General features: G+C 39.1%; 6 protein-coding genes across 12 annotated transcripts; 3 read left to right on the forward strand and 3 right to left on the reverse strand.

The window, feature by feature from the left end:
- The first annotated feature begins 4244 nt into the window (after positions 1 to 4244).
- On the forward strand, positions 4245 to 17105 carry LOC131325069 (light-mediated development protein DET1). 4 transcript variants are annotated; one of them, XM_058357143.1, is made up of 12 exons: positions 4253 to 4516; positions 4547 to 4607; positions 6752 to 7179; positions 7266 to 7494; positions 10044 to 10181; positions 11260 to 11328; positions 11423 to 11479; positions 14611 to 14691; positions 14777 to 14935; positions 15009 to 15104; positions 15743 to 15842; positions 16728 to 17105. In XM_058357143.1, exons 1-12 carry the CDS (start codon positions 4506 to 4508, stop codon positions 16865 to 16867), a joined length of 1569 nt encoding a protein of 522 aa, XP_058213126.1. In that variant the 5' UTR covers positions 4253 to 4505; the 3' UTR covers positions 16868 to 17105. The 4 variants fall into 4 exon arrangements, with proteins under 4 accessions (XP_058213110.1, XP_058213119.1, XP_058213126.1 ...); XM_058357151.1 differs by having other exon boundaries at positions 4253 to 4513; positions 4544 to 4607; XM_058357127.1 differs by having other exon boundaries at positions 4245 to 4607.
- Positions 17106 to 24220: 7115 nt separating this feature from the next.
- LOC131325093 (leucine-rich repeat extensin-like protein 4) lies at positions 24221 to 26910 on the forward strand. Of its 3 annotated transcripts, none has more exons than XM_058357170.1 (2): positions 24221 to 25564; positions 25607 to 26910. In XM_058357170.1, exons 1-2 carry the CDS (start codon positions 24334 to 24336, stop codon positions 26764 to 26766), a joined length of 2391 nt encoding a protein of 796 aa, XP_058213153.1. In that variant the 5' UTR covers positions 24221 to 24333; the 3' UTR covers positions 26767 to 26910. The 3 variants fall into 3 exon arrangements, with proteins under 3 accessions (XP_058213153.1, XP_058213161.1, XP_058213145.1); XM_058357178.1 differs by having other exon boundaries at positions 24222 to 25881; positions 26059 to 26910; XM_058357162.1 differs by having other exon boundaries at positions 24222 to 26910.
- Positions 26911 to 38062: 11152 nt separating this feature from the next.
- Positions 38063 to 44065, reverse strand: LOC131325112 (coniferyl alcohol acyltransferase-like). The gene is made up of 3 exons (XM_058357188.1): positions 43437 to 44065; positions 38947 to 39475; positions 38063 to 38659 (listed from the first exon to the last, which is right to left on the reverse strand). The coding sequence occupies exons 1-3, from the start codon at positions 43911 to 43913 to the stop codon at positions 38169 to 38171; spliced, it is 1497 nt and encodes a 498-aa protein (XP_058213171.1). The 5' UTR covers positions 43914 to 44065; the 3' UTR covers positions 38063 to 38168.
- A 17485-nt stretch (positions 44066 to 61550) lies between these two features.
- LOC131325123 (uncharacterized) lies at positions 61551 to 72245 on the reverse strand. The gene is made up of 6 exons (XM_058357198.1): positions 71796 to 72245; positions 70497 to 70550; positions 70059 to 70139; positions 63376 to 63445; positions 63156 to 63244; positions 61551 to 61911 (listed from the first exon to the last, which is right to left on the reverse strand). Exons 1-6 carry the CDS (start codon positions 72219 to 72221, stop codon positions 61777 to 61779), a joined length of 855 nt encoding a protein of 284 aa, XP_058213181.1. The 5' UTR covers positions 72222 to 72245; the 3' UTR covers positions 61551 to 61776.
- A 1690-nt stretch (positions 72246 to 73935) lies between these two features.
- Positions 73936 to 103501, reverse strand: LOC131325133 (uncharacterized). Of its 2 annotated transcripts, XM_058357209.1 has the most exons (25): positions 103198 to 103501; positions 101646 to 101769; positions 101469 to 101531; positions 100850 to 100951; positions 100577 to 100745; positions 100350 to 100448; positions 97734 to 97883; positions 96779 to 96818; positions 95615 to 95675; positions 95419 to 95501; positions 93065 to 93163; positions 92831 to 92946; positions 92621 to 92739; positions 92159 to 92229; positions 89711 to 89816; positions 89246 to 89385; positions 88683 to 88841; positions 88504 to 88607; positions 86927 to 87102; positions 84361 to 84550; positions 83401 to 83500; positions 80797 to 80965; positions 80006 to 80088; positions 79788 to 79864; positions 73936 to 74380 (listed from the first exon to the last, which is right to left on the reverse strand). In XM_058357209.1, exons 1-25 carry the CDS (start codon positions 103270 to 103272, stop codon positions 74209 to 74211), a joined length of 2847 nt encoding a protein of 948 aa, XP_058213192.1. In that variant the 5' UTR covers positions 103273 to 103501; the 3' UTR covers positions 73936 to 74208. The 2 variants fall into 2 exon arrangements, with proteins under 2 accessions (XP_058213192.1, XP_058213202.1); XM_058357219.1 differs by lacking the exon at positions 103198 to 103501 and having other exon boundaries at positions 101473 to 101531; positions 101646 to 101710.
- Positions 103502 to 114806: 11305 nt separating this feature from the next.
- LOC131336480 (glucan endo-1,3-beta-glucosidase 6) lies at positions 114807 to 120866 on the forward strand. Its single transcript, XM_058372344.1, has 2 exons — positions 114807 to 115904; positions 119383 to 120866. Exons 1-2 carry the CDS (start codon positions 115570 to 115572, stop codon positions 120506 to 120508), a joined length of 1461 nt encoding a protein of 486 aa, XP_058228327.1. The 5' UTR covers positions 114807 to 115569; the 3' UTR covers positions 120509 to 120866.
- Positions 120867 to 133691: the final 12825 nt, after the last annotated feature.

A 133691-nucleotide genomic window follows, 5' to 3' on the forward strand; every position in this document is an offset into this window, starting at 1 on the left:
ACTTGTGTTAATTTGGGTCTCGAAGCCAAAGATATAATATTTTAGAAATGCTACATTATTTTGGTTATCGTACGAATTATGGCGAGATTTTATTTATGGAAATCATTTTATATTATGTTAAAAATCGAGGGTGTGACACGAATCCACAGGGAGCTAATAGAGTTAGGTCGGAAAGTTTGCTCTACGAAGGGTTTTTAGCGTTAGGACCGCCAACCTTTAGATTTGGCGTTAAGGCGGCCAACTTTTGAGTGATGAAAATTCTCTCTACCTCTTAACTTTAATTGAAAATGAAGATTGACTAAAAATTAAAAGCGACAAGGTTTAGGGGTTCATTCCACCCATAACTTAGGCCGTTCAGTGCTTCTCTTTGATAACTCAAGTAATAGTCATTGTCATTTGATCTCACACAGAATATTTAACCATGAAAATCAAGTTTAACTCACACAATGGGGTTTGGTAATGGATGAAAACTCGTTTAGGCATTTTATCGAACACAAAGAGAGCCATGGTTTCAAGCATTGGGTGTGCCAAGAGACTTGTCTACACCCAATCAAAGAAGTTAACATCTCTAGGTTTAGACCAAAGATTGGAGCTTAGCAAGTTCTTTGAGGCATTTTGACAAATACTTAGAATGACATAGCTCCAAGCATTATATGTGGCAAGAGATCAAGTCATTGCCTATGCATAATCAAATAGGTTAACAACCCTAGGTTTTGTTACATAAATATAAGAACTTAATCCATTCACAAACCACATTAAGCACAAGAAATGAGGGAAGTCATTAAACTACCAAAGTCATGAGGTAGAAATCACCCCATGACCAAGTCTTGATCACTACTCCCTTTTAGTGGGTGTGTAAACATGAAGGGAAATTAAGAGAGATACGAAAACATTCACAAAAAACGGAAATAAAAACTAGATTAATAAATATCTTGAGTTAACTTACAACTTTAATGAGGAACACAAGCCTTGAAACCCTATAAATCCTTACTCTTTTGAAGAGAGGATGAGAGCTAGAGAAGAGAGAGGAAGAGGAGGAGGTAGAGAGAGAAGTGCTAAAATGGAAGATAACCTACTAAAATGAGGTTTGAAGGTATTTATACCCCCTTACAATCGTGTTGTAAAAGTCCTAAATGCCCTTAAGATGTTATAAAGTCGGGCACAAAAATCTGCAAAAAAATTTCAATTGGTACGGTACTAACTTTTTTGTGGTATCAGTACCAGTCTTTGAATGGTATTTTTGCATAGCTTCTGTCCGATAGGTACAGGTACTAGATTTTGGTGGTATCGTTACTGGTTTTTATGGTACAGGTACCTCTTGAGCAGTTTTGAGCTTTTTTTGCTTCTTCAGCCTTGCTTGCACCTTTGGCCTTTCGATGTCTCGCACACCATCTGAAAACTACTTTTCATCATCCTTGGGACTCGGTGGCAGAATACCATGTGGCATTAGGTAGTTGGACACACTCGGGACTATCCATGGCATTCAAATGCGGTTTATTCACGTGATTTACTTGAAAATGCCAAAAATACTCATTTCGTGCAATATTGTTCAAATCAAGCAAGTTGTGCACGTGTATGTGACAAAAGGAGAGAGATAAGCCCTATTATTTACACTATTGAGGGTTTATCACAATAGATTTTTGAATTATTTTTGTTTTAATTCAAAAGAATTGTAGTGTCGTTCATTTTTTAAAATTTATAATTGTTCTTGTCGAGACGAATTAATAATTCACAAAAGAATAACATAAAAAACATATGCAATAAAGATTTAAACGAAGACAAAAAATAACCCAACAATATTATTAAATCAAAACGGACCTTAATAACTTTTTATAATAAACAACAAAATATAAATAAAATGGGATAACGAAACGAGCCTTGAACTCAAATTAGAAACCAAATTCATAATACAAAATAGAAGGACGTAGACCCACCTAAAAGACAAATTGTTGAAATTATTAGGATTTGATTTGATCTGATTTGATCGTTGTGGTTCCCCATTAAAGTCTATTTTTTTTTTTTGAATCAGTCAATATTTCATTCAAGCCCGAAGACGAAATTACATCGCAAAAACAGGAGTGCACCAAATTACCTAATTCGAGACCCTAGGACACCCTGCAAAAGCAAATCAACACTAGGTGCCGATATGAAAATTCCGTCCGGGACAAGACAGAAAGATCTCAAAAGAAATCCCAGCACAAACCATTACACAACAAAGAGCAAATGTAATCTAAAACAACAAACATAATACAAGTGTAAAGGGTGAAACACTCTCATGGACAGACTAGACCGGCCACCGGCCGACTGAAACAAAGCGACCCTCCATCACACCCGATCTGTTAAGCGACCCTCCATCACACCCGATCTGTTGTTGACGGCCCAGAACGACCAAACCAGTGCTGGTACGAAGACCCCCAACACCGGCAACCCAGCTGCACCTTTCCTAATAATAATAAAAATAAAAATAATTTGTTTTGATGCGGGCCGTAAAAATGACTTCCCACAAAAGGAAAATTCCCATTGCCTAAAGCATTTTAAAGTGGTAGAATCAAACCCAGATTTTGTTCAGATTTTTTGTCGCAATTTACCTATTTAGTACCCCTACTTACCCCTACTTTGACTGTAATACCCTTCTGGAACGTTTCCCCTTCTCACTCTTTTTTTTTTGGCTGAAGACGAAAAGTTGACTCTGGCTCCGTTCCGGAACGGATTTTAAGTATTTAATTTTTAAGAAGATAATTTTAAGCTCAAAAATAATGAGCTTAATGAAATCTAAAAATATGCAATACAGATCTTGTTTGAATTGTGCAAAAAAATCAAAAAATTATTTTTCATTTGCATTATTTTTTAGTTTGAAAATATTAAATAAATACTTATTTTTTAAGGTGTCCGAAAACATTCCTACGCCCCTTCTTTCTCTCTTCTTTTAATATAAAAATATTTTAGAGTGCCATTATAAAAAAAATGGAGTACCAAAATCATTTGCTTATTGTTAATTGTTTTCCCCTTTGTTTGGGTTGTTGGATGGTGTAAAAAACCAATTTGCTAGTATTTTGTTTGAATGCGCTTTCATTGTTCTTTTATTGCTTGGGGATTAGAACATGGCCCCTCCCCAATTTTTGGTATATACGTTTTTTATTTTTTGGGTTTCCCATTTCATTATAGTCCTGATACTCTTCTTTTTCCAATTTCTGCCGTATGCAATTTGGCGTTTGGAATAAATGCCCTTTGTTTTAATGTAAAAAAAAAAATGCAAATGTACATAAATGTAAAAGAAAAAATACGACTTGGCCAAAACCTATATTGCTCAAACATGCAAGACCCATCATTTGAGATAAGTCATGAGAGTTGTAAAATATTGGCTTTACTTTTTTTGGGTTGCCATTTCTTTTGACAGTGTAATTGTATGGAGGGAAGTGATCGATTTGGAATATTAACGCTGAGTTCTCTAGTTGTATTTGGTGATTTTGTATTTTGTTATTGCGTTCTTCATAGAGATTTAAAAGGATGGTTTTGATAGCTGAGTTCTTTGTATCATGTTAATTTTTTACCTGGTATTTACTTGGATTCCATAAGCAATTTGATATTTCTTTGTTGATCATATTTCATAAGTAATTTGTAGTTACCTAAAATTTTTAGTTAGGGGAGTGTCTTTCCTGCCACCAAGAAATGGATCATATACTACACACTAATCAGAGACGGAGCTAGCTTGGGACGTATGGGGTTACGGCCCCGCGTTGTTTCGGTTTAAAAAAAAATATTAATATTAGTTTTTTTTTTATTTGTCAAGAATACCTAGGTATTGTATTTTATGTTGGGTGTTACTTAGACATTTAAATCCTTTAAAAATATGCTCATTTTGGGTTCCAAAACCCAATTTCTCTTTCTATGCTATAATCTCCTGTAAGTTTTTTCTTCAACTATTAATCGCATTCCTCTCTTTATCTCTTTCCACTTGCTATCTGAAAACCTTCCTCAAAACCTCAACCAAACAAACTATTAGATTTTCAAACTTTAAAACTTTAAAATCTTGTTGTTCATAGTTTGCCCTCCCGCGTTTGCAAAATCCTGGTTCCGTCCATGACACTAATGAAGCAATTTTTTGTTTTGAACCACTATCAAGATTCAAAAGCTAATTCCAATCGAAGTGGGTAATGCCGTAAGCACGGGCAATTCGTCAGTAAACAAAAAGTCCTAAAAGAAGGGACTAGATTGACACACAACACAAACTATGAGACCAGTATTCTATTCCATCGTAAAATGCAAGCCACGACTCCAATTATCCGCTGCTCTTGCAAGAGCAAAGAACCGACGCGAAGCGAGAGAGAGAGAGAGAGAGAGAGCGAGCGGTGAGGCGATAAACTCCAGCCAAAGCTTGCATGCAGTTGCATCCATGGATTATGTTTGGTAGACGAAACAATCGATTTGAGAGAGAGAGATGCGTTTTCTTGTGTGAATTGTCGTCAATGGTGGGCTTCCAAGGGTAAGATCAACTGAGGCCCCTCATGTTTAGGCGAAACAACGTCACTGCCAGGATTTTCGAGCCAAACAACGTCACTGCCAGGATTTTCGAGCGACAGATTCGCATTCCCGCTCCCGGCACTAGCGTATGCATCTTATTACTTGGTTATCGTATTCTCACTTGTATTTTGTTTTTCTCCACATTTCTTTTGCTCAATGTTGTTAACGATCGGTTCAAATAAATTGTTGTTAATTACCTTTTCGACGAGCTTTACCATCTTGCTTCTGGAATTTGGCCTTTATTATCTCGGAGACCTAAATTAGTTCTCAGCTTTACTGTTTCAATTTGGGCTGATTTTTTGGTGCTCTTTGATGTTCTGCTCTCAACATGTTCATTCCTTCTTAGTTGATTTCAATATCTGTTCATATTGCATGACATGTTCATTTCTTCTTAATTGATTTCAATATCTGTCCATATTGCATGGCATATTCATAGCACCTAGGATTTAGGCGGACACGGTACGGTCTGGTTTCATGGAAAAAATAAAACCAAATTTAATAGGTTTGTAGTCGAAACCAACCCATTCCACCAACAAAACACACTGAACTGCATTGTATATAGCCGGTTTGGTTCGGTGTGGTTTATGGTTTGGACTTTACAAAAATGGGCTAATTCCTTGTCATAAACAAAACCAGCGAAAAAATAATTAGGAAAAAAAATTTATGGATGGAAAAAAATTCAACTTGGCAAGTTACATGCATGGCAGCCACATAATGGATTACTAACTCTACCACAGAATAGTAAGGGAACTAATTGCCGAATTAGAACGTGAAATAAAGAGAGTTATATTGAGATGGTTATATTCGGTGGCAGCCACATAATGGATTACTAACTCTACCACAGAATAGTTAGGGAACTAATTGCCGAATTAGAACGTGAAATAAAGAGAGTTATATTGAGATGGTTATATTCGGTCAGTTTCGGTGTCAAACAAATTTCAAGTGTATGAACCGCTGCCGAACCAATTTGATTCGGTTTTCCCAGAATCAAAACCACCTAGACCAATCAAAGTTTAAAAACTGATCAAAATCCCCCGATTTGGTTCGGTTAGGGGTTTGAGCAGTTTAATTGGTATTTCTTACATCCCTAAATTAGCACCTATTTTGCGTGGTAGACTTGGCATTGATTTCTCTTTACGTTTTCAAGTGCCTCTTTAAGGACATCACCAGCTTGATTTTCGCAGAAGGTTGGTCTAGAATTCAGATTTCTTTAATGTTATTAGAGAAGGGCCCATTCCATCCAATAGTAATAAACAGCCCACATTGCTTGTATATGTAATCAGCGGTCACTTAATATAGACAAGGGACCTCTCTACTTAATTGCTTAATCTGTTGGAACTGGCACAAAGTTTGTCTCACATCGAATTCCACATTTGGCCCAAGGATCAAATGTTTGTTTTAGTGCGATGTTTCGTAAAGCGTAGAAACGGAAAAATTTCAGAAACGTTTTACAATCGTTTTGCAAACATTCCAAAAGAGACAAAAGGAAATGGAAAATACAACAAACGTTTAGCTTAAACATTAGCTAATTACATGTCAGTGCATGGAAGGCATAATGGTTGGTAATCAAACATAATCTGGATTTATTGGCTGATAGCCTGATAAAATAGTTCGTATAAAGGAGCCACGGTATCCTGAGCCACCTCAAGGGACTCCACGGCCTAATCTTTTTCTCCTCACACCACTTATACGACCATTGTTGAATCCATCATCACCTCCACCTTGATGTTGACTGTTTTATGTAATAATGTTTCCGTACTTTCCTTATACCATTCTTAATTAATACTCCATGAGAACCCCTCAACCCTGCGAATTTGATTTGATTAATGCAAACATGGTTTGTTTGGAAAGGGTGAAAATTCTCTCCAATTCTTGATGGCCTCCGGCATTTCCGTGCTTGGAGTCTTGTCTTTTTACAGCCGGTCCCAAGCCTGGATAAAGGAGGAGGTTTGTGTGTTTGGTAGTTGACAGCTAACACGTAAAAGTCCCGTTAGATCTTTATGACATGTTAGGGTTATATGAAATGATGATTATCCGTAGAATGTTGGAACTTGTTGTTTTTATTTTGAAAAAAAGAAAGGTTTACTTTCAAGGGTGGGAAGGAAGATAATAATGTGTCTTTTGTCTGTTATTTATTGTTTATTTTTATGTTTTAGCTAATATAGTCCTACTATTAAAATGCTATGGCAACCTTGATATTGGAGCCTAAAGCATAAATTGATTGTTGCAGATTCATTGTGCCAGGCGATTTTATGAGAATCTTGTGCCAAGCTGTACAATATATGACGTTGAATGTCCTGATCATTCATTCCGCAAGTTTACTGATGATGGTCAGTACCTCATAAGCTTCAGCAGAAATCATCAGGATCTTATAGTTTATAGGCCAACATGGTTAACATTTTCTTGCAAAGATGAAGATTGTGATACTCACGATCTTCCCTTGAAATCAAAGAGGTTTGAGAGTTTTTTCACACAACTGTACTGTGTACCACTTGCTTCCAGCAGTGAGTTTATATGTAAAGATTTCTTCCTATACATAGAGAGTAACCAATTTGGACTCTTTGCAACTTCAACTACACAAATTCATGATGCACCTGCTGCTGGAGGAGCTATTCCAGGAATCCCTTATATTGAGAAGATAACTTTTCTCCTTTTGAGGTGTGCATCCTTTCTGTCAAAATTCACTTCCCTAATGGTCCTAAATTTACTTCTGCTTATCACTATGATTTGGATTGATCACCCAGATTGGAAGATGGAGGTATACTTGACGAGAGGGTTTTCCACAATGATTATGTTAATGTGGCCCATAGTGTGGGTGTGTTTTTGTATGACGATTTATTGGCTATAGTGTCCCTTCGTTATCAAACGATACACATTCTCCAAATCAGGGACTCTGGGAACCTTGTTGATGTTCGAGCTATTGGGGAATTTTGTCGTGAAGACGATGAACTGTTTCTCAACTCCAATCCTCTGGCAAGTATTATTGTTGTTTGCTTATCTTTATGTTTGTTCTCCTTCTTTTGTGAGAGCTACTTGTCTTCCTTTTTCTAAACTTATCTCTGTCTTTTAATGAAATATTTTACCTAGCCCAAAGCAAATTAGTTGTCAAAAAGACAGTTTGATGATGCCCTTTGTCCTAAAACGTGTGGTTCTCCTATTTTCCCCTAACGTTTGCTTTGCACACTCTTAAGCCTGGATTTCAATTGCTGATGAAATGCATTTACGACAAGCTGCTGTTGAGATCATAGTGAGGGGATGCAAATAATTATCTGATTAGATCAGCTAGGCAGCTATCGTATTTGATACCTCACCAAGAAACTGGAACATAATCATCCTTCTGCAAAGTATACGTGGTAAAAATGTGTTTACTATATCCATAGTTATAAAGAAATGGTACGATGGATATGTCCTCGTACTGCCAGTGATAATATATTGAATAATGCAGGGAGTACCACCAAATGTACCACCAATGGTATGCAATTTACTATGGATGCAATCAGTCATCGAACCCACTCAACTGAACAAACAACTTGATGGCTTTCTAACTTTTCAAGAAAATACAAGATTACAGCTTGATGCATTCTAGATGTTTTTTTTTTTGGTCGAGTTGTATCACTGAAAATGGTTTCCCAGAGCTTTATATTGGTGAAATTTGCCTTGAAAGTTGATCCAAAATATGAAGTACAAGATTTAGATGATTCAGCAGCTAGAGCAGGAGAGGCAAGAGAGATGGAAACATCGAGAAAAACTTTGAGCCACTGCAAGTGTCGTAGGGTTTCTCTCACTCTCTGATTTTGTTTTTAGAGCATGTATATTTCTTAAAGCACAAAAACAATCATTGTGATGTAGTTATAGTGTCCTAGAAGTACCTTATCTTACGTGGGCTCCTCTGATTTGGTGAAGCATCTGCGACAACAATCAACGTGAAATGATACGGGTGTTGAATCCAGGCAGGATACGTGCTTACACAAGGATATGGCTGACCTTTTCTTTGCATAATAAGATAGTTGGCAGAAGAAAAGGAACTAGAAGTCGAACACAGATTTTTCCAGAAGTATAACACATATTTCCTTGAGTTCTATGGATCTGGTTGCCCAATGACTGGTGTTGGATCTGCTCTCCTTGGTGACCAAAAAAAAAAACCCTCACTACCAGTTATTTTCCATGCTAAATAGTTGTATTTTTTTGTTGTTGTTGTGTTGTTTTTAAAAAGGTATAAATTTTGGACCGGCTAAATTTGTAAGAGCTGGCATCCAATTGGCTAAACCCTGAATTTACCCAACAAAGAAGACAAATTGAATGAAGCCACATCATGTTCTCAATGATCAGTGTCTTCTGTTTTGATTTTGTTTGTCCAGCCGACACTCGCCATATAAGCTCAAATATAGGAGTCCTTGGACTTTAGAAACTTCCAAGGGCTATGTACCATCCAATTGGTAATTGCATTCATCAAACCTATAGAATAAATCATACATCATTAACTTGAAGTTTTTCGATTAATCAATTGACGTATGTCATTAACACCAAATTCCCAAAATTAATTAGTCTAAAGGACCAGGGACGAGTAAGTGTAGATCTACAAGGTTCTTATTTTGTCATCGTATCACAAGTTCTTATTTCAAACTGTAATGTGCTTCATGTACATTAAAAGATGGAAATGTGGCCCTCAAAGTGTCCCAACTCCGAATAGAACGTGGTTTTCCAAAAAAAAAAAAAAAAGCCCTGAAGATTTAGGATCTCTGACATGTTGTCTGGGAGTGTCCAATGAGGTGTCCGACACGGAAGGCAACCTCCTGAGTCATTCATGCAGCTCTTAGATCTTAACAGTCCTATGGGTGCCTAATAAAGCAAATAAGCCTTCTTTTAAATTAGTAAAACATTGGATTCATATTGGGAAATCAAATACTCTGAGGACAGGTTATAGGTTCTTATATGACGCCAATAAGCCATTTAATGACTCTAATCAACAGTGCTTATACTGCTGCATGATCTGATAGGAAGCTTCTACATGTTATGAATCTCTCATCTTCTACAAACCAGTGCTTATAACCTAATAGAATGGTCTAAACTTTGATATGATATGAAGAAGTGGGTATACAACTTGAATGATATCAATGATGTCTGTTAAGCCCAATTACTCAGAACTGATAGATGTCCGAAAGAGGTGGTTCCCCACATTGTATGAAGATCAAGAATTTGATGGTATTTTGGTTATTGCTTTCCTAAGTATGTTACACTAGCTGGTTGCTGCTCATCTTATTTGGCTTTATATTGTTTCTTGGCCAATGTTTGACTAACACAATGGTCCTTTATTCTGTTCCTTCTTGAGATGATGTGTCCTCTTTATGAATGAGAAGGGATGGCACCAGGCCTCAGATTTCCTGTCTTTTCCACCATTTTCATTTTATTTTAATCTGTACTTGTTAGTCAATAAAGGACTTCTGTGTCATTTCTGGTTCTCTCCATGTATATCTAGCTGTGGATTGCAGTCTATGGCTGTCCCTGATAAATGTAAACTGCAGGTGGCTGTAAATCATATCGGGAATGGTCTGCATCATAATCAATCGATATTGGAAAGCTCTTTCCTGAGTGGTATCAAACAGCGTTTGCTTTCATTCATATTTAGTGGGATATGGACAGAAGAAACTGATCAAACTCTGGTTTGTCATGTTGCTGACAAGTCCTTGTTTCTTTAAGCTTGTTGGTGCACTTTTACCTGATGGTATACGTTGTTTGTGTAATTTGTGGTCCTCCCAGTAGTGATTCTAGTCAAAGGTACCGGTTGTGATAAATAACATTCTGCAGCACCAGACATTATTCTTGGTAGATGTGTTAGAACTGGTTTGAAAATCTGCCGACTTTCATAGATGCATTATTGTTAGGACTGATACGCTAGTAGCTTTCAGGTTCTACCCTCTTTTCCGTCATTTGACATGGACGCAATCTGCTTGGGTGTATAAGCAGATCAAAAGGAGTATTAAGTAATAACCACTTGAATTCCACCAGAGGAGTGGGTGGATAACAACTGGATTCATCTCTCCTACTTATAAACCTGAGATTCCTATGCAAACATTCCCTGCAGGACTCGGATGCACTCAAAGGTGGGTCTGGTCATTCCAAAGCACCACAACCCCTTTAGGTCCTCACGTGCTGACGAGAGACATAGATTTGATCGAGTACCGATAGCAGCTTTAGTCAACCTTGGACAGGGTGACCTTGGGTTGAAAAGGGTTTGCATGCCTTCTGCAGAGTTCTGATTAATTGAATTTCTTTTCTATATTCAAAAGTTAAAGCTTTTGTTCAAATTTCTGATGAAGTTTTTCCTTTCTAGTAGTATAAACAAACAAACAAAAAGAACTTGTTTTTTGCTTTCTTCATGGTTGTCCACTGTCAATGATTGATTTATAATTTTATGGACGCGGCTAGGTGATTTAGGCTGCCATGATCTCCCCAGCGATGCATGCCTTAACGGTAGCCAGACTAGCACCAAACGTGATGCTTCAAATAGGAACTTTTACATTATTTTGGGATTTATATCCTACTAGCAATCTTGAGATTTATAGGATTGCATCTCCTAGAAGTACTAGGGGTTGTGTTTTGAGCTTATTGATTTTTCTATTTTGATTACTTTCTTGTATAGTTGAGTTTGACAACTGTTTTCATCTTTTCAAAGAAGGTACACACCTTGATTGGCGAGGAGAATAGTTTGGCTCACTGTTCTGTTTTCTTGTATAACAGAGAATCCAATGCCTGAAGAAGAAGTTTTACTATCATTTTCAAGATTATGTGGATTTGATAATTTGGAAGGCAGGGTTCTAACTTTTGCTTTTCTGCTTCTTCACTATTGCTAGTGTGCTTATTCTTAAAAAATAGGACAATAACTTATCTATGAATTGGACAGGTACAATTTTTAGACCGGCAGCACCTGCTAATCAAGTTTTGTAGTGTTGATGGAGGGGTGAGGTTTCTTCTTCTTGGCCTTTCTTCACTTCACATTCCTTAGGTTTTCTTCTTTCCCTTTTATTCCTTGTGTGTGTTTTTGCGTTCTTCTATTTCTTTTGTTGTGCTGGAGAGGGGCAGGACGGTTTGATTCTTTATTGGATTACCTGTTGATGATTCTTTATTTATAGTGGTATATTGATCCACGTAGTATCATTTCTTTAATCAAGTTGTAGACCAATATTGGTAATTTGCGTCATCAGCAACATCTACTTCCAGTAATTGTCGTTAGATTAATGGAGGCATCCAACCTTAAACCAAATGCTGTTGGTGCCCCCTCACGTGCAGCACCAGGTAACACGTGGGGTACATATATGGATTGATGAAAAAAGAGAAATTGACTCGGGCTGAGACTTGGCCTACACGAAGCCACCCAAGATTAGCTCTGACACCATATTGGAATTATGATGGTATTCCAACCTAAAACAAATTAGTTATAAGCGGCGTAGCCTCTAGATTATCTATTCTAATATATAAAGGGGGAGCACCCTTTGGTGTGTGAAGCTGTATGGATTTTGTCTATACCGAAAATGCCTCATTAAAAACTCACTATTTACAAGGCATTCAACCACCGTGGGTAAAAATTGTAGGGGCGAAACAGTGAGACCCCAAAAAAACTGCCTCCCAACTGCCACACCCACGATGACACTCTCATTTTTCCTCAAACTCCTCCCCCTCCCAGTTCATCATCTTCGGCTGCTGAGGACAAAGAAAGGGACCAAAAAAAAAAAAAGAGAGACAAAAGAAAGGGACAGAAGAAAAAGAGAGGGCCGATTGGTACTGCATTCGTTACATGTGGAACTAGGTTGGTACCAATCTTTTACACCTCTCTACTTTCTTCAATTACTTAGGCTCCGTTCCAGAAACCTTCTTAAAAAATAAGCAGCTTATTTTACATTTTCAAACTCAAAAATAAAGTAAATGAAAAATATTTTTTTAATTTTTTTTGCATTGTATAAAAGATGTCGATGAGATCTGTCAAACAAGATCCATATTGCATATTTTTAGATTTCAATAAATCCATAATTTTTTAGCTTGAAATTGCCTTCTTAAAAAATAAGGGCTTTTTTTACGTTCCGGAACGGGGCCTTAGGCAACAAAGAGTATTTTGTTTGTACGTATATGTGTTTCCCATTTGATCAGTTGTATATCAAATAGTTTAATGATGATTCAGTTTAATCCCAATATTTTCTTTTCCGATTAGAATTTCTGTTTTCGTATATGGGGAATAACTGCTGGTAAAATTGGGAAAATTTCCCCTTTGGTTCCAGTTGGTAAAATTAGGAAAAGGCAAATTATCCGAAACTGATAAAACTGATTGTATTGTCCGGTTCAGGTCTAGAGCCTTTGTCTCTGCGCAAGGTCCCTAATTAGCGGCCGGGGCACACACGATGTGTGTGCAAGTCAGATTTCCGTTTAATGTTTGATCGATTTTTCACAAATTTTGTTCAAATCCAACTCAATGCATGTGCCCCGGCCGCTAGTACTAATAAAGCTTGGATGCCTTAGATAAGTGATGTTGAACAAGTCTAAATTCTAAAAAATGTGAGATCTTGCGGTTCTGTGATACTGATGGTTGTCTTAGTTGAATTCTTTTGATAATTAGAGATGCCTTTTGCCAATCGAAATCTCTAAATTGACTGTCAGGGTTTGGGTAATTGTGGGCATTACTCAAAAGTTTATCTGTCGGGTTAGTGCGTAATGTATTAATTGTGATCCTTTCAAATAAGCATTATAAGGCAATTCAACCTTTATGTGATGTCTGATTTCTTTGTTTCTATTCTAGCGTAACTACTGTATTGACTGCAATTTTTATTTGTCTATACAAAATGACAAGGGCACGACAGGTCTGAAATATGGCCTCATTGTGCTTGATGTGGTAATCGGAGGTGTTACAATGTATTGTGAATTCAATGGATGTGATCCGAAGTAAATTGTCTAGTTGGTTTAATTGCCCTTCTCATTGCTTCACTTTTTGGCAATTGCCGATTTAGTCCGCAGTTTCACCTTTATACATATGAACCTATGGTTTTCCACTGGTGTGTAATTGGTCGAGCATCGCACTCTTGTTAGAGATTTGGTTGAGGAAAGAAAATCCATGGGACTATCCCATGTTCTTGTAATGAAACTTATTAACTCTTTTGACCTTATTTGGGTATGACCCGCCTCAAATTTGGATCATATTTGGTCCATCCAATTTAGTGTTTATATGTACACATAAGGTTGGAATGAATACAAGTTACCTGGATCACGGATCGCTGCTGTTTGCGGTACACAGGGAGGGAGGGAGGGCAGGCAGTTGATTTGTTGATTGTGGAGGTGCCAAGGGGGCACCAGAATTGTGAAATGGATTTCTTTAAGCCAGATGCTTTACTTGTGTAGTTTTACTTTTATTTTACATTACTCCCTCCATCCCGTAAAGTTAGTTCCCTTCGAAATTTCGTTCAATTTTCAAGCTTAAAAGTAATGTACTTACATAAATATTTTTTTATGCAATATGGATCTTATTTGATAGATTTTGATGAGATCTTTGAACAGTGCAAACAAAAAAAAAAGGAAAATTATGTTAGTAAAGATATAATTTTTAAGTTTGAAAATTGCAAGTAGTGTAGGGGACCAACTTTATGGGACGGAGTTATTCTTGGGGACGGGGTGTAGAGGGAGGATGGAGGGTTGAGGAAATTTACTTTCAGATTGCGCAGCAGGTCCTGTGGTAGTCACTCATCATTGATAAAGGATTTGCATCAACTTCATCATTTCCTACAAAGCAAACAACAGGTTGCCAGAATCTGCTACATTTGTCTTTTCCATCCTGCGTGCTGATTAAAAGACGCTATAGATCGTTACGTCCTCAGAACTTTACTTTTGGCCCATCCGCATTTGTGATTGGTCCAGCTAAGTATTGTTTGTAGCAGTGGCTATTAGTGCTTCTGATAATAATCCTGATCTGACGAAGTCTGAGGCTAATTGTTATTTGGTTTTTGATATCATAAAATAAATCAAATTGTCATCTTTTGAATTCAGCGGGGTAGGCCGTGTGCTCTATTATACCAATTGTTTGAACTATAAATAACATGTCTGAAATCTCAGACGTCAAGAAGTGCTGATCACCATCCTGCATTCTTTGCTGTATATAACATGGAGACAACTGAAGTCATTGCATTTTATCAGGTAGTTGCTTTCATCTTACAATTGGGCGGTTTTATCAGGTAGTTGCTGGGGGACATGCTTATAAGTTCTTCCTAATTTATTGTAGAATTCTGCAGAAGAGCTCTATTTCTTATTTGAGCAGTTCTGTGATCACTTCCATGCAACGTCCTCGTTGTCTACGACTTTCATAACATCTCATTCAAATAACATCTATGCTCTTGAGCAACTAAGGTGCAATAAAAAAAAAGCCAACAGCTTACAACAGGTAATTTTTTTTCATGAATTTGTTGGTCACCTAGTGTCATGAAACCTGTTATAATGTGTGCTTGGATTTGCAGTTTGTGAAGAAGATGCTGGCTTCTTTGCCTTTCAACTGTCAATCGCAAAGTCCTTCCCCGTATTTTGATCAATCTCTCTTTCGATATGATGAAAAGGTTCGATTCTTTAAATTCAAATTTCTTTAGTTAGAAAATGCTCGCCCCTACAGTTACAGTTGCACTAAATTATTACATCTCTGAACAGCTCTTTACTAGATTATCACATCTCTTATTCAATCGACTTGGGAATGTCAAGGGTTGCCAAGCCTAGTTCTTCAGCCGTTATGAATTGGCAGCAGTATAGTCTAATAGGATGTGAGTTTGATAATCTCATGAGGGGTCTGCCTCTGTAGAAGGTCTAACTTAATGGAAAGCACCTAGCTGAAGTGTAAGACTCTTGAGATATTTTATGGTTGGGTAACGATATCTTGCATGAATGTTGAAGGAAAGTGATCTTGCTAAAATGCAGTTTATGCCGTACTATAGATAGAGTACCAGTAAAAAATGAATTCCGGATTTGTATTTCTATTGTCATAGCTATTACTTTGCTGCGTTGAATGGCACCGTTTTGTCGATTTCTCCCTGCATTTTTGTTGCAACTCAGTCAATCTCCTGTGATTCATCCTCTTATTAATGCATTTGTACCTGGCTCTTCGTACTTGAATCATGTGTGATCCCATGCAATTATAGTTTTTCTCAATTTTGTGGCCCTCTACTTTGGTTTATCACCTTCATAATTTTACCTGTAACTGCAGCTGATTTCTGCAACCGACCGGCATAGACAGTCAACAGACCATCCAATCAAGTTCATTGCAAGGAGGCAGCAAGGTTCCCTCAAATTTAAAATTAAACCAGGTATGTATATGACGTACACGCTTACGTATGAACACATTGAGTATTAACTGAGCGGAGATATTCATAGACTTGGGGGTAGTTTCCCTACATTCATAGACTTCGGGGTAGTTTCCCTAAAAAGGTTTTTATTGTCTTTATTCAATTTTTCATGCGTTGTTAGTTTTGCGTCAAACTTTTGTGAATTATTGGTTCGTCTTGACGAGAGGAATCGGAAAAGTAAAAAGTTCTGACCGGAACTCAATTTTTTTTGAAAAAAGCCAAGAAAAAGTCCAAAAAGCAATCTTTTTTGACCTTTTTAAAAAAAAATTGAGTTTCGGTCATAATTTTTTTACTTTCCGATTCCTCTCGTCAAGAAGAATCATTAATCCACGAAAAAGTTGACTCAAAACTAACAAACGCGAAAAAAAATTGAATAAATACAAAAAAGAGAGGCCAACTTGTCTTTTTAAGGGAAAATAATCTTGAATTAACCTTTACGGTGTTCTATACGTTGGTTGGTCTATGTTACACGTGTCGGGTGGGTAAGTATGTAAGTGTGAGATTCATTTAATTCTCACCTCAAGAACAGATTAACAAGCCACGATATTCATACCTCTTACTGATAGGTTTCTTTTATTTTCTAGGGTAAATAATGTTTACAAGGTGTCCTAAGGCAATTTATGTGTAATAGAGAAGATTTTTGCATAATTTCAATGTAAATTCAAAGCACAAAATGCGTTTACCAGGTGATGATTCGACTAAACATGTTGGAAATGGATTCCGAATCTTTTATTCAAGTATTGCTTCATACAGCTAGAAGACTCTACCTAACATAGATGTTATTGCTTTGTTGAATTAACGTTCGAACCAAGTGGATGATCATGATAACTTGGCTTTCCAAATTAGGGCCGGAAGCCGGTAGCACAGACAGTCGGACGAAGAAAATCTCCTCATTCTTGTTCCATCCAATTTTGCCCCTTGCTCTCTCTATCCAACAGACATTGTATTTGCAGCCACCGGTTGTAAATATTCACTTCCGCAGGTGAGATTATGTTTTCTTCTGTTTGCTGCCACTCTACAATTTCCAACGGCCTGTAGCGGAATTTACCTCTTATGAAGGAAGTAGTACAAATGTGTAAATTAAATTATGTTTCTCGTATGGCCTTTAAATTTATCCTGGAGTTGCACAATTTCGGCACTGTTTTAGTGGTTTCTGAACGCTTCGAAAATTGCAATGAGGATCAGATGCGTTGCTTTATGAAGTTCCCGAATTAAGCTCTGATACCACTTGTGCAATTACGGCTTTGTTTGTTTGGAGTGAATTTTTTTTCTTCAAAAAGTATATTCCTGATTTCCAGTGTTTGGTTGCACAAAAGTCGTGGAATTTTTTTTGCAAGTAAAATATATTTTGGACCATGCCACAATGTGATGGGAAAGGCGTCTTGGGCTATCATGTGGCAGTGCCCAGGGGCATTGAATAATCTCTCCTTATGTGATGTCGAGTTTGAGCTGTTAGGGTCTAAGTTTGAGCCGCTACGGCCCTTCTCCAGACTCATGACGCCGTGACGGTGATTTAAAATTTAAACAGCTCATTCTGTTGACCTCATTGAGAAGTTTGGTGATTTAAAATTTAAACAGCTCATTCTGTTGGACCTCATTGAGAAGTTTGTTCAAGTTTTAAACCGCTCATTCTGTAGGCCTCATTGAGAAGTTTGTTCAAGTGAAAGGTTAGGTTGATCAGACATCATCATTAAGCCGCTTACGATTACGTAACGGAAAAATGAACGGCAGAGTTTGATTGGAAATTTAAAACCGCTCATTTGTTGTGTTAGGAAACTGACTTGTTGATATGCACATAGATGTCGAGACGACAGGTTTGGTTAGTCCCTAAAATTGGGATGCAAATTTGAACTGGACACTGGTCCTTCTATGAGGCTTATAATGCGCAGTGAATAATGATGCTTTATAGTAAATAAATAAAAAACGATGAGGAGCATCTTGATATGTGTATTTTCTTTGGTGGTGATGTGTGTAATTTTAAATCCCATAAAATGACTCATGAATTAAAAAGAAGGCCATTTTTCTTCATTTAAACTACATATATTGCATAATATACTATATATGCAGTTCGAAGCAGTATGAAAAATATATATGAATAGTGATTTGCATGCTCTTTTTTCCAATATTCATACTTGTTTTAGTTGTTAGTAATAGTATAAATATAAAATATAAAATATAATTTCTCACTTTAGTTTAATTTTTCACACATTAAAAGACGTGATAAATTCATGTGTGTAATAGCAGGAAATACCTCTCCTGAAACTCTAGCCGCCACATTTACCTTTCTTCTCTCTTTTCCAACCCCCCTAAGATTTCATGCCATGATACTAGTTTTCACTCTCCCTTTCTATTTTCTAGTTCTTGGTTTGTTTTTCTCGTGTCTCTTTAGATCAACGATTTGTCGTCTGATCTATGAAAGTTTTGTCTCTCTTCTTTGTGAGAGTTTTGTCTCTCCTTTCTGTGAGAGTTTTTAGTTTCGTCTTTGGGCGAATATTATGTCTACAGATCGAGTTCTTTCAAATGTTGCTTCACAACGACATTCGTGTCAATAGTGCTCTACAACCCCCATATGATGTCTTTGCTGGGGCAACTCATGGTAACCATATAGACAAACCAACATATAAAAAAGATCAAATTTCAAGCAATAATGTCAAAAACCATGGAAACTCACCCAAAGGAGGGGCCAGCTTTTGATTCTACTGTCACGCAATCCCCAAGCAGGCCTTTTTAGTGGGAGTTTCTACTAGGGCAACACGAAAAAAAATAGGAATGAGATCAAAATCGAACAAGATAAAACAAGAGATCTGGCCATGGCCAGCTGAGAGAGAGAGACCCGAACGGCTGTGCGATAGCTGTTACTAAAACAAAACCCTAGTTCTTGTGACTTCACTATCATCAGCTTCCTCCCGAGTAAACGCAATTTTTTTCTTGGTAAACACTTTATCCTTTTTTGAGACTGTTAGAAAATATAAAATTTCAGCAAAATATGCGTCAGGTGACGTCTGGATTAGAGTGAAAGACATCAACCACCTTGTACTTTTCTTGTTTTGTATTAGTTTGACGATTAGTTTGACTTTGTCCAATATATTTGTAATGAAATTGTAAGTGTCGTTAGACTTATACCAATACAATTTCTCACTTTTATTAAAAAAAAAAGAATAGGAAATTCAAATAAAAAAAGCTACAACTAGACACAAACACTTACACACACGCACTTTCACAATAGGAGTGGACCTCATACACACTGCAAACCTTCAATGTGTGTGGATCTCACCCCTACTGTGAGCGTGTGTTTGTGTGCGGTTCTAAACTTATTGATTCTGTAGTGTATTGGTGGGAGCATGAGTGGGATAAATTAGAGAATAGTACAACCTGTTGAGTTTTACTCGGTTTGTGCTTGTGCACACCTGAAACGCGTCTTCAAATGTTCTATTACTCCGATTAAGATGCTTTGAAGAAAATAATAATAATTTGAGATTGGAAATTCAATTTTACTAGTAGTACTCCTATATCTGACACATTTGATTCGAAAGATCGTGCAGGGAAAAATGAATTAGTGGGACCCCTGTCGTTCTGGCAACCAAAACGAAAAAAGAGGTTGAAAATTTGATGGGAGTAGATGACAACCAAAAATCTACCCTCCGGACTCCAGTTAATAGTAAGTGAGATCGTGCATCACATTAGGGACGGGACGGGATGGGCGGGTTTTGTCGTACCTTTATCTCGACCCGAAAAGAACTATACAGTACCGATCCTGATCCCGACCTGAATTTCGACCGGGTAATTTCAACCTAAAAGCAACATAGAAGGAAATAGTTATATACAAGGTGATTATTTAGTCTAATGTAAGAATATATATTGTTAACCATAATGGCAATATAGTAGCGTAAAATTATAATTTCTAATAAACATCTAAATATCTCGTGGCGGTTATCGGGACGGTATAATATCAACCCTACACAATTCCTATCAATTCTTTTTAAATTTTCCTCCTAACCCGCCCCGATCAGGTCGGGGCCCACGCGGTTACCATCCCTATGTATCATCACATTTGGACAAGAGCAAATTAAACGGACACGTTCTTTGCGCAATCTAAGAAGTTCCAATCTGTTCTCAAGCGGCCAATTTTAATCATTCTCTATCCTCAATCCCGTATGTTTGTCCATTCCCTTTATTTGTTTTTTCTCTCTGTCTCTATAAAAAAAAGAAAGACACGATAATTGATTGATTAATAATAAAGTGGGAGGGACGTGCTGGCATCTCAAATTTGTCAAAAGGAGAACCAACGGAAGGGGGGTTGTAGGTCATAAATCGGTGCCAAACAGCTCAAATAAAAAGTACTGTAACCAAATTTATGTACTACTAGATTTTATTTTTTGATGGGATGTAGATTTTTCTTTTGATTGAATGTGTATGGCGCATCTCGAGTTTCACAAAAACGATTCGAGACGTCATTTTTAGAAAACAATTGTGTTATTGTAAAAATATATAAGTTCCATTAAATGGTGACAAGTGCCTGATCAGTTCGCTCAATTTTTATTCCAGGATTTTGGATTAGGAATTTTGAACAAAAACGTAGAAGAATCGATCTCAAACACTTGCATATATTTGATTGGACTACATTTTATAAGAAACATAAGAAATATCATTATGTGCAAAAACGAATATCTCATATCATTTGTGTAGGGATAGGAGCCCCAGACAAGAATCGAAATATTTTCTATTAAGGTTTTAAATTCCGTACCGTATCGAACGATACATATCGGTTATTAACCATATTCGATACCCTACACATCTATATTCGTATCGGCTTAAATACCAATCATTATCGGCCTGTATTTTGTAGGGCTACCCAACGAGTGTTTTTAATGCCGTTTGTCATTTTCTCTGTTTGCACCCTTCTGTGAGTGTTGTTCGATTCGGTTGGTTTAGTTGCCCATTGAGCAGTTTGTATATTAGAAAACTACCTAAACCGCCGCAAACCAAATCAAACCTGATCTGCCAAAACTCATCTATTAAGATCCGTACTCATACGTAACATACCACGGACGGATTTGATTCTTTTCGTCGAGACAAACCATTTGATTCATTTGCCATATTTTAGCCCTTTGTAAAATAGGAGTAGTACTAGAAAGACAAATGTCAGAGTCAGACCACCATTATTTGCACTGTTTCCATTCTGTCACGGCTCTCTCCTCTGTCCGTTCGAAGCGCCAGTGGAGTCCGATTTGAATTCATCATCAAAACATGAGCGGGTCCCATATACTTTACATCTTCCCTCAATCAAAAAAAAAACAAAACCCTAAGGACCCCACCATTGCAGATTAGGGTTTTGTGTCCTTTATGTGTGACCAAACCTCCAGCCTGTTAAAAACTGTACTTTCGAATGGCAATCCAGCCTGTAAATGTAAAATGAAATGATCTACTACTATAATAAAGAACCCTGCTAACCAGATAGACAATCTGTAATAGTGTACAAATTTTATTGTGAAGCCCGTCTAGATCCCATATAAATGATTCAAATCGCTCGTTAAATGTAAAATATTTTTTTAAGAGTCTCCGGGAAAAAAATAGCTCAATCTAGGAGTACTATAAGTGCTTGATCTAATCATCTAAATTTTCATTCAGAATTTTGGATAATGAAAAGTTAGATGATTAGATCGAGCACTTATAGGTATCAAATTGAGTTGAATTTTTGCGAAGGCCGTTGAAAAAATATTTTACATTTAATGAACGACTCAAATCGTTTGTGTGAGATCCATGATAAGCCCAACAATAAAATCTGTGCACAATCACAGATTGTCTGTGTGAACAAATTTATTGTATAATAAAATAAACAAAATATAATTTTGTCAAAAAAAATAATGGATATAATTTTACAAATAAAATATGAGTGCTGCTATTCCTACCGACGGATTTCCCACCGAAATTGTACCGACGGCCTCGCCGGGCCGTCTCCGGGCCACCGGACGGCCGATCCGAACCGTCCAATAATTCAAAAAAAAAAAACCCCGAGGGGCCCTACGCGAGAAACAACGGCATCCGATTTATGTATACACAAAAAAAAGAGTGCTTGATCCAACACCCTACACACATCGGATGCCGTTGTTTCTCACGTAGGGCCCCTCGTTTTTTTTTTATAGAATTATTGGACGGTTCGGATCAGCCGTCCGGTGGCCGGAGACGGCCCGGCGAGGCCGTCAGTACGATTTCGGTGGGAAATCCGTCGGTACCTATATCTTTTCCGATAAAATATAAAAAATGTGATTTGTTCATGTCTGATCTCATTTTTGGCATGGCTAATAAGCTCGTTGAGATCATCTCAAAGAGAATAAAATAGCTGGTTGAGCAAAATTTAAATGAACAATTTGACTTACACTCATAGGAAAAATTTAAATGAACGATTGACTTACACTTAGGTAAAAAAAATTATGACTTTTATATGAAATTTATTGAAATATTCAAAATTTAGCACTTTTAGTTCAAAAAACTGAGCTATAAGTGTTAAAATTTAGATATTTCCAAAAATGTTTAGGTAAAAGTATCAAATTTTTAGTTTTTCGATTTCTCTCGTCGAGACGAATTAGCAATCGACAAAAGTTTGATTCAAAACTAAGAAACACAAAAAAAAATAAAAAAAATAAAGGCAAAAAAAAAAAATATCTAGGCTTATTTTGAAAAACTAAGCCTTAGTGGTGGACGTGGGACTCTTTTTTGGGACCAAATCACATATATTCAAATATTAACAACAAAATATCATCCTTATATAATACTAACACAATTTCGAGGGGATCATTTTTTATGAGTATTCTTTATGAGCAAAACCTACAACGTAATAGAAATAATGGGATAATTGGAAGGTGTGCGGGGATCCGGGCTCACGCTTGCACCCCATGGTCCACCCCTGAACATAGTGCCCTTCGGAAATAGTAGTTTTAGCTTGTTAAAATTATTCTACACTTTTTGCAAAATATTATAAATATAAACTTTAATTTGCTTGAAAAGAAAACTAAATTCACCCGTAACATAACAAATACTCTTTGAAATCTATCTCTTTTCTTCATTTCTTTGTCTTTTTATCGTTGTGGAATTTTCTCAATTATTTTGCAAGAAAATGGAGGAAATTTCAAGAGTCATATGCGTTGATCCATTGATATATAGGACAACAGGAAAAAATTTCTCAATGATGTTTTTTTTCATCCCCGATTGCAATCATTTTATTGAAGTAGAAGTTGAATTATGAAAGATAAATCAATAGAAAGGAATGTGTTAGAACTGTGACTCATATGTTAAATATGAAGAGATATCCCCGGGGTATGGTACGATATCGTACAAGGGTATTTTTGGGATACAAACCAAATACCATGTTAGGGTTAGGATAGACTCGGTATAAATACTCTATGTTGTAAACCCTAGTTCGTACTGTGATATTAAAAAACAGCAGCTGCTCTCACGCCCGTGTACATACCCAATTTTAGGGAATCACTTTTATCTCTGTGTTGATTTCTTTACTGTTTATACTCGTATATCGTGCATGTGTAATGATTCTAACGGAATGAAAAAAAAGAACTTATGTTAGTAATTGGGAGTACAAGAAAAACCATATTCTAATACGTTGACATTACCTCCTTCTTAAGCATTGTAAAAAAGTGAAGACCCATGAATGAATAAAATAACTACGTAGACAGAAATCATCCAACCCAAGACATTAAAACAGACCTGGCAATTTCAAATCTAGTAAATAAGTAGTAAATAACAAGACAACCAGGGAGGAAATTGCAGAAAAAATAATACTCTAATTGGGTTTGGCTAGCTTTAAAAAGTCAAGTTAACCTTTTTCTTCTTCTTCTTTCTCTTCTTTTTTTTTTTGTTTTTATTCAATTTTTTATCGCATTTATTAATTTTGCGTTAAACTTTTATGACTTAATGATTCTTCTCGACGAGAGGAATCGAAAAAATATAAAATTTGGATTGAAACTCATAATTTTTTGATTAAAGTCAAAAAGCTGGGTTTAATCTTATTTTATCTTTTCTCAACAAACGATGAGTTTCGATAAAAAAATTTATACCTTTTCATTTCCTTTCATTGAATAAATATGAAAAAAATTTAATTAAAAGCAAAACAAGAAATTAATTTGACTTCTGAAGCCAAACCCACTCTTAAATCAGGAACTTTCAGAAAAATAAAAAAATCCAATGAGAACACAGGAATCTTCCAGCCCAATGCTTCTCTCCAGTTCAAAGCACCACCTCCTCCATTACTGCAAATAAACAAAACAAATTTTCAAAATACAGCTCTGATTATATAGTCCTATAAAACACAGGGTTTTGGAATGGTGTAGCTATTCCTCCCCCATCTCTCTCTCTCTCCACCCTCTCTCTCTCTGTCTAAAACCCTCAAACCCATGTGATCACTTCCATTGACTTCTCTCCTCCACCGAGAATCTCAGTAATGCCGACACGGCGTCGCCGCGCCAACTTCCTCCCTCCCACTCTCCTCCTCCTCCTCACCATCATCTCTCTCTCCCAGATCTCCGCCGCCGACCTCGGCGATGTAAGCAAGCTCCGTTTCGAAAACCCCAGGCTCCGCCAGGCCTACATTGCCCTCCAGGCATGGAAGTCGGCCATCTTCTCCGACCCCCTCAACTTCACCGCCACCTGGACCGGCCCCGACGTCTGCTCCTACGCCGGCGTCTTCTGCTCCCCTTCCCCTTCCAGCCCCTCCGTCAGAGTCGTCGCCGGCGTTGACCTCAACCACGCTGACATCGCCGGGTACCTTCCGAAGGAACTCGGCCTCCTCTCTGACCTCGCCCTCCTCCACCTCAACTCCAACCGCTTCTGCGGCGCCGTCCCGATGTCCTTCCGGCGTTTGAAACTCCTCTTCGAGCTCGACTTGAGCAATAACCGGTTCGCCGGCACGTTCCCGTCCGTCGTCCTCTCCCTGCCGTCCTTGAAATTCCTCGACCTCCGGTACAACGAGTTCGAGGGACCGATCCCGGTCGACCTTTTCAACAAGGATCTTGACGCGCTCTTCTTGAACGACAACCGGTTCGTGTCCGGAATACCGGAAAATATCGGGAACTCCCCGGTCTCGGTCCTCGTCTTCGCTAACAACAATCTCGGGGGGTGCATTCCCGGCAGTATCGGGAACATGGCCGGTACACTCAACGAGATTATCTTGTTAAACGATAATCTCACCGGTTGTTTACCGGCGGAAATCGGGTTGTTGAAGAACGTTACGGTTTTTGATGTGAGTTTCAATGAGTTACAGGGTGGGATACCGAATGCGGTGGGTGAAATGAAGGCGGTGGAGCAGCTAGACTTCGGGCATAATAAGTTGACGGGAGTGGTTCCGGCGAGTGTTTGTCAACTGCCCAGTTTGCAGAATTTTACGTTTTCGTTTAATTATCTCACCGGAGAGCCGCCGTCGTGTGGCGGAGGAAAGGTGGTGGTTGATGATAGGAAGAATTGTATTGCTGGGAAGGCGGGGCAGCGGTCGGGTAAGGAGTGTTCTTCTGAAGCTGCGAGGCCTGTGGATTGTAGTAAGATGAAATGCGGTGGCGGAACGAAGAAGAGGCCTCCGCCGCCAGTCGTAAAGCCTTCACCGCCTCTGCCTTCTTCTCCGCCACCGCCTTCACCTTCCCCACCGGTTGCTGATAAAGTTTCAGGCCGGACTTTTTCGGCTCCACCACCACCCTCTCCTCCGCCGCCTGTTTGGCTCTCACCTCCACCACCACCGTCGCCGCCACCGCCTTCACCTTCACCACCGCCGCCGCCTTCACCTCCCCCACCAATGTCTTCTTCACCTCCCCCTCCAGCTACTGATAAAGTTTCAGGCCGGACCTTTTCGGCTCCACCACCGCCCTCTCCTCCGCCGCCTGTTTGGCTCTCACCTCCACCACCACCGTCGCCGTCGCCGCCGCCGCCTTCACCACCAATGTCGGCTTCACCTCCCCCTCCAACTACTGATAAAGTTTCAGGCCGGACTTTTTCGGCTCCACCACCACCCTCTCCTCCGCCGCCTGTTTGGCTCTCACCTCCACCTCCACCTCCACCTCCACCACCACCGTCGCCGCCGCCTCCTTCACCATCCCCACCAATGTTGCCTTCACCTCCCCCTCCAAACGCTGATAAAGTTTCAGGCCGGACTTTTTCGGCTCCACCACCGCCCTCTCCTCCACCGCCTGTTTGGCTCTCACCTCCACCACCGCCGCCACCACCACCATTGCCGTCCCCACCACCAATTCACTATAGTCCACCGCCATCACCGTCCCCACCACCTCCCTCACCACCAATTCACTATAGTCCACCACCACCATCACCGTCCCCACCACCACAACCATCACCTTGCCCACCACCACCAATTCACTATAGTCCACCACCACCATCACCATCACCGTCCCCACCACCTCCTCCTCCATCACCGCCAATTCACTATAGTCCACCACCACCATCACCATCGCCGCCACCACCACCTCCTCCACCACCTCCAATTCCATACACTCCACCACCACCATCACCATCCCCGCCACCACCACCATCACTGTCCCCGCCACCATCACCACCAATGCACTATACTCCACCACCATCCCCGTCCCCACCGCCACCACTTCCATCCACACCACCAAAACCCGCACCTATGCCTCCTTGTGACGAAACTTGGCCTCCCCCACCTCCTCCACCGCCCCCACCCATGGCTCCTAATTGTGAGGAAAGTTATCCTTCCCCACCTCCTCCGCCGCCAGCAGAATCATTCCCACCCACCATCCCACCACCGCAATGGCATTACTCACCACCGCCACCGGTATTCGGAAACACGCCACTTCCTCCTGTTGAAGGAGTCTCCTATGCATCTCCACCTCCCCCTGTTATTCCCTACTATTGATCATCTACCCAACGACCCCATTTCCTCAATCCCCTTTTTTGCCTTTTAACTTCCTTGATTTTGTTCACTACTTATCAATATTGCCTTTGTTAATTATGTCTACAAGAGAGACCGACCGGGAAATACAAATTCTTTTGATTAAAATTACATAATTGTTTTGTGTTGTGAATCTGTGAGTCAGCAAATTAGCAAAAAAATACACTTAATTTCCATTTTGTTTTTCTCTTGTCCTTCCTTGTAATTTGTATGAATATATGACTACTGTTTGGAGTATCGATCGGCCAATGGAGAGAGAGAATGGGATAGAGAGGCGTGTTGAGGGATGGTGCATGGCAGAAATTTCATGATTCCATTGTGCAACGAAATGGCACTTGATCTACCCAATAGACGGTTCAAATTATCGGCCAATATGGAGAGAGAGAGAGAGAGAGAGAGAGAGAGAGAGAGAGAGAGAGAGAGAGAGAGGTCTTGAGGGATGTTGCAAGGGAATGCCGAAATTTTATAATTTGATCATGCAAGGAAATGACACTTGATCTACCCGATAGACTGTTGGGATTATAGGCCAATGGAGAGAGAGAGAGAGAGAGAGAGAGAGAGAGAGAGAGAGAGAGAGAGAGAGAGAGAGAGACGTGTTGAGGGATGGTGCAAGGGAATGGCAGAAATTTTATATAATTTGATTGTGCAAGGAAATGGCATTTGGAACATTTTAATTTTTCCCAAAGGCACGACGACGGTGGCACATGTTCGTTTGCTGGGAATGTATCAAGCTGATGATTTATGGGTAAAGCCTAATTCCGGAAACATTATTCAGTGCTCGGATCTTGATCCAACACACCTACATCACATAGTTTGCAGTAAATTTTGGGTGCCGGTAGGTTACCACACTCATGGTACCCTATCGACAATTCGAACTGCCTAAACGTGCTTTGGACGGTCCGGATTTTAGAAAGAGAAAAAGAAAAGAGAGTGGTGGGGTGAGGGGACAAAGAGGGAATAAATCTGGGTCATCCAAAACACGTTTGGACGGTCTGGTTTGTCGACGGATACTGCCACGTGGTATCCGCTCGGCACCCAAAAACTTCTCGCATGATTGGGATGCCGCAATACGTACTACTGCGCGGATTGCCATACGAAGTCCCAAACTGCCCCATAATCTAGCGGGTTAAATTTGCCGAGGTCGAGGATTTATTTCTTCCTATGGTGTAATTATTCAATGCTCTCACACCGTACTAGGTCGCATGATCCGCGTGATCGGGGTGCCGCACTGGACACTATTTTGCAGATTGTCAAACTCAATCCACAATCATGCACTCTTCATTGGTGGATTGATTATGCCAAACGTGAGATCTCAAAGTGTCATCCATTCTGTATATTCTGACAAGCGACTCTCTCATGTTATCGCACTCGCATGCACTTCCGCCCCTGCTCGGTGTGACTTAGCAACACACGCACAAGAATGTGAGGTCTCGTACTCTTGTAAGTGTGCATGTTAGGTCATATCCCAGAAGAAACATATAATTAATGTCTCCAAAATCAGACCTATTTGTCCCAAATTATTCTCATGAATCCCATGAGGCATGTCAAGGTATTATTTGGGCCTAGTTAGGTTCGGCACAGTACCCTCTTAAAGGCCCATAATTTGGGGAATCAAATGTTGGTCTGTGAGCAGCTATCAAATCACTTAAGGCCCACACATTCAGCTCGGCTTTCTCCTGCCTCTTTTTAACCTGGAGAAATCGCTTACTTAATTGGAGGATCTCGACCTTGGAGTTTGGCTCAATGGTCGTGTAGCACTCCTTTGCAGTGTGAGATCTAGGGTGTTTTTGTGTGGGTGTTTGCTCGGTTGGCATTTTTGCTTCTTTTTGGAGGATCTTTCTTCTCTAGTTCGGGTGTTTATTTCACCTGTTTGGGAGTTCTTTTGCTGCAGTGTTGGCTGCTGTTTTGGCGATTGTTTCTGCTATCAGCCCTGTCATTGTCTGTTCTTTTTGTGAGCTTGTTGTTGTTGTTCAGATGTTGTTTGCTGTTTTTTTTTAGTCCTTTGGTCCTGTTGCTTTGGTTGGCGCCTTACCTTCCTTGGTTGTAAGGTCTCGGATGGCGATTGCCGTTGCCCTAGGACCATTTAATCTTTCTTATCTTTTTCAAAGATTAATAAATTTATTTTGCCGATGATAAAAAGAGAGAGGATACGATTGATATTGAAATTAAGTTAGAAGGCACATAAGGTAGAGTAGGAATTTTAAAATCTCCATGTTGTACAACTAAAAAATGAATAATAATGGGAGTGCATTCATTCTTCATGTTGGAAGAAATGGAGATGGGTTGGGAGTCTTGGAGATGCTTTTCGTCTGTCATTTCGGCATTTGCTAAACGCCATGTTATGAGATGAACACCATCAAATATGTGTCGTCAGGACATTAGTTCAAGGGATGTCCAAGGGATGAGCACTACTTTTTTTTGCTTATTGTCGAGATAAGATTTGAACTGTTGGATCGCCGAAGGGACGGCTCAAATGGTGCACCGCCCGCACAGTACCATCCCCGGTTCCAAAGAATGTAAAATTTGTTGAAAACCAAGCGTTTAATTTCCTGAAAATCATCAACAAAGCCAGAAACCGCTCTGTTTTGCAATATGAAAGCATAAACAGAGAAAACAAAACCAAAACCAAATCCATAATTATTAAGCATTAGCTAGATGTGTTACAAAACCAAAACCAAAACCAAAATAAGTACTATTTCGCAAGCCCATAGTTATCAACTTTACAACAGAGGCTTACTTTGAAAGTCCAAATAGGAAGGACTCAAGGGCTTAAATACATGGGCTGCCTTGGACTCAACCAAATCCAATTGTTTTTCAAGGAGGTGCATATACACAATCCAAATCACCATCCCGACTTGTACTTGGCACTGGCATTACATACCCAGTTTGACCACCCCACGGGAAATGGTACGACCCGAAACTCGGCGGACCCCACCTGAAGTCCACCCCAAGTCACCGGAATCCGCTGTCCCGAAGACACAACCACCGCGGCTTCATCGGCATCCTCTTTGCAGTATTCCTTGACAATCGCCTTTTCTAGTCGATGCAACTCCACCCAATCGATCATCCCTAGGAAGTGCTCCTCCTTTCGTGGCCCGCCACTCATTCGTGCACAACCTTCGCGACTTGACTCAGCTCCTTGAGCTTGCGTACGGTTTCCTCGCTGTAGGGAACCGAAAGAACATTGCCTAAGTAATTCTGCATGAAATAATCAGCTCCGTCTCTTGTAGGGAAACTAGCGTTAATTAGAAACTGCTAAGCACAATGAGACTAACCAAGCCTTGGTTTAAGATATTCTGATCGAATATATTAGATACTCCGTCCATTTTATAATTTTACCTCTTTATGAAATGTCATGTCATTTTTAAGATCACATAACGAAGCCCTTTCGCAGATAGTATTATGAATTTTTTCGAACCACACTTTAAAGATCTCAATTATTTCTATTTCTTTGGACTTGCGTAAAATTGGAACTTTTTTCTCATACCATTCTCTAATGGGGTTGGTAAAATTTATGCCCAAGGCATATTGACAAAAAAATAAATTAAGATTTGTATAAATTACCATCAACATATCCTCGTCCTCTGCTCATGTTATTCAATCTCTCTCTCCCATCAACAACAACCCCCATCTTGCATCTCTTCGAGATATCATCACCGGTGTGTGCGTGGTTACCCAGAGTAGGAGTTCCAGGATGGCAGTTTGTGGATTGTGAAGGTTTTGTTTTTTTTTTGGTATTTTAGTCTTGTTGCTGTTAGTCTTTGTGGTTGGTGCTTCGGAGGCCCTGAGATCGTAGCCGCTCCCCTTCAACCCGTGGTTTGAGATTTTTCGGCAGCGGTGCGGTTCTTGTTGGTGTGTTTGAGTGGCTGCCTCTCGGTGATCTCTCCCTCGTCCGTGTATTACGGGGATAGTAATGTCCAGAAATGGCAACGCCTTCTTCTCGGCTTGGCGGATATCATCGTTTCATGAGCTTGCTGCTCTGGCCTTTATCGTTTCTAGCGCTTACTGTAATCCAAGGTTTTGGTTTTTGGAAATTTAGATGCTTGATTTCGGGGTTTTGTTCCCCTGCTCGTAGTGTATTCTCTGTAAATTGATCCTCTGGAAGCCTTTAATCAATATTGGCTATGAATATGGATTTAAAAAATATATATATGTAGGTGGTAAAAGTTTAAATATCACCTCTTAAAAAATACCAGTTACTACAAAACAGAGAATTTTTTTTTGTACATAATTTACCAGTCAGTTAATGATGTCGCATATTAATCATTGTGAGCTTTTCTTGGTCTATTTTTTTAAAATGGTTTAGGTAAAAACTTCTTCATACACTTATTAATCTCCAAATCCATATTGTTTACAGCTCTTCCAATTCAACAATCAATCCTAAAAAAGTTACAGTTAAGTTTTTTTTATTAATTCTCACTATTTTGGGAGGTCATTATCAAAGTTTTTTGGTTGCTAAATTGGCTAATAATAGTAAGGTTAGTTTTTCAAAATTGACAAGTGATTAGGACTGCAATAACCGGACAAGATTAGGTGTTTTCCCCCATTCATCGGGGTCTCGCTGAGTCTGGGCCAGTCAAATTGCGCCACGAAGGGAGTACATGGTTTGGGAGAGGTAAATTTCTTACCAACTTGTCACACTCAATGTCAATAGGAAGTTTCCTTGGAGCCGGGTATTGTAATATTGAAGATGTGCAATCAAAAGGACTTTGGAAAATCCTATTGGTGGAGACGATAATTGAGTCAATTGCAATATTCATGGTTGATGGAGAGTGAAGATTTTCGTGCGTGCTTGAGCAAAAATATATGCATAACCAATACCCAATTATAGAAAAGCCAAATGAATAAAGGATTATTTAATAGTATATTATTTTCTCCCTTTCACTCAATTGTCAATCGCCGATTGGTTCATGTTGAAAACCACTTTGAATTTAGTTTGTAGTACCCATTGTAGTAATTTAACCTTATACTCATTCACGCTAGTGATTAACTTATGCACCACAATTTTTTGGTTGTTTTTGTTCAATTTTTTTTTGCGTTTATTAGTTTTACGCCAAATTTTTATGTGTTTGGATGAGTAAGGACGAGGAATCGACTAAAGTAAAAAAAATTAACTTTTACGCAAGTATTTTAAGAAATATCCAAAGAAAAGCTCATAAAGTTAATTTTTGGACTTTTTCTTGAATATTTCCCAAAATACTTGTTTAAAAGTCATAATTTTTTACTTATCCGATTTCTTTCGTCCTTACTCACCCATATCACATAAGAGTTTGACGAAAAACTAACAAATGCAAAAAAAAATTAAACAAAGACAAAACTCAAAAATTATTCTACATAAGTTAATCACTAGCGTAAACACCCGTGTACCATTAACGCAACGACCAAAGTGCCGACTGGATATGAGGACTTGGTCGTCGCAGTCAAAATTCCTCCGCCCATGACCAGGGACTTTGTGATAGCGGATTACCTAGGTGTTGGACACCTTAATTAGTCTCTGTTTGCTAATTAATTCATGAATTTCCGACTTACCAAAAAAAAAAACACTCACTTGGGATCATAAGATAAATCTAACGGGGAAGGAGCGTAGGGTGCGACCACACCGTTAAACCTTCGATTTTTCTAAGACTTGGAGAATGTTTTACTCAATCCATGTTTTACCAATTTAAATATTTCGATTATTTGCTTCCTCGCTCTATTTCAATAGGTGTTTACATGGAGTTCACAAAATGAGAGTTCAGTTTTTTTTTTTTTTGAACGGCGAAAATAAATTTAGTTTTATTCCAAGCCAAACCGAGTCTTATGTCCCAATCACTTGGGGTCGGTTACATAAATCCTCTTTTTTCTCCATTGAGCTCTGTCAAGGACAAATTTAGTTTTATTAATCTTTGAAAATTGAGAGTCCAGTTGGCTCACCAACCCGTAGTTTGGGATTTTTCGGCAGCGATGCGGTTGTTGTTGGTGTGTTTGAGTGGCTGCTGTTGGGACAATTTCGGCATAACAAATAATTCCAGAGAACAATTTCATTGATACTGAACAATTACATAATCGAAACAAAATACAAATACAAAACAGAATGAAACAGTCGAGATACAAACTGATTTTTCAGAAAAACAAACCGAGTCCTGTGTGATATCACAGTCTCCTTAAGAAAGATTAGCCGCCTACCGTCGGTGTTGTAGGATCTTGTTCGGCGTCTTCCTCCCAGGGTTGGCTCGGCTAAACCGCAAGCCGTCGGAACACTACCATCGACTGCCTTGGCGAACTGACTACCGCCTGTCACTCTCTCTCAAAGAACAATATGCTGGAGTTATTGGAAGGGCTGGAATTTTCTGATGATTCCTCCGAAACGTGAGCCTCCTTTATATAGAGTGGTGGAGGAAGGAGAGGTGAATGCAGTCATCAATTGCTGAAATGAATTAAGCCATTATGCTGCTATCAAATGCTGGAGGTTACAAGAATAATACAGCCATCAATTGCTGAATAATACACCATCATGGCCATCATGGGGAAGGGTTATGGGAGTTTCAAAATCCACACATCAATACGTCTATTGATTGTGGTGCGTTCAGATACAACGAATCCGGGACATGCACGGTTGCCTCGGGAGACCCTCCGGTAGCCCCAATTTCATTCATCCAAAATTTCGTAAATTTCCAACAGCTGCCTCTCAGTGATCTCTTCCTCGTCCTTGTATTACGGGGATAGTAATGTCCAGAAATGGCAACGCCTTCTTCTCGGCTTGGCGAATATCATCGTTTCGTGGGCTTGCTGCTCTGGCCTTTATCGTTTCTAGCGCTTACTGTAATCCAGGGTTTTGATTTTTGGAAATTTCGATGCTTGATTTCGGGGTTTTGTTACCTTGCTCGTGGTGTATTCTCTGTAAATTGATCCTCCGGAAGCCTTTAATCAATATTGGCTATGAATATGGATTTAAAATATATATATATATATGTAGGTGGTAAAAGTTTAAATATCACCTCTTCAAAAATACCAGTTACTACAAAACAGAGAATTTTTTTTTGTACATAATTTACCAGTCAGTTAATGATGTCGCATATTAATCGTTGTGCACTTTTCTTGGTGTATTTTTTTTTAAATGGTTTAGGTAAAAACTTCTTCATACACTTATTAATCTCCAAATCCATATTGTTTACAGCCCTTCCAATTCAACAATCAATCCTCGAAAGTTACAGTTAAGTTTTTTTTATTAATTCTCACTATTTTGGGAAGTCATTATCAAAGTTTTTTGGTTGCTAAATTGGCTAATAATAGTAAGGTTAGTTTTTCAAAATTGACAAGTGATTAGGACTGCAATAACCGGACAAGATTAGGTGTTTTCCCCCATTCATCGGGCTCTCGCTGAGTCTGGGCCAGTCAAATTGCGCAACGAAGGGAGTACATGGTTTGGGAGAGGTAAATTTCTTACCAACTTGTCACACTCAATGTCAATAGGAAGTTTCCTTGGAGCCGGGTATTGTAATATTGAAGATATGCAATCAAAAGGACTTTGGAAAATCCTATTGGTGGAGACGATAATTGAGTCAATTGCAATATTCATGGTTGATGGAGAGTGAAGATTTTCGTGCGTGCTTGAGCAAAATATATGCATAACCAATACCCAATTATAGAAAAGCCAAAGGAATAAAGGATTATTTAATAGTATTATTTGGCACTTTCACCCATTAATGTAGTAATTTAACCTTATACCCCTTTCACGCTAGTGATTAACTTATGCACCAAATTTTTTTGGTTTTGTCATTGTTCAATTTTTTTTTGCGTTTGTTAGTTTTACGCCAAATTTTTATGTGATGTGGGTGGGTAAGGACAAGAGGAATTAGAAAAGTAAAAAATTTTAACTTTTACACAAGTAATTTGGGAAATATCTAAAGAAAAGCTCAAAAAGTTCAGTTTTTGGATTTTTTTCTTGAACATTTTCCAAAATACTTGTTTAAAAGTCATAATTTTTTACTTTTCTGATTCCTCTCCTCCCTACTCACCCATATCACGTAAAAGTTTGATGTAAAATTAACAAATGCAAAAAAAAAAAATTAAACAAAGACAAAACTCAAAAATTATTCTGCATAAGATGTTGACCAGGGACTTTGTGATAGCGGATTACCTAGGTGTTGGACACCTTAATTAGTCTCTGTTTGCTAATTAATTCATGAATTTCCGACTTATCAACAAAAAAAAAAAAAAAAACACTTGGGATCATAAGATAAATCCAACGGGAAGGAGCGTAGGTTGCGACCACACTGTTAAACCTTCGATTTTTCTAAGACTTGGAGAATGTTTTACTCAATCCATGTTTTACCAATTTAAATATTTCGATTATTTGCTTCAAAATTTGCTTCCTCGCTCTATTTCAATAGGTATTTAAATGGAGTTCACAAAATGAGAGTCTAGTTTTTTTTTTTTTTGGACAGCAAAAATAAATTTAGTTTTATTCCAAACCAAACTAAACCAAACCAAACCGAGCCTTATGTCCCAATCACTTGGGGTTGACTACATGAATCATTTTCCTCCATTAAGCTCTATCAAGGACAAATTTAGTTTTATTAATCTTTGAAAATTGAGAGTCCAGTTGGCTCACCAATTATTTTCCTTTTCTTCTTCTCTGAATTACTCAGGCCCCGTTCCAGAACGGGTTTTAAGTTCTTATTTTTTAAGAAGGCAATTTCAAGTTCAAAAATTATAGGCTTATTGAAATCTAAAAATATGCAATATGGATCTTGTTTGATAGATCTCATTGAGATCTTTAATACGATGCAAAAAAAATTGAAAAATTATTTTTCATTTACATTATTTTTGAGTTTAAAAATGTGAAATAAGTACTTATTTTTTAAGAAGGTGTTCTTGAATGGGGCCTCAGTACTTTGTTTGATGTAAATTGCTAATTCCCCCCTGACACATCCCCCCGGCCCTACCTCCCTTTTCCCATTATACCCCCGCCTCTCTCTCTCTCTCTCTCTCTCTTTTCTTTCTTTCTTTTTTTACCGTTTGTTTCTTCTTCTTTTTTTTTTCTTTTCTTTTCAGTTTCGTTTTTTTTTTCGTTTTTTTTTCAATTTCTTTTTTTTTTCATTTTATTTCCTTTTCTTTCTTTTCAGTTTGAATTTTTTTTCTCTTTAATAATAGGTTCAAGTCTAATTCTAGGCTTTGTAAAGTAATTGAGAGAAAAAAAAGTGTTTCAATTGATCATGATTATCCGACTGTCTTTTTTCTTTTTTGTCCTTTATAGATTAAAAAATATAGTTACTAAAATAAGTATTTCAATTTTCAATCCGTTTGAACCAGCGCAAAGTTGTTATTTTTCTGATCATTTCATCCTAAATGGTCCTAATAAATTTGTGACTCCAAGGCCTTTCAATGGACACCCTAAGAGAGTTTTGAAACTAAATAATGAGTCTTAGGGTATTTGTTGAAAGGCTTTAAACCAAAAAATTCATTATGACCATTTAAAATAAAATAATAAAAAAAACGATCCTTGCTCTGATTTAACTGAATTGAAAATTAAAGCACTTAATTCTTCAATTATATTTTTAAATATACAAAGGGTGTATTTATAGAAATTAAATAAATGAGGTATAAGTAAATAAAAAATTAAATTAAGGATCAAAAAAAAAAATTCTCTCTCCTCCTCGCTTCAGTTCCTGTCTCCTCTTTTTAGGTTATGCATATTTTTTAAAAAGGTGTTCTGGAACAGGGTCCACTCTCCAATCTTCATAGACTGTTTTAGACAGTTTGTAAGTTTGAACTAATGGTCATAATTAATTTTTTTGAACCAACGGGCAACTTTGAACCAATGTTTAATTTTTTTAACTTTTTAGACAGTTTATATATTTAAAAATATAGTTAAAAAATTAAATGTTCCAAATTTTAATATATTTAAACCGGTGGAAAGATTTTATTTTTTTAATCATTTTATCCTAAATGGTCATAATTAAATTTTGACTCCAGAACTCTCATTGAATAGCCTTAAGAAAGTCTTAGAATCAAATATCTATTAGGGCTAATCAATGAGAGCTACAAAGTTAAAATTTAATTATGATCATTTAGGATAAAATAATCAGAAAATTAAAATCTTTCTACCGGTTCAAACGGATTGAAATTTGGAACACTTAATTTTTTTAACCTTTTCAAACAGTTTATATATTTAAAAATATAGTTAAAAAATTAAGTGTTCCAAATTTCAATCCGTTTGAACCAGTGGAAAGATTTTAGTTTCCTAATCATTCTATCCTAAATGGCCATAATTAAATTTTGACTTTGGGGCTCTCGTTGATTAGCCCTAAGAGATATTTGATTCTATGAGTTCAAAAATTCATTATGACCATTAAAGATAAAATGATAAAGAAAACAAGATCTTTTCACCAATTCAACCGGATTGAAAATTGAAACACTAAAATAATTTTAAATAAATAAAAAAGAAAAAAGATAGAGGAACCGGAAAGAAAAGGAAAAAAAAAAAAAGAAAGAAGAAACTGGAAAGAAGGAAGGAAAGAAAGAAAGAAAGAAAAGGAAGAGAGAGAGAGAGAAGGGGAGAAAGGGGGTAATTTCGGAAAAGGGAGGTGGGGCCGGGGAGGGGGGTGTGTCAGGGGAGAGTAGCAGCTCTCTTGTTTGATGATTGCTTGACATTTGAGGTGTGATTTTTGCACATGATTTACTTGAGAATATGTGCCCACTTAGGGTCCCCCCCCCCAGAAAGTCAGTACTTTGTTTGATGATTGCTTGACATTTGAGGTGTGATTTTTGCACATGATTTACTTGAGAAAATGTGCCCACTTAGGGTCCCCCCCCCACACAAAGTCAATAGCGTTAGTTGTGATTAGAAAAATTTGAGAATTCAATTAAATGCATTAGAGTACATGGTGTAAATATCCATCCCGTTTTCACGATTATCCTTACCGAGTCATTGAAAAGAAAAGTATAATCAATGTATGATCGTATTTTTACCCTTTGCACAACTGAATTTTACCTCCCGGATTTCACCAAGTCCTCTCAACTGTATGATCGTATTTTTCAAACCTACTATCGACAAAGGAATGCCTATTTGAACAGAAAGTCTATGCCACCACATGGATCCACTGCACAAGTCCACCGCACGTGTCTGGGGTTCACTTTAATTGGGTCCTACAAAATACAAAAAAATGCTAATAAATTCTACTAAAATATTTTTTTATGGACCCTAGTAAAAAAATCAGCTCCAACGAATATAAAACCAGAAACCGCTAAATTTTGCAATATGAAAGCACAAAACAGAGAAAACAAAACCAAAACCAAATCCATAATTATTAAGCATTAGCTAGATATGGTACAAAATAAGTATTTTTCAAACCCATAATTATCAGACTTTACAACAAGCTTACTTACAAGTCCAAATAGGAAGGACTCAAGGGCTTAAATATATGGGCTGCCTTGGACTCAACCAAATCCAAGTGTTTTCCAAGGAGGTGCATATACACAATCCAATCACCATCCCGGCTTGTACTTGGCATTGGCATAACATACCCGGTTTGCCCACCCCACGGGAAATGGTACGACCCGAAACCCGGCGGACCCCACCCGAAGTCCACCCGAGTCGCCAGAAACCGCTGTCCCGAAGACACAACCACCGCAGCTTCATCGGTATCCTCTTTGCAGTATACCTTGACAATTGCCAGTTCTGGTCGATGCGACTCCACCCAATCGATCAGCCCGAGGAAGTGCTCCTCCTTCGTGGCCTCTGCCACGCATTCGTGCACAATGTTTGCGACTTGACTCAGCTCCATTGCCTTGAGCTCGCCCACGGTTTCCTCGCCGTAGGGAACCGAAAGAACATTGCCGAAGTAATTCTGCATGAAATAATCAGCCCCGTCTCCTGTAGGAAATCTAGCGTTAGGATATTCTGATCGAATAGTAGATACTCCGTCCATTTTATAATTTTAGCTCTTTATGAAATGTGGTGTGGTTTTTAAGATCAAATAACAAAGCACTTTCCCGCATAGTATTATGAATTTTTTTTTCACCGCTTTAACGATATCAATTATATCTTTGAACTTGTGTAAAAATTGTAACTTTTTTCTTATACGATTCTCTAATGAGGTTGGTAAAATTTATGCCCAAGGCATATTGACATAAAAAGAAATTAAGATTTGTACAAATTACCATTAACATATCCTTGTCCTCTGCTCATGTTATTCAATCTCACTCTCCCATCAACAACCACCCCCATCTTGCATCTCTTCGAGATATCATCACCCGCCGTCGCAATAAGCTTCCATAAAAACGCCGTAAATGCCTCCAATTTACTTCTCCTCTTACCACCATTAACCAAATTCATACCATTCGCTTCCGATTGCAGACGATCGATTTCCTTTGCATCGACGTAGTAGATCCGACTCAGGAGGTGGCCGTCACCACCGTCTTCCTCCTTACGTTCGGGCTCTTTTGCGTTACTGTGAAGTGGTAGAGATGATATCAAGACGTACATATTGTCGATGGAGGGGTGGTAGTGACCCGGGCGTCTTGGGCTGAGAACCGAGCGTCTGAAAGACGGGATTGTTGGTGATGCATTTGGAGTACTACGAGCGATGTGAGCCCAGGCAACGAAGAACATGTTGGCTGAGTAGGCATCGGCTACCCTGTGATCGAACGTGCATCCGATTACAAGGCCTCCACATTTTAGCTCTGTCACCTGTTTCAACATTAGCTTACGTTAATTAATATTGCAATATTACTTCATTCATCTCGATTTTTTTTTAATTTACACTCATATTTTTTGTAACAACCCGTTCCCACCCTGTACAATATTATCCGCTTTGAACACCAAATCCCATCGGACTTCCTAGTGAGGACACCCATCTCTGAATTACTCTAAGGCAATCACGCTTAACTGTGAAGTTTCAATGAGCTTTTGAAAGATTTATAAAAAAAATTTGCTTATCCAAAAAAAAAAAAAGTTTTAATGGATTTTAATGCCCTCACGACTTTAAAAAACCTTGTACAAAGTAGAATGATGATTTATTATTTATATAGCACACAACTTACATTTCATCAAGTAATGTGGGACCACCCTCAACTGACCTCTCTAGTCACTGATCAGACAGCCCCCGCACGGATCCCATCCACTCTTTAACCGGTCAACCTCTACGTGGAACTCCCATGGGCAGGGCGTCACACTGTTGCACTAGGAAATAAATAATTTTGTGTATGGTACCACGAGCTCACCTAAAGGACAAAAGTTATGATACTTTTACCCCTTCAGTATACGTTATTCTCTTTAATTCTTTCTCTCTTTGTCCTTTCAATTTGAGTAAGAATTGATAGCCTTCCAGGTCAAAGTTCAAATATCACCTCTTCAAAAATACAGTTACTCTAAAACAGAGAATTTTTGTTTGAAAAATAATTTACCAATCAGTTAATGATGTCGCGTATCCGGGTACATTTCTGTAAACTTTAATTAGATTGTCAATGATTAATTAATCATTGTGAACTTTTCTTGGTCTATTTTTTTTTAATTGTTTTGGAGAAAAACTTCTTCTTCTTACGCGTATCCGGGTTTTTTTTTCTTCACTATTTTTGGTGTATAGTTGGTAGCTAGGTAGGGGACCAGGGGTAAGTTACAAGGTCATTATCAAAGTTTGGTTGCTAAATTGGCTACTACTAAGGTAAGTTTTCCAAAATTGACTAGTGATTAGGACTGCAATATCCGGGCAAGTTAGGTGTTTTTTCCCCATTTATCGATCGGGTCTCGCTGAGTTTGGACCAGACAAACGAGAGATGCTAGGCTTACAACAAAACCATACAACATCCTTACATGTCAGCACTAGTTCACCTAGAAAATTGTGAAATGGTGGGCGTCAGTGCTGACGTGTAAGGATATTGTAAGTATGCTGTAGAATTTTGTTGTAAGACTAGCATTTTTGCAGACAAATTGTGCAACGGAGCCACGGAGGGAGTACATGATTTGGGGGAGGTTTCTTACCAACTTGTCACTCTCAATAGGAAGTTCTTTGCAAGTGGAGTAGAGTGCAGAAAATGTCTCTCTTATACTCCCATGCACATAAACAGGATTCGATTCCAGTAAGTACTCATTCCCCTTCCCAAATCCCCTAGGATAGAGTAGATCAAGATTAACGAGGGAAAAAAGAAAAGGAAAGGAAGTCAATTCCTTAATTGGGGGGGCTATTGCAATCAAAGGGACTTAAAAAAAACCCTATTGGTGGAGACGATAATTGAGTTAATTACAATATTCATGGTTGATGGAGAGAGAAGATTTGGTGCATGCTTGAGCAAAATAAAGGATTATTTAATAGAATTATTTTTCTCCCTTTCACTTGTTTGTCAATCGCCGACTGGTTCATGTTAGAAAACCGCAAAGAATTTAGTTTGTATTATTATTATATGTATTTGACACTTTCATTATTATATATATTTGACACTTTCACCCATTAATGTAGTGATTTAACCTGTCTACCAACCATTAACGCAGCGACCGAAGTGCCGACAAGTTAGCTACACTGGATATGAATTAAGACTTGGTTAGCTAGACTGGATATGAAGACTTGGTTGTCGGAGTCGAAATTCCTAGCTCCTTCCATGACCAGGGACCTTGTGATAGCAGATTACCTTGCTAGCTAGGCATTGGACAATTCAATAGAATTATTTCTTCCCTTTCACTCGTTTGTCAATCGCGGATTGGTTCATGTTGAAAACCGCTAAGAATTTAGTTTGTATTATTATATATATGACACTTTCACCCATTAATGTAGTAATTTAACCTTTCTGCGTACCAACCATTAACGCAACGACCGAAGTGCCGACAAGTTAGGTAGATTGGATATGAAGACTTGGTCGTCGCAGTCGAAAATTCCTAGCTCCTTCCATGACCAGGGACCTTGTGATAGAGGATTACCTAGCTAGGTGTTGGACACCTCAATTAGTCTCTGTTTAATTTGCTAGTTAATTCATCAATTTCCGACTTACCCAGGAAAGAAAATAAAAAATAAAAAAACAATTGGGATCATAAAATAAATCCAACGGGAAGGAGCGTAGGGAGCGACCACGCTGTTAAACCTTCGATTTTTCTAAGACTTGGAGAATGGTTTATTCAATCTGTGGTTCTCTCATAGATACTCTAGTTAATCTGGAAAAAAGATTGCTTCAAAATTTGCTTCCTCGCGAGTTCACAAAGTGAGAGTATAGTCTTTTTTTTTTTTTTTTTAACGGCGAAAATAAATTTAATACTATTATTAATCTTTGAAAATTGAGAGTCTAGCTAGTTGCCTCACTATTTATTTTCCTTTTTCTTCTTCTCTGTATTACTCAGTACTTTGTTTGATGATTTCAGGACATTTGGGGTGTGATTTTTGCACATGATTTTCTTGAGAATATGTGCCAACTTAGTTTTTTTTTTTCTCGGAAAAAATCTGTAGTGTTAGTTGAAGTTAGAAAGGTTTAAACTCAGTCAAATGCATCGGAGTACATGGTGCAAATACCCATCCCTTTTTCACCATTACCCTTATCGAGTCATTGAAAAGAAAAGTATAATCAATGTATAATCATTTTTACCCCCTTTTTTTATCGGCAAATTTTTTTTATTAGAAACTCGACAAAGAGAATATCGAGGAAGCAAAAAGTATAATCAATGTATGATTGTGTTTTTACCCTTTGAACAACTAAATTTTACTTCCCGGATTTTTGTTTGCTAAGTAAAAAGATTTTATTAATCTTTGAGGAAGATAACAAAGATTAAACGGATCTCGAACATACTGGCAAAAAAGCCACCCGAAAACCAACACCAAAGGATGGCAAGAAGCCAACCAAACCAAAAAACCTAAAATCAAGAAGACACAAGGGACAAGCTCGCAAAAAAGTGATTAAAATCAGTCATTTTATAGACCTCGTTGAGTAGGATACATGGGCAAAAAATTAACTTGATCGGACATCGATAGCTATGTGAACAAAACGGATTTGAGCAAGGAAAAATACATAATGTAAGTTTCAAATCATTGTTATATTTTTCTTTGCACAGATACGTTTTGTTAGCATAGTGATCGATGTCGGATCAAGCTATTTTTGGCGTGTATATCCTACCCGACCAGGTCTACAAAATTATTAAACTATTCCATCATTATTTTGGGCCAAGTATGGGCCCACAATGGCTATAGTCAAACTTCTCTTTGTTTGTAAGCCACGTTTGAGTACTATCATTTTTTTATTATTATAACAAAATGTCTGGATCAGCTTGTCCGCACATCGACTAGTTCCAAGACTCTGAATTTTACAACCGGGCAAACCTCTAATGATTATGACACACTGGATAGCCCAATCACATGTGCTACGTACGTGGAATTCATCCTGGTGATTTAGTTTGGTTCCGGTTATATAATGCTAGATCATGATCACATATGATTATCCTTATTTATGATACATAGAGATGTGGTCACCTTGGCTGATGCCCTTGGTGTGGGGCATCTTAGAACCTAGTTCAGACGCTGTTTTGCCTGGATTTTCCCTTCTGTTTCCTTAATTATGTTGTTGTTGCAACTTGAACTTACCTGTTTGACATAATTTTAATCTATTCTGACCAAAAAAAAAGAGATGTGGTCACCTTAAATAAGCTTATATGCAGATGTTTGTCTATGTTGGCGCACCTGAATGGCGAGCACGCCGCGGCTCTTGAAAGGGACCAACTTTCCATGGACAGAGTCATCCGGGCGATGTAGGTCAAGTTCATTGAGCTCCACATCCGCGCAAGCGTGAACAAAATCGACGCCGCGGTTGTTGCAGAGCAGCTCGGGCTCGCCAAGGCGGTTCTCCACCAGTTCTCCGGCAAAGGCATAGAAGGACACGAGAGCTTGCGCTAGGGCTTTCTTGAGGGTGCTCACCCTAGTACTATTGCTTTCGCGAGCATGCATTGTAGCGGTAGCTGGAGTATTATCGATATTGAGGAGGCTCCCCTCACTGTTGGTGGGGGTTTTCTTGTAGCAGAAGAAAACGCTGACGTCCAGGGGAGGGAGGAGTAGATCTAGGTTGGACATGGGCAACCAGTGCTCTTGCATTGGTATCACCGCCGCCACCACCTCCTTCCGCTTCAGGACCACCACAAATCCGCTACTATTAGAACCCATATATATTTTTCTAGCTAGATTGCTTGTACGTACGTAGTTACACACCACAAACAAGCGTGCGCGCTCTCAGAGAGAGAGAGAGAGAGAGAGAGAGAGAGAGTTTGGAAGTTGAGTAAATTAAAAACAGCTATGATGGATATCCGACGAGGCTTGTTCATGTGTTATTTATAGACATAGTACCATAAATACATAAACACAAGAGGTTGATGCATGAAAATGATTTTATCGATTCTGATTTGCTGGACGGGTTAGGTAGCTGTTCCATTCTGAGTTTAGGGCTACTGATTATATCTAAGCTAGCTAGCAAGCTGTAGCTGGTGGGGTGGAGTGAAAACTAGGGGTGTTCAAGAAAATCGTTCGAACCGTAAAATCGGTCCGATCAGGACTGAACCGTCATATTTGGTCCAGTTCTATGGTTTTACGGTCAGGTTATGGTTCTAAAAAAATAAAAACCGTTAATTTTGGTTTGGTTACTGGTTCTCAATTAATGAACTGTGGTTAAAACCGAACCGGACCATTTAAAACTAAGATAAATATAGATATACATATGTGTGTGTAATTAAATATATATTTGAATTTGGTAGGTTAATCTTTTTCTTGCTAAACTTAATTTATTTAGAGATGATTTTTATTTATTAGGAAAGCTTTTATTTTCTTTCTTCCTTTTCTATTCCAGCAGATTATCTTCATATTTCTTTAATTTTATGAGTTCATATTTGTAAATAAGTGTTTGGATGCTTATTGGATAGAACCGAGACCAAACCAAAATCGGACCGGTCTTGCGGTTTGATTCTGGTTAGGTTTCATGAATATATTGGTTAGGTTCTGATTTTCAATTTTCTAGAACCGTTTGAAATGGTCCGGTTACGTACTGATTTTCTAGAGAACCGGACCAATCTGAACCGTGTACACCCCTAGTGAAAACTCATTCTACAAATCTTACTGTAGGGGGCCGAAATATCCGAAGGTTCACAAGGTCCAAAAAGGGGGGATGAGGGTTCACACGCTGTTTGACCCATCATCAAAGCTATCACAGTTCACCTGTAAATAAGTTTGGACATCGGCCGGACCGAAGGATAGACGGAACCACGAGTACTTCACCGAACAATTATAAGCTATATCCGAACGTACGACACATGAGTTCGCTCGGGGTCTTGTCAAGCGCACGGATACAAACTTCCGTTTGTTTGGCTAGGGTTTGCTTCGGTCGGGATATCCTACGCTCGGATAATTCGCATGCCGGACGTGGGTCCCGCCTAACCTGGACGATTGTGGAACCTTCCATAAATATCTACTGATAAGTAAGCTGTCTTCTCTGACATTCGAAGTGACATCTCTGAACGATGTGACCTTTCTGACATCAACCCATGTGGCTCTGATAGACTAGGGAAGTGGTGTTCATTAAATGGCCCTGCTAGAAGGCGCCAACCGAGCAGAACGTGACACGTGGAAAGTATGACCAACTTGCTCAGCACTTCACCTCTTTGCCTATAAATAGAGAAGCATGACCACTGAGAGCGGGGATCCCAAATCTGGTCTAAAAGAACACTTCTTTCTTTCCAACATATTGTTCTGACTATACTTCTTCTCTCCACCTACTGACTTACTCATCGGAGCTTCTTCCCGGAGGAACAGCCCCCTCCGGTTCTGCAGGTACATCAAGACCGGCGTTAGCTTTCACGATCTCATCTTCGGAGATAGCCGCACCAGAAGAATCACGAAGAAATCACGCCCCCACAATTGGCGACTCCACTGGGGACGTGAAAACAACTTTCGGGGTGTTCTTTGTGTTCTTCGCGTTCATAATCAGTTGAGAGCCTGTGTTCATCTCAGATCCTGTTTGTTCTTCGTATTTGCACGGAACAAATGGGTCAACATCTCTCACCTCCGGGCCCAGAGAACTTTACCCTTGGGTTGGAGGGCTACGGATCTATCAACCTTAAGCCCCGTCAAACGGCTAGGGCGGTTCCACGCGTAGCCCGCCAACTTTCTTTTCCACCGACCGAGTTGGATATCGCCTTGGCCGAACAAAAACGTCAGGCAGCGGTTATTACCATGCTGCAACAACGACTAGAGGAGCGAGACGGAGGGTTGACCGTAACCCCTGCAAACGAACGTCCGGCCGAGCCCAGTCGACCGAAGAGATCCCACAAACGAAGTAGACCGTTTCGTCCAGCCCAAACGGCCGAACTCGCCGTTACCGAACGACGAACTGTCTTTGAGCGCCTTGATCAGGGGGTTTCACGACCTCGGCTGACGAGCATCATTCGTGCCGAGAGTACTCGATCCTCGGCAACGGGCTCCACAGCGGGAACCAATAGGGGAGGCGAGTCTCTCCGAACACAACGCCGATCCGAACGACGGATGAGTCAGAAAAGCGGGAAGAGGCCAGTGGACTTAAATGATCCACCTTGGCGACCCCATACCAGTAGCAACCGGGAATATTCATTTCAATCGCGACATGATTCCGAACGTCACGATGGGCGACACTTTGCCAACTCTGGCAGTCGACACCGAACAGAAAGCAGAGGAAACCGTTCGGAGCACGATAATACGATTATCCTGTACGATCAATTCACGGGCCTGCCAACCGTGTACCAACCCATCGACCCGGCTCTTCAACCTCGGAACGCTCCATTGACGAGCTTGAGGGAGGCACATGCGCCCTTAATGCCAGCTGCTCCACGACCGAGGGAAAAAGAGGAGCACCGTCGGCGCCATCGCCGGGAAAAAAGAAAGACTCCGGAGCGGCATACTGATGTTCTTCCCCCTGTCGTCCCGCAGATCGCAGCCGAAGGGCAAGCCGAAGACAATTCGAAGCTCGGGAAGGTAAAGGCTTCCCCCTTCGTGGATGCTATTCAACAAGAGCGGCCGCCAGACAGATTCGTCATGCCGAAGCTGAAGCGTTATGAGGCAAAAGAAGACGCAGTCGCGTTCGTTTGTCGCTTCAGGCAAACCATGAGCCTCCATAACTTTTCTGACGCCCTTATGTGTAAGATCTTCCCGCTCACTCTCAGTGAACCGATCATGTTATGGTACAATCAGTTGAAGCCCAAATCCATTTCTTGCTTCAACGAGCTAGAATTGGAGTTTAGCAAACGCTTCGTTACCAGCAACATTCAACCGAAGACATTATCGATGCTGGTGAACATGCGAAGAGCGGCGGGAGAAACACTGCGACTCTATACCGAGTGTTACTGGGAAGTCTATAACCTTATTCCCGACTGTGATCAAGGGGTAGCAGCCGAGTCTTTCATGAATGGGTTGGACCCAACCTCCGCAATGTTTCGTGACCTCTCACGAAATCCACCTAAGACAATGGGAGAGCTCATGACAATAATCGAGAAAGATTGCGTTCACGAAGAAGCAATGGCCGAGCGACATACGTCAAAGGCTGAACCTGTCAAGACGATAGGGCCGAAGAAGCAGGTATCGAACGTTCGCCAAGGGCAAGGAAGTCAGGGTAGCTCGGGCCAGGCATCGAACAAGTCGAACAACAAGGGCCGACCCCCGCAGCACCCTTAGCCACAATCCTGGACACAAACGAAAAGAGAACCCCGACCGGACGAGTACGTCGCCGAACGTACGGTATTCATTGAACCTATTTATAAACTTCTTAACATCATTGGCAAATTGCCGTTCTTTGTTTGGCCAACGGTACTCTTAGGCACCGTCGGAAGTGGACCGGGGATGTGCACGTATCATGAGGAACGTGGCCACTACACCACACAATGCCCACCTTTCAAAAGGTATCTAGAAGAGCTAGCAGCTGCCGGTCACCTCAATCAGTGGATCGATGTTCGGCAAAATCCACTTCCTCCACCTCCCCCTCTTGTTGGCAATCTCGTGAGCGTCATACAAGGGCTAGTATCCGAAGGAAGGGCGGCCGAACTTCGTTTAGAAATTGACAGGGCTGTCGCCTCTGTATCAGTCTGCAACGTGGGCGCTTCGGGAAAGCGAAAGTGGGAAGATCCGAGCTTCGGCAGCACCATAACTTTTTCTTCCGACGACTTAAAAGGAGTGCAACTTCCACATGCAGATGCCCTCGTCGTCACGATTGCTATTGAAAAATCAACCGTGCAACGGGTATTGATAGATCCGGGAAGCTTGGCCGATGTCATGTTTTTCTCCACTTATCAGAGCCTCGGATTATCTCCCGCTCAACTTCGGACAGTGTCAACTCCCCTTGTCAGTTTTACGGGAGCCCCGGTATGGCCACTCGGCCTGATTGCCCTCCCTGTGCGAGCTGGATCACGCATCCTGGAGATCGAATTTGTGGTGGTTGCTTCGCCAAGTCCGTACAACGTCATTCTTGGCCGAACCTGGCTACACGAAATGCAAGCGGTTGCTTCAACGTATCACCAGGTGGTAAAATTCGTCGGATGGAACGGACGACAGGAAAGCTTGCGAGGCGATCAAATCCAATCCAAGAAATGCTACATCAGCACTGTAACGAACAAACAGAGCTGCATGGAGGTACAATGCGTGGCTGCCGCTCCTATCCCAGTGATTGAGGATGTTGGTGTACTTGCCGAACAACGGTCAACCGAGGAGCTAATACGTTTTTCCATCCCTGGGGAAGAAGGAAGATATTTTTTGATCGGGAGTTCAATGAGCATGGACGAACGTGAGGAGATGTATCAATTCCTGATGAGAAACATGGAGGTCTTTGCTTGGACACCACAAGACATGCCGGGCGTGGACCCTTCGTTCGCCATGCACTCATTGAATGTAGATCCGAATAGGCGACCGGTTGTGCAAAAAGTCCGACGCTCGTCGGCCGCACATACCGAAGTTGTGATAGCAGAGGTGAATCAACTGTTGGAAGCTGGCGTCATTCGGGAAGTGCTATACCCCACCTGGCTTACCAACCCAGTGGTAGTCCCGAAGAAAAATGGGAAACTAAGGGTTTGTGTCGATTACACGAACCTCAATGACGCCTGCCCTATGGATCGATTTCCACTTCCTCGGATTGAGCAGATGGTAGATGCAACGGCGGGATGCGAGCGCTTGAGCTTCATGGATGCGTATCGGGGCTACCATCAAATAGCTTTGGATCCGGAAGATCAAGAAAAAATGGCTTTCATCTCGCCTCGGGGAACCTTCTGCTACAAGGTTGTCCCGTTCGGCCTGAAGAATGCAGGCGCCACCTTCCAACGCTCCATCACGAAGATGTTTCCTGGCATGCTCGGCGTAAAAGTAGAAGCTTATATCGACGATTTGGTTTGCAGAAGCATATTCGCTCGGGATCTGGGAGAGGTCTTTGCTGTTCTAAAACATAGGAAGCTACGTCTCAATGCCGAGAAGTGTGCGTTCGGCGTTAGCTCGGGGAAATTCCTGGGGTACATGGTGAGTCGCCGAGGAATCGAAGCTGACCCAACCCAAATTTTGGCTGTGCAGAGGCTCCGAGCTCCGACGACAATTAAAGAGGTACAGCGGCTCACGGGGATGGTTGCTGCCTTGAACCGTTTCATTCGACGTTCAAGCGATCTCTGCCGCCCATTCTTTCGAGCAATCACAACAAGCCGACGCAGATTTGTATGGACAGAGGAGTGCGAGCAGGCTCTGCGATCTTTAAAGCAATACCTATCTCACGCTCCTTTGCTCGTCAAGCCCCTGCCCGAGGAAGATCTATATCTTTACCTTGCTGTTTCCGACCATGCAACGAGCGCGGTTCTTGTTCGGAGAGAGGGGATGGACCATCAACCGATCTTCTATTCCAGTAAAACGATGACGGATTCTCAGACGAGGTATCTGCCTATGGAAAAGTTAGCGTTGGCTCTCGTTTCTGCTAAAACGAGCCTCTTGCCCTACTTTCAATCCCATAGGATTGTGGTCCTCACTGAGTTTCCTCTCAAAGCTGTCTTCGGAAAACAGACACGTCGAGCCGGATCCTGAAGTTCTCTCAAGACTTGGCCAACTTCGACATCCAGTTCGAGCCTCGGACAGCTATCAAAGGGCAAGTCCTGGCCGACTTCTTTGCCGAACTCACTCTTGGCTTACGCGACGAGGCCAATGCCCTGGAAACTGCCGCTGAAGAAGCTCGAATTCAAGAAGAAGAGGTTTTGGAAGGGCCGTCCAGCTGTCATGCCGAACCACTCCGTGCTCGGTATTCCCTCGGACGCAAGAAACCCAAACGACAATGGAAGCTCTTCTCCGGCGACGCTTGGCGACTGACCGTCGATGGAGCATCTAATGTTCATGGAGCTGGTGCAGGCATCGTCCTTGTCTCACCCAGCGGGACTGTTCATGAAAGCGTGGTTTCGATTGGGTACACGGCGACGAACAACGAGGCGGAATATGAAGCTCTAATTGCAGGCCTCCAACTTGCTCTTTGGCTGGATGCAGATTCGGTTCATGTCTTTTGTGACTCTCAGCTCATTGTGGGGCATTTAAACGATGATTATCAAGCCAAAGATCAACGTATGAATGCTTACGTGAGCCACGTCTTAGCTTTGTTCGGAAGATTTGGACGCGTAGAAGTGGAGTGGATCGCTCGGGAGCATAACGCCCATGCTGACACCCTTGCAGGTCTTGCTTCAGTCTACAAGACCTCGGGTAGTCGCACCATCACCTTTGACGAGGTCCCCAAACCGAGCTTCGAAAAGCCGTGTGAACAGGTTATGGCCATCACCCTCGGCCCAAGCCAGCTGGATTCTGTGATTGCTTACCTGAAGAAGCAAGCGCTACCGACGAACAAGCGCGAAGCGTACAAAATCCGTTGCCGAGCGGCCAATTTTTTCTTGGGACCAAATGACAATCTCTACCGACGGACTTTCACTGGCCCCGATCTGCGTGTCGTCCACGACGACCTTGTGCCAGCCGTTCTGGAAGAACTTCATTCGGGTAGCTGTGGGGCTCACTCAGGAGGACGGTCCCTTGCACAGCGTGCCCTGACACAAGGCTATTGGTGGCCGAAGATGGTCAAACAATCCGAAGAATACGTGAAGCTCTGTGTTCGGTGTCAAAAGCAAGCATCTCTCATCCACCAGCCTGCGTTCCTCCTTAAAATGATCACCAGTCCGTGGCCGTTCGCGGTTTGGGCTTTTGACATAGTTGGCAAGATGCCGAAGGCGCCTGGAGGATTTGAGTACATGCTCACTGCCACCGATTTGTTCACCAAGTGGGTAGAAGCTTCCCCCATGATCAAGACCACCGCCGGGGACGTGGAACGCTTTATTTGGAAGCACATTATCTCCAGGTTTGGCGTACCGTACGCCATCCTTTCTGATAATGGCTCCCAATTTGTTGCCTCCGCTCTCAAAGCTTTTTATGCGAAGCGCCACATTACCATCCAAAATTCCTCGGTGGCATATCCACAAGGTAATGGACAAGCCGAAGCATCGAACAAGACAATCACTCGGGGGCTGAAGCGCCGTCTGGATCGGAAGCTCGGTAGGTGGGTGGAAGAGCTTCCACACGTCTTGTGGGCCTATCGAACGACACCTCGGCGGTCCACCGGCCGTACTCCGTTCGCTATGGCCTACGGAATGGAGGCTGTCCTCCCTTTATCTACTATGATCCCTACAGCCCGGACGGAGAATTTTAACCCTGTAGACAACAATGCTCTTGTGGGTGCCAAGTTAGATTTAGCCGAAGAATTCCGTGACAATGCTAACCTTCGGCACGCCGCGTACCAGCAAGAAGTTGCAAGGGGCTACAACCGCAATGTTCGTGCTCGACCATTCAACGTCGGGGACTTAGTCCTTCGGATGGTTACCGAAGCAACAAAGTTGACCAAGCTGAAGGATCCCTATGAAGGCCCTTACCGAGTGGTGGAGAAGATCGGGCACGGTGTCTATAAGCTTGCTGAGATGGATGGAACGCCAATCGCCAATCCATGGAATGCTCAAAAACTAAGAAAATTCCATGGCTAGTGTTGGCATTCCCCATTTGACCGCTTCCGTTTATTTTTATTCTTGTACGGGGGTATTTCATCTAGCCCCGGTAACATCTTTTGCTAATTTGTTTGTTCGGGTGAATTTCTTGAAGCCCATGCTAATTTGTTTGTTCGGGTGAAATTCTCGAAGCCCATGATAATTTGTTTGTTCGGGTGCAATTCTCGAAGCCCATGCTAACTTGATTGTTTGGTTTAAATTCTCGAAGCCCATGATAACTTGTTTGTTCGGGTGAAACTCTCGAAACCCGTGATCACTTTTTCGGTTCAGTTTTCCCATCCTACTGCCTTATTCTATTCCTCCGGTAATACAATAGGGCAGGGGGCTACTATATGGGTAAACCTGAGCTCATCCCTTAGTGACTTCATAAACACATAAACAGTCCTCCCGAATGAAAAGACTTAGAAAATTTCTGAGTTATGATGTATATACCGAATAAAAAGACTAGGCAAATATTTATATACTTGGAAACAACATCCATACCGAACGAATAGAGGATTGTCATTCAAATTCAAAAAGAAATTCTTCATGTAGTTACATCCACTGGTTGACAGGGTTCTCATTGTTCGGAGCCAACCATATTCAAAAATATTCAAAACAAAAACTAAACAAGAACAAATTTAATCTGCTGCAGCGTCGGCTGGGGCTGGTAGGGTTGGAGCGTCGGCTGGGGCTGGTAGGGTTGGAGCGTCGGCTGGGGCTGGTAGGGTGGTCGAGTCGACAGCGTCAGCTGTTGTCTCCTCTGCTGTAACTTCGGCAAGGGCGAAGGGTGGTATTTCCACCAGACTCCTCCTCTCGTCGTCAGCTTCAACGCCTGCATCGTCAAGACCCATATTGTAGCCGAGCATAAAGCTCTCTTTGTGCTGGCCCTCTTTGATCTCATCCTGCACTTCAAGGATTTGATCGGTCACGTCTTCTTCGGCCTGGGCATATCCTTTCTCGTACTGCCCCAGCACCTCTTTCTCCATCTCCTTCTTCATTTCTTCCCTTCCCAAGGCTCTCCCCTCAGCCAGCCCCTCATCTTTGCCTTCGGCTCTGGTTTGCTCGGTAGACTCCTGCAACCCCTTGATGAGGTCGTTTTGATTGGTGACCTGGACCTCGAGGCTTTGCCTCACGAGCTCGGATTGCTCCAAGCCCTTTTTGTACTCCTCGGCCAGGGCCTTGTTGTATTCCACCGACTGCTTTTGCAGTTTTGACTTCTTGTCATACTCGGTGAGATGAAGCTGGGCACTCATTATGGACTGGGTGGCCTGTAAACAAAGCAAAACGAAAGTCATTCTGACGAAATAAGGCATTTGTGCAAAAAAAAAAACCATTGCAAGTATAAAAGAATTTACTTACCCTTCCAACGTGATAGTAATATTCACTCAGGGCTGCTTTCAGAGAAGGGGGATTCTGTACATCCCTCGGCAAAGCTAGCCCCGAGTGGAGAGTGAAAGCCAGGGAGGGGTCCTCCCTCAGGCTGTCCGATTTGAGAACCTGTTTCTTGCCAGGTGTGATGAAGCTGGGCACCCATGGGGTGTCAAGGTCCAAGGCAGTCACCCTCCCTTCTCCTTCTGCGGCGGCTTCCTTCGGGTGCTCCACTTCTTGGCCCTTTCCCTTCGAAGCCGCCCTCGTCTTCTTACTCGCAGGCGGTTCCTTCGGGGAAAGAGGGGCGCTCAGTGGTCGTTTTTTGGAGGGTGGGGGAGGTGGGGCTCTCTTGCTCGGCGCCGAGCCCGAAGCGGCTGCGGTTCCGGCCTTCAGTAGTTGGGCCTTCTCCCTCTCTTTTTCTTCCAGCTTCTTCTGGAGAACTTCCTTGATATTTCTCGGAGGCATCACTTATTGTTCAAGGAAAGGTTCTTCTTCGGTTGGAAGTCGGATTGACCCTCGGAGGGGTTTGTCGGAGCTCGATTGAAGCTCTTGTGGGATGTCCTCGGACTGCTCGGGCTCGTCAGTTACCTTTCGTCGGATCCGACCGCCGTATGTAGCTTTATATTTGAGGATTGTTGGGGCGTCTCTCTCCTCCGCTGGGATAGTGAGCAGGGAGTCGGCAAGACCGCAACCTTTGGCCGCCCTAAACAGTACCTTGTTAAGCTTGGTAGTATCTGCCGAAGAAAATCATGAAATCGTCAGCTAAAATTGACAAGTGAAATCAGAGCAACAGAAGGGATAAACATCTGAAATAACGGACAAGTGCTCTTACTCGGCGTTCCCCTTCGTGTGGCTATTTCGAATTGGCCATACACTTGTTCGGGGAACTGGAAGTTGCCCCGAACCTCGACGTAATCGGAGGCCCACTTCTCCGAGTCGTACATGCCCTCGGGAATGATCTTTTGCATCTTTCTCCGGGAGCAGAGGTAGTACCGAGAGTACCTAACGTTTCTCGACACCATATAATTTTCAAAAAAGTGTAAGGCTTCTAGTCGAAACATCTTCACCTTGGCAAGGGCGATTACCGAGTGAATGATGCGGTAGGAGTTGACGCTCAGCTGGCACGGAGTGAGATTGAAACGATGAAGTATCTCTCTCAAAACTCTGTGCATCGGGAACCGAAGGCCCCCTTCTGTGATTGCCATCAAGGGGACGGTGACGTGTTCGTCACTGTATCTTATTCGGTTCCCTCGAACTGGTGAAATGATAACGTCGTCGGGGATGTCGTAAACGGCTCGGAAGGTGTCCAGGCTCTTCTTATCTTGGAAGCATTCCAAATAAGGGCAGGGGTCCTTCCCCGTTCGGTCAGGAATCACATCGGGGTCCATCGGGACGATCTTCCTCTTCACCTTCGGCGGATGCGACGAGGATTCCCCAGCAAATTCGGCCCCTTCATTCGCTCGGCTTGACGAAACAAGTGGAGTCCCTGGTCTCGACTCGGCTTCGTCAGCTCCTTCGGCCTCTTCTTCCTCTTCTGCTTCGTCATGAGGACTCTCGGATGACGACTCACCTATATCTATAATATCGGGGTCCGGCCCCACTGTTCGGAGAGGAGCCACCATGGCGGGGTAGTCGACTCCTTCTACACCCTCGGGGATCCTTCCACTTGATCCCGTTCGGTAGTTCCGGGCGAAATCTCTTATAGCTTCAGCTAACCCTGGATCGGATCTACCAAAATCCGAATCTTCGGAATCCACCGACCGATAAGATTCGCCCGAAGAAGTTGACTTTGCAGACTCCATACCTAGAAACAGATAAGTGCATGGGATAAGACCGTTAGCGATTTGCATGGCCAGGAATCTAAGTGCCTACGTTCGTTGTTCTGTGTCGTTAGGGGAGATCCCACCTCTGCTCGGTTATTTCCCGAGCGATATCCCTTCGGATGAAATTCCGAAGGAAGGACTTATACCGCTCAGGGAAACGATGGGGAACCCTACGCGTCCCCAATGGGGAAACAGAGATTGAGAAGCTTAACAGGGCTTGTGAAGCTTCTTAAAGACTGCCCCTTTGGAAAAACCTCACGTCTGAAGGTGTTCACGTGTTCGGAAGAACATGATTTGCAGGTGTTCACGTGTTCGGAAGAACACATGAACACCTGGGTTATCAGGCGATCGTTTCAGTCCAAACAAAAAGGAAAAAGCCAACAAAAGGGGCAAAAGCACTCAAAAAACACACAAATCATACCAACGGATGAAAGAACTTGAGAAATACCTTAGAAATCAAGAGAAATTTGTGATCAAAACCTTCAAATTTGCAGATTTCTGGCGGTTTTTGGTCTGAAACGGTGTTTCAACAGAGACACGATCGAGAATGAGAGAGAAAGTGAGTTTCTCTCTCCTCCCCTTGCCCCTTTTATACTGAGTACAGAATTCGAAGCGGTTTTTCACCCTGACCGTCGGATTTGGGCGGGAGACTGATGTGCCTCTCGATGAAGGACGCGTGGCAGGTGTGAAGCGTGCCGTACCACTACCCAATGAAATCGTGACACCTGGCATTGATTCAAATCGACGGTTACAGAAGCATTTAATGAAAGCTGCGCGCACATATCGAAGCGTTCCAAGCATTTCTGTTCGTTCGACTTCCACAATTCGTCCAGTCGATCGTTCTTCGGATTTATCGTTCTTCGGATTTATGGTTCTTCGGATTTATGTCTGCGTTCGGCCAGATTCTTATTCAACTCCTCTTTCATTTCCGAGCAAGAAAAGAAGGAGTTGAGGGGCTATTGTAGGGGGCCGAAATATCCGAAGGTTCACAAGGTCCAAAAAGGGGGGATGAGGGTTCACACGCTGTTTGACCCATCATCAAAGCTATCATAGTTCACCTGTAAATAAGTTTGGACATCGGCCGGACCGAAGGATAGACGGAACCACGAGTACTTCACCGAACAATTATAAGCTATATCCGAACGTACGACACATGAGTTCGCTCGGGGTCTTGTCAAGCGCACGGATACGAACTTCCGTTTGTTCGGCTAGGGTTTGCTTCGGTCGGGATATCCTACGCTCGAATAATTCGCATGCCGGACGTGGGTCCCGCCTAACCTGGACGATTGTGGAACCTTCCATAAATATTTACTGATAAGTAAGCTGTCTTCTCTGACATTCGAAGTGACATCTCTGAACGATGTGACCTTTCTGACATCAACCCATGTGGCTCTGATAGACTAGGGAAGTGGTGTTTATTAAATGACCCTGCTAGAAGGCGCCAACCGAGCAGAACGTGACACGTGGAAAGTATGACCAACTTGCTCAGCACTTCACCTCTTTGCCTATAAATAGAGAAGCATGACCACTGAGAGCGGGGATCCCAAATCTGGTCTAAAAGAACACTTCTTTCTTTCCAACATATTGTTCTGACTATACTTCTTCTCTCCACCTACTGACTTACTCATCGGAGCTTCTTCCCGGAGGAACAGCCCCCTCCGGTTCTGCAGGTACATCAAGACCGGCGTTAGCTTTCACGATCTCATCTTCGGAGATAGCCGCACCAGAAGAATCACGAAGAAATCACGCCCCCACACTTACTTACCATCCATTTTGGTTTGGAAAACTCTTGCCCTATATATCATATATGGGTTTCCTATAAACTGGTCAAATATATGGCAAACACTTTAATTTGGATAGATCAGCATATGGCAGTTCAACACACGTGGGCGAGCCGGCATGTATGATTTGGCCAAACCACCCTGTCAGAACCCCATATGGCCGACCACAAAGAGGAGCATTGACCTTAGGATGAGTTAGCCGAGTAATAATGTCCAAACCAAGGAGAGGGTCAATTCTTAGAATGAGTTGGTCGTCCGGATTTGCTTGTCCAAACACCGTTTGTACCGAACTTAGCACGACTGAACCTAGCAGCTTGGTTAATGCCTCGATCGGATCAGCTCCTGCCTTGTACAATATTGTCCGTTTTGACCGCCCAATCTCCTTGGACTTCTCAGTAGGTCACCCATTGCAGCATTGCTGCAGGACGAGCACACTTAATTATGAAGTTCAAATTAGCTTCAACACTCTCATGGCTTTAAAAGGTTTTGTACAAGATAAGGGCATGATCTATTTTATATTGATTATCATTAAGCCCCATCCCACTCCCTCAAGTCCCCTAGGGTAGTGTATATTAGGATCAACGAATGGCAAAAAAAACAAAACAAAAAACCTAAGTTTTAATCCTAGTTATCCTAAATCTTTGAACTTTAGTGCTTCTCTCGAAAATTTAAATTTAGCATTAATCCCCATTGAAATTTCATCCACTAAGACAGTATCACCTACAAACAACATACACCACAGAAAATCATCCTAAATATATGTCTAGTCAACTCGTCCATAATTAAGGCAAAAAGATAAGGGCTCAAAGCTGACTCTTGGTGTAGCCCGATAGTAATTTTTTTTTGAAAGGGCCCTACAGTAATTGGGACACTTGTTTCTCCTACTGGCGATCTAATAGTAGTGACGGCACCTTCATATAATATGTCTCTAACCACATCGATATATCTTTTTGTGATCACTCACTTTCGCTCTAAAACTCGATATCTTTGAGCATCTATCATAGGCTTTTTCGAAGTTTATAAAAATGAAAAGGTGAACCTTCTTCTTTTCCTTATTGTCTATCAATCTCCTTAACAAAATAAATTGTCTCCATGGTTGATTTCCCCCCTATAAATTCAAATTCCTTCTCCGACACCATTGTCACCGTTCTCAAGTGATCCTCAATAGCTCTTTTCCACAACTTAATTGTATGACTCATCAACTTAATGTCTCTATAGCTGTTGCAACCATGAATATCTTCTTTATTCTTAAATATAGGTACTAATGAGCTCCTCATCCACTCGTCAGGTATCTTTATAGTTATAATAATCTTGTTAAATACTCTCTCTATCCCATAAAGTTTGGCACTTTCATTATTCCAGCCCTATGAAAAAATTTACTATATCTTTTAATCCATAATGTTTTTTATAAGCAATATGGATTTTATTTAATAGATTTTAATTAGTTCTATTAAACAAAGTTTAAAAAATTGCCTAAAACGTTATGGATTGAAAAATATATGCAATTTAAAAATGACACGCATCCTTAAAAATGTAAAACTTTATGAAACGGAGGGAGTAACTTTTTCAACCAAAGACACCCCATTATACCAAGACTTTTCCACATTTCAATAGGAATACCATCTGTTCGATTGTCCCTAAGACCTTATCCAGTTTCATCCCTCTTCAAAGCAAACAAAAGCAGATGCAAAAAAAAAAGTGTTCAAATGAGCCAGCTTGACCCCTCCGGAAAACTTGCTATTGGTAGTAAAATTTCAAGGCCAACAACTACGTACGGAAACCCATTTTTTTCCCTAGAAAACTCCATATACAGCAGTTAGGTTGGGCAGGCAGTTAGGTTGGATTCTTAGTTACTCCATCTTAATTGCAAGCCAAACTGACAAGGAAAGGATAACAAAAGGAAACATGATCTCCATTAAAAAAAAGGTCCCCTTAATTGCATAGTTTCACAAGTACGTACTGATTGTCGAATGAAAAATTAACCAATGAATCAGCATCAACGATTGTCAATCATTGCCGAATAAATTATTCCGAGAGGAGCGCGTGGTAATTTTTACTCCCCTAAGAGCATCTCTAGTGGTAGAGTTAAGGGCTTAGTTTGGTCAGAAGACATAGTTAACTAACTCTAGTTTGGGCTTCCAAGTGACTTTGTTAACACTTGACTAACTTTAACAAAAGTTAACTGTGTGGTTAGCTGTAGTGTGGCAGCTAATGAAGAGAGGGAGAGGGAGAGGGAGAGGGAGAGAGAGAGCGAGAGAGGAGGGTTGGGTCCATCAGCTTACATGCAGGGCCGATCAAAGATTTTTAGTGCTCAAGGTCAATTAAAAAAAAGTGTGCCTTCAAAGAGTTACAATACTTAACATTTTTACAATAACAATCACAATACAAGAAAGTCAACCCAATATAAAGTTCTATTAATCATTACATATGAACACAAGATACAAGATCGTCATGATTTTGGGGTGAGTTTGGAGGGAAACGATTTTGGGGAGGTGTTATTAGTTGGTTTGGGGGAAATGATTTTGGGAATTTACTTAGGTTTATGAGATGGTAGGTTGGGCTAAATCATTATCTTTAATTGGGCATTTTTTCATTATATTGGGCTTAAAAAGAGTTCTTCTCAAACCCAAATAATGAAAATTTTAGAGTGCCCTAAAAATTAAAATATGTGGGATGTCCAAGGCCCTGGCCATATTTTAACTAACACCAACACACATCTTAACTATACCACTACAACACACATTTACTTTCTAAATTTATATACTCTTATAACAAACAAAAATAGAATCCCACTTTATACACTTTATGTCATAAAATGTAATTTTTAGCAAACACCACTAGAGATGCTCTAACACCATTGATATTATTATCAGTGTTATCAACTCTCTTGTGTCTTGTGGACTACTAGTCGTAGCGCTTTTGTCCTTACTTTAATTAGGCCTCGTTAATGAGCGTTGGAATTAGATGACAAAGATTAGTCGAGTTACTTGTAAACAGGTCCGAATATCCAAAGTTATAAAAATAAAAAAAAAGATCTTGGCCTATGGGGCGAGGAGGGATTCATGTATGAGGGACCCCACTCGCTTTGATTTCTTACATAGAAACTTTATAGTTTGCAGCCAAATTTCACAATTTTGATCCCACAAAATTTGTTTTACTTGCCCCTAACTTACTTCAAAAGCAAAGAAACCCAATCATTGCAAAGAAACCCCAATCATTCTCTCTCTTTTTTAGAGTTGATAGTTATATTATAGCAAAATTATATTCACCAGTGTGTAGGGCTACTATATGATTAACTTTTTAATTTAGTTATTTTTGTCGATAGGAAAATAGAAAAGATAAATTACATAAGGATCTAATTTTTAACCCCACCAACTAAAAATTCTTGCTCTGCACCTACTTGGTAGCCTTCAACAAGACTTCTACCGCACACAAGATATTTTTTTTATCTCATTCATTTTAGCTATATTTTACGTATAAGGAAAGATTAAGGCAACACTTTGCACATTAATATGCACTACATGCTAAGGTACTGTGACATTGTGTCATTGGGCAATGTAAAATTACTTTTCATTCATTGCCCAATGATACAGTGCCACATAACTTTGTTGTGCATACTATTGTACAAAGCATTGTGTTTCTAACATACCTCTTTACTTATATAATTATGTTATAGACTAGATACGTTTTTAAAAATAGCTTTCGTATATTGTATTCGTTTCCATAAATCAGCCAATACTACATTTCAAAATCAAAGTTGACAAGTTGTAGACTCCACGAAAAGATAATTTGTCGTAATGAGTGAAATTGTTTTGATCCAACCCGTTGTGTTGATAGTGTTTTTGTTTTTTGGCACAAATTTTAACTATAGTTTATACATGTATTTACATACGTATATATATGTAGGGTTGTAATATACAGATAGCCCCCGATCAAAAAAGATACTCCATATAGAAAGTTTATACGCACGCACAACTTTAAATACACAACTTCTGACACAACTGTATCGCAAGTTTCAAATTTTGACAATAGTCTACCATGACCCTACTGCTTTCATGATAGTGATACCATATAATATAGCGACATTTGAACACCTTAGAAACTAGTGGAAAGAAACTTGTGCAGATTTTTAAAAGGAAGCCCAAAAAAAAAAATTTGGAAAGAAATATTCAGCTTTACTCCATTTTCTTCTTATCCAAAACTTCTCTTGCCATTCTATTCTGGGGCTTCAAACTCACGTTTCTTTTGCCTGTATTAACCAGTCCTTTCCCTTGGGCGCACGTCGAAATGGGCCAGAAGAAAAGGCAGTAATGTGACATTTTATTGAAAAATTAAGAAAGCCAGGGATCAAGTTAATTGGTGGAATTAGGCCTCACGTCCTTATCCTGCGTAGTTGTAGTATCAATTAATGGGAGATTTTTATGTGTGGCCAATCTTGTGACGAGCCTTGGAGAAGGATTGGTGGATTGATTGGAGAAAGGCTTCAAAAATGTGTGTAAGAAAAACATTACATGCATTATACATACACGATTAGCATGTTTCATCAAGGTTGCCTCAATCTCTATCAAGGGACCGGCAACGCAAACGCAATCCTTGGCTGCAAAAAGGCTAAGATTGTTCGATACGTCTACTGAAAATATTGATTGTGCAATATTATCAGAAGTATGGAATAGCGGAGCCCCTCATTCGAACGTTTATTATGTTTCAGTGATCTAGTGTGCGAGCATGAACACAACCACTATAAACGATGGAATATCAGAGACATCCAAGAGAACAGTCAACCGGTAACAAGGAAAAACACGGCACATTGCCATATTGTCCCAGAACAAGCCTTCATAGTCCGATGTATTTGTCTTAAAGATTGACTATTAGTATGCCTCAAAAGATCCCAGGCTTTGCCTTCGCAACAAGTTTATGGTCTAATACATGCATTTGAAAGGACGATAAATAGAAGTTACAGGCTCCAAGTACAAACAAATGGCTGTCACAGCATTATTGTTGAGGGCTTCTTTCACCTATCCTTCAGTTCCTGCTCAAATTGGAGCAATTTTTCACGGACCGGCTGCAAAAAAAGCTTCAAATCTTGACTGATTTTTAGCTTATCTTGATGAGTAAGATCTTTCTCCTCATTAAGCCTCACTTCAAACTACAAAGTAAAGAATGAGCCGGTTAGCAGTTAGTTCAAACTGGTAAATGAGTTCCCAAATGCAACATCATGGCCTTACAAGAACTTGATCTGAGCGTAAGTGCGCGTCCGTGTTAGATTGACATGCAACAATACATATAACACGCAAATATGTAGGAATGGTTCGTTAATAGTGTTAATGTACCCTTAATGCATTTTCTTTCTCTGTAGTTCAAAACTAGATTGCTTTTCCTTTTGTTCATGCAAGGCAGTATCATCTTTAATAAAAACGTCAGCCAACATCTGGCAACATAACACCAACTCGACCACTCATCATGCTGTCACACAGGCACAATTCCGAGGTTATCCCAGAATTAGCGCTCATTCAGACAAGAATCTAGATACATGCAAAACCAAGTGCACAGTGACACCAGTAGACACCATAAAACTCCATTTTCAAATCTTCAACGACGGAAGTTAGACCCCAGGCCAGCAGAAAACTTGGCATTAAGTTTAAAAGAGCAAAAAATAAAAATTTCCAATTTTGGGTGCGCTTTGCTTAAAGTCGAACTGAACATGAAAGAGGGTGAGGATTCAACTTGGTGAAGGCCAGAATAAAGATCACAAAAGCTGTACAAGGCTCCCACTTATAAAGGAGTCTAAGAGACCAAGTAGGTAGGAACGTTAGCCTAGTTTTTCTAATTTTCTGGAGAAACTAGTATAGGCCAATTTTCTGTCCGTTTGAATCTGCTGTTCCGTATAATCACAACAATGTGACAGTTAATTTACTTTTTGACCTCAAGCTACAGCACATCTGTCAAGGCTTTAGGCTGTTGAGGTGAAGTCACCACAGCCACAACCGACCTCACTTCACCAATACTGAGATTGTGACTTCGTGAGATGTAGTTATACACTTGCTCTGAAGTCAATATAATGAGCAGAAATGTTGGCCTACCAACCTAGGCCAACTAAATATTCCACCACGCAATAATTCTTTTTTTGAAGAGCCAGGCAGCCTACTGATAACAAAGCTGGAAATCTTTTCCATTTCTAAATGTTCATTGCTTTAGGTAGTTCGTCTAACAGACTTGTGTATTGGGGAATAATTTCCTTGCAAGGTCCCACCATGCAGTAGCTTTTTTTAATTTTGAAGAGCCAAACATTTGTCGGTAAATAACAAAGCTGGAAATCTTTTCCATTTCTATATGTTCACTGCTTTTGCTAGTTAGCCTAAGATGGACTTTTGAATTGGCAATATAATGTACCTGCAAGTCATCCAGTTCACCAACCGAGAACTCCGGGATATCGATATAACCCTTTACCTTCTTTTTCTCCTCTCCAGCAAGCCACTCACCTGATTCCGTTATAATATTGTTCAAAATGCTCACATCAAACCAATGCACAAAATATGATTAGAAAAAAGAAAAAAAGAAAAAAAAAAAAAAGGTAGGTAAAACCAGATCCAAAAAATGGAAAACCGGTTACCTTTGACTCTCAGAGTCAACTCATAAGTGTAGCTAACACGTTTCTTATTTCGTACTGTAACCAAGAATGCCTGCACATCACTTGTACATGTTAGTACAGTGTTTCCCCACAACGGACCAGAGTTTCCAAGAACTTAAGATATCATATGCATCAATTAAATTTCACTTAATAAGATCGACAAGGTGAGCATGAAGGTCTTAAGACCCTTCTCTTCTATTCCTGCAGTTTTCTGAAAATCTAGCCAACTTCCAAGGTCAAGCCCTTAAATTTTCTCTTCTAATTCTCCTTTTCACAACAAATATCATTGAGCTACTATAAGCAGTAACAACTTACTCTAACCTTATAGCCACCTATACGTGCTCCATTTATCATCTGAAAGATCTATTGGCTGTTTAACATAATTTGCAACTTCTTTTCTTTCTTTGTGGCCCATCTTCCCACGCCTTTTAGAAACTTAAACCATCAAGCTTTTGGTAACCTAGAGGTCTAAAAACTACTATAAACTACATTACATATCTCATATTCCAATTTCATAGCTATGCAACTTGAGTTTCCCAAAAGATGCTAATGAGAGTTTCTATTAACTTGGCAAACATAGAGGATCTGGTGAGTGACAAAGTTGAAGCTAATATAAGTAAGCAGCACTGGACCAAGACCAAAAGGGTGTTAGCAAAAATTTGTGACCCATGCCTGCCCACTGCCACATCATTTGCTTTGCCAGCCACTACAACGCGCTAGCCCATACACACATGCCCCTGCAACATTATCTGCTGTGCAACGGATTTGTTCTGCCCAAGTCCCTTTGGAACAAGGCCTTGTACTGGGAAGGTCCAATGTTTGTATATGACACTAGACATTCTAATACACACACACACAAGCACCCCTTCTCTCCCTATCGACAAACATCGAGATCTTGTCCAGCAGGCTGAAAGATGTTGGTAGCTTTAAAAGTTCTATTCACTTCCTTTAATAGAGGTTATAATAGTATTCTTCTAGCAATACAAAACCGACTTCCCAAATTGGTGAACAAGCCTACACAAGAGTAAAAGCCTAGTATCCAAGGGTTTTTTGAGTGGTGCTATGTGAGTTTTGTAGCGACTAGCTAGTACTTGTTCTTTATGGTTGCTTGAGTTGGTTTTTTGTTTTCTGTAAGAGGGCAACTGTGTTAGGTTAGTTATGGTGGTTAATCATCTTGTGTACTTTCTCACGTACCTTCTCGCGTTTGAGTGCTTGTTGTCAATATGATACTGGAGTTCCTTCAATACTCTCATATACTTTGGTATTCTCAACAATTTGGAATCACAATTCACAAAAAATTCAATCAAATTTTATACTTCCTAGCAGATGCACTAATCAAGTATCAAAGCTGGCTTCCCATATGTTTCTTCAATATTTCCAGACGTTGAAGTGAACTTTAGTCCACTTCGAAATTTAAAGAGTTTAGAAGAGAAGTTTGGTCGCTGTGGTATAACCATGTTCCAAGAATACAAATTTGGAAGTCAAGTTTCAAAGAGGTGAGAGATAATGATGAACTTGGTAAAGAAGAACATGAAAACTCCAAAGTTCTACAGGGCAATGCCACCTTGTTAGATAAATTTTGGGTACTCAAATAAGTTTTGAGTTATTCAGTCAGTATGTTGCAGGTCATATTAAAGCACATCTTGTTGCAATTTTTAGCTTGGCAATACTGAGGTTTATCAGTAGAGAGAAAGCAGACAAAAGGAAGGGAGCTTAGCGACCTAGGGATTGATAAATGAGTACTTGTTTGTCGGTAGGGAATTAGATTTCAGAATACAAGGAATAGATTCCCCTCAGTTTAGGAAGGAATAGATACTCCTCTGGGAACTAGATTCGCCTTAATTGCTTGTCTCTTGTGTTCCCGACCAAGGTGGTAGCAGTGCGTAGGGCTTAGTTGGGTCATGCTAACGGTGCTCCACGAGAGGTAGTCCATAGGCCAAGGATAGCATAGTAATCAAAAGGTCAAACTTTTTCTTTTTAAGAAGTCTGTTGATCCTAACCTGAATTAGGAGTGTCCAAACGCTTAGTGAATCTACAAAGCCTCTATCTAAAGAAGTTGACTTTATGACAATTAACCCGGGTTTGTTTGATTGAACTTGACTGTCTCACAGGTAAAGGCCCATTGATTCTCCTCTTTTCTTGTTTCTCTTCTACCCAAGTAATTCTGGACACTCGAAAGAACCCCTATGTTCCTAAACCAAATTAAACCCCAACCTACTTTTGTGGTAATTGAATGGTACGAAAGTCTTCGCTAATAACCACAACTGCAGTAGCATTTACACCAAATAAAACTGATATGTGGCAAGAGCATGGTGACTTCCAGAAAAGGCTTCTGAATGCTAGTACCTACATTATTGCAAGCGTAACCTTGACAAAGTACAAATGAGATCTAGTTCAGCTTAATATGAAAAGAATTTACGAGCACAGCACCCACTTCAGGCATTGAATATAACAGATACTACTACTCTTCTGAAATGTCAGCTTTTTTGACCTATTCTCTAGTTTATACTCCAAGTTTTCCATTACCTCTCTAAATCTTAGTGAAATTAACAAATCCTAAAACAACTCACAAGTAACCTACAAACAAGAAGAAAGGTGGATAAATCAAGAAGAAAGAACTCCGTATGATAAAGAAGTCATCAAGGGTAGAATTCTGGAAGCTTTTGTACGTATATAAGTTTTGCCAGCAAGGGATTGTGAAGCGAAGTCTCACATCGCTTGGGTACTAAAGTAATATGAAGAATATAAATGTGAGGGCACCCTTACTTCAATAACTAGCTTTTCAGGTTGAGTTCTACCCAAGTCCGTGTAACATGGTATCAGAGAGCTCAGGTTGTCAGAGGCTTTTCCCCTTTGTTTGTGTCATAGTTGCACGTTGTTTCATTGTGATCTGTGTGTGTTCCGGTTGTTTGTTAACCTCTCCACGTGCAAGTCAGGGGTCGCACATGTAGGGAAGTGTTGGAATGTGAAGTGAAGTCCCACATCGCTTGGGTACCAAAGTAATATGAAGAATATAAGTGTGAGAGCACCCTTACTTCAATAGCTAGCGTTTGGGGTTGAGTTTTACCCAAGACCGTGTAACATGGTATCAGAGCTCAGGTTGCAAGAAATCTTGCGTTCAAGTCTCTCCGTCTGCATTTGTTCCCCGGTTGCATTATACTTCTCCCCTTCGTATTCTGCTTTCTCGTGAGATTTCCCCGCGGTTTTTGCATCATTGTTATCTTCGAAACAGGTATCTACATCAACATTAGCATCGACCGACATTGGAGCAGCAGAATCCACCTTCCCTTTGTTTTTCTCACTAGATGTACCCACATTCTCTTCATCCTCGTCATTAAGAATAATAGGGCAACTAAACCTCCCGATCTTCTCTTTGTCCCCACCTCGCGGCCTCAAACGAACTCTTTCTGCTATACTTTTTGGCCCTTCACTCTCCCTTTTTTTCTCATCTCTGCATGTTTGCCCTGATCTCCTCTTGAATTGAACCCTATCATCTCCCTCTCCATCTACACCCAATTGCCCCAAAAAGACAACCTCGGACAATTTCCATCTACACCTCTTCAATCCAACCTTACCCATTTCCCCTTTCCGCATTCCATTAACACTTCCAATTCCACTCACTTTCTCCTTTCCCTTTTCCTTTCCATTACAAACACCAGGCTCATCATCCTCGTCCGCGTAATCACACACGAACTCAAACCAAGATAATCCTAATCAATCCCCTCCTCACCCGAGTCAGAAACCGAATCCATCACACCTTTTTCAACTACTTCATCAACTCCAACTGTTGCTTTACTATAATCCATACGCACAAATACAACATCATCATCTTCCATTGCAAACAAATCCTTTTTCTCTTCAACTTAGTTTTTCTTTTTCTTTTTCTTCAAATCAACTTCAATCTGTTTATTTCTTTAATCCACTCTTTCACTATATTTACACATTCTCTCTGCATCAACCCTACCTATATTCCCCTCCTTATCACTCCAAGCTCCCTGATTCTTTTCTAACCCTTGTTTATCACCCCTAACCCCTGGGGTTTTCCCATCCTTGTCAAAAACAGGGCCAAAACCCACATGAAAACCCACATTTGCGCCGGCTTGGAATTAGATAGTATTGGCCGTGGACTTGGAATCGGCGCCGTCCTCAGCGGCCCTATCGCCAGAATCTCCGTCTATACTCGCTCAATCACCGACGGAGGACTCTGACGCCTTCTGCTTCTTGCCTACCGCCTTCTTCTTCTCTTCCTCGTTGTACCGTTGGTAAAAGAGACGTACATCACGCCCAATTCTCTGCTCTGATGTGAATCGGTAGTCCATCTCTTCACAAGTAGAGAGAGAAAAAGAGAGAACTTTGTGTTGAACAAGTAGAGAGAAAACACGCTAGCTTTTGGGGTTGAGTTCTATCTAGGACCGTGTAACATGGTATCAGAGTCGGGTATGCCAAGGATGGGTAGGGTGCGTGTCCCTGGCCTACACGCAGCAAGTGCTGCTGAGTGAGCACGCTGGGCATGAGGGAGGGTGTGAAGCGAAGTCCCACATCGCTTAGGTACCAAAGTAATATGAAGAATATAAGCGTGAGAGCACCCTTACATCAATAGCTAGCTTGTTTGAGAAGCGAAAGACGTCGGTGTCCTCTGCCAAGAAGCATAAGGCGTCGGAATCCTCCGCCAACGATCGAGCTAGTATAGACGGAGATTCCAACGATAGAGCCGCTGTGGACGGTGCCGATTGCAGGTCCATAGCCAATACCATCCAATTCCAAACCAACAATGCAAATGTATTATATCATTTTTATGTCCTCGTTTTACGTGAGGGAGGGTGTTAGATAGCTTGATATACATTGTTGGGCCCATCTCCCAAAAGCTTGAGCCCAACAATGTATACCAAGTAAGCTTTTGGGAGATGGGCCCAACAATGCATATCAAGCTATCTAACACGGACGAGGATGATGAGCCCGGTGTTTGTAATGGAAAGGGAAAGTGAAAGCTTTTGGGAGATGGGCCCAACAATGTATATCAAACTATCTAACACAGACGAGGATGATGAGCCTGGTGTTTGTAATGGAAAGGGAAAGAGAAAGCTTTTGAGAGATGGGCCTAATAATGTATATCAAGCTATCTAACACGGACGTGGATGATGAGCCTAGTGTTTGTAATGGAAAGGGAAAGAAAGAGGAGAAAGTGAGTGGAATTGGAAGTGTTGATGAAATGCAGAAAGGGGAAGTGGGTAATACTGCCAATACCGTCCAATTCCAAGCCAACGGCGCGAATGTGGGTTTTCAATAGGGTTTTGGTCTTGTTTTTTACAAGGATCGGGAAAACCCGGGGGTTAAGAGTGATAAACAAGAGTTATAAAAGAAACAGGGGGCTTGGAATGATAAAGAGGAGAATGTAGGTAGAGTTGATGCGGAGAGAATGTGTAAATCTAGTGAGAGAGTGGAGGAAAGAAATAAAGAGATTGAAGTTGATTTGAAGAAAAAGAAAAAAACTGAGAAGTTGAAGAGAAACAAGAATGTGTTTGCAATGGGAGATGATGATGTATTTGTGCGTATGGATTATAGTAGAACAAAAGTTGGAGTTGATGAAGTAGTTGAAAAAGGTGCGGCGGATTCGGTTTCTGACTTGGGGGATTTGGAGGAGGAGGAGAGTGATTAAGATTATCTTGGTTCAAGTTTGAGTAGCAATTACGCGAATGAGGATGATGAGCCTGGTGTTTGCAATGGAAAGGGAAAGGAGAAAGTAAGTGGATTGGAAGTGTTGACGGAATGCGGAATGGGGAAAAGGTTGGATTGAAGAGGTGTAGACGAAAATCACCCGAGGTTGTCTTTTTGGGGCAATCGAGTGTAGATGGAGAGGGAGATGATAGGGTTCGATTCAAGAGAAGATTAGGACGAGCACACAGAGATGGGAAAGAAGAGGAGAGTGAAGAGCCAAAAAGTATAGCAAAACAAGTTCGTTTGAGGCCGCGACGTGGGGACAAAGATAAGATTGGGAGGTTTAGTTGCCCTGTTATTCTTAACGATGAGGATGAAGGGAATGTGGATACATCTGGTGAGAAAAAACAAAGGGAGGGTGGATTATGTTGCTCCAATGTCGATCGACGCTAATGTTGATGCAGATATCTGTTTCAAAGATAGCAATGATGCAAAAACCGCGGGGAAATCTCACGAGGAAGCAGAATACGAAAGGAAGAAGTATAATGCAACCAGGAAACAAATGCAGATGGAGAGACTTGAACCCAAGACCTCTTGTAACATGAGCTCAGATACCATGTTACATGGTCTTAGGTATAACTCAACCTCAAAAGCTAACTATTGAAGTAAGGGTGTCCTCACGCTTATATTCTACATATTACTTTGGTACCCAAGCAATGTTGAACTTTGCTTCACAGGAATAACTCAAGGGAAAACATATTTTAACAGAAAAGGGGAGTTCCAATCGACTAACTCACTTGCAAAGGCGCAGTCTCAAATAAATTTCTAGAAGTTTCTATCCTCAATAGGTGTGCTTCTACGGCATTAACCTCAAGCCATACGGTTTCTGAGTTCAACATTCATTGCCGTAGTAGAAGAGGCAAGTGAAACAAAAAGTACACCATATACGGAAAAGAATTATGGTTAACCATAACACGTGTTCCTATGACAATCCACACAGCAGTACTTACCTCGCCTACACATTTTGAAACTTCTGTTATTTCAGCTCTGCCACCAGAGAATTCCAAGGACCCAACAGAAATTAGCAACTCCTGCAATTCAAATCTGATGTCAGATGAAAGAAACCAAGATCCCTAGAGTCCATGAATACAAAGGCAACGATACTTTAAATCCTGGATCCTCATTAGGAAGCTGGCCTTAGTCCAGCAGCATGTCCTCCACAAATAACATCTGAACCAGTGAGGTGAAGTTGAACATCACATCCTTTAATTGCTCAGAAAACAAGTACTAAACTATAACAAAAGTGGTGTAGCATCCCACAGAAGTGCTCTAGGAGAACTTCATTCACCAGCAATATCCGTAGCTACATTATAAAAACCAAGTAGAAAGCCTCTTCAACATAATTGAGCAAACTAATCAAAGTCTTAGACTAACATAAGAGCACAAACCTTAATCCTATCACTTGCCCACTTGTTAAGGTTCTTCTCCTCCCATGTTCCAGCCTACATAAAAGCAGTTTAATGTAGCCATAAATTAAGCAACTACAGTAGGCATAAAAGACCCACAACAAATCATGCATAAATATACTTTTACAATATACATTCGTTGTTTGTATTGAATTCCAAATAAAATCAAAGAGTATTTATTTACAAGGCTAAGTTGATGAAGGGTCGAATATACAAACTACAGGGTAATTCCAAAAGAGTTACAAACCAGAGTTTAATGTCTATACTCATGAACATATGGACCAAACCTCAATATAAAGAGCCCCTCATCAAGCTAATTTTGTCCCTAAATGAAAGAAAATACTACTATGCCTGGGAAACAGAGGAAGTTAGGGGAAAATATTTGGGTTCATTTTACAGATAACGAAGTACATTGCAAAGTACTAGTACTTGTAGTACGACATGATTTTTGAAATATGCAAGCTTCTTAACTTGTTAGATTTTCCTCCTATTGTTCAAGGGGCTTTTCATAAGCATTTTGATATGGGACAAGGAGGACTAATCATCCTTCCCCAGTTGTAGCACTTCCCTCTATTTATGATATCACGTATATAGAAAAACAAAACAAGACAACAAAAATACTGCAACAAGACAAAAAGGGCATAACTAAATAAACATACATGAGAATCCATCTGTGTAGTTCCTTGAACTACCTATGTAGAAAGCTACAATAATAGCATGCTTTGTATGATATGGACATTGCAAGGTGGTTTGTTTGGGAAAGAAAATGTGAAGAGTTCCACAGCAAGCACATTTGAGGACTATTATTATAAGGGTTGGACCTCAAATCGAGCCTCTTTTTCATCAAATTTGAAATTACATGAAACATTCAGTGAACGATTGGAGATGCCTTAGAAAATCAAGCACCAAATGGACCTCACCAATGATAAACAACTCACATACGTCGATCGGAGACTAGCACAACAAGAAGTTTAAGCCACTTCCAAACAAATGGCAAGTACCCTCCATTCCAATTTGTTTGTTCCTCCGTTCCAATTTGTTTGTCCCTCGTTCAAACAATCTATTCTAACCGAATAGAAAAATGAATAAATCTTTTAATTGATTATCTGACAATGCTATATCAAATACTACAAGCAATTTAGAAATTTAGAAGTGACACGAACTTCTAAAAGACTAACAAACAAATTGGGAGACGGGGATAAACTAATAGAGGAAATATCCAAATAACAAGAGAAAGCTCGGAGAAAGGAGATATAGTAGATGTGAGTAGTGTGAAAGTACCCGATTCCAGACAGAACCGAGGTGGGAAGGTGGATGTTGAGAGTGGTTGGACAAATCGTGGGGGTCGAGTTTCTTCGGAAGCGGGAGTGGTGCCGCATCTTCTCTCACCTCCCTCACCCAATACGTATACGACGATGCCGCCGCCGCCATCGCCGCAGCTCCCACCTCCTTCTCCGACGACGTACTCTCCATTCTCCGGCGCTCTACCCCAACTTGTTCGTCAAAACCCCTAATTTTCAATTTTTCTAGTGGATAAACAACGGAAAACCACCGAATTGATCGAAGTTGAATGTGGAGAGATCTGAAAAACGGAGTGAGAGAGGGATCAGGACAATGCAGAGAGAGAGAGAGAGAGAGGTGGTGAGACTGGACGAAGAGAGAGATTGACGGAGGAAGTCTCTGATCCCTTTTGACCATTATGCACATGTGTATGTACTTTCCAGAAACTTCGATCCGTGTCTCCACCATGCAAACGAAAATTTATTAAAAAAAATAAAATAAAATCCGAGTGCCCGTGATTATACCCCTGAAATCTCAATAAAAAGTACAGTAAGTAGATTAGATCGAATTCATTTGAGTTGATTTTTAGCAGAGTAATTGACAAAATACTTTAGACTTAGATTTAATGAACGATTCAGATCGTTTGTGTGAAATCCATAATAAAATCGAGTGGCTTATTATCGGGTAAGACCTTCAGAGATATAACCATCGGAAAAAAAAAGAAGCTGTTTCAGAAAAACTGCACCCCGAAGTAGGGGTGTGCAAAAAACCTGCAACTCGACCAACCCGACCCGAAGGGTCTCAGCGGGGTCGAACATGTGGTTCTGACAGGTGCGAATTCACTTTCTGTTAAAAATTAATTTTTGGTTCGGGGTTCGGGTTGATGCATTCCTTACCTGTGGGGTCGGACCCGACCTGACGTAAAGAAACGGGCTCGCGAATGGTTTCTTACCCCTGTTCGGTCCGATTTGCGCGCCTAAAATATTATTACCGACATGGTCGGGTCGGGTTCGGGGTCAAACCCGACCCGTGCACACCCCTACCCCCAAGTGCGGTTCGGTGTGTTCCGACCCCATTTCTCGCTCTCTTTTTTTTTTCTTTCTAAAATTGTATACATTAGAGGTAGAGGATTTCAAAGGCTATTCATAACCTGAATTTCAAATGCCCATGACAGAGCTCAAACCCTAGCCTCCCACATGAGAATGACCAAAAGATGCCAACTAACCTAGCTAGTTAGTCTAGTGAGGGTTCAAAAACTGTCCATACTCCAGAACGCCAAATACCTTTGAGTCTCTGACGAGGCTCAAATCTTGGGTTCCCTTGTGAAAGGACTAGGAGATAAGCAGAGCTACAAGCCATTTGGTTATTTTCTTACTTATTTCAGTGAGCTTTTATCAATGATGAACTCTTTTAAATATTTTTTATATTTGACATTATGACCTTTACTCAAATATTGACGATTTTGAGAGTTTTTTCTTGGATATTTACAAAAATAGTAGGGTTAAAGTAATTTTTTTACTTTTTCAACTCCTCTCTTCGAGACTAGTCTACAAAAATTAGGCGCAAAACTATCAAAAACGAAAATTTGAATAATAACAAATCAAGAAAAAGTTTTGGACCCACTCTCCTTGGAAATCTGTTCTAAAGGGCGAGATCTACCCATATGTTTGCATTATCTCTAACATATAATTAAGTTCGCCCAAACAATTGACTTCCACTCAAAATATCTTTCGCAATAAAAGCAAAAATACCTTTCAAAGTTCGTCCTAAGGCACCTTGAATAATCTCTCGAAGCCCTAACAAAAAAAATCTCACACTTATTTTTGAAAACGCACTTCTAGAAATGTTCCCAATAAGTTCGGGGCTCGTTGAGGGGTTTTGGACTTCATATATAGGGGTTTAACCCATAAGATTAGGACTTCATTTCTATCAATTTTTTTTTTTTTGTGTGTGGCCATTTTGGAAATAACAAACCTGCATTGATTTAAAAGCAATTACAAAAGGTACGATAATTAATCTCAGCCAACAAAATAACCTCAGAATCGAAAACAAAGAAGTTTGAACTAGAACAGCCAATATCATTATACTAGCCTAAACTGAAAATGATACACACAAAAAAACTTGTCTAAAATGCCAAAACTGTTCCAAAATTTTAATTATAAGTGTCATTTCCATGACAGAAATTAACATTTCAGATTCAACGTAGCAAATGGGACAAAGAAACCATACTGCTCTGATCTTTCAACCGCAAATTAGTCTACACTCGGAGCAATTACAGTTATCTACTTCAACCAACTTTTGTAATAGATCAAAAGAATACAGAACAAAAAGAGAGAATCTATATCATGCGCAACGCCGGGGGAAGGTGTTGAGTTCAGTATGTTGATTAATTGAGGCGTTAGTCTTGGATACATCAGTTAATCTTGGGCTTTGGACGTCTCGGCTTCAGCACAAGCCAGAGAACGATGAGGACAACCAAAAAAGCAGGAACAGTTGTCATGTCAAACTCGACATCTACTTTCCTCTCTCTCGTGCAATGAGTCGGCCGAAGATGTGTAATAGTTTCATTGACATAATCAGTGAACCTGCAAAATGGAGACAATGAAAAAAACTCCAAAATTAGCCAATTTAAGAACAAAATGGAAACACTACGGCAATCACAATAGTTCAATTACTTCAACAAATGAGGATAAATCCCTAACAGAACCATCAAAAGGGCACATGCTCCGAGTCACACTACTCCCACTAAGTTTCTCCGCACCAATCTGTTCACATCACTTAGGAGAACACAAACCACCAAGTTTGCTTCCATACAGGTTGCATCAATTTTGGTTCAAGAGGATCGCAGACTATTGATAACTACCCCTCGTAAATTCAAAAAATCACCAATCTGCCCATCAAATTCTCTTAGTCATTCTCCTATGCGATCCTATTCCTCCCTTTCAGTTTCTGGGAGGATCACAAGGTTCTATTTACTGCTCTTCTTTTTCTCCAACACCTAAGTCGTCTAAGATTTCAGCTAACTATCATGATTAGAATCTTCTCACCTTTGAACTCCTTCAACTGGTTATTATAATAATGGATACCAAGTTTCTGCCCTTGGATTTTTTTTTTCCAGGCACATCCATCTTTATTCTACTCCTAGCCAACACTATATGTGTCTCATGAAAACTAGCTAGAGACTGCCTGTTTTATCAATTAACCAAATTGACCTGTCCCCTTCTCAAAAAGGGGAAAACAAGGAACGAATCTACACTCATTCAACAACGTTTCATTTTGTTAAAGTTATCTCAACAACACCCCCCACCCCCCCCCCCCCCCCCCCCAAAACATTCTCTTCCGCATGGTTGCAAAACTTCCGGCTTCAGCACTCTTAACGGCATAAAGTCTAACGTTACCGTCTGGGCTACAAGAAACAACCATCTTTCGACACTAAGATGAATCCACGAGCCAAACCATCCCCACTTAACCCACTTCCCTCAGAATTACAAAAGGGGTGCTGAAATTCAAAACACCTCCATAGTTAACCGAAGACTCAATAGATCTTGAATCAAAGGGATATGAAAACTCGCCATACTAGGACTCTCTGTGGGCTGTGCATTACTACTATTTCCAAAGGTGAAGATAAATCCTTTTCCCATCTAATCTGGACAAATTTCAACACAAAAGGGACCACTACGGCTTTGTTTGTCTAAAAGTGAAATAGTTTTAAAAGTTGAGAATAGTTATGTGCCTATGTTTCTTATCGTGGAGTTGTACATCCCACAATGGAAGAAGATAAACATTACTCTTCAAAATTTCTTTAATCTCCATGACCGTGGCTTGTTTTTGATGGGATCGAAAATGAAATTAGTCAATATACACAGAAACGGATTTCTACCAATGAAAGAAACTTTCTGGACACTTCAGATGATTTGTTGCCTATAGTAATCGAGGTAACTAACTATTTTGTTGACAACTTTCTTCTATACTTGTGACGCTTTCATGAAGCTTATTTGTTGAATCTTTATTTCTTTTGCTTTTTCTCCTTGTACCGTAACGAAAGAGAACTTGCCTCCACACTAGTGACGGTTTCAATTCTTGCCAACCTTTCAAACATGAGGACCTTGTTAATTTTAGGATTTGGATTTTGGACTCTATCTCTGCGCGGTCCCCAATAAATTTTCTCTCTCTCCACTCATTACCCAAAATCCAAATCCCAAATCTCTCTCTCCACTCATTACCCAAAATCCAAATCCCAAAATGAACAAGCACTACATCTAAAAATGAAATTAGAGTTTATGAGAATTGACGTGACGACATGTGAGGGACCACGGATATATCCATTGAGCTTGAAGTTAGGAGGAGTAGAACCTATTGAAGAAAGAGACTCTAACTGTTCCCCCTTTCCCTGCCACGCCAGGTAAGCTTTCATCACCCCACAATCTCATCGCCCTCAACCTCTCTCTCTAAAACTCTCTCTACATCTTAAACAATTCAAGCAACTCTTGAAAACTCTAAACGATCATAGGTTTTAGGGTTTTAATTCACCCAAAACACTACCAAAAACAAAACCTCACCACCACGTACCTTTGTTCTTCAGTCCCACACATATTCACAAATCAAACAATTGTATTAGGGCTCGAATCGAAATCAACGCTACCCCAGTCCAGATCACAGCACCTTTACATTCCGTTTAAACAATGAGTACATCGACCTCAGCTTAACCCCTCGCGTCAACGGAGAGCCTAAAAATCGGCACACTTTCGGAGATCATTTCACCACTAAAGTCCGACTTCGACAGGGTCATACAGGCCCTAAGCGCCAGCGACGAAGCCATCAGGAAAGACATCTCCTACCGGAAGACTCAATACGAGGCCACAGAGAAGAAACACGACGAAACGGCACTGGAAAATTTTACTTTCCCTTTCTTTCCCATCCCTCACTAACTCAGCAGCAGCAACATCACTCCTTTTTTCCTCCACCGCGGGCTCCACGCTCACCAACACTACCTTGTCCTCCTCCAACCGCGATATCCGCCGCTTCAACTCCTCCACCCCACGCTTCGCCTTCTCCATCTCTGCCTTATTAAATTCCTCCCACAGCCTCATGTACTTATCCTCCCAATCCCTCTCTACCTTCCTTCCCGCCTTTAAATCCTCCTTAAACTTAGCCATTTGCATATTAATGTACTCCTCCAACGGTTTGGTTACGACCGCAATTGGCTTTTGCTGTGCCGACGCCTTACCTCCCACCTTCGCCTTCTCTCTCTTTGCCTTATTGAAATCCTCCCACAGCCTCGGCCCTCGCGTACTTCTCCTTCCACTTCCTCTCTCTCTCCCTCCCCGCCTTCAAATCCTCCTTAATAATAGTCTGGTATCCAACCGTTCGATGTTCTATTATCTGGTGCATGTCGTTCTCCGCGTGTGTGACTATGTTTTGAAGAACATCGCGCTCTTCTCCATAGCTCTTCAAGCGCGATCTGCTTTTCTAGTGCTGTTTCACCGTGTTTCTTCTCCGATGCCTCGTATTGAGTCTTCCGGTAGGAGATATCTCTCCTGGCGGCTTCGTTGCGAGCGCTTAGGGACTGTATGACCCTTTGACCCCGTCGAAGTCAGACTTTAGTGGTGAACTGAGCTCCAAAAGGATATGCCGTTTTTGGGCTCTTTGTTGACGCGGGGGGTCGAACTGAGGACGATGTACTTGTTTAAACGGAATGTGAAGGTGCTGTGATCTGGACTGGGGTAGCGTTGATTTTGATTAGAAACCCTAGTACAATTGTTTGATTTGTGAGTATGTGTGGGACTGAAGAACAGAGATACGCGGTGGTGAGGTTTTGTTTTTGGTAGTGTTTTGGGTGAATCAAAACCCTAAAACCTATGATCGTTTAGAGGTTTCAAAAGTTGCGTGAATTGTTCAAGAAGCACAGAGAGGGGGGGGGGGGGGGGGTGAGATTGTGGGGTGATGAAAGCTTACCTAGTGTGGCAAGAAAAGAGGGAGCAATTAGTCTCTCCCTCTAATAGGTTCTACTCCTCCTACCTTCAAGCTCAATGGATATCCCAATGGTCCCTCACATGTCATCACATCAATTCTCATAGTGAACTCTAATTTCATTTTTATCTCAAAAGATGTAGTGATCCCTTTTGTGTTGAAATTTTCCCAAATTAGATGGAAAAGGATTTATCTTCGCCTTTGGAAATAGTAGAGTAATGCATAGGCCACAGAGAGTCCTAGTATGGCGAGTTTTCATATTCAGCTTCAATAGATCTTGACCCATCACTTTTCATCGATAAGCTCAGCTGAGAAGGCATGTCGCAAAATACAAGTCCCGAAAATATAACAGATGAAAAACCAAGTTGCAAGTTCTTCATAGGCTTGATACCTATCATCTATTTTCGTCAAATTCAAATAGTTAATTTTGTAATCTAAAAAGCAAGAAGTTAATTGTACACCAATAGCTTCCAACACACTTTGAACTAACTGCCAAACCACACAAATTAAGCCAAGGAAGCGCATACACGCAAAGTGAAGACCAGATACAATGGTCCTCTGGTTATACACGCCAACTCAAATCCTGAAGAGAAGAAGGGAATGGAATTTATGAAGTGAAAGAGCATGGTGAAATATAAACATAGAAGAGTATGACATGTAAATGTATGGTAAAAAACAGAAATGGCAGAAGCTACAAGCTAGTGCTTGGAAAAGCAAACATTCTTTTTTCAAACAATAATGAAGAAAATACCTCCACCCTTTCTCTTTTCTTCCGTCTATTTGAGGAAACACATATCAATTTTCAGCCAACCAAAAAATAGGAAAAATATGAGGGAACAGTCATACCCAACAGTCATAACCATCTCAAGCCTACCAGAACCCTAATTTTGTGAGAAATTGCAGCCAAATTTTGGCCTTCGAGTTAAAATATAGAAGATTTAGGCTTCTATAGCTCACAGCCTCACACACATATTGTGCCACCAACCCCAAAAGAATGGAGTCTTCCAACCTGCCTATTCTATTATCCTACACTCCATCACGTGTGCTCAGCAGCCTTTCAAATTACTATGGTAGTAGGACACACACACCTAATTGCTTGCCCGTACTTTTAGGCCCTCTATGTTAGAATAACAGTGAAGGCATATACAACTTCATTGGGTAAGTAACCATATAGGATTAATAGCAACGGGATTAGTAATACCACAACTCCCGTGGTGACAGATATCTTACTATATATCCGGGCCAAAGAAGCATATTGTTGGACGGGATTCAAGAACAAGAGGATGGGCAAGTATCCGGCATCATTTTCCGGAGGATATTAAATCCTAGCCGCAAAAGCTCCAACCAAACCAAACATTTGACTAGTGGCCCCCTTGGATTTATATAGTCCATCTGATGCTTTAAGCCGGACAACCAAATGGGGCCTCGGGGACTACTGAAGGCTCCATGCTATTCATTTTGGCAAGAAACACTAATTAGCTTGTAGGAGAACCTAAATATGGAGAAACCTCCCTCTCCATGGGCTCGCCCAAGGCTACGTAGGATGAAGTGTAATGGAAAGACTTCATCTCTAGCCTAACCTTAGCCTATCCTGAGAAACTTTGAGGTCTCCAATGGGATGATCAGAAAACTCCCACATCACGTCTCTCTCAGAATTGTGAGGGAACAAAGCACGGACGCTAAGTGCTATTTTTCTTTGTACTACTGACTAACAAAGTTCAGAACTTCAGATGGTCTGAAGATGATCCCATTGGGTATGACTGCACATAAGTACCATAAAGGCTGGCATTTGAATGGTAATGATATGATGATGTGCTTGGCACGTGGAGTCGATTCACGTATTAGATAAAGTCACCGAGTAAAATACAAGTAGCACACAACATCACCAAATGTTGTACCACTCTGTGCTTCTAGTCTAGAAGGTGATAAATTTCAAACTGATCTCTTCACTAATTTGCCCAATCAATGGCAATAATTCAAAAACAAGCTCTAGAAATCATGCACAAGTCTGTAGTGGCTAACCTTTTCGTTGCATCCTCTAGGGAATACAGCAGTCTCAGGGCATCCACATAGTGCAGTTCTCCAGAGATAGTTGAAATCTGGAAATATACCAAAAACCACAGTTATCACTTAGCATAGATTAAATAGATCTGCAATCGGTGGGAAGTAACACAAGGAGGAAATGGAACATCTTATTGACTTGGAAAGAAAATGGAAAGGGCGGATGAAAATGCACTCACTCTTCTCCATTGGCCAACTACGTAGTTATACTTGTTCATGAGCTCAAGCTCCCGGGAGTGGAAGAGTTTGAAAGTTTGCTCAGCTGGTTTCCGTTAAGCATACATTATTATGATTAAACACACACAGCAGTAATATACGCCTTTTTTCAGTTACAGATTAGTAAACATTAATTGGACCAAGAAGCATTCCTCAACATCACAAATTCTACAGTGTCTCATCTTGCCATCTTGGAAATGGGCAAGTGAATTAATCAGACATATTCTCTGAATTAATCAAACAAATTCTCATATCAGCTTGACAATAAAACTAGATCAAACAGATTCTCACTGTTAGCTCCTGTTGGAAGTTCCAACTTTTTCATGGGACATGCAATAAATGTACGTCTCCGTAGAAAGAAAGTTGGATTTGCCATATTGCCCCGTAATTCTCACTTTCAAGAATATTTTAATCATTTATGAGAGGTTTTTTTTTTGGTAAACTCTCATGTGCTAGTCCTTGAGAGTATAAACTTTTATTGCTTGACTTTTAAAACAACAACAACAACAACACCCATGTAACTCCCAATCGATGGGAGTATGGGCAGAGGACTGGATTTGGCAATATATGCACAAAGCTAATGCTGCGGAAGCTGAAATCTTTTAGTTCTTGGTGGGACCCTTGGTTAATCATGACAAGGAGAACATTACCAATGAGTCTTTGACCATTGAAGCAATTATGGAGTGCTCCATTATTGCCCTTCCAGATTGTTCTAGTAAAAGTCATGAAGCAGCATACCATAAAGAAAGGATACAAGTATGTTCCATGACCAGAAGATGAATGGCTGAATTCATGAGTAGTATCGACTCCTCAAGAGCTGTAAGGATATAACTCCGAGCAATTGTATCTGACTGAAACTGGGATATATGCCACCCTTGAGAAGTGACAGACAATGGGTTGCAGCCCACCGACCATATCCAGTCCTGTTAGAAATGAAAATAGTTGTTAGAAACAGAAGATGGCTGCTTGATGCATGATGAATTAACGAGACAGTGAAAAAAAGGAAAGAAGAAAAAACATATCCACCTGTAACACGCAGGCACTCTCTCTCTCTCTCTCTCCCCCTCCCTCTCACACATTACTTAAGAAAAATGCTTAGTTATTGGAAAACTATTGACTGTCATTCGTGTGTGTATATATATACACACATACACACTCCGGTTCCTATGCATGATCCTGGATTTTAAGTTTGTGCGTGCTGCTGGTGTCAGCCGTTGGATCTCACGGCTGGGATTTTAAAAGGGAACTCACGGGTTAAATGAGGGAATGGGTCAGGTAAAACCGTCTCACGGGTCACAAACAGGTCCAGCCTTTCCCCTTTCAGTTCACGCGATTTCAAAGGAGAGAGAGAGAGAGAGAGAGAGAGAGAGAGAGAGAGAGAGAGAGATATTTAATCCTGCATAGGAACCGGAGTGTGTGTGTGTGTGTATATTCATAGTGTTGATTTAATACTTATTCTTAAAAATAGTAGTGTTGATATTATATATGCTTCAAAACAAATATATGTGTTTTGTTATTTTGCCCCCATTGAGCCCGAAGTGCAGATGAAATGTCGAATGCCATAAAAGATTTAATTGAAGTCCTACCTAACACCAATTGGTTTTAGGAGATGATGGAAAAACGGTATGAGAGCCAGGAATTCATGGGTTCGAGTCGCGGGAGCGTCATCGTGAAGGAGGGATTGTTGGGCCCGGAGTGCCCCTATGGAATTGGTTACACAATGCCGCTCCCTGCGACCGCTCTAAAAATAGACTTGCGGATGCAATGTCAAATGCCATAAAGACTTAATTGAAGCCCACCCTAACACCAATTGGTTTTAGGAGAGATGGTGGAAAAGTGGTCTGACAAGTGGTATCAGAGCCCAGGAAGTCATGGGTTCGAGTTGCAGGAGTGTCATCGTGAGCGAGGGATTGTTGGGTCCGGAGTGTCCCCATCGATTTGGTTACACAATGTCACTCCCTGCGACTGATCTAAAAACAGACTTGTGGGTGCAATGTCAAATGTCATAAAAGACTTAATTGAAACCCTCTCTAACACCAATTATGGTCTGACAGCCCCAACATGTATGTTACCGTATTCACATCTATGTCCATATTTGTGCTTCTTAAGCTTACCCCATCAACCAAAATTCCTACAGTCGTCATTGTACACACAAGGCATGAAATTCCCAACCTATGCAAATGCACTTTCAAGCTTGAGACTTCATTTGTCATATGTAAGAAGATGAAAGACCCTTGACACTTTACCTAATTTGATATGAAATCATGGAGTCTTGTTTTTACTTTTTAGTTATTTAGCTAGAATCAGTCTATTATATTTTTGGGAAAAAAATTAAAGATTAGAAGGACAAGGGTAGTTGTCTCTAAGTTTGGAACAAGCCATAAATTTATGCTACCGGTCATTATTCTAAAATAGACCAAAACAACCAATTGAAATGCCACTGACCTCCTTTGTTAGCTTTCCCCATTAACAGACTGCTGAATTTACCGTAACAGCCTTAAATTACCACACCAAACTAATGTCTCAATCAATCCAAACACAAACCAACAAAAGTTAAATTCTCTACATTCTTTTAAATCGATAGGAAATCGTATTGAGAATTTTCTACCAACTTTGAAGCTTCCTTTGCATTGGATTGCATTGCATCGTTGCCTAAACCTAAGGAACCCTAGGACAAGCGAGTGGGTTTTTACGCTTTTTCTACGGCCCCCTTCCTTTCAGCATTCTGTGGAACTAGAATTTACCATTTCAACTTGAAGCAACTAAAAGTAGTATTGTCTTTCATGTTAAAAAAAACTCCCACAAGCTCCAACCTCTTCCTACACCAAAAGAACTTTCTTAGGACACCCAAAACCCAAAATGGGGCACTCTTTAGAAGTCCCAGCGACTGTGAACTACGTGCAAATCCTATAAAACATCTGACCAAAGTGACGTGGAGGTTTGAAACCTAAAACTACATGCAACAAGCGGAGAACCCAAACTAAAACTTGTCCTACATTATTCTAACTGGACTTTTGCAGAAGAGATACTAAGATCAGAAAAGTTCTGCACTCTTGCCTCTAGAATCTAGATGAAGTAGATGTTGAAGGAAACATTATAGAAAACCAAGAAATAATGAAATAAGAAGACAAACGATAAATCGGTTCAAAAATTCTCTTCAGTAACTCAACAAAACTCGAAAAGGACAATGCAGATGCCTCTGACATGTAAAGCTGTCAAGCATTACGTACATTTTCATCAGATGATTAGCTTCACAAAAATGACCTTATAGGCCCCATCATCACAGGATAAAAGGGGCAGAAGAATTAGAGGAAAGAAAAGGAAAAATGATTGCTTTGACTTTGAACATACGGTGTACCTCAATTGCAGTTTCATGGGCATGGCTGTAGGCAAGATGAAGAGGAACCAAACCAGCAAGATGTTCAGCAACAGCAGCCAATGCAGGTTTAATGGGCCTCCTGAATACGTATGCGAAGAAACACATGAATTTATCTAATTGTCTGCAGTATTAAAGTGATCTAAACAACGAAAAAATCATAGTCTATGGCCTGTTCTTTACCATAACTCTACACTCCTGATTGCATTTTAAACCTGAATCATTTTAGTGCTAAATGCAAGGCCAAATATCTCTAAATGACAAAAGGTGCCATATCCTAGTTTGGAAAGCAACGGAAAAATTCCATCTAAAAACAGACATATTAATTGAGCATTTCGACAATAGAATACTAAAGTCAACCGTACGTAAATACTGCCCAACATATTACAAACCAAATACTCCCTCCGTTCCAAAATGAGTGACTTGGAACTCCGTGTCATTTTAAAATGCTTTATATCTTTCAATTTATGAAGTTTTATATGATTTTGAAAACTTTGTTTAATAGAACTAATTAAAATCTACCAAACAAGATCCATATTGCATATTTTTTAACATTCATACTGAAAGATATAAGCAATTGAAAATGACACGCTTTTCCAAAAAGGTCACTCATTTTGGAACGGAGGAAGTATCCATCTTCTTGTACATTTAAGGAAACTACAAACAAAAACACAAACTTGAACTGTAGTGTTCATCCCAGGTCAGAAAATTTATCACTCTGTGGCAACATGCAAGTGAGATGCAAAAAATGAAACCACTTAGTTAGAAGTCTCATGCAAGATCCTTGTACTTCCATGTATTCCTTCATTCATTAACCCTTTCAAACCCCTAAGATTCAGAAGTTCTCTTTAAATTTCAATTGACATACACATTAAAATGTTTTGAAATAAATTGCTTGATAATCATGTCAGAAAATTGTCATTAAGTAAATGAAGTTTCAACCTCAAGTTCCACAAGAGCGAACGACCATTACATTGCAGATGGCTTTCCCAGGCTGGTGGTTCTGACTGTACAACGATAACCATGTCTGAAAGCGCCTTAGCCTGATAGTGCTTATCAACAAATAGTGGATCATTATTGATAAACCAAAACAGAGGTACTTCCAGTGCCGACCTGCTATGGGCATGGGTCCCTACATCATTGAACAAACAATCAAGACGGTTCAACAATTCACATTTATTCATCTGCATGGCACTAGTTTATAGAGTAGTAGAAGACCCAAGGAAAACGATTCATGAAACAGCGACCAGCTAAGAAGCACGGATATAGAAACCGGAGGCAAACACGAACTCGTTATTTTCCAAAAATTAGGACAAAACAACGTGTTGGGGTCACCTAGAATTTTATTCATACATATTAGTATATTAATACAAATTCGTCAAAAACTAAGAGGCACTGATGACAATCGGATACCTTATTTCTCTAAAACGTAGGATAGAGACATGTCGGGGACTCAATCGTATATTCATAATAGTTACTCTGTGTGTGTGTGTGTGTGTGTGCACATATTTCTATTATATATCACAATAAGCTTACATCCCAAATACGACTAACGAAGAATCTAGAGTGACACAAGACTCCAAAAAACTTTCCAAATTAGGGCATGGAAACGGCAAGGAATCCTCAAAAGAAATTCCACAACAAAATTCTCTACAAGTTTCTATTGAATTTAAACTCGATTAGGCGTAATAATAGTTTTAATATCACCATGGCATGTCAAATTCTGAAACTTTTGATAATCACATGTTAACAAGTGTCCAAGAAGCATTGATCACATATTAAGTTTCTTAGTAATAGACAGCAAGAAAAAGTGTGGAAATGCATCGCAAAAAAGCAGGACTCTTGAACACATTGCAAAAAAACATGTCGTACATGTCTGAATAAAATTTTTCTTTCCTAATTGTAGGCACGTAAAAGAGTATCGGATATGAGTCTGAGACTGTCCACGAAGTGTGAGCCACGGAAACATCAACATCTGTCCTTAGTTTAAGAATTTTATTTCTATCTGACTACAAAAGGAAGGGAAAAAAGTGTCCGAATTAAGAATTTTCCTTTCCTAACTATGGACACAAAAAAAAGAGTGCCGGACACATGTCTGAGGGAAGTGTCAGCTTCAGACACGTGTCGGACATGAACAAATCACCTTCTTTTAAGCATCTGTCCCCCTTGGGTCAAACATACTATCTCCATGAAACTAAAAAAAACAAACATACAATGATGTCATTTTGTCATGTCATTATGCACCTATGAAGCATGGGTACTTCTAAAACCCCTCCGTACTCGTACCCGTAATGTACTGGGAACTGGTACTTGGCATAGTACTTCTAAATACGTACCGGGTACATGAAACGTGTACTGTTATTTTTCTCTATGAGTTTTGCCATACCCGAGAAGTACCCCAACATATATCAAGCCATACCCAATACAGTGATGAAGCTAAGTTGAAAAGACTTCACTTTTCTATGCTTAGCATGATTCTAGACTAAAGATTTTGCTCTTCAAAAAAAAAAAGAGAGAGAGACTAGATTTTGGTCCACAGGTGACAGGTTCTTTAGTATAATGACATCAAACGTTATTTCTACCTTAAGCTTAGCATTAAACAGTTATCTGATGTTAGATTCTTAATCGCCCAAGTCATTTAGCTACTCCGTATTTCCTTTATTGAAAATGTAATTATTAAATGTAATGCATTTCTCCATATTATAAAAATACATATCTTATAGCCATACCCGTATCCTATATTTTCCAGATTTCATCGTACCAACATATCAGTATCATACCAGTACCTGTGCATGTGCTTCTTAGTTGTGACCATATAAAAAAAAAGTCACGAACAAGTATTGATAAATTATTCATCTAATGGCAACTTTAACCTTGGTCCAACTTTCTAAAGTTGTCTTCTACCCTCTTAATGTCTCCCTAGCATGGCCCAGCACGGCCCCAAAATGGACACATAATTAGGCATTCACGTTGTGTCGTGTCACGTCAGTCAGACATGGCTATGCCGTGCCAGTAAACATGTCGGGCTTACTAGGCAGCAAGCTATGATGCCTTATCTGAGTTCACAAGTGCATCATCCTCTCATGAATCCCCAATATCAGGCTACCCACGCGTTGTGGGAGGCTGAGTTCTAGGCTCAAATAAATCCATTTTTGTTCAAAGTACCCTCATGAGCAAAATAAAATCTCAAGTGTATATCCTTTCATTGACTAAATTCAGTTCTCAGCCACCAGTCAGAATGTCTCAGCCACCAGTCAGAATGTTAGATGCTAGGTGCCTATTAGCACCAGTGTCACGTTTTGAGATTTATAAACCGAGAATAAACGTCCAAATTTGTTTATTATGCAAACCAACCAGCATCTTTTCATCAGCAGCAATCCGATATTTAAGAACCTTACCGTACTAGCTAATAAAAAGGAAACACACACAAAAAGAAACAGGGAAAACAATTTCTTGTGATTTGGGGAGATGCAAAAAAACAAACGGAGCTAATAAAGCAGGAGAGAACCTTTAAGAGAACCATGTTCGTTCAGCCTCTGCAACTGATGCTGGAGAATGGAAGAATCGAGATAGGAACGAACAGTTTTCCTATATGTTCCATTAACCAGCAAAACGGGAACAGCAGCAGCTCTCCGTGAAACTGAAAATGCCATAGCCAAAGCAGGATCCTCTGACAGCGCTAACCTACAAAGCTTATCAGCATTAGTCCATCTTTAACCAAGTTGAAAAAGAAACTGCTGTTCTAACTAATCAGCAGGATCTAAATTCTGAATCAGGGTATCCAGTAAGAATGCACTGAAAACTTATAAGCAACAAAAAGAATCTAGAAAAAGATGGACTAGTTCACTATAAAAGCCTGATAGTATCAATTGAAGATGTTTGAGGGTGATCATTTATCATACTCCTAGGACGAAGGTGTAGACTAACAAAGTAAATGTACAACATCCCAACATTATGATGATGCTGTTTATGGTGAGAGAGCCTTTTATCATCTTTTCTTTCAAAAAATGAACCATGCCTGCCACACCATCCGTAGAAGTACAAGATGCACGCCCGTGAATAAGTCAAGGTTCTTCACCCATCACGGAGCCAAGTTCCAACTCCTCCGGAAGCCAATAGATGGAGACATTGCATTCTATTAGCTACTCATAGCAATAGACATAACGAACATCTATCTAGGAATCCTTATCTGTACAATCTATCCTACCTCGGTTGCCATTTAGAGGGGAAACATTTCAAACTTCCAAATTCCAAGCATAAACTCATCTTTGTGATCTTTTAGAATTATTTTATCAAATAAAGGTTATAATTCATGTTGAATAATCTTCTGCTATCCTTTTTCTAGTACATCCATTCCTCCTGCGTGGCCAATCCAGCTTGAGATACTAGATTTGAGTAAACTTAGATTAATGCTTTGGTATGTTTATGAGCCGTTTGCTACACTTTAATATGTATCCATGGAACCCACTAGAACTAGAATTTCGTCATTCCAGTAGTATCTTATCAGTATGTCCATCAAGAAACTACAATCTCATAACAGAAAATGTCAGCTTTTTCAATGGAAACAAATTGAAGTTTTTAGGAATTTTTTGTTTTGCAGGTTTTGAAAACAGAAACAATGAAAAGTCCAACACCACCATTTTAACAAATTATCAATACCAGTTTATTTTCAGTGTGACCAATTATTGAGTTTCCATAGAATAATTGAACTTGTCCCCTAAAAATTAGGTGTTTTCAGAGTACTTTAGCAATCCAGTTTTCACGAACAGTTTGCTGAAGCAAACAATTTTCCATATCAGTTTTTTGTTTATTCTGTTTTCTGAAAGAAAAGGCAGATTTTAAGAACTGAACCAAACTAAGCACTGAAATAAAACCCAAACAACAAATTTCAGTTTAGAGAGCGCCTTGATCAGTTATAAGACCACAGGCCATAAATGAGCTCCCAAAGAAGTTAAGGGAAACTGGGAAATAAAGTCATATGCTGGACCCAGCGCAAAAGAAACTACTCTGAACGTCTGCAACTATTCTTTTTATTTTATTAAGCCCAAACGTGTGAAAACATGGTAAAAGGTGGGAAGCACATACATGTGCGGACTGAACATAACTTTCTGAGAAGGCAACAGTAAAGAGGAGAGCCCCTCATTGAGATCTTTGACATCCACTGGGAGTTGCTTCATACTTGTGACTTTCTGGAAATTGGAGTTGCAAGTGTAAATAATTCTCCAAAAAATGAAAAACTACTTTTTGATTAGCAAACATCAGACCTCCTGCGTGATAAAAAACAGCTGAAATGATATCTTCTCATAGTAATGGAATGCCCCATCAGCCAGTGAAGGCGCTATGATGTGTCTCATGGACCCCCACAAAGTTGCTCCTAGATGTGCAAGGAAAGAATCGCGTGCGACGGTGTAGGTTTGGAACTCCTGCACATAGATGATGGTGACATGTGGAAGAGATTCAGTTATCAGATCAGATGACAGGAAAGGATGATCCGGTAATGCTACATGGGTCCAGTAGATTTCCAGAGTAAGTGACATGAACTAAAGAATTTAAAGACATTGATGTAGCTTCAATCTCTAGGTATCCTTCAAAAAAATAAATAACTCTTGGTAGAATCTTCCACTCACTATTCTCTTGCTTTCTTCCTCTATAACAGAATCCGAACTACTTCATCTTGCTTTTGGTCTCTTGGATTATTCTCTTTTCTATTAATAATAATATCTTTTTCTTTTTTAGGGGCGGGGGCAAATTTGTTTGTCTGTTGCCAGCATTTTCAAGAGGTCTGGATTGAACCAGTTGACTGATTAGTTCCAATAAAGCAGCTTACCTCATGAGTATCACTAAACAAATTCCAATTCTCCATTCGCTTTAGAGCATCCAAAGCCTTTTTTTTATGGCTTTCATCACTTTCCTCGCCTTCAAAAGACTGTAGCTCTTTTTTCAAGTCCTCCATCCTCTCATCAAGCTCTAAGCATCCACAAAAATTTATCATTAAAGCAATTAACTGAATAACCATCTCGATGATAGAAAAAAACATAACCATCTCATAACTAGACAAAATAATACATGAAGAGCAAAAACAAAAACAAAAAGGAAAATAAGTAAAATGACAATCCAAGAATTATACATGTGATACTGAACATTTACGAATGGGAATCTAGAACAAGTCCCATGCAGGAACTTACGGGGTATTGAACAAGGTATAAGGTAGAAAGTAATCAAAATGATTAGCCCAAAAGAAAAATATCTCACACACTGGAAGCATGTGCAGTCAAAAAGAATTAACAATTACCTTCACAAAGAGCAAGCTTAACCTTTCGTCCCTTGCAGTGTTTGAAAGAAAAGAGCTCATATATATCAATCTCAGCTAGAAGGATATCAATGGCCTGATGTTCTTTCTGAGAAAATTGAAAGCAACATATATAAACGAACTGGAATAAATGAAAGTAATCACACACAAATAATTTCCCCTTGTTATATTTACTATTATTGGATTAGTTTGCACCCCATGATGTGAACACTAAAGAATATGTGCTTGAGAAGAAAAGCAACTCACGAATTTAGCCAAGCTAAAGTCAAGACATTAGCAAATGCCTTTCCTACTTAAAAAGTTAACCTGGGGAATACTGAACTAGAACATAAAAATATACCAGGTAATCCTCGGATGCAATTTTTTTCTATAGCCTATTGACTATTGCAATCCCCACTCCACATAAAGCCAACATCCCGAACCGTGCCTAAAGATAGTACCACCAACTACCAAGTGAACTGGATACAGCATCCAGTAGACTACAACTTGAACTTCCATGGTTTACGACTCTAAGAAACAACTCCAGCCATGGAAATCCTACGTGGGATGATTTCCTTCCTTTACTGACTCCACTTTCGTTTGCCTCTCTTTTCTTTCATCAAGCTGTTCTCCTTCCTTTCTGCCCTACACATCCCCTGTGGAGCTGTGTTTATTATACGAAGGCAGCTTTCTTCATTCGCCCCATTCGAGACTGTGGATCGGAAGCTGCAGCTTTTGTTTCCGACTTCCAGCAGATTCCTCCGGATGCCTTCCGCAAACACTCACCCCACACCAAACAAGTAAGAACTAAGACCTTATCTATCAAGCATCTCAATTTGCAGTTAAACAAGCTATTCCTAATTGAAGAAAGAGCAGCACTACCACTTACTGTAAAACGCAAATACTGCCATTCAGTTCCACCATCATCTCATACAACGTTACTTCTCATGGTGAACTGATAAGTGCCAAAATGTACACATTTAGGCCACCTGATTTATATTTTTTATGTCCTTTACTATTATTATTTACTCTCTTTTATGCTATTTCTGTGATTGTAGGCCACGGGATTATTTGTACCAAAATTGACTGTAAATTGGAAGTTGGAGATCAATATGAAGACCTTGCATTATTGGACCACCCACTGGCCATGCCATGCCTTTCATTTACTTCTTTCATTACTGTTTCCCGCCTTCCATATCTTGCCCTATTATATTCTAATGGACAAATTATTTATATATGAGATGGAAGTCAATAGAAAAGGGTGGGGGGGAAGGGGAAACCGGTCAGAAGGCCAAGAGAAGGAAAGGAGCTGAGCTCCACGCCAGGAGCAGAGGCTCTGCCTCTGTTCCACAAATCTGTATGCTCTTCCATTTTATCTTTGGAGTGTAGAGGAAATCCCAGCCAAGTAACTTTAATTATTGTATTTGATTTCTGGTTTGTTTTGGTTTATTCAATTTAATTGTATGGCTATTTATCTTTCATTTTGTTAAATGATTTTCTCCAGTATTCAAGATTGGGTGTTTGGTTTCTGTGATTTCAAACACTACGCCATGCAATAGTTTTCACAAAAAGTATAATTACGAAATAAGATAGTCTATCCTGAGAAGACGGATCGTGCCGAGACAAATTTAGTGTAGTTTAGTGTAGTGTAGAATCGAAGGCGATTAGTGACAAATTGTCCTTAGATTACCTAGTAGTCGAAGTCGATTAGTGACAGGTTGGCTGAGATTATTAGTTAGAGTCAGAGACGATCCGTGCCTAATCAAGATTGACTGCGTCGATGATGAATTATATTTATCCTCTTGACGATACTTGTGGGGCTTGTAGGTGCCACAGATCACAATTGAACTAATTGATTTAGACCTTAAACTAATGCAATACTATTGTTACAAAGCCAGGATTGAATCGAAATTTCAGGACCTTCTCTATTTTATCTTTATCCTCCATTTTATTCTATGTTATTTCAATTTATGCATTTTGTATTTTAAAATCTAAAATCATCTTATCTTTTTCTCGGACTAAAGTAGAAGTTAATTTTGGCAATTTACACACTTATTTCCCTGTGGATCGACCCGGACTTCGTCACTATGTTATGTAAATCTCTAGTTGTGGTTCGGTTAACGAAAATAAATAATCTAATTTGACGGCCGTTTGGTAAGCACAAAATGACATTTTCAACGACTGCCAAATGGCCGCATCATGAACTTAACCCGTGGTCAGTAAAAGATCACCTTAGGTTATACATAAACTAGTGCGTATAAAAACACTTCGAGTCTTAGGGTATTCACTATTATTCCTGTCTGGTCTTAAAGTTATGAATAGCACTAAAACACAACTAGGCACAATATCTCCTTCTAGTAAAGACATACCATCAATTGAATCATGTACTGATGTCTCTACAAAACAAGTCCAAGAAAATTTAAAAACCCACAAACTATTGAGGGTACGTACATCACCAAATACAGCAAACTTTTCCTGAATTGCCTCTTGCAAGCGATCTTCAGCTTCAGCTTCTGAAATTTCTGCATGCCACGATTTACAAGATTATAGCGAATGGAAAGAATCAAAAGCGATACTTAAAGCGATCCATAATGCATGCCTAATAGGTGTGCATCACATAGAATAGGCAGGAACTAACTCATGGAGTGAAATAATCCATATAGCTCCCAAAGCAACTTGAAACATATCTCCTTCTCAAAAAAACTATAAAAAAAAAACTCTATAGTTATTATACCAGTATATACCGACAAAAAGTACCATATTTAAGGATTCTAGGGAATATTACAGTATTCTCACATCACCTAAAGATAATAGCAGTATAACTAGGTCTGTGGCACCTCCACCAACTAATAAGATAACTGCATGCATGTGTATTTTATGGGGACAAATGCTTGCTACAGAAAGATCTAAAACCTGCAGCTGCACCAATGGTTTTTCCCACATTCGGTAAGCTTAGCTCTGTGCGTACCCCTTCTCCACCAACAGCTGGCCCCCATGAAAAAGGGCCTGCACTTAAATCGATAAAGGCCCACCTGATAAAGAACGAAACGAATGAAGCTTCACAAAAAAAAGCGCCAAACAGAGAGAGAGAGAGAGAGAGAGAGAGAGAGAGAGAGAGAGAACCTGTCCTTTCCAATCCATGTATCTGTGAGACATTCTGCATGAAGACCACTAAAGTCCCCAGATTTTAGAACCTTTTCCATGAGAAGCTTCAGATCTTTGTTCTTCCCATTTAACAGCTTCAGCCCAAAAAAAGAACATTTCATTCAGAGGGGAAATAAATTCAGGGAGTGAGACATTCAGAACTTTCTTAACTTTGATCGTGTATCTAAGAGATGAGAAAACAAGACTATGTACCTGTAAAACCTTGCTCTGAACAATATCAGCAGTGTCCTTCCCTTGATATAGCCTCTCAACATTGTTTAAGGCATCTTGGCATATATTGTACCACTCTATCTGGAAAATTGGAAAACAAGAAACAGAAAGAGAAAAAAGAACCGAGTAAAAAGCACATAACAGCCTTTTAAACAACAATGGAAGTTTGAAACAATTACAAACTGACAAATTTTCTTTAAGAGAAGCTAATAAATGTCAATATAGCCCACAATACTTGTACCCAAGGATTATCATCACCAAAATGGCTCAAAAGATGACCCCAAAACATGGAGAAAAGCATACTCCACAAATCACTCACGACACCACAATGAAGTAGAAGATAGTCCACCATCCACTAACTTTTCTGTTCTGCCATCCTACTATTGCAACACACCAAATATGAGCATCAACCCCCTCTGCCTAAGGTATCAACAATGAGAATTGAATCTAATACAACAAGAAGAGAAAAATCAGCCATCAATATTTCATGACGGGAAGGTTACTCCTCCTCCACTCCAAAGAAAGGGTTTAATAGAGAACAAAACCTCTATCCTATTCCCACAACATTGCATCATGTGCACTCAGAGAATCCTCCATCCCATACAAAGGTTGAAAAACTAATCCATGCCTCTTAATTCCCAACCCTTCAGCACCTGAATGAATAAAGGCTCCCACACCGCCCCTTAACTTGACCCATTCAAACAATCCGCCAACCTGTGTTTTAAAAGCACCAAAGGCACATTGAGGCGCCAGGGTGCACAAGAGCCTAGACAATGGAACGCAAGGAGAGGCGAGGTGCAGCCCCTCACTGAAGCAAGTCGTAGAAACTAATTACAATATACTACGTCAAGTGACCAAATCATCCAGCCTCATCAAACATAACTCCTCCAATAACATCAACAAAGGACTGAGCTTGTTGGCAGTTGAAGGAGGAAACTGAACAAGTACAAATGGCTATTTACGGCATGCCGAACTTAACTCAACATTCGATTTCGTTCACATTGTAGATCTCATTGAAACTTTTAACTGTGGTTCAAAATCATGTTAATTGGATTCCAATAAATATGGGATCGAAACACAAAAACAAATAGAAATTGGGTTCTGTACACACTAATTGAAACCTAGTAAAATTCAGTTCTGGGTTATTTTGTATTTCGTCACATATTTATTGGTATCTTAGTAGCACGAAGTGGGGGCGGGGGAGTGGAAGCACCTAGAAGCTCCTAAGGTTGGGGGCGCCTAAGGGGCGTATATAGATTATATAAAAATATGTACATAAATTATCTTTAAATACTTAACGATTAAAGGAAAACTGATACTTACTGAAAATTTTCCGATCTTAAAGTGTAATTATTGAAAGTTATATATTCTCAATTTGCAAAACTTCTTGACTAATATGATTCTCATATTCTTATTTCCACAATGGCTTAACTCCCTTAAAAGTAAGAGAATAATTGCCTTAATGGCCCGATAAGTTCCATCTTAGTTAGGAGCGAGCTCCAGTCAAGCTCCCATCTTGGGATCGCCGATTCGAGCTCCCGTCTAGGGAGCGCACTCATTTTAGAAGGATCCTGCTACTAAGATTGGTATCCATACTATCCAATTAAGATGATTTTAAACCAATTAAGGTTTAAACGAGATCTACAATGCAAATGGAAAGAGAGAAGAAAGAGGAAAAAGTAGAGAATGACAAGGGAATTGATTTTGTCACTCTCCTTTTCTCTACCAGCACTCCCCTTCCCTCACAAAACAAATCACCTAATAGAGACACAAAGAGGAGTGCTGTTAGAGAAAAGGGGAGTGGCAAAATCACTCCCCAATGAAAAATAGAAAATAAAAATCTCCAACTTTCTCTACCTTTTCCCTCTTAATCATTTCCCTTCCTTTCCACAACTTCCAAACATACCTTAAGCATTAATGTCCTCTACTTAGCAAAATACGAGTAAAGGTCAAAATGTTGATAAGTTTCCTGTTTCACCCTCTCTCTTTTTAAGTGATTAGTAGCTCCCCATATTCAAAATAAGAGCACCTTTCGTAACTTGTACTTCTCAAAGGGCAATGATGATGTTCCCCTAAATAGTTGGATTCCCAAAGAGGGACTAAAATTTCAGGACAGATGAAGTACAAGGATTTTGTATTCATTGCCAATAGAGGATATGAAGATACCATGTGTATTGACACATGGAAGCCAAACCACTCCCTGCCTCCAAGAAAGCATCTTGATAATTTTAGTTCAGCACATTTGAGTGTGACCACACATAGGAGAGAGAGAAATGAAGACCGATCATCATTAAAAATGACTAATATATTCACACACAAGCAGAAATAATACTTACTGTATCAGTATCTTCAGTTATTGTCCACGCAAATTTTTCCATTGGATGCTTTTCATATAAAGGTCTCTTTATTGAATCAAGAGCTGCCAAAATATTAGGTATTCAGAAAGAAGCTGATCTGTAGAACTCTTATCGAGCAAACATTGTCTACATCTTGAGTGATTATTCAGTTTGAAGACATTGAATAGGTTTTTACCAACAAGAACACTTTCCGCAACACTTCCTGACTGAAGGATCCTTGCTTGCAAATCCTTATTCTGACAAATAAACCATTAGAGTTTGCTCTCTAGGGCAACAAAAAAAGTAACAGAAAACAGCAATGACTTTTTTTTGGAAAGTAAAAGGCACTAGTCGGGCGGTCGGCCACCTTCAAGCTTCGAGGCCTAGTAATCGGCGATTAATCGGCCCATATCAATTAGTAATCGGCGATTAATCGGCGCATAGCAATTAGTTGGATCTAGTCGGATAGGCCCCGCCAGCGATTGATTGCCGACTAATTGCCGATTAATTCCTTTTTTAGAACACTGCTACGACCTCTGTAGTAGTCTCCATAAAATCATCAAACATATATCAATGTATATATATACAGTCCTTATCCAGTGAGGGACCTCGCTTTACCAATCAAATTTCGATGATCCGAGCCACTCAAAGTGATCAGAACATGATTTTAAGGGTACCCGCGAGAAATCAGCAAAAAAAATGACCGGAAAGGGCTTGATCGGAGCAGTTTTCATTGAACGGTTCAGTAAAAAACGAGAAATCCTATTTGCACCGATCAAAATACATATATACGCGAAAAATAGAGTGTCTAGATCAAGCACCCTACACACATCCGATACCGTTGATTCCCGCGCTGGGCCCCTCGGGTTTTTTTTAAAAAATTTTTGAACGGCTCGGATCGGCCGTCCGGTGGCCGGAGACGGCCGCGCGCGGCGGTCGGTACCATTTCCCTACATTTTGATCGGTGCAAATATCACCACTCGTAAAAAACTGCTCAAATCAAGCTCTTCCCGGTCATGTTTTTTGCCGATTTCACGCGTGTACCCTTAAAATCACGTTCTGCACACTTTGAGCGGCTCGGATCATCAAAATTTGCTCGGGAAATAGGAGGTCTGCACGGTAGACTAGTAAGGGATCCCTCATTGGATCTGTGGTGTGTGTGTGTGTGTGTGTGTGTATATATATATATATATATATATATAGAGAGAGAGAGAGAGAGAGAGAGATGGATAACTCCGTATGGAATTAAAATTACACCAGATACTGAAGGTACTCTAGGTTCATCAGAGGCGTCTTAAGAAAGGGAAAGGGAGATGAAAGGGAAAGGGAGATGAAAGGAAAGGAAGGAACTAGATAGTACCTCCTTGAGAAAGTTTATTTCTGTCTCGGATAAACCTCTCCTGCAAAAGATAGATAACAGTAAATACAAAATTATGCACACTATAAACTTGGATTCATCTAGAGATTTACGCGTGTCACAATCGTTCCAAGTTCCAACGATTAAGGTCCTAGGACGAGACATGGGAGAAAAGTGGGATGCGACCATATATCCAACAATCAAGGTCATAGGAAGACACAGAGAGGAAAATTCAGTGTACCCCTGCGTGATCTCTATCCATCTAATTACAGCTTCCAAAAATTTCATGAAAGCTAGGTGAGCTCTTATCCTTAGTTTTATCTAAAAAGTATGCAGTAGATTGTGTGCTGTTAAGGTCACTCAAGGGAGCAAAGACCGCATATATGACAACATATCACGTTGAAACATATCATTGTTTGCTGACTCAGCATGACCCAAGTTCAGCTAACCAGATTTGGTAATAAGACAAACAGACGGGGAGAGAGAGAGAGCGCATAAAACGAATTTTGGAACCATCAGCTGCTAGATGCTGCAAGACGACCAGCATTAAGCAAGTGGTCCTTTCACTGTGGTCCTAATGTAACTACTTGAGCAGTGAAGAACTTGTTAAAAAACATAGTTCCCAAACTCATGTTCGGATGGTAGTGCCGTGCTATGATATCAATAATTAGCCAGACAAATGCATCAGTATGTTGGCAATATGCCAAGGAAGCAAAAATTTAAACAAACCACCTCCAGAACCAACTTCATGCAGGTGAGGAAGGGGAGAATTAATGCACAAATTAAAAATTGTAAAGAGCCTTCTCCCTCTCTCGCATGTGGGATCAGCATCATGAAGATACCTTTCTTTCGGCCTGGTTCTAAGAGATGCTGAGTGAGAGGTCAACACTAAGCTTTGAAGTTCTTAAAACGTAAATGAATTTACACGTAGTTTCAGTTTCATAATCAAAATACTCACCGATATCCATATTTCTCCATTTTCATGTTGCGCTTGGGATTCAGAATAAAGATGTTATAAGCATTTTCAAGCTGTAAATACTCAACAAGGCTGGTGATGATAACATCCATCATGCCCACATCAACTTGCCAAAGACCAGCTTTATCATCCCTTCAAATACAAACCAAGTGAAGGTTGAATTAAGGCAAAACTTCAGCAAAACTCTGTCGTAGAATGAAACAGTATAATATCTTCGGAAGCAACAGGGGAGAAAGAAACAAAAAAAGAAACTAACACAAGATTCAAGCTTTGCGTTATGTAGATTGAAGGGTGTTCAATGATAATGATACTCAGCGCAAGACATTGTTGTTGTGCAAATATAAGAAAATTTAAAAACTCGTATTACACACTAAAGTGACAAGTATGGGTAAAAAGTTTTTTTTTTTTTTTTTTGATGTTTCAAGAGACATTTAGGAGAAAGAATTACATGCTATATTGAATTCTCACACACATAGCTAGGTTTCCTTCTAATGAAATTGTGGTGGGGGAGAAGGATGTGTTAAAATTCCTCGAGCGATTTGATATCACATCAAACTGGGCATTTGTTCTGCATGATCCCAAAAGTTTAAGTTCATGGACTTCAGGGTTCTTTATCAACTTTTTCACCTACTGTGTATTCATTTATCAGGTACCAACCATCATTGCTATATATAAATACGATATTTACTACTTAAGACCAGATTAAGGCAGTTATCAATGGGTTGTTCCCCTCAACTGATCCAGAACAGCATTTGACACTTCTAACTGGAAAGCTTGTATTATTTAGGAGTCTTTTAACAATTCTAGCTGTATTGCTTGCATCAGCCAAAGGAGTTACTCCCATTTCGTCCATCTGAAACATGTCCTCCGTTGAGTTAGAAGCATACAATTCTGTAGAATTTTGCACAGAGGTTTAGAAGACAACTTTAGAGCTTATTCATTGTTTGAAAAAAAAAGTTAGTAACTTGTTGACCCCACCAAAGCTATCCTTCTCACTCTATGCGACTATGCCCCATAGAACTTAGACTCAAATCTGTATTTGGGAGGTGCCTCCTTCGCACCTTTTGATTTTATTATCTATCCAGAAAAAGCCCTAGGAAATAAAAAGCTTCAAAAGTTCCCCGGACTCCCACACTTAAATGCATCATCACCCTTCCAAGCATCATCCCTTAAAAAAAATTAAATCATTTGAGTGCAGGGAGGAAGCCAAGAATTGTTTTAAGGGCCAAGATTACCAAACCAAGCCGAGCCTTGTGTCCCAATCAATTGGAGTCGGCTGCATAAATCATGTTTTTCCATTGAGAACTGTCTAGGGCTACCTCTTCATGTAGATTTAGTAAGCCCAAGTCCTTCCATATCACGGTATCCAAAGTCAGATTAGGTTTTCCTCTTCCCCTAACCCGATTATCCACTACTATCATGTCACTCTTCTTGACTACTACATCTGCAGGTCTACAGTAAATATGTCCAAACCACTTTATCTATTTTCTCTCAACTTATGTTGTATAGGTACAACTACTACCGTCTCACAAATAGTTTCGTCTTCTAATTCTTTCACTCATAGTCTTACCACACATCCACCTCAACATCCTCATTTCAGCTACGGTCATCTTACTCGTTACTTCTTGATAGACCAACACTCCGTCCCGTATAGCATCGCTGGTCGGATGGCAGTTCTATAAAATTTTATAAAATCTACGTTTCAATTTGTTATCACACAATACACTAGAAGCGGCTCTCCACTTGAGCCACCCAACTTGGATCTTATGGGTTACATCGTCCGTAATCTATCCATGCTAAAAACTGAACCTAAATACCTAAAATGCTCACTTTTTGGTATCTCCTAATCCTAAATCCTCACTTCTTCGATCCTAAATCCTCACTTCTTCTATCTGGTCACTTTTATTGTCACTAAACTTACCGTGTATACACTCAGTTTTACTCCTACTAATCCTAAATCCTTTGGACCCCGTTCGTTTTGGGATTTTGAATTTGGATTTATAGGTAATGAGTGTAGAGAGAAATAGAGTAATGATTGAAAATAGGGGTAATGATTGGAGAGAGATAGAGAGAGAAATGAGGGTAATAATTGAAGAGAAATAGGATAATGATTAGAATCCAAAATCCCAAAACGAACAGGGTTTTGGACTCCTATGCTTCTCCCCAAATTTCTAATTTAGCATTAACCCCCCTTGCAGTTTCATCCACTAAGACAATATCATCTCCAAACAACATACACCACAGAATATCATACTAAATCTGTCTACTTAGCTCATCAATAACTAAGGCAAAATTAGTGTAGTAAAAAAACATCATAGTTTCAGTGCTAACCACCATTCACTGGGTGAGTAATGCTAAAAGTACTAGAATTTGGATCAATATATTTCCAAATTTGACAAAGTAAAACTTTTTTCTATTTTCAATACTCTTTGCACAGATACCTAGGTTATCCACCACCACCAATCCGATTATTTACATATAACAACACGGTGGTTAGCATTCCTGATTATTTATCTATAAAAAACACGGACTATGATTTCTACTAGCATATCCAATATACAGTATTGAATCAACTGGGCTAAGGAAAGGATACTTTACCTGGTATCTGAAACATCATCCTTCCGAGCTAGTACATCAATGGCATGCTGAAATGCAGAAGTGACTTTTTCGCCCATTTGAATGGCATGAACTGAAAAACTACAGTGTCCGCAATAACATTAAACCCCAATGGGAAAAAGGAAGGAGATTTGCAAACTTCCAATTTGCAATGCATAATTACTGGAATCTTGAAATAAGATGGCAATTTAAACGTAAGAGAAACATACTTATAGTTAATGTGACTGATAATAGGAAGATGGTGGCGTTGTTCTTTATCTATGCTGATCTTGTAAAATTGGGTCAGTGCTTCCCCAATCTGTGGAACTCTTGTGTGTTCAAAAATGTGATCAATTTTTGTAAACCAGCGCTCAAGTTCTTCGGCATTTAGCTTAAATTCTGAAAATGAACAATGGATTAAGAAGCCAATGAACAACACAAAGTCTTGAACTCAAACCAGTAGTTAAGCACTTGAAAGAACAAAAAGGGTATGATTTAGATACCTTGGTTCCCCTTCCCTTCAAATCCTATAAAAATGAAATTCACCGGGACAGGTAGGTACATCGATTCAACTTCCAAAAGCTGTAGATAATTTGCAATATTACCTGAGATGGAATTTTAAGAGAAGAATATTATGTATTAGAATGTCTTTTTACTTCCTCAAGTAGAATTCAAGCCACCAACAACATTATCCTCAGCTTTTCTCAATGAAAATAAGAAGAATTAAGAGGATCAAATTTAATGAACCAACACAGCAAAGAACCAAAATCCACAAGCGGCTCTTGGGAGTTGGGACAAAGTTTCAGCACCAAAGTGTTAGGGGGGCTAGTTTAGTTCTTCAGGATATTGCTCGTTTCATGAAGGCCCTGCTAGTTAAACAATCTTGAAAGAACATCCTATACTCATACCTGATTCCATGATACAAAGTCGATAGATTGACATATATACATATGCAGAGAGGTCCGGAAGGTCAAGTTTGGAAATGCAACTTATCTGGTGCTCTACTTTTCTTAGAAAACTGAAATTGTTGCATTGGGATTGGAAATGGAGGAGTGTAATAAAATCATGGTAACATTAATGCATGGAAAAGTTTATAAACAGTGGTAATACACATCCAAGTACCTGCCTTGGTGTAATTGTCAGCTCTTGCCCTGCTAGGGATGGAAGACTTCAAGTCATCAAAATCTGTAGGCATTTATAGATAGTGTGACAACAAAGATACTAAGGAAGCGCACTGCTTGGTAAATCTGACAAGGCAACCAAAACATAGTCACTGGAATAACTAAGATTTAGACTTACCACTGCGTATAACAGCCTCACTCCAGAACTTACTCTTCTCTTTGAGATTAAACAAAGAAAACACTGATGACCTCCCACTTTTTCGGTTTCCAATCGGAGATCCATGTGACAAGGCTGCTACAAACTAATAAAAATTATTCAAACAATTAGTAAATCACTTTCCCCTCTATGATCTATCTACAGAACAAAAGCACTAAAAATTTATAATTGATTAGAATCCTTTAGAAGACTTGACAGGATAACTGGACTTGTAGTGGACACGCCAAGCTACTTATTGACCAGTGGCGGAACGACATGGTGGGGGGATGGGGTAGGTGCTACCCCCACCCCAGTTTCAAGCCTTTTATCACATTAATTTACTTGTATTGGGCACCTATTGGTATTCGGATAACATTATATTTCATACAAATTATGTAAAAATCATGCGTAACCTTCCTCTTAGCCATTTTATGGACAATGCAACAGCACAAGTGGACTCCTATCGAATAGCGCCACTCCCTAATCCAAATCCGCGTACCCTTCCTCCTCACCTTTTTACGGACAACATGTTACAACACAAGTGGACTCCTCTAGAACAGTGCCACTCCCTAATCCAAATCCGCGTAGGCTTCCTCGTCATCTTTTTACGGACAACATGCAACAACACAAGTGGACTCCTATCGAATAGCGCTACCCCTAATCCAAATCCGTGTAACCTTCCTCTTCACCTTTTTACATGCAACATGTAACAAGACAAATGAACTCCCATCAAATAGTGCCACTCCCTAATCCAAATCAGCGTACCATTCCTTTCCGTTTGACCAAAAAAAATATCCATGTACCCTTCCTCCTCTTTACCTTTTTAAGGATATGTAACAACACAAGTGGGACCCTATCAAATAGCGCTACTCCCTAATCCAAATCCTGGCTCCACAGTTCCACTGCTGTTATTGACCCAATGGACCTCTCAATGTTCAGGAAGTCATTATACCTCTACCTCTCTTGTGTGTTTAAACAAAAGAAAAAGGGACTCAGAAAAACGGGGAAAAAAACCCAGGGGGTTGGCCTTGTGGTCAAGGTTTGGGACTTAGAGGTTTGCTCCCTCCTAAGATCTTAGTTTTGAAACCTCCCAGGTGCTATCAACTCCTTAGAGGCAAGTCCATACGGAGCTTTGCTCCGACCTCAAATTGGGCTTCCCACAAGTGGGAGGTGGGATTGGACCACAGCATTAGTCGAGGTGCGCGTAAGCTAGCCCGAAAACCTGAGTTTTAAAAACATAAGGAAAACGGGGAAAAAACACACAACATGATAATCCAATCACAGAAACAGAAAAGAATATAGAAGAGTCAATGTCTGTCTATGAGTACTTCATCAAATTTTCTTAGCAATCTCTCTTTCGTTTCATCCAACACAAGGTAACAATCATACCAACAAAGAGTGGCCATGCGGAATTATGATTTGATAACCACAAGTCAATCACTTTCACTGATCAGGGAAAATGATCATCAGCGTAATTTTATAAACCCCTCGGCAAAACCCTAATCCCGACATTAGAGAGGGAGATAGAGATTACCAGAACAAATAGAAACAAGAGAGGGAAGAGACGATGTGCGTGGTGACCGAAACGGATCGTGTACTGAACGGACATGTTCTCCGGCAGTAGCAGGAACAGGAACGGATCTGCTTGTGACTAAACCCTAGTTGAGAAGGTACTTAGATGCTGCTGCTACTTCAAGCTGTGGGCGACGGAATCGAGTTACGGCGGAGAGCGGAATTCACCGTCGAAGTGGAGAGAGAGAAAGCGCACGAAGAACTCAGCTGAGAGATAGAGAGAGTCTTCGCTTCGGTCCACTCCACTGCATGGACTGGACTGTCCGGCCCTGGTTTCTGGGCCCATCACGTGGGCCTTTTTGGATGATGGCCAGTTTACCTCATTTGTGCTGATCTACGCACACTAAGGGGAAAAACTAAAAAATACTGGTCAAGTTTTATTATTTTACAACTAAAATTTGAAAGGAACACTATTTTCAAAAAAAATTTGGAAATTGATTTCAACATACCCTAATTGATGAAAACATTCCTCTTTTTTTTACGCTTAGCTAGTGAATTCACGAAACAGTTCTTGAAATTTCTGAAAAAGGTATGCATGCGAAGACTGTTTCGTAAATTCACCAATCGAAAGTTGAAAAAAGGAGTGTGTGCATCAATTAAGAGGGTATAGAAATTACTAATTTCCTTTCTTTGATGTAATGGTGTAATTGTAATGTCTTTGTACTCATTGGCTATAGAGACAATGTTAGTTTATTGCCCCTAGACTCTTCGTTGTGTTTCTCTGACCTTAGTAATTTGGTTCAATCGAGTCATCTGACTTCTCTGAATTATAATCTTTCTAAAAAAAACTAACGACAGTGTACCATGGACCATTCCCTATGGCTTGTCCTATACTCAATTCATGTATAATTGGTCAATGTTATAGACTATGGGATCCAGAAATGCTATTTGCAAGGAATGTTGCAAGGCCGACAACAAAAATTGACGTCGCAAAGTGATGGATCCACTCTCTCACCCCTTTCGTTTGGCCCAAAATATTTGGCGGTGGAATTGATGAATTTCAAAAAAATTGGGATTTGAAATTGAGGCCTACATCTTTTACAGCTTCTCTCTCTCTCCCTCAACGAAATTTTGTCTCTCTCCTAAATTAAATCTGTTGCTTCTCATCTTCACCCCCTCCTCCACCGACGCCAACCGCCACCACCATCAACGCCCATTCCACATCACCACATCGATTCAACGCAATCAGCGCCACCGTCAACGATTGCCACCTGCCTCTCGCCGTCCCACTGGCCTTGCTTTGACTCCCGCCGTTGCAACCTGTCTCTTTCTATCCCACTGCCCCTGCCTGACTCTCACCGTCCCACCGTTGTTGACTGAGCTCCGGTGAGGAGAGTCTTAACCCAATTCGTCCTAATTTTTTGAAATCCCCCAAATCTCATATTAGGGTTTGTAAAATTATTGTTCATGTGCAGAGCAGAGGTTTGTAAAATGCATTGTATTTTCTTTGATTACTTACTATTAGGACTTTGCATGTGCAGAGGTTAGAACAAGGTTCATTTCCAATCAAGTTGGATTTCTTCAATCCACTCACATTCACTAGCCAGCATACCTCAACCACACAATTCATGCCCTACTTCAAGCAAGATTAACTTCACAACAAAATCCGCTAAGGTTTCACGTAGAGTAAGCTTGGATCACACCCTCTGGCCATTAAGGTTTCATTGGGATTTTGGAAAGATCACAAATTCACCACATTTTACGGTTTAACGGATCTAGTGTATTTGTTGACAGTCGACTATTTCTCTGTGATGAGGATTTGTTATACTATCTTTTTTCGTAATTTTAATTCATGAGACTGAATCATTGCAACATTAACAATTTTTGGATAGTAATAGAATGAAGTGGTTGAAAGTTCAATATGAATGGTTTTTTTGGTAACTGCTACAACTATTTGGTTTCTGATTCATTACAAAATGCATAATCAAATACTACAGCATTATTTTTTGTTGATAAGTGCAGACTTTATTTAGCACAACCAAAGAATCAACAAAGATAGGGATATAAAAGATGTAGGCCTCAATTCCAAATCCCAATTTTTTGAAATTCATCAATTCCACCGCCAATTATTTTGGGCCAAACGAAAAGGGTGAGAAAGAGTGAGGAGGTGTTCCACTTTCCAAAAAAAACTACTTTTTAGAAAAAGAAAATAATTTCAAACTTAAATATAATGAAAATGAAAATTTTTTTTTCAATTTTTTTTGCACCGTTTAAAAGATCTTAATGAGATCTATCAAACAATATCTCTATTGCTAGAAAAATTATTTGCGTAAATACATAATTTTTTAACTTGAAATTAACTTCTTTTTTCAAAAAATACTTTTTTTTAAAAAATGGAACACCCCTTGAGACCCATTACTTTGCCACGTCAATTTTTGTTGTCGGTCCTGCAACCGTCCTTGCAAATAGCATTTCTGATCGGAAAAGGACAATGTTTCAAGATTACCAAGGGAGAGAGAGCCTTGCCTTCGGTCCACCACATGTACTGGACTGTCCAGCCTTGGATTCAGTTCAGGACCCCCATCACGTGGGCTTTTGATCTCGTTCATTCAGGGATGGTCTCAACAAATCATTACAAGGAAAAAATGCTCGTCTACTTCATCCTAATTTTCACGATGAAATACGGAGATTGTAACATACCGCTTGTTAGCCGGATAATTGGCGGCCGCAAGAGCATTTGCACCAGAATCTTTACCTTTTGAACCAATTTATATATTAAAAAATTACTTTATTATTTTATCTATCTATTTTTAAATTATCTACTGCATTAAACTCTTTATATTAAAATATTATTTCTTTGTTAAAAAAAAAGTAACAACGGCAAAAAACAAAAAACAAAATCAGCCAAACCAGCGACGCAAAACCACTATGCCATTACCAGCAAACCCTTCTCTCTCTCTCTCTCTCTAACTTTACTTTCTCTTCTTCTCAACTGCAGCCCCAAAAACCAGCAAACAAAATCAGTCTACACCGGCAAAATAAACCTCCTCCGGTTGATCGATCAAACCCCATGAAAGCAAAATCTCTTCCGAGCAACCCCAAGATCGAACCCCTCCTCTCTCTCTCTCTCTGGGTTGAACCCACCTACGTACAACGCCAAGCTGAACCCACCGACGACGCCATAGCTACCTACCTTTGCAAATCCACCCTTCAAATGCAGAGAAATCCTTCGATTGCAGATATTGTTTTTTATTGGTAAACTAGTGAATAGTGCCTCGTGCTTTGTCGCGAGGTACTGTAGCATTTTGGTATTGTGACGAGCCTTGAACGAGGCTGATAGCCTGATGCAGGGGTGTTTTTGTTGTTTTCACTAGCTACTTTGGTGGAGAAGAAGGAGCAGAGAGGGTGATGTGGATGCTCTAACTAGTTAGGTTCCATTTTCGTTAAACTACGAGTTGTACACTATGGTTCTGTTTGGTAAAGTTGTCGATTTTTTGTTTATTTATTAAAAAACAAAAACAAAAAATATGTTTAGTTACTATAATAGTTTTTGTTTATTTATTTTTTGGGGCTATTGAAATTGTTTTCAAAACAAATGAAAATACATTTTTTGTATTTCTATAATTTTTGTAAATTAATGGAATTGATTATGTATTTTATAAAAAAAACAGTAACACAAACACGTTTACGGTGCTTGTTTCAAAAAATATTGAAAATAAATAATAAAAAACTGAAAATAAAAAATTTTCCAAACAGAGCCTATAATATTTTCTCTTTTTTTATTCTATATTTTTTTTGTATTTGTTAATTTTGTGCCAAAATTTTTGTATTATTGGTTCGTCTCGACTAGAAGAATCGGAAAAGTAAAAAGTTGTTACTTTTACTCAAAAAATTTAGGAAATATCTAAGAAAAAATTCGAAACCTGATTTTTGTATATTATTTGTTTTTTTTAGAAGCAGATGTTTTGGGTTAGATAGAGAAGCGATAAGGATATATTAGCTTATTATACGTCCTGCACCAGCTGACCTATTAATTCTTAGCCTAATCATCATATCTCAAAAGGTTAACCTCGACTTAAGCAGTTGTTGATCATGATTCGTTATATTTTGATTCAGTTTCAATTTTGCCCTCGGACGCGGGACTGATTGTGCCGAAGATGGGTTCTCACAGTTTGCCCTTACATACACATATGTTAACCCTTTTAAGATTAAAATAAACAAAAACTGGAGAAAAAAGAATTTGAATACATAATTCCCGACATTTTTTGGGAAAGATTTCAATGGTCGCTTGTGCGCGCATGACAATGCTTGATAGTACTAATTGACGACCAAGGAACAACGAACATTCAGTGGGCTGAGCTAAGTCACATAATGCACGTATGTGCTATTAGCGGGAGCGTGGGCGTGAAAATATCTTCAAATTACGTCCCAAGCAACTAAAATCAGCGAGAGCGAGAATTGCGAGTGAGAATATATGACATTTTAAAAAATTATGTTACTAAAGTTGTAAGCCTTGCGACCAACCTCTGGTCCATACCACTTGTCCAAACCCAAATTTAACTCGGAGGTTCTGTTTATATCATACACCATATTAAACCTTATGGCACAATCAATTGGAACTGGGTCCCTATAATGCACCCTTGCACTATTGGTATGTAGTGCACATTTCAAGTTGTTCATTTATGCTTCTGCAAATCTGAGATGAAATTTGGACTATTAATAGTTGAAGTGGACGACTAGGATTGTGGCATTTTGCACTACATCTCTACAGTGCAGGGGTGCACTATAGACCCAAGTCTCTCTCGATTACACTCGGTGAGTGTTTTCACTAATGAATAAGTTAACGTGAATAAGTTGTTAGTTGTTCACACTAATCAATAAGCTATTGATTAGTGTGAACAATATGAAATTTTGGTTGTTGATTATGAGTGGAATAGTGTGAATAAGTTGTTGATTAGTATGGACAATATGTTAAAATGCGAAAACTTGGGGTTTGGGTTTCGGACGGGCATATAACTACTTTTAGAGTTGTAGATCGTTTAGGTTTCGGGCTAGGATTTTGATGTCATCATTCCTTATTTCTATTAATCTTTGTAACAATTTCAGAGATTAATAAAATTCTTTTGCCTTTCAAAAAAATGCGAAAACTTGTTGATTAATGTGAAAAACATGCTAAAATGTCAAAATTTATTGACAAGTGGAAACATTGAAATTTTGGCAAAAAAATTTCACTAAAAAAAAACGGTGTGAACACCCACTCTGACAAATGGATCTTTTTCCACCATTTTGCTCTTTTGAAAAGAACATACTCCTGTATAATACTCCCTCCGTCCCTTATTTTGTGTCCAGTATTTCATTTTGGACTGTCCCTTAATAAGTGTCCATTTTGTAAAGTTAGTGGATAAAAGTTGGTGCATTATCTATTTTGTCCCTAAAAGTAGATTCCATTTTGAAAAGTGAGTAAAAGTGTAATGATGATAGGTAAGTAGGAAAAATAGAAAAAAAAGTTGATTTGATAGGTATAATGATGATATCTTTTTAATAAATTGGAGTTACGAAGTAGGACACTTTAAAAGGAACGAAGGGAGTACTAGTAGATGTTTGCTCTGTCACATTATAATAGAACATCCCGCATTATTTGAATTGCCACGTAATGTTTCAAACTTCAATTTTTGTGCATTGACAGAAGAAGAGACTAGACATTGACATTTGGATAATGTTTTCAAAAGGTAACTGGAGCCCGGGTGTGGGCCACCTCTTTTCAAAGTTAGACCAAATTAGGTATCGATCCATAAATTACGAGGGATTCCAAATAAGATCTATTATTGGAGGACCAATTCAATCCATTTGTGCAGGTTTCAATTAAAATTGTCTGGCCTCAAATAAGTTAATAAAACTAGAGAAGTTTCGAATCCAAACTTTAAGATAAAACAAATTGGGAAAAAAACTGAAATAGTCCCACTAATTAAGTATTTGTGTCAATTTGGTCCCTGTAATTGTAATTAGCTCGATTTATACTCTGTACTTTTCATTTTGTTTCAATTTGGTTCAATTACTAACTTCCGTTAGTCCGCCGTTAGTCCTTTAAACAACAAAATCATATGGCCCCCTTTTTTGGGGTTAAAATAAACTAGTTAGGCTAAATAAGTCAATTGGCTTATTTTTATCCTTATTGAATTTTTTTTCGTATTTGTTAGTTTTTCGTCAATTTTTTTGAGGTTATTGCATCGTCATGACGAGAGAAATTTAAAAAGTAAAAAATTATGATTGAAATCCAATTTTTTTTTAATAGAGACCAAAAAATTGGCTTATTGACTTATTTTTGTCTTTATTCAAAAAAATTAGGTTTCGGTCGTAATTTTTTACTTTTTAGACTTCTCTCGTTATGACGATGCAATAATTTTTAAAAAAAAATGATGAAAAACTAACAAATACGAAAAAAAATTGAATAAGGACAAAAAAATAAACCAGTTGGCTTATTTAGCTGAGTAGGGTTACTCATTTCCCTCTTGCCCTAATATACCGCTGAACCAAAACACAGCTCATTCTTCCATTCTCCATTGATAAGGAAGCACTTGGGAAGAAATTTGGTTATAATTTTCTACAAAAAGTTGCCATCGAATTCAGCATTTTCATGATCAGTCATGAGGCATCATAACCACTGATATTGTCTACATGTTCAACTTGTGGACAAATACTGAGATGCCTTTTTTTTTTTGCATAGTACTGAAAATGCACATAGAACCATGTTCAAAAGTCACAACATGATATAGATCCAAAAGTCACAACATGATAAATAACCATGTCCAAAAGTCAGAATATTATATAAACTCAGTTCCAAATTTACCATGTCATAACCTAATACATAGACATAACAAACCACTCAACTAGGTTACAATAAACCTAACTTAACAGCCCAAGTGGTTACAAAAAATAGTGTCCTGTCATTCCATTCATTTTGTCCTACACTTGGCCCATGTACAGTTGTATTAATTCCTGACTATGAATGTTGAAAAATAAACCTAAGCCAATTTTTTCGTCTTTATTAAAAAAAATTGAATTTCGATAATAATTTTTTACTTTTTATATTCTTCTCGTCATGACGATGCAATAACCCCCAAAAATTTGACGAAAAACTAACAAATACGAAAAAAAATTTGAATAAGGACAAAAAATAAGGAAGTTGGCTTATTTAGTTGAACGGGTCTGTTTTAACCCCCAAAAAGGGGGCTATATGATTTTGCAATTTAAAGGACTAACGGCAGACTAACGGAAGTTAGTAATTGGACCGAATTGAAACAAAATAGAAAGTACAGAGTGTAAATCGAGCCAATTATAACTATAGGGACCAAATTGACACGAACACTTAACTACAAGGACTATTACAGTTTTTTTCCCAAACAAATTTGTCGAAAAAGCTATTTGCACCGACGGTTTCCGTAGGGAATCCCTACGGACGGCCACGCGTGGTCGTCTCCGGCCACCGGACGGCCGATCCGAGCCGTCCGGTGGCCGTCGGTATGGTTTCCAAGGTTTCGGAAACCGTCGGTGCAAATAGTAGTAATTCGTAAGTCTCAGGTCTTAACCATTAGGCCAACCTCGACGGGTTTCTATATATGAGTTTTCTAATCTCTCTGGATTTAAATTTAGGATTGGATTAAATATACTACTTTGTACGAATATGCTTGGACACGATGAGATAAGTTTTAAAGTATAATAGTTTTGACGGCTAAATTGGAGGGGAAAATTTAGAGGTTGCTAGTTCTTGAATTTATGATCTCAGCGGGAATGTGAAATTGTTCATTCTATAGGAGAAAAGGTTTGACACTTGGTCCCTTACATATGGATTATTGATATTAAATGAACGCAAGATGGGGAGTGCAATTTTGTCCACTAGTTCAAAGAATATTTTTGTGTGGGGTCTACTAGGTGACTGAAATCGTTCGTTGCGAAAAACTGTTTTTAGATAATCATGAAAAAATTTAACTCAATCATTGATATCTATATATACTTAATCAAACAATACTTATTCTATATCATAATCTTAGACTAAAAATTGAATACTTGGATCAAACAGTTCACTTGCACATATCCAATTAAGTTTTTATTTTTTGAAGAATTGCTTAAGACTAAGAGTTCCAAAGTAAATGGCTTTGATCATTGAAGCAAAACTCAACTCCACTCAGAAGCAAGCTATATTCACCCATTTTTTGGTGGGTAAATAAATTGCACTCCAAAACATGCTCCAATTTTGCTCAAGGGAAACTTAAATTAGTGCTTAATTTTTTTAAAGTTATTTTCCCCTTCTCAAATTTGCAATTGTACAGTAACAACGCTTTGCCATAAATTTATAATCAAATTTGAGATTAGCATTGTATTGATGCATAGTATTGCATACTAAGGGTGTGTTAAGTACTTATTTAGTTGGTGGATCACACCCTAAATACTTATTTCAAATGAATACTTATAATACTTATTTCAAATAAGTACTGAATTACAGGTGATGTATTGTGAGATTATGACATATTTCGTAAAACAGAAAATAAAATACTTTTAAAAAAGAACACAGCGGAACAGGGCCTAAATGAAATTTTTACTCAACAAGTCTGGGAAAAGTAAATAATGTGACAACTTTTAGTTATCAAATTTTGATTACGCATTAAATTGTGGATGCTCTTGTAAATGTTCGATTAAGATAATTTTCGGTGAAGATAAACATGTCTGACAATATCCAACGGCAGAAAAAGGCGTGCTTAATCCTAAACAGGTGGTTTCTGGTGATTGGAACGTGTGCAATGCAGTTTTTACTGAGATCGGATCCCCCGTCCGACCCGCCTGTCCCATCTCTTTCGATCGTTGATCTCACAAATTAACGGATGAAATAGATCGAACACTTTTTTCTCAAAACGATTTCGTTTTGGAGCAAAATATACTCGGCCCATCTCAATTATTGATTTGCGAGATCAACGACCGAAAGGAGCTAGACAAGCGAGTCGGACAGGGAAGTCCGACAGGGAATGTCAGTCGGTTTTTACCACCCCAGTAGAATTTTGTCTAGGAGACTGGACTTTTCATGGACTGGGGGAGTACCGAGGGTCAAACTTTGGAGGAATTTTTGTACTCTAGGGAGTATTTTATTACATATGTTGAAAATACTATATATTCCATCCATTAGTTATTAAATCAAAAGAGTTGTTGATGGGTTCTTGTAAACTTTTAAATTTGAAATTTATTTCGGTAATTTTTACTTTTTATTTAGTTTTTCGTCATAATTTTTGAGATTAATCGTTCATTTTGAGGAGACGAATCAGAAAAGTATAAAAATGTGGACTAATGTTGAAAAAAGTTAGTATAAGACGACACTTAAAACACAAAAAGTTAGTATTTTTTTTCGTATTTAGTGTTTTTTTTACTTTTCATCATATTTTTTTATTTTTAGACTATTCTTGTCGAGACAAAAGATTAATTTAAGAAATATAACGTAAATCTAACAAAAATTCAAAAAAGAAGAACAAATCGCACAATTTTTTTTTTTTACAAAAACACAACCTGAATGATCTAAAAATACTCCCAATCGTTTCATAGTTTTAGCCTGTTACAAAAAGTCTTGTTATTTTTACACTAAATTAAAAAGGCAGATCTTTTAAACGATTCAATTTTTTTTCTTTCTTCTGAAAATCACTGTGTGAAAGTGCTTTATTTTTTAGATAACAAAACATATTCTAATTTTAGTAAGGAACTAAAAATTATGAGAAAGAGAAAGTACATAGAATTAGACACACATTGAAGAGTACGTTATTCCGATTTTTTTTTTTAATCTTATTAATAGCCGAGTAACTCCATTTTTACCCTTCTTCGATTGCTAATTGAAAAAGGTAAAAGGTTGTGACAGTCACCATTCATGTGAGTAAGAAGTGAATAATATTTTATACACAGTTTTGCTATTGTCAGCTCACTGAGTTGACGATAAGCACACTAGAAGGTAAGGAAAATATATATTTCTGTTTATTTTTTATACTTTTTAATACACATTCACACACCTACTATTGTCAACTCATTAAACTGATTTTAGAATTTTCCTTCTGTATATTAACAGTTTCAATGACATTTTAACTATTTCGAACTCATTTATGGTAAGATTCAAGCTTTTTACAAGTTTCACTCCCTTTACGGGGAGTGATTTTGCCAATTTGGAGGGTGGCAAAATCACTCCCCTGAAGAGTGCTATTCATCATTCATTGGAGAATAAATGATATTTTAAGGAAATATCTCATAATTAGGCATCAGATACTCTTCATTCTAAATTCTTGAAGGATATCCATGTTAGCATTTAGCAACTATCCAAGCATATATAGGATTTCCCAAAAAACATTTGTTTTTTTTAACAGCCAAAAAATATTGTTTAAGGTAGTGATTCTCACACTCCTCTTTTTTATAACTGCACTCCTTTTTTTGTTTTATTGTGACGTGAATTTATATAGTTGTCCTTCTAAATGTGAAAGAGTATACAAACGAAAGATTAATTTTGTAAATTTACATCACAAGATGACAAAAAAGAGAGTGTGGTTATGAAAAAAAAAGTGTCAAAAACAATTACCTTTCTTTAAAAATGAACTTGACAAAAACACAGTACTTTAATTTGAGAAGTTAGCTGGGGCAGATTAATGCTTTAACCATACTGAGAACTAAATTCGTATTCCAAAATGACATCTAAATTCACATCTTCTTTCTGCAAGTAGTGTGGGAATTGGAATTCTCTAAATTTTATTGGGTCCCGCCATCACTTATGAGAAAAATATAAGAACAAACGAATACTTTGATTTGGCTCTGGCATTGATCATTTGTTTTTATTTTTCTTCTTCAACATTATAAGTTTTCTCCTGCCTCCGGATGAGAGAGAGAGAGAGAGAGAGAGAGAGAGAGAGAGAGCATTCGTGGTTAATTGGAAAGAAAGCAAAATCCAAGATAAAGAAGTACAGTAGTTCCATTTGTCGACGTTAATGGGATCATAATTTGAAAGCAAATAAAGGAGCAGAGTTGCCTTAACTTGTTAGTGTACTGAAATCATAAATAATACTTCCTCCGTCCCAATTTACTTGTCTCAGTTCTATTCTAACTGGATTAAAAAACTAGTTATATCTTTAAATTGGTAATGAATTTTATATCCAATATGGATCTTGTTTAATAGATCTCGATTTGTTCTATAATACAATATTTTCAAAATCACCTAAAACATTATAAATTACAAGATATAATCAATTGAAAAGTGGCACGAACTCCAAAAAGTGACAACTAAATTGGGACGGAGGGAGTACAACTTTTTATTTCACTATTTAATTGTCAGAATTGAGCTTTTTACTCTTTCTTTGTCATTTGTATTTTTATATTATTCATACAGAATTTTATAATAATAATTGCATGTTCATAAGTGGAAGGTAAACCAACAAAAATATTTATATTCATAACTAAACATAAATTAGTACCAAAAAAATACAGATATGGAAAGAAACGTGAAATTCACTACCCTTTGTTCTGACTTTCCTTTCGAAACTACCAGTATTTTAATACTCTAAAGTGGCGTATTTATTACGTGTAAATTATACTACTAAAAATTGTATACAAACGGACCATGTTCTCTCTCCTTTTTCAGCTTTACACATCTCTCTCTCTCTCTCTTCTCTCTCTCTCTCTCCTGCCTGTCTGACAGTGAGCTTTCTTTCTGATGTGTAATGAACTGAAAGCTGAGTTGGACTTTTGGATTCTTCGGCTCACCGCTTTAACTCATAAAACAGAATCCTTTCCGCTTTCGAGTTAATTAATTTCAGATAGCTGTCTCTGAATTCCTAACTTGATGCCTGTCGATTGGTATTTCCTCCCCTCTCATGTCTACTCACAGGTAGCACTACTCCAGTAGGAGTATAGATTAGCTCTCTCTTTACTTTATTTTTCCCCCAAACCCAGCTCAAATTTCTGTACCAAACCAAACTTCATACTTATTCCTCCTTGGGTTTTATCCAACTCTCTTTAATTCCTTTTCTTGTTTATTTCATTGGGTTTTTTTTTTCTGTGAAAGCTCTTTCCTTTTCACCTAGATAAACTTCATGTCTGTGCCTTCTTGGGTTTTATCCAACTTTCTTTTGTTGCTTTTCTTGTTTATTTCATTGGGTTTTTTTTTCCAGTTTGATCCAGATTTCTTTCTATAAAAGCTCTTTCCTTTTCACCTTCTCCTTGATAAGTTGTCAGTCTTTCGAGGAAAGCTTTTCTGGGTTTCCTTTCTTTCTTTGCATAAACTAGGTTTAAGCTCTTCTTAATCTGTTTCTAGATCCATCTTGGTTAGATTGCGGTCCATCACCAAATCTGCCTGTTCTTATTTGGGTAAGTGAGAAAACAAGTTATGGGATGGTTTTCGTTGGCTCTTGGGGTGTTCTTAATGGTTTCACTTGGGATGCAATCAGTGGGTGGGATTGGTGCTAACTGGGGCACACAGGCCAGCCACCCGCTGCCGCCGGACACGGTGGTGACGCTGCTGAGGGATAATGGGTTTCAAAAGGTTAAGCTCTTTGATGCTGATTATGATTCACTGAAGGCTTTGGGAAAGTCAGGGGTTGAGGTTATGGTTGGTATCCCAAATGACTTGCTTGCAACTTTTGCTACAAGCGTGAAAGCAGCTGAAAGATGGGTTTCCAAGAATGTCTCTACTCATATCTCCACCAACAACGTCAACATCAGGTAAACCCTTTGATTTCCCCCAACCTGCTCATATTTAAAAATTTCCATTCTTTATTGGGTCTTGGTTGGTATTATTTTTAACATACTTAGGTAGATTATATGGGATGGACGTACAGGACTTTTTCCAACGTTTTTTAGTAGGATTGGAGGGTGAGATTTAGTCCAGACCAACTATCATAATACCTCGTAGGGGGAAAATAAAATCACGGTTGAAGAGAATCAAATGAAAGGGGTTCATAAAAATTCTCGTAGAATCAAGAATGAGCTTTTCGATTTGTAGATGGATATCCTTAAAAAAATCGTAGTTGTTTCAAACTTACCATTTGTGTAATGCAATAGATACAGAGTCTCCATGAAGAGGAGACCTTGTTTCGTTGTATATGCCAATCCTATTGAACAGGTGCGGAACCACAATTTTTGTGTAGTGGGTCATGAAAGAAATCTCTCTAACTTATTTAAGTGGGTCATGAAAGAGAACTCTCTAACTTATTTAACTGGGTTATGAAAGAAAACTTTAGAAATTTGAAGGAAAAAAGGGCTTTATGTGTAGCAATGAGGGATTTGTGAATTAGTTGGGTCAGGCCGTCACGTGGCCAGGTCTCTGCCCATCTCATCGAGTTTACATTGAAGTTGGGGGGACAAACAAACAAACGTAGTACCTTACTCCAATCTAGTCCAAACATCTTACTACCAAACATTGCCTTGACATTTGATTATGGTCAACTTATGTGTGGAATCCCAGATGGGTTGTTGGAGTCATGTTCCTAAACTGGATGTTATTGCTATACTATGGTGTGGACCGACTGGTTTAAGTATTTAGTTTGACTGCTGAATGGGATTGATGATGGCACTTCCTATTTGCTGAGCTCTGCTGGCCGAGTTCTTTTTTTGTTTCTTAGACACAAATACATGAGCACTTGAAGCTTTATGTTCGTGAGGTAGTATGCTTGTAACATGGTTTGCAAATTGCAATTAGCCTTTAGAAGGTCTTCATGGGTTTCCGCCCAAGCACTGGTTCGGTATTATTAACTCTTGTTTCTATATGCATATTTATTACTGGGTTTATCTCCGGGGAAAAGCTTTTTTGTTGCTTTTCCACTCTCATCTTTCTTATTGGTTCTGTTATGTGGTTGTTGATGTTAATCAGATGGGTATTACTCCTGTCGTGTTTCAGCCTGCAGTTCAATTTGATCCATTCAAAATTGAAAAACTTGCGAATCCTAACAACATCCTATGAGGGAGATACAAGTAGTGGCTAATTCAGTGTCTACGTATCTAGATGTATATATTGAAACTTGAAATAAATTTAGGAAGTTGGACTATTTTGTGCATCAGCAGACAGGGAGAAAAATCTTTGTATCTCATTGCTTTAAGTTCTCTGTTATAGTCATTTCATGGAAACGGGCAACTTATCACGGAAGGAAATTCCATTATAGCGGTTCAAATAGGCACTTTACGGATACGTTGTTGAATGCTAATCTGGAAAGAGTTTAAGATGTTACTTGATTAGATCTGGTGGTTAAAGTGCACGAGTTTACTCTTCTAGGATGGGATTGAAACCTTTTCCTGATTTCTCAGATAGGATTGTATGGTCACTTATAGGATACAACAGAGACAAAAAAGGACTGCCGACGAGGGCATGGGCAAAGCCCCACTTATCTGTGTGGGTTCAAATGAATCCTCTGGGATCCTGTGATGTTCTTTTTACGGATATGAAGGTACTATATTAAGAAACTTGGGGCGCTTCTATAAAATGACTTCGCAGAAATTGTAGAAGAAACCTGAATAGTCGGGTCGGGTCAATTTAACGAGTGGGCAAGGATTCCAAAATTGCTAATGCAAACTAAGCCGACAATAACTACATTTGATGTGCTGTGGATCGGGATTCTGTTTGAACATGAGTTAGAAATGTAAGTTTCTTGAGCCACTTCCCCTGGAAAAGTAATTTCCTTTCATCTGGGTTCTTATCTGGTTCAGCAGATTGAAGCTGCAAAATGATAAATTGCAAAAGAAGGGGAACCACATAAGAACCCAGCTTTTCCATCCCCCTGGGTTCTCGTGTCAACCTTTTCTGCTGCTGATAGGAGGTTTTGAGAATAGATGGAAGACCTGCAATTCGCGAGGTTTGCGAAATAGACAAGAACCAGAATTTTGTTAATCTTAGTCGTAGATTAAAAGTGTTTCAATAAATGTGATGAGCTCAATTAGGACAAGTATGAGAAGTAGAAAAGCGCCTGTCTCATTGAAGAAATGTAACTTTAATATCTCATACTACGTGCTACAAGAATGGCTCTCTGGAGAGGTAATCTATTCATCAGCAAAAAGATGTGATACCTTACTCAAGAGCTTGATATGTTTCTTGATTCAAGTGGCAGAACTTTTATCTATTTTAATAGGATTCCCGACTAGTTGACTGTGGGATTGGTCCCTGGATCAGTCGGTCCTTTGAGCCGGACACCAAGGTACCACAAAAGAATATGATTTTCTTTTTTGTAGTAAAATGTGAGAAAGAAGGTAAAAATGGTGCATCTTTCAATACTCATTATAAAATTTCCCCATTGAGAACATACTAAAATGAGATGGAGCAATATGTACTGAATAGTATTCTTCACACGAGACCTATAAGAGAAGTAATATGTAATCATTCTTAAGCATATAACTACTTTTATCATTTCGGGAAAATGCAGTTATGCAGGAAAATGATGCCTTGCTTTGTTGGCTAAATAAACCATCAATTATGAACTCGGCCATATTGCGTGTATGTCTAGCAGTATTATTGACTCTGTAGTTTATAAGCTCTTAGAGTCATGCTCTTCGTATTGTCGAGAAAATGTTGGTATCATTCTAATCTTGTATTAGAATTTGTTCTACAAAATGCTTAGAAACTTCCCTTTTCTGCGTAAACCTGTGGCACATGACGGTTGGTTTTTACTCATGTTTCAGAAGGAAAAATCATCCGCATCGCAATTACTTTTTGGTGGAAGTGTCACCTGTTAAGTGTGTTTCATTGCACTTTTTTTTCATTTCCATATCACTATCCCAGGCTGTCGTAGCCTCCTCTGGTCCTCCGCATACATTCAATGGCTATTGTTTTCCCTGGGCTTTCTCATAAGTGATGCTGCAACATTTTTTCGAAGTATCTCTAATATTTTCAAATGAACTTGAAGCCTGATTTTGATTTGCACAAAATGCTTCCGGGGAACACAGAAGTCGCAAGCGAAGGTTTGAATTATGTGCATATGCATAGCTTATGTCCTAAGTGCAGAATTATTCCTTTAAAAACAGCCTTTTCGTCATTATTGAGCTTCGATATGATGCAAAGCTTTTAAAGCACAAATAGTCTATGGATGTTTTATGTATAGGTTCACATTAGAAACTCTAGTAATAAAAAGTGCACTAGTTTTTCTCTGATTTGTAGATCAAAAAGATGAACAAGCTTATCATTGACAGTGACACAAACTTTTCCATCATTTTGCAGGTATGTTGCGGTCGGGAATGAACCCTTCTTGACAACATACAACGGGAGCTTTCTCACAACAACATTTCCCGCTCTCCAAAACATCCAATCTGCCCTAATAAAGGCCGGTCTTAGCAGTCAGGTCAAGGTGACATGCCCACTTAATGCTGATGTTTATTTGAGCTCAACTGGCGTTCCTTCCGGTGGCGACTTCCGAGCTGACATTCACGATCTCATGATTGCCATTGTCAAGTTCTTGAGCGATAACGGTGCTCCTTTCACCGTCAACATCTATCCATTCATAAGCCTCTACACGGATTCCAACTTCCCAGTGGAGTATGCCTTCTTCGACGGTAATGCGTCACCTATAACTGATGGCGGGATGAACTACTACAACATGTTTGACGCGAATCATGATACCCTTGTGTGGGCCCTGCAGAAGAACGGGTTTGGAAACTTGCCCATAATCGTCGGAGAAATTGGGTGGCCTACCGATGGTGATGTAAATGCCAACCCTACCTACGCCCAAAGGTTCAACCAAGGATTCATGTCCCATTTATCGGGCGGGAAAGGAACACCAATGAGACCTGGACCCATCGATGCATACATGTTTAGCTTAATCGACGAGGACGCGAAGAGCATCCAACCGGGAAATTTTGAACGTCACTGGGGGATATTTGCGTATGACGGATCACCAAAATATCCGCTAAACCTAGGTACAACAAATTCAAACGCTTTGGTACCCGCAAAAAATGTGCAGTATCTAGAGAAGAAGTGGTGTGTCATGAAGCCGTCGGCAAAACTTGACGATCCACAAGTGGCCCCCAGCGTAAGCTACGCCTGTTCGCTTGCCGATTGTACGGAGCTAGGGTACGGGACCACGTGCGGAAATCTTGACGCTCGCGGGAATATTTCGTACGCGTTCAACAGTTACTACCAGAGGAATAATCAGCAAGACGAGGCGTGCAAGTTCCCCAACCTCTCCATGGTTACGAAAACAGACCCAAGTCCACAGAATGGGAATTGCAAATTCGGGATTATGATCCAGCCATACTACGGCGGTGCTGAGAGGAGATTCGGGCGTATCGGAAGAACATGGGGATTGGCAGCCGCAAGCTCCATTTTCTTGTTGTGGACAATGTTGTAATCTCATTTTTAATTTTCTCAAACTGTCTCATTTGCTTCTCTTTAGGAGTAGGTTTTTCAGAAACTGGAGTGGAATTGGTGAAAGATTGATGATTACCGGAAGCATGCATGATTTGGTGATCAGTTTTGCAGTCTAGGCAAACAATTTCATACCATGGGTAGTTTGCAGGATGTAATGTTATGTTTGTAATGAATGGTGTATTATGCATGATTGATGCGGGATGCCTGATGGAGTTATTGGGTGGTACGGGGCATTTTGATTCGCATTTTTAAATTTCCTTTTCTTTTTCTTTTTTCCTTGTAAATAAGCAGTCGGTGCAAATCATGAATTCAAAATCGATCGAACGTTTTGTTTTCAATTGCTTATTTGCCGATTTTGTGTGTTGGTTTTCATTATATATCCTAGAAAACTACTCTATAACTGAGTCGGTAGGTGAATTTACCCTTTTGCCCATCAAGAAGAACTTGGTGAAACTTCTCTACAAGAAGAACTTAGTGAAACTTCTCGCTTTTATCGATATGATAAACATACGCACAAGAAGACCATACTGTCTTAGTAGTTTGCCTTCATTGATATGATAAACTCATAAACATGCGCTCAAGAAGACCATACTATCTTAGTAGTTTTGACTGATTGTTCGCCTTTCGAAAATATATATCATTGACACGGATCTATCTCAGAAATAGGTTTCTTTAGGTGTCAATGACTGAGATGACTGCTATTCTCAGGGATGTGCTGCTAATCAGGTGAAGGAACTCCGTCCGACACAGATTAACCAACTCACTTGTACCGACTTGGGCTGCATTGTATCAGAGAGAATAACAGGGGAGTGAAGAAGAAGAGGAGGAGGGTGATTATAATGCCACAAGACTTCCATTTGGTACAAAAAACTTACTACCTCCGTCTCTCATTAGTTGTCTCTTATAAAAATACATGTAATTTTTCAATAAATAAATAAATAATTTATATGTATCATTTTTTGAGTTTCAATGCACCAAATTAAATTACTTGAAGAGGTTTTAATTAGGTGAAAAAAAGTTGCAAAAAAAAAAAATGCACAAAAGTGTTTAAAAGGTCAATGCATAAAATTTTACTGCATTCCACATTGATGCCTTTGAAATTGCGAATAAATTTGAGAAATGTCAATGTTTTCTTAAGTAAGCGGAAGCATTAGTTCGAAGGCCAAAATGGGAATATGGATGTGTTACTCTTGTGCAAATGGTGCAAACTGGAAAGCCCTGTATGGACTGGTCCTAAAGGAGTTGAGAGCACGTAAGAGGTTTTGAACCCGAAACCTTAGGAGAGAACATATTCCTGAGTCTCAGGCCTTGACCACTAGGTCAACCCTTTGGAGTTTCTAAAGTATGATACTTGATGCGATTAGATTTCTCCTTGCCGTTAAAGGTCCTTATGACAGCAGCTAGGTTATCTACCCGAGTCTTCTTCGATCTGCAACCATGCAAGCACATTGTTGCTTTATTCTCAAATACGTTCTCGAAGTCAATCACTGTCGTGCCCTGCCTAGTTTTTGCATGTCTGATCATTAACCAAGGCCCAACAGGCCACTCACAATCCCAACCCGTGTCACATTTTTCCTTGTTCCTTTATTTCCCACAACCATCTCTGCTTGTGATTTCTCGAACTCTGCATACGAACCCGTGCTTCTAAGTTGAATTAAGTTCTTGAATTTCATGTCCGCTATATTCATGAAGTAAATGAAACAACAAGAATCTAATCATGTTCATAAGAGATAATCCCAATAATCACATTCGAGTCACAACTATAATCTAATCGCATTTTTATTATAACTAATTTAGGAGCACGTGAGAGGCATATGTGATATTGGAAAGCCTTTGCAACTTTGCACAGTGCCACTGGTTTCATCATGTCTAGAAATTTGAACTATCTTTCTACATAAGAATAGCAAGACTGCTTTGTCATTGCTAAAATGACCTGCGTTAAAAAAAAAAAAACCCTAACTTAAGAAGAATACGTTTTATTGCCGAAACATAAATGTATTTCTATGCCGAATCCAAATGACAGTTACAAGTACATAATTGGAAAGGGTATTGGGAGGCCCACTTTTTACATCCATGGACTCCATACACTTAGATTCGAAGTTAGAACTCTTCTCCTTTTCAGCCCAAGCAACAGTATGCAATGGCAATGCAATTTTGCAATCGTTATTTCCGCTTCTTGCAATTCTTCTGTTCCTTCAAAAACCATGCACTTCATTAAGAAATGAACTATCTACTACTTAACCATGTGTTTTACATGCTTTTTACATTACAACAATCGACAAATTGAAAGTATTCTACAACAAGTCAGAAAAAGAGAAAATCATATAAGATTTTTTTTTCCAAACTAAAGATGAAAAGTCCAATGAAAAAAATGAGAATAGAGATTGTGTTTTCATTGTTAAGTTATTTGGTATTGGTTTTAAATTTAGTTCATATCTCAAATAGTACATTGTTACTCCATTTCAAGTTTTAAAATTTACATAACAACCCAAAACGTGTTCGATATGTGTGTCTGATATATGTCGAGTACGTGTCGGAGCGTGTCCAAAACATGTCTGGCTCAGAAAAATAATTAAATATTCGGACACATAATTTCACGTGTCAGGAACGTGTTCGTGTCCTACACGTATACGAAAGGCTTTTAGATGTGTCCGTGCTTCTTAGATCAAAAGTAACATACTATGACAGTAAACCCATAACTGTTGGAGTCTATATTACTCTCACTCGTCTTTACTCCATTCAAATAAATAAGCATATAACTACACTTATAAATACTCAATTCAAATCTATTATCATATTCAAGTGCGAACCAATTTTGAGGACATGTATTAGGGTGAGGCATTTAATTTCGTTTGAAATCTATGTTCACAAAACAAACTAATTATGAGAAAAACACGGGAACAAGAGTTGAGTAGCATCTTCTCAAGACTAAAGCATATAATCGTGCTAGAAGATTTTCATTCAAATATAAGCGAAGTGTGAACCATAAGGAATAAGACGTTTTTGTTCTGATCATGGTTGTAACATTGTGTTGAGTGTGAATCATATTTTTGTGGAGCTATTTTTTTGCTACTCACATTAGAAACAGATAATACATCAATGCATGCACCTATATCCTTCTTCAAAGAGGCACGTTCCAATCCTAAGATATCTCCTAAACTAAGCAATTAGCTCTTTATTCAAGAAAAAAGAAAATTTAAGAAAAATGTAAAGAGTAACTAAAAGAAGGAAAAACTCACCTATATTAGGTCACAATCTTAACACTCTTTTGTTTGTCTCTCAAACGAATTCCACCATCTGCAAACATACAATAACATGATCTATTATTACTATCCAATAACTGATTAATTAGTTGTAACATCCTATAAAGTTCAGGTGCGCGCTTAAGTGTTCTTTTTATAACTCAAGGGGGTGGAGTGTGATTATTTTAATTGCATGTGTGTGTGTTCTCTTTGCAACACCTGTAAACCCCAAAGCAAGAGGACTCTTGTTCTATGTTTGAGAGAGAGAGAGAGAGAGGGAGGGAGAGGGAGAGAGCTGTCGAGAGGAAGGGAAGAAAGAGGGAGAGTTGGGTCTTGAATTCAAGCCTTAATCTAGGTAAAATTCATGTTTAATGTGTGTTCTCAAGTGTTGTTCTCTCTGGATTTGCTAGTAGCTGTCGTTCGGTAGTTGTCGCGTGTCGTATTCGTTGGGTTGTTGTCGCGTGTCGTATGAAGATAGGCTGATGAGGTGCTATTCCAAAACGAGGCGTGACATTAGTAGTCCACAAAACCCGTGGCATGCAAATGGACAAAAAAAAACTTAGCAAACATAGATCAAACATATCAAGCAAGTACAAACTCCTAAAATTAAATAAAATCTACTTGTTAAAAAAGCTGTAAAATCACCAAATCGGACATGCAAAGCTACTATTTGTGGAACTTCCTTCTTCGATGTATACCTGGCCCGATGAAGCATAGGGTTACGTTTCGTAATATTGGTTCCAACAACTTTTTCCATTCTATTTTTTGGAGATAGCTTTTCCACTGGTAAAGATATCCATTTAGGAAAAACACCAAGCCTCAACCACGCACTCCTCGAGCGAGTCACAAACGCAAAACGCTACCTGTAGTGGACACCGACCTATACCTACAAAACTGAAACCTAAAACGAGTTCCAGGAGTGTATATGAGACATGAATATTGCTCAATGGAAGGAGAAAATAAATCCCTCATCACCATTAATTAAGCATAGGTAATTAATCGACACAAAGTCAGTATCTCAACACAAAGTCATAATTTCGGCATTAAGTCAATTAATCGACACGAAGTCAAGAGCACGACACTAAGTCTGGCTATTAGCCATTATTGCTCTTCAACATGAAGTCACAGTTCAATAGCTCAAGTTCAATCCAATTGAAGAACATCTATGAATCGAACACTCACATTGGTCTCCAACAAAAAGAAAACCAACACAGTCACTCCCTATGTGGAGCTGCGGTGTTTGTAGTCACCTCCGAACCTAGCATTCAACATACGTATCCACATATGTCAATACTAGTATGGGAAAAACTCATAAGAATGAATACTAGCAATTGCTTGCTTATAATCTTTCCTTAACTAAATACAATGATCGAAACACAAATTTCAATCAAGTATAACTATTGATTTTCAGTTACGAAGATGAGAACTCATATCCCAATTCTCAGAGACATATTCTAAACAAACAAGAACAGTTTCCAGCACCTAACCACCAAATCCATGCACGTAGAGATGATTCCTAGCAATTACAGAGGCGTTTTGGCATCAAAACAACAGTTTTTCATCAACCTATTAACAAATTCGGCATCTCTAATTCATGTTTCCTGCACCTAACTTCAGTTTTAGCAACTTTTAAGTTATTGTTTCAGCACATAGTAGCAATTTCCAGCATTTATCCATCAACATACTGCACCTAAGTGTAGTTTCAGTGCTTGTAGATCACAATTTCAGCAACAAGTTACGATTTAGCACTCAAAAACAGATTCAGCAACTAAGAAATCATGTTCCAGCAATCAAGACCCTATTTCTTGCTTCAAAAATGCAGTTTCAGCTCAAAGAAAAGAAATTACTTTTCCTGCGACTAGGCTTCAATTCCCAGCAAGCATACCTCTTGAACACCGAAACCTACTCCCATCTGAGAAACCCAGATTATAAGAAGATAGAGTATGTCAAACAATTATTAGAGCATTCGCAATGGTAATAATCAAAATCAATAACCAAAATATATCACGTCAGTATTTGATTATCCATTTAGTCTATAATCAAACTTAACAATCTCTACCTCCACATTGGTTATTTTTGTATCTCTAACAAAAAAAAACCCCACAACACACGATGCACATTTGTCCAATCGCAAACGAGTTCCAATCACACACCCGACCACACCAAATTATTCGTCTCGACGAGACGATTTCAATGTGGGGTGTTTTTGAGTTATTGAGTTTTGGTAATTGGTAAAAGTTGTTAAGCTTGGTTATAGAATGTGTGAAATTTGGTTATTTGCTGAAAGACTTGTAACTTTGCTTATTACAATGTGAGATATTTTTTGAGCATTTTTGTTAAATTTGTTTATCCACACTCATTTGTTTATTACAATGGGATGCTCTTAGGAGTTCATAATGTTTGACAAGGTTTCTAATACATCCATTTGATTGGTATAACCTAGGAATAAAATTTTAAATGTCTAGGAATAAAATTATGTAGGTTCTAAGAATGACCTAAAACAAGAATAGTTTGCAGAAAAGCATATATAGTCCATTGTATCAATAATCCAAAAAGCATCCTACAACAAAGATCATTAGATTTTTTTTTTTTTTTTTGAAATGATCATTAGATTATGTCTAAAGCGTAAGTTATCTATCTGAGAGATTATTCAGTGTAACGGGCCCTTCCCCAAGTACATTTTGGTTTGGGGTTTATGTACTTAGTCTTGGATATCAAACCGTGGTGGTGAATGAGTGTGAAGCACCATGTGGCATCGCCCAGGGCATTAAGTAATCTTTCTCTACCAGATAGCCCTATGCTAAACTCATTGGGCAAGCATATCTTCACGTAGATTTTCTATTAGAGATCTAGGGCGTACTGGAAATTTTGAAGATGAATAGAAACTATTCTTTTTATCACAGTACACCAAATCAGTGAAAAAATGGAAGCCACACACAGAGACAATTAACAACAGAGGGTAAATAAATAAAGATACCGAATCATACATTTTTCTGAATAATCTGTCCCCTCTCCAAGAACCTCGCTACCGGTGGCGTAGGCGCAATGGGAATGGGAATTCAATTTGGAAACAGAGTCTTATTACACAACACTGCCAGAGTGAGGGCTCCGCCGTTCGATTCCTCTTCCTCACCACAACTGCTGCCAGTATTTCTTCCACCACGAACCCGTCTAAGGCTTGATTGAGGAACATTCTGCGTTAGGCTCCATTCCGGAACAAAAAATAAGTCCTTATTTTTAAAAAAAGCAATTTCAAGCTCAAAAATTATAGGTTTATTGAAATCTAAAAATATGCAATATGGATCTTGTTTGGAAGATCTCGATGAGATCTTTTATACGATGCAAAAAAAAATTAAAAAATATTTTTCATTTACTTTATTTTTGAGTTTGAAAATGTGAAATAAGTCGCTTATTTTTTAAAAAGGTTTCTGAAACGGGACCAATCATTCTTATTTTTGGGAATTATTTTCTTCTACGCCTTTCTTGCGTGCCGGCAGCCTATTAATAGGGTTTTGGACAAGGAGAAGTTTTTTAAAATAAGCGAGAGAGGAGATGGGGTGCGCAACGGAGCCTTTCCTTTTCTCTTTTCTTGGCAAAACATTTGCAAGAGATAGCATCAGGCCGGAACTTATTGGTTTACATGCTGCCGTTATGCATCGTTTTAGTTTCAGGGGGAAAGCCCCGCGTGCTAGGTTTGTAATTCTTGGTTTTTAAAAGGGTATTTTTGGGAATAAAAGTGTGGGAAACACTTCTAGGCTCTTCACGTTTTTATAAGTAGTAGTAGAGATAGAGATAGAGATAGAGATAGAGATAGAGATTAACTAGCAGTATGAGCTTGAAAATCAAGCAAAGTCCGACTATGGATACACCATTTGGTGTACGCCAAATGTATATGGTATTGTGTAGAATTCATCTTTGGGTTTCACACAAATGTTTGGAGCTACTCAATTTAATTAAAATCTTTTTTGAGGATCCTGATAATAACTTTATCCCTTAATGTGTTAAGAATACAACTTTGCAGGAGCGAAGACATAAAAACTTTGTTTGTGTTGGCAAATTTTATGTGTTGCCACTCAAAATGTATGAGAAATGAAAAGAGTGAGTTCTCTCAACGAGATCATAATTAGGCGAGAGCTGTGAGATGGATTTAATTATGGGACTGTCATGAACTTCCATAATCGATTACATTGGCAATTTGAAGCGGCGTAGGATTAAGCTGTTTGTGTGAAGCCCGAGTAGCTTAAACTTTTTCTCTTTATCAGACAGATCATAAGGAAAATTTAAAGAATATTTCCAAAGGTCAAAGTGATTAATAGTGCTAAACTTGGTTAGCTATGGAATTTTTTTTAATCAATTCTAGTTATGGTATTTCAGGAAAATGAATTGTACTGGACGATGCTGAATCCGTGGGATTAGAATTAAAATAAGCTCATAACAAAGTGCAGTTTAATGTTGATAATGTTGGTAGTGTGTAAGTCGAGAAAAATTCAGGGCTTCTTCCAAGCTGGTCCTCTTTTGTCTCCATTCAACTGTCTAGACCCATCCCACGTCAAACCCTACCTGCATAACTCTCGTTTTAAGTGATCTGTCCTAAATACCCCACATCCCCAGCATTCAAGCGAGAAGCCAGATCTTCGCTCATTTTTATCCCCAATTCCTGCTCCACCCTTCAACGACGACCACCTCCCTAACCCCTTCACCGCCCAGCTCGTCCTCTCTTTCTTTGACTTGAAGCTCCAAGAAACCGCTTACGAAGTCCTTGTCGCATCTTGCCAGAGCATCGCGCGGAAAAGCCATTCCCTTACATCTCTTAGTCACAAAGAGCGTCGCTGGCCAAAATACCCCCGCATCATTGACTTCACCCGGCTCGTAAAGCCGCACAATAACTTCTAGATCTGCCTAACAACTTCTGGCGTCAAACTCCGCACCACCACCGCCACCGCCCTTTGCCTCAAGGGTGAGGCAGAGTTCGGCGTGGATTTGTTCAGTGTGGATTAGTTAATGGTTTCGTATATCTAATTGCATATGTATATGGTGTATGGTATATGTATTCTTTGTTTGTTTTTTTTCCCTTGAAAAGCCGAAAGGAGAGGAAGAAATATGATGATAGTGTGGCTAGTGCCTTTTTTCCCCTACCTCTAGGTGTGATTTGTTTACGGTTTTTTTTTTCTTTCTACAGTGAGTTTAGGGTGTGAATTGTGTAACTTGATTTTGTTGGTGTGAATTTTGCAAAAGGGTATAAATTCTGAAAAAGAGTGTGAATTCACACTAAGACTTCATCCAGAATTAACACCCATAGTTCACACCATGACACCACTCAGAATTCACACAAAGACTTTACCCAGAATTCACACAAAGACTTCACCCAGAATTCACACAAAGACTTTCTCCATAATTCACACCAAGAATTCTGTAAGCAAGCAAAACAAAAATTATTCAAAAGGGCAAATTAGTAAAAACACATTTAAACAGGGCCTAGATGGAATAACACTTACAAATAGGATCCCCATGAAACCCAAAACAAAAAAATAGGACCGGCCAGAAATTTCTCCTTTAAAAATTCATGTGCAACTGCTAAGAAAATTGGGCTTTAATTGTGAAAGGCTATCTTTTCTTTATGCTTAAATGAGCAACATGTTTAACTAATTGAGGTTAGCTCAGTTGGTCAGAACTTTTGCATCTTATTAGGAGGTCAGGAGTTCGAGTCTTCCTATCTGCGTATGAGTATTATTTCCTTAGAGGGCTTTTCATTTGTTTTTTTATTTCTTGTATTAGATATTAGATGAGCTTTTCCTTTCTTTCTTTGTTTCTACCCTATAATAGGTTTATTTCTTGTATTAGATATTAGATGAGCTTATCATTTATTTCTTTGTTTCTACCCTATAATGGGTTTATTTCTTGAATTAGATATTAGATGAGTTGTTGGGTTAGGTTGTTTCGTGAACTCTTGCAATTGATGTTGTATTCCGGGTTTGTACTATGTACGTCATATCTAATATAAAATGATCTTTTCTATCGATTGACAAAAATAAAATAAAAAATGAACAACGTGTTTGATTTAATATTGCCGCTAGTCCAATCTATCATTTAACGGGATTAATTTGACGGATTTAGACGGGAGGACCTAACTGAGACTAAGAATTTATGTTTTTTTTGTCTTTATTCAATTTTTTTTTCACGTTTGTTCATTTTGCAATAAACTTTTACCCCTATTAATTCATCTCAACAACTAGAATCGAAAAACAAAAAAATACGACTTTTATTCAAATATTTTTGAAAAAATCGAGATAAATCCCAAGGAAAAAAAAAGTGGCCAAGCCCTAAGATCTCTGTCGTTGGATTCAAAGGACTACTCTAAGGGAAAATGACGGTCAAAGATATATTTTGATAATTAATATTCGTCAAGGACATGCTGAAAATATTTGTTAATGCTAAAAATAGCCTTAACTCATATTAATTATCAAAACACGTCATGAGCCGTTATTTTTTCCTACTCTCTAAACAGTTTGATCTACTATTTATTTCTGTATATATAATAAGATTAAAAAGCAGGGCTTGGTTGTTATTTACATATATACATATAAAAAATATATACCGTAGAATATAATGTATACTAGCGAATGCCCGTGCCTGAAGGCACGGCGCAACACATTTTGAAGACAACGAAAGCTACGGGTCAAGCAATGAGCAAAGGGATGACATGTTGAAAAAAATGGGTAGGAACAAAATAAAATACGGTATATTTTTGTTGTTGCAAAACTTTAATATGCTAATTACCTATGCCTGCAGCACTCCACAACAAAAAGTTTTATTTGTTAAGCCTCTACCCGTGTGTACATCACTACCAATGATAATCCTAACCACATATACCGAGTTAATTGCATTGATAGGATACACACTGAACTATATTAATCCAAACCACAAAACTCAAAACCAATACCATGTTGCATTCATAGAATCCAATTTTAACATGCATAAAAAATCTAAAAATTTATATAGAGTCAAATCTGATACACTACGTAGGGGAAAAAAAAGGTGTTCAACATAGATCTTATTGTCTTGAAATTTGTCTCTCCATCTGCCTCCCAAGAGTTTTTGTACCAATGCATATCTACTTCATCCAAAAAGCACAATTAGGAACATGAATAACAGCCTAAAAAAATAATTAATGAGCAAGAATTTCTTCTTGTAAAAGTAAAATGATAACTAATAATAGTTACCTTAATTCTATATCTTGTTTATTCGTCTCTCAACACCATCATGGTACGATCATGACCTTTGTAGATGTACTTGTGAATATACTTAACAGATTTTATTCCAGGACAAACTTCCACATTGATATGAGAATTATATTTTCTCGAAAGGTATGTATTGTATGACACCACATCCCTTTTATCAATTCGTTGACCCCTTACAGTATAAAGGGAGTAAAGTAATAATGGCATTGGTAGGCATACTCCATGCATAAAAATACGATTAACTTCTTGCTCATCATGAATCACCACAATTACATTTTTTTCTCAAAGACACGTAACCTTTGTACTGAAAAAATAAAACAAAGCAAATATGAATCAAATATATAAAATAAGATTAAGCAATGCAATTGAGTAAATAGTTCTTACATTTTCTACAAGTTACCGTCGAGCTACATAAGAAATTGAAAAATTCACCGAATGCATAGGAAACAATTAATTTGATTATTACGACCAAGGTATAAAATGAAGCGGTTCAACTCACATGGCCATAGACGCTTAGATTGTCCACAATTAGTTAAGTCCCGAGAAGTTATCTGAAATTTGAAAGAGAGTAATAGTCAAAAGTTATCAAGGGAATAACAACAGAAAACATTTTAAAGATATATATAGACTCCCATAATATTAAATGAGTGACAAAAAAAAAAGGAACACAAAACTCCAGTTTGCGATGTGTTTGGTTAACATCATAATATTTTCATCGATGCATATATGGTAATGTTTAAAAGAGTGTAAATAACAACACATGTTATAATGAAACGAAGTTTTAAAAAATGAGAAAAAAGGTTTACAATTACTCCATTTGTTAATCTTGCAAAAAAATGTTGTTTTGACAACTATCAAGGGAAAAAAGAATAGGGTGTTGCTGTTAAAAAAAAAAAAGAATATGGCATTAATTAGTTTTGCACTCTTTCTTTTCCTATGTCAAAAAAAAAAAATGAAAGGTTTGAAGTAGCAAACGATTGATCTTACTGTTAAAAAAAAAACGTTTGAAAACCACCCTAATTTTCGGCATTAATTCCCTGAATCACAGGGATCCATTCTTACCCGGAAATGTGGCTGTAAGCATTATTTTCCAATTTATGTGATAATCAATAGAAGTTTAAATGTCAATATTTGGTAAATATGGTAAAAAATTAAATCCCTGAATCATAGGGAATCAATCTCGTGCATCCTTTTAAATGTGGCAAAAAATTAAATCCCTGAATCACAGGGAATCAATCTCAGGGATCCTTTTTTTTTTTTTTGATTAGCCGGTTACCAAAATGTGATGATGATAACCCTTGAACAACCAACAGTCTAGATTTATAGAGGGGACATTCTGGTCCGTTGGTTGTCTTTTGGATTCAAACCCAGTCCTCCCTTATCGATTTTGTAAAGAATGATGAAGGAGTCAGTATGCATGTTCCAAACGACAAATAAAATTGGCCATGAACCTAATTAAAACGTTTATAAGTTTAACAACAAAATTATTGTGAGTGTTCTACATGAAAAAGGATAGCAATCCAAAAAAAAATTGCAGTACCTCGAATTTAAGCTCAACGCAAGAATTCTCTAAATATATTTCTTGTGATCTTTCCTGTAGTAAAATAATAGAAAGTAAGAAGATGGTAGAATAAACAACAAAAGAAAGTAAGAAGATGGTAGAATAAACAACAAAGTTAGGATTAACGCAAAAGACCCATGCAAAGTTGTCAAAAATAAAAAATTCTCGCACACTCATATTTTTCCTTCCAATTTTCGGCAAAAGAAACCCAATATGAAAATTGAACTTGCATGAGAAATGAAAAAAATTGTAACGACCCTGATTTTTGGTAAATAAAAATTTCGTTAAATATTTAAATTTTATCTTAATTACTTGGATTTGCTACTAAAAATTTCTTTTTAATTTTTATAATCCGTCATAATTAGATTTGAAACTTATAAAATTATATCTTTCACGCCGAGCAATCTAGTCATTTTCTAAAGACAAGTATGCTTGTAGAAGCACTCGTATTTTTTTTCTAGTGAGTTAAAATAAATCTTTAAATTATATTTCTTGGCTAGAAATCCTACTTGGCAAGTAGAATTAGTTTCCAACCAATTCGTTAGAAAACCCTAATTACCGTTTCAATCTAGTTACAATTTCCTAACCCTAGATGGACCTTTTTGACCGTCTTTGAGCCTTATGAAACCCTCCGAACCCTATTAAACCATTAGACTGTAGGAGTAATCATTTTATTCCTATGTTTAGTCATTTCACTTTACCTAGCATCATTACTTACCCTACCTATTGGATAATAAAGGCAAGGGAAAACTTTAACCTTTTGGTCCATAAATGTTAGGAAAAATATTATCCCTTGAACAATAGATTCCCATGACTAGTCATATCAAATTATCACCAATATTCCTTTACCCATTGGTCCATAATTGTTAGGGGAATTTTTATCCCTTGGTTAATCGACCTTTGACTTGCCAATAAGGCTTTGATTTGACCATACAAAATCATGGGCCAAGAATCTCATCATTTTGCTTCCAAGACTAGTTAACCTAACCATGCATGCATGCAACCCTAAGATTTTAGCCTTAAACCTATTAATCCTAGACTTACTTTCCTAGACACTCATATATATATATATATATATATATATATATGTGTACCAAAGAGAGAAAGGGGGGGGAGAGGCCG

The sequence above is a fragment of the Rhododendron vialii genome, chromosome 1a (genome assembly GCF_030253575.1).
Source record: "Rhododendron vialii isolate Sample 1 chromosome 1a, ASM3025357v1".
In the NCBI taxonomy this organism is placed as follows: Eukaryota; Viridiplantae; Streptophyta; class Magnoliopsida; order Ericales; family Ericaceae; genus Rhododendron; species Rhododendron vialii.

Excerpts from the sequence above, each read along its gene's own strand:
- LOC131325069 (XM_058357127.1), top strand. The coding sequence starts at position 4,506 with ATGTTTAGGCGAAACAACGTCACTGCCAGGATTTTCGAGCCAAACAAC. Across the intron at positions 4,608-6,751 it reads TTCCCGCTCCCGGCACTAGC|ATTCATTGTGCCAGGCGATT; the intron begins GTATGCATCTTA and ends TGATTGTTGCAG. Across the intron at positions 11,480-14,610 it reads TTTGTAGTGTTGATGGAGGG|ACGTCAAGAAGTGCTGATCA; the intron begins GTGAGGTTTCTT and ends CTGAAATCTCAG.
- LOC131325093 (XM_058357162.1), top strand. The coding sequence starts at position 24,334 with ATGCCGACACGGCGTCGCCGCGCCAACTTCCTCCCTCCCACTCTCCTC.
- LOC131325112 (XM_058357188.1), bottom strand. The coding sequence starts at position 43,913 with ATGGGTTCTAATAGTAGCGGATTTGTGGTGGTCCTGAAGCGGAAGGAG. Across the intron at positions 39,476-43,436 it reads GCGGCGTGCTCGCCATTCAG|GTGACAGAGCTAAAATGTGG; the intron begins GTGCGCCAACAT and ends ATGTTGAAACAG. Across the intron at positions 38,660-38,946 it reads AGGACAAGGATATGTTAATG|GAGACGGGGCTGATTATTTC; the intron begins GTAATTTGTACA and ends GATTTCCTACAG.
- LOC131325123 (XM_058357198.1), bottom strand. The coding sequence starts at position 72,221 with ATGTGCATAATGGTCAAAAGGGATCAGAGACTTCCTCCGTCAATCTCT. Across the intron at positions 70,140-70,496 it reads GGGCAAGTGATAGGATTAAG|GAGTTGCTAATTTCTGTTGG; the intron begins GTTTGTGCTCTT and ends TTTGAATTGCAG. Across the intron at positions 61,912-63,155 it reads GTGAACTGGATGACTTGCAG|TTTGAAGTGAGGCTTAATGA; the intron begins GTACATTATATT and ends TTTACTTTGTAG.
- LOC131325133 (XM_058357209.1), bottom strand. The coding sequence starts at position 103,272 with ATGTCCGTTCAGTACACGATCCGTTTCGGTCACCACGCACATCGTCTC. Across the intron at positions 101,532-101,645 it reads TGAGGCTGTTATACGCAGTG|ATTTTGATGACTTGAAGTCT; the intron begins GTAAGTCTAAAT and ends AAATGCCTACAG. Across the intron at positions 100,746-100,849 it reads TGAAGGGAAGGGGAACCAAG|AATTTAAGCTAAATGCCGAA; the intron begins GTATCTAAATCA and ends GTTCATTTTCAG.
- LOC131336480 (XM_058372344.1), top strand. The coding sequence starts at position 115,570 with ATGGGATGGTTTTCGTTGGCTCTTGGGGTGTTCTTAATGGTTTCACTT. Across the intron at positions 115,905-119,382 it reads ACCAACAACGTCAACATCAG|GTATGTTGCGGTCGGGAATG; the intron begins GTAAACCCTTTG and ends ATCATTTTGCAG.